The sequence below is a fragment of the Electrona antarctica genome, assembly GCF_951216825.1.
Source record: "Electrona antarctica genome assembly, contig: scaffold_26, whole genome shotgun sequence".
Lineage (NCBI taxonomy): Eukaryota > Metazoa > Chordata > Actinopteri > Myctophiformes > Myctophidae > Electrona > Electrona antarctica.
The window spans coordinates 2,210,896-2,355,074 of NW_027636995.1; the positions used below are offsets into that span (position 1 = coordinate 2,210,896).

General features: G+C 44.4%; 7 protein-coding genes across 11 annotated transcripts; 4 read left to right on the forward strand and 3 right to left on the reverse strand.

Moving 5' to 3' along the window:
- Nucleotides 1-280: 280 nt before the first annotated feature.
- Nucleotides 281-6,614, forward strand: LOC306919528 (uncharacterized protein). 2 transcript variants are annotated; one of them, XR_013789563.1, is made up of 4 exons: nt 281-949; nt 2,724-3,025; nt 5,243-5,335; nt 6,427-6,614. XR_013789563.1 is itself a non-coding variant. In XM_079532295.1 (3 exons), the coding sequence occupies exons 1-2, from the start codon at nt 489-491 to the stop codon at nt 3,001-3,003; spliced, it is 741 nt and encodes a 246-aa protein (XP_079388421.1). In that variant the 5' UTR covers nt 281-488; the 3' UTR covers nt 3,004-3,025; nt 5,243-6,614. The 2 variants fall into 2 exon arrangements, 1 of the variants encoding a protein (XP_079388421.1); XM_079532295.1 differs by having other exon boundaries at nt 5,243-6,614.
- Nucleotides 6,615-10,298: 3,684 nt separating this feature from the next.
- Nucleotides 10,299-23,156, forward strand: mxra7 (matrix-remodelling associated 7). 4 transcript variants are annotated; one of them, XM_079532290.1, is made up of 4 exons: nt 10,299-10,767; nt 13,078-13,495; nt 14,693-14,789; nt 22,040-23,156. In XM_079532290.1, the coding sequence occupies exons 1-4, from the start codon at nt 10,540-10,542 to the stop codon at nt 22,152-22,154; spliced, it is 858 nt and encodes a 285-aa protein (XP_079388416.1). In that variant the 5' UTR covers nt 10,299-10,539; the 3' UTR covers nt 22,155-23,156. The 4 variants fall into 4 exon arrangements, with proteins under 4 accessions (XP_079388416.1, XP_079388417.1, XP_079388418.1 ...); XM_079532291.1 differs by having other exon boundaries at nt 14,693-14,783; XM_079532292.1 differs by having other exon boundaries at nt 13,462-13,495.
- A 4,927-nt stretch (nt 23,157-28,083) lies between these two features.
- Nucleotides 28,084-29,334, reverse strand: LOC306919565 (dynein regulatory complex subunit 2-like; the record flags this gene model as incomplete). Its single annotated transcript, XM_079532327.1, has 1 exon — nt 28,084-29,334. The coding sequence occupies one exon, from the start codon at nt 29,332-29,334 to the stop codon at nt 28,084-28,086; it is 1,251 nt and encodes a 416-aa protein (XP_079388453.1).
- A 3,500-nt stretch (nt 29,335-32,834) lies between these two features.
- Nucleotides 32,835-34,094, reverse strand: LOC306919566 (dynein regulatory complex subunit 2-like; the record flags this gene model as incomplete). Its single annotated transcript, XM_079532328.1, has 1 exon — nt 32,835-34,094. One exon carries the CDS (start codon nt 34,092-34,094, stop codon nt 32,835-32,837), a length of 1,260 nt encoding a protein of 419 aa, XP_079388454.1.
- A 5,393-nt stretch (nt 34,095-39,487) lies between these two features.
- gngt2b (guanine nucleotide binding protein (G protein), gamma transducing activity polypeptide 2b) lies at nt 39,488-41,792 on the forward strand. Its single transcript, XM_079532296.1, has 3 exons — nt 39,488-39,621; nt 40,311-40,399; nt 41,247-41,792. Exons 2-3 carry the CDS (start codon nt 40,316-40,318, stop codon nt 41,373-41,375), a joined length of 213 nt encoding a protein of 70 aa, XP_079388422.1. The 5' UTR covers nt 39,488-39,621; nt 40,311-40,315; the 3' UTR covers nt 41,376-41,792.
- Nucleotides 41,793-48,835: 7,043 nt separating this feature from the next.
- Nucleotides 48,836-74,401, forward strand: LOC306919569 (inactive all-trans-retinol 13,14-reductase; the record flags this gene model as incomplete). Its single annotated transcript, XM_079532329.1, has 11 exons — nt 48,836-48,998; nt 54,692-54,874; nt 56,107-56,348; nt 58,983-59,178; nt 60,079-60,276; nt 62,468-62,590; nt 66,155-66,293; nt 68,052-68,161; nt 68,741-68,907; nt 70,385-70,544; nt 73,482-74,401. The coding sequence occupies 11 exons, from the start codon at nt 48,836-48,838 to the stop codon at nt 73,649-73,651; spliced, it is 1,851 nt and encodes a 616-aa protein (XP_079388455.1). The 3' UTR covers nt 73,652-74,401.
- A 53,907-nt stretch (nt 74,402-128,308) lies between these two features.
- Nucleotides 128,309-130,601, reverse strand: LOC306919570 (kelch domain-containing protein 3-like; the record flags this gene model as incomplete). The annotated part of the gene is made up of 3 exons (XM_079532330.1): nt 128,309-128,362; nt 129,423-130,352; nt 130,452-130,601. The coding sequence occupies 3 exons, from the start codon at nt 130,599-130,601 to the stop codon at nt 128,309-128,311; spliced, it is 1,134 nt and encodes a 377-aa protein (XP_079388456.1).
- Between the last annotated feature and the right edge of the window lie 13,578 nt (nt 130,602-144,179).

Sequence of the window (144,179 nt, forward strand, 5' to 3'; positions counted from 1 at the left end):
TCTAGTATGACAATCCCTATATTTGGTCCGGGTTGACCTAGTGCTGATATCAGATCGATGTGGTAGAACCCATATGGATAGATATTATTGGCTCAGTCATGCTGACAAAGCATAATCGGATAATATATAATAGAGGTCTGCTCAAGGCAGAAGGCAGAAGTCGAAGCATCCTGGCTGAGTCCCTTCTTTTGGGTTTGTGTTCATAGACATGGTTGCTTTGCTTGTTTCTCTTCCAAAAAACCTGGCAACACTGGAGAGTTGTTGATGCTGCCGCCATTTCAACGATTTCATCACAACAAGAAACGAGAGAGAAGCGAGCGGCTGTGTTTTCACTCTCTTCTGAAACTACCCGAATTCTTACACTTTAAACCAAAACACAGACGCAAATTGTGTTAGTATTTTCAACAGAGATTAACTTTTTTTCCAATTTTAAGTCGGAAGAAGAGCGCGGAGCAAGCGGGGGACTACATTAAATTAAAAACCTCAAAATGAGCTACGGAAGGCCTCCGCCCGACGTGGAGGGGATGACCTCGCTCAAAGTGGACAACCTCACCTACCGCACGTCGCCGGAGACGCTGCGCCGCGTGTTCGAGAAGTACGGCCGCGTGGGCGACGTGTACATCCCGCGGGACCGCTACACCAAGGAGTCGCGCGGCTTCGCCTTCGTGCGCTTCCACGACAAGCGCGACGCCGAGGACGCGATGGACGCCATGGACGGTGCGCTGCTCGACGGCCGCGAACTCCGCGTGCAGATGGCGCGCTACGGCCGCCCGCCCGACTCGCACTACGGCGGCAGCGGTGGAGGTAGAGACGGAGGTGGAGGCCGCGACGGCGGCGGAGGAGGAGGAGGGGGCCGCAGCCGGGGCTCCGGCGGGCCGCCGCGGAGGTACGGCGGTGGCGGTGGCGGTGGCGGCGGCGGCGGCTACGGTGGGGGACGCAGGAGCAGAAGGTACAGTAATACATTTATCATGATAACAGTGGTTTAGTTTTCAACCTTTTCACATTAATTCCATTTGGAGCGGACCACCATTCGATGAGATTTAGCCTTTAAGTCAGACCCAAAACTTAGAATATTTTGTTATCAGATTATTGTCCACAATTCCATGCTGTATTGATGTTGGTACCATTAGGAGAAAGATAACATACAAAATAACATTTATTCTACATTCTCTAATCGTGTAAATTGAATAATGTAGATGTTCAACAATAATGTAACTCTTGAGAGCGTAAAACGGGCCCATTTTTGTTTCATTGTATGTTCTCAAGAGTTAAAGATCTTTAGGGTCCGTTTGGTTAACAAAACTATTAATTTACCTGGGGACCACCTAGAACCCCCTCAAGGACCACTGGTGGTCCCCGGACCACTGGTTGAAAACCACTGCAAACTGGTTTCAGGGAGGAGTTTCACTCAGAACGGGTTATTCTGGTTTATTTCGAACCTTTCACATGTATAACAATACATTATAATTTATACAGACACTTGAGTGGCCCAACAATACATTATACAGACACTTGAGTGGCCCGAAAAGGTGTAGGCACCTCTCTCTCTCTCTACATAGCATTTTAAAATGTTGGCTCTGTGCTTTCATGGGGTGTTCTGTTTTTGAAAGCATTTAACTTTGAAAATTGTCGCAGAATGTCCTTTTATTATGCTATATGGGCACGTGGTGTGTGAGTGTGACTTGCACTGCATACAGTACTCGAGATAACTGCTGCATTGGGGGATTACTGGTAACGGCCACACTGTCTCAGAGGGTGTCGCCTGAGGTGTGGGACAGAGTCACGGCCAGTCACGGTCATTTCACACCACTAGAAGCTAAATGAGAGAATGCATGCTGATGCACAAATCTAAGAACTTTACTCTTTGATTGATTGAATACTGTATTAGGCAGAAATGTGAACAGTACAGAGTACAGTCAAGCACTTAGTCTGAAACCCACTGAGCATTTTTTGGTCTAATAGACGTCTAATATTCGTCTAAAGGGCCGTCTAAAAATGGGATAAAAAACGTCTAAAAATGAAAGTTTTTAAACGTCTATTCTTAGATTAGACGTTGATTAGCGGTTGATTAGACGTCTATATATAGACGTTTAAACAACCGCCAATCAACGTCTAATCTAAGAATAGACGCCTAAAAAACTTTCATTTTTAGACGTTTTTTATCCCATTTTTAGACGCACATCTAATAGCCGGCTATTGCTCAGTGGGAAGTGTCCCCACCTGCAGTAGCAATGGACAGTTCTGCATTAAAGTCTTATCTTAAGGGCACTTTCACTGGAACAATCTTTTCAAAGAGGAACAAACCTAATATTTGCTCTTTGTAAATATTGGTAGTTGCGGGTTGCTCTTGACATGAAAACAAATGTTTGAGAACCATACAGGTTTTGGGGCGAAGCAAAGTTACAGCTATTGATTGAAATGATTGTCTCAGTTTGGCGTCTTGTCTGTATACACGTCCTTATGAGTAGTTGCAGGGAGGGGGGGGGGGGGCAGCCATTCTCCTGAATGCTGCCTTCCGGCGTGACATGGAAAAGAGTGCCATTTGCATTTATTTCACCACAGTAAATGCTGCATCCGTGGTCTGGAGAGGGCAGTTGTTTTATAGACGGGTAAAAGGGAAGGGGCTGAAGCCCCCTTTTGATGTCTGTGTGCACATACGTCCCTGAGTCATTGACCTCATATTCATCTCCCCTCCCCTCTATCTCTCTCTCTCTCTCCACTAGTCGTTCGGCGAGTCCCCGTCGGCGCAGCAGGCGCAGTCGTTCCAGGAGCAGGAGTCGGAGCCGTGACCGCTACAGCCGCTCCAGGTCCTACTCCAGGTCCAAGTCCAGGAGCCCCCGCAGGAGCAAGACCAAGTCCCCCTCCAGGTCCCGCGGCGGCTCCAAGTCCAAGTCCCGCAGTCGAACCCCGCCTTCCAACAGGGGCTCCAAATCCAAATCCAGGTCCAGGTCCAGGTCCAAGAGCCGGCCCAAATCCCCAGAGGACAACGTTCCAGAGCCTTAACCTGGACAGACGCGTTGAGAAGGTATAAGAGGGAGGGTGGGGTTTTGGGTGCTTTTAGGACGGGTGATACACACTAGGCTTTGTTATTGGTAGTTTTGTTTTTCTTCTTCACGTAGTCGTGTTCTGCTGTCTTACACTAAATTCAACGACGGCAGCATATAGGCTGCAGAATTCTGACTCTGCAACTTTTGGATAAGAAGGGAGGTTTTGTGTATTGTTGTAGCCTACAATTTAGGCATTTAGCAGACGCTCTTAATCCAGAGCGATTTACATTAGGCAGGAACAAAAGTATGGGAATACATCACATATATAAAATGCATTTATCAAGAAACATGCGTAAGCTAAGAATGTAACTAGAACATATCTATATAATGACACTATACATATTAACTATACATATATACTATACTATGCTATACATATGTACTATGATGTGCTATGACTATATACAATCCCAGGTCTATGCGTGCGGTGTGTACATTGGCTATCGACTACAGTCCTAGCAGCCATAGTACTGCTTTGTTCTATCTACCAGGTGGTTAATTGCATTTACTATGCTGCCTGCCCGGGTCCGTCAGATCATCATTCACGTCAATGCAATTTAACTCCTGGTAGGTTGGAAGACCAGCAGTGCTAGGGACCCCCCAAGGACTAGAGTTGAGAGCCTCTGTTTTTTTATTTAAGAGCACACACGGATGTGGATCTCTTTTCTGCTTTGCTTTATCAAATAGGAAATGGGTGGTGGGGGATAACCTGACTCCGCCAGATGGGGCAGCAGAGAGTACACTCTCTGCTGCCCCATCAAGGACTGTGTATGCCTTGATCCCGCCTCTAGCTGCCGCTGATTGGCCAGGCCGCTTGGTGGCCGGAGCATCAAGTCTGCCTGAGAGTTCCCAGATGGGAGCAGGAGGTAGCCTGGCTAATAAGCCAGACTCAAATCACACTGTCGTGTGGTATTTGAGTCTGGAGATGCTGTGTATGGATCTTGTTTCCCGGGGGGCGGGTTCAAACATTTTCTCTTTGACGCAATTGGTCAGAGCTACTGTCAGTCAAAGGTCTCAAGCATTGAACGTCACTGTACCAAAGCCCGCCCATATTGCATACCGTGTCCCGATTGGCCACACCAGTTCTCTGGTGTAGGAAATGGGCGTACAATTGAGCCTCTCCAGACCGTAATCCGCCGGCAGGCAATTTATTTTTGCCAGCGGCTGATTCGGTCTGGCTTATTAGCCAGGCTAAGCAGGAGGGGGGAACCCAGTGTACTCTCTGCTGCCCCATCTGGCGGAGTCAGGTTAGGTGGAGGAGGGATTAATGGCATAATTTGTATTTGCATTTTTTTGTATTCATACTGGGGACTGCATTTGTGGGGTTGGGGGGGGGCTGCTTGACTCGAAACGTTCACCTAAATGTGGAATCTTTTCCTCCAAGCTGCGGAGTCCTGTTTGCAAAGAGAGGAGGAGTTTGGGGTGTGGCAGTATGAGAGCAGTTAGAGTGTGTGACCCGCCCATGTGACCTGCCTGTTGCTGGGCGCCATGGCAGTTGCTAAGGAGCAGCAGGTCACCAAGGCAACGGTGTTTGCTATGGAAGCAGGTCGTCAATGATGATGGCGGCGGTTGGTGCGGGGCTGTCAGTTGGTGTGTGAGGTGGTGTGGTGAGGTGAGGTACGGTACGTTCACAGGACCACACAGACGCACAGAGCTCTGTCTGTAGCCCGCCTGTGTCTGTGCTTTTCTGCCAGCCTCTCACAAAGGGGATTGGAGTTGGAGGACCCAAGGTTTGTTTTTCCCAAATACATGCCCGGGTTAAAAAAAACAACAACAAAAAAGAAGTTTGGGAGGTATAATGTGTGAAGTCTACTCCATCTACATTATAACCACGTCTGTTAGGAAGTTGGTATTAATTCCAGATGATGGACCTTCCAACAATCTGCAAAATAGTTTCCCTTTAATTAGCCAGATTCATACTTAATTGCGCACAGTGTCGCATGTTGAAAATATCCGCTCTACAAGCTCACAGAAGTTAGCTGGCCGTATTTTGAGCTTGCAGATCTGCTATTTTCAGTGCGTGCCACCACCCTCAACGAAGTATGTGTATAAAGGTCCTTAGTCTAAGGAAAAAGTATTGTTGTTCAAACGAAACACGGTAATTCTTCGTAACCATGCAGGTCAGCATCAGGAGGTGGTTAGACTGCTCGTTGTGGAGCTGTAAGTTAACTCCTTGTCTTGTTCTTTCCTTCCAGATCTCAGACGCTTGAGGTCTCAGAGGTCATCAGGAAGAGGCTAACTTTGAGGAAGTGGACACCACGTGACATCCACTGTTTACAGACCAAAAGGTTATTGGAATTGGTCTAAAATGTAAAAAACGAAAGAACAAAAATGCTTCTTTGATTTTCACGTACCCAAGCTAATTCTGTACGCTTGCTTGTATATGTGGTACTATTGTATGTTTGGGGCGAGCATGTTGAAAAGGATTTGTAGGGCTTTTCTACCTTTTTTGTTAATCTTTGAGTTGATTTCATATAACTTTGTACTGCTCAGTAAATTCATGTTGAATTCTGTTTTTCCCCTTGTGTTTAAATCCCTCGTTTTGACACGCATGTATCAAGGAAGGTTATATGAGATTTAAAATGTGTTATTGTAGTAGAAAATTGTAAAAACATTTGGAAGTGCACACAGCCTTGCATAAATGTGTGCATAAATGTGTCCCAATGTTCTAGGCAAACATGGAAGTGATAATGTACAATGATCTAAGCGGCAAAATGTTCTAAAGAGTATAGAGAGTATGCACATGCATGATTTTCCCATCAGGACACGCCCCCCTCATCTAGACTGAGTGGCAAAACATTGAGCAGCATGGAGCGGTGTTGGAGTTTGGAAGCGCTCGTTGGAAATCACTCAACCGTCCTGCGTACCACCTGTTTCTAAATGTCACATAATGCAGGAGGCAGCGAAATGTTGTGTTATTGAAAACAAGCACTTCCAAACTCTGACACTTAAAAAAATAATCAAATGCAGGGCATTTCTTGACAGAAAGTAGCTCATAACGTTTCTATGGTGGATTTTTATGAAACAAAAACCTTGCAGATAGAAAGAGGATAATTCTAACTTTTCGTACAGTTGCAATGTTGGTGAGTTTAACATTGTTTAATGCAATCAGACAGGACTTTTCTGTTTGGATGAATGGGCTGTCGAGGCCAGAAAGTAGTTTTTTGCCACTCAGTGGGCGTTCCCGCATAACTTCCAGGTACGATGATGTCACGCGCATACCCTCTATTCTCAGAAAGCAAGTTCTTAATTTGGCATTGTAGCTATCTTTTCGGGCCAGCACATTTGTTTTTCCTTTATACCTTCTGTAATTCGTTGGTTAAATTTGCTCTTCCCTATGACTCTAACCCTCTTTCTTGTGTTATCTTTTGTGCACTAGGCGCAGTTGTGTAGCTGGTTGAGTAATGCTGGTTAGCTGTTAAGATGCGGTGCAGTGCTGTGGTGAGATGATGGTGTGGCGTGTTGCGGTGCTGAGCGCCCGGTGCAGTTCCGGGCCTCGACCCTCCGCTGCCGTTTGCCGGTTTGTAAAAACAAAAAACAAAAAAAAGAAAGAAAGAGAGAAAGAAATCACAGGTGTGGCAGATCATCCATCCTTTTCATGTGTTGTGACTACTCCTCCCTCCCCCAACATGTTCTGGATGCCAGTGGTTCTCAAACGTTTTCATGACAATTACCCCCAAATTTGAATTTGGCCGTCGACCCCCCCATCTGAAATTTTCCAAATATTTTCAAGATTTTTCAAAGATGGCAGACGTACATGCTCACGGCATAGCACGAAGTGACGCGATGTGAGCTCGTATATCTGCTACTTTTAAATAGCCAGGTTAACACTTTTTTTTTGCTTGCTCGGGACCCCCTGGAACCCCTTCAAGTATCCCACTTTGAGAACCTCTGTTATATACATTAATGCTCTCCCACCCCAACCCCCACCACATGTGATTTATATTTGGGTTGCGCACAGAAAATAGCCGATCTACAAGCTCACAACATGCCATAGTCCTACTTGTTGTGAGCTTGTTGATCGGCTGTTTTCGGTGTGCGACATGGCACTCAACGTATACATTGGGCATTACTGTCTTCCCTCTGGTTTCATGGTTTGTCCACTGCTGAAGTAGAGTCTAGTTATGACTCGGCGAAGGGTTGGAAAAGAATGTCTAATGAATGAATGAAATATGTGTATCTGTGTAAGCCCCCTAGGATGTCCTCTACTAGCTTCATGTGAATGCCAATAAAATATTGTTTGTGCTAAAGGTTTGGCCTGTGTGGGTTTACTAATGACTTTTGGGAATGCTGCTACAGTATATAACGCAGGGGTAGACATTTTGTCACCGGTCCTCCGGGGCCAGTGACGTTTCAAGACCACTTAACTGTAGCTACCGGCCCAGGAACATTATTTTTTACATTGACAAATTAGTAAATTACAGTCAACAATTGACCCTCATAATGATGGCCTCCCAGCAAGCCAAATTACCTCATGATGACGTCCTCCAGTGACTCCGGTGACGTTCAGGACTAGGCCAGATCACAGCCCATATGGGGATGATCTTTACGTCATTTCCAGGACGTCTTCACCAGTTTAATCTTCTGATCTTATTCTGGGCCAGATCTGACTAGTTATGAATATGACTTAAGTTGATCTGGCATCGATCAGACTCTCTCTGATTCATCCAGGGATGTCAGTCTTACTGGGTATTTTTAGCAAAAGGCTGATGCACACCTCAAGGCTATTGACAGGTGCGTAGGGCAATAAAGCATACTTAAAAGGGTCCCGCACACACACACTGTCAGAAAACTTGCCAAAAATGTTGCTCTTTATTCAACGTTTCGGTCTATTCGACCTTCATCAGGACAGACAATGTCTGTCCTGATGAAGTTTTTTTTTCTTTGTTTTTCAAAGAAAGTCTTAGTGGGTAAAATATATGTTGGTTGAAATCAGGTGATATTCTGGGTCAGATGTGACTAGTCTTGGTTTGACTTGATCTGGCCCCAATTGAGACGTCACTAATTCGTCCAGGTCCTGACCGTGCTTGCTGGGCTATGTTGTAGACGTACAACAGACAATTTCACAAAATCATTACAAAACACCAGGAAAATAATGTGAACATAGGTGTTGGTGTTAGGGCTTGTGTGTGTGTGTGTGTGTGATGTTTAACTTTGGGTACAGAAAGTGTGGTTATACTCTCTTCATTCAGGTTTCTTTGTGATATTAGAAATGTCTGCATTTATACATGGTAATTAAAAAATATGTTTAGATTATTGCCAGATAGATCAGGCACGTGCAGAGGGGGGGCTAGGGGGGCTTGAGCACCTGCCCTTTTGCAGAAAGTGCCCTTTCTCTAAAAAAAAAAAAAAAGTTTTATTTATTTTTCTTTGAGGGAAAGGGCAAAAAAAAGTTTTATTTTATTTATTTTTTTGCCACATAAGGACATGTGGTGTGGGGGGGCAATACGAGCTTATGTGGGGGACAATAAGGGCTTGTGGGGGGCAATAAGGGCTTATGTGGGGGGGCAAATAAGGGCTTTGTCAAACATTTGACAAGTAATGATAAATTCCACTATCATAATGAATTATCTTTTAATCTGCCATCAGTCATTTTTAGTTTCAGACTAATGAGAACATATTGCTTATTTTACTGTCTCCACAAAAAGACCACCCCCCCAAAATCGGCGCGCGCTACGCGCGCCCACACATGTGCCCTTTTCTGGAGTTTGAGCCCCTGCCCCCCCAGTGCTCTCTGCACGGCCCTGAGATAGATTATTGTCCAGTTAGTTGATGTGTTGTGTCTGTGCTGTAGACATGAGTTTTAGACGTGCATGTGTCTCTGCTTAGTGCATGCATAGGGTTGGGAATCAGGGAACCGGATGCAATATTCAGGAACCGGAACACTTGTTACAACACAGTCAGAGCTGGTATGTGGACTTCACGGCTGTTAGACCAGTGTTTCTACACCTTTTCAGGCTGGGACCCACCCTGAGAAGCAGAGTTCAGTTACATTTAGTGTATTCAAATATGAATGTTTACTCTACAAATAATAGTAGGCTACAAATAATACTACAAGCTCACGCAATGTGTGAGCTTATAGATCGGCTATTTTCACTTTTTGTCCCCTCTTATAATATTTGACCAATGTTTCACCAGTTTGAGAACCACTGTGTTAGACTGCAGACTGGACGCGTTTTTGCGGAAAATCAACAAACGCTGCTAAAACTCCGAAAAACGCAGCAGCGTTTACAATCCTGGTGGTTCTCAAAACTTATTTTAATTAAGGTCCACCGTTGGTTGGTTCCAAGTGTACACTCTCAAGGGTCCATTTGGTTCCATGTGTGTACACTCAGCTTTGCAGACCTGTGAGTAAGGGTCCATTTGGTTCCATGTGTGTACACTCAGCATTGCAGACCTGTAAGTAAGGGTCCATTTGGTTCCATGTGTGTACACTCAGCATTGCAGACCTGTAAGTAAGGGTCCATTTGGTTCCATGTGTGTACACTCGGCTTTGCAGACCTGTAAGTAAGGGTCCATTTGGACACCATTAATCGTTAACATCTTAAAACCAGTAAATCTGTCCCAATCTATGCATGCATAGACTTTATTTACAGTCAGGTCACAGGCCCTTTATATCTCTGTGTGAACACACACGTCCACCAGCACACCCAGCAGCAGAGCAGATTGCCCACTGATGAGATTAGCAGCCTGTAAAGCGGTGGCTCATGTATAAACCCTGGACACTCGGTGGACAACATGACTGAAGATGGATCACACTCACAGACATTAGACTAGTAGGTACTGTAGGGGTGTGTCTAAACTCGAGGATGTGACGTCCTCCATCCCAGATGATCCAAGATGCCATGGCCCGAAGGGACAACCGGCCTGTGATTGGTTTGCTGGTTGTCAGGGTAAACTTTACTATTGGGTAGATGAATACATCCATCAGATGCTTAGACTGGAGACACAGCTTCCCTGTGTTTCCTGCTCTTTTTATAAAAATATCTTTTTTGATTGATTTATTTACAGTTTGCAGAATTACAGTACATTTCAAGTACAACTCAATACAGCAACTGTTAACTGTGAGTGGAGTGGACGACACCATAAAGCATTACACATCAACAATTGGGCCCACCATTTTCAATTCATCAAAACGGAGACGTACGAATATACACAACTATATAGTCAAAACAGGAAATCAGATATACACCATCAATCAATACTAAAAGCAGTCTTTCCTTGACAACCAGCTATCCAATCATAGCGCAAGCCAACAGTCCGCCCGGCCTATGGGACTAATACACAGACCGTAGTGTGTGTGTGTTGATGTTATTATTTGCAGCGGAGGACAAAGTGCAGGATGCAGCTTGCACTATAAAGATATAAAACATAGCGGAGAAACCCTTTAGAGGCTCACCGTTGTGATGCTATTTAAAGGCTACGGTGTAATTGGTGTTTAATATAGGCTCTGTAACAAAGTCAACGGCGCGTTGAAAAAACAACACTAATAATGGATCTAACTTTTATATTATCAGCCGTCATCTTCACTCTGTTCGCCATTGTTGTGGCAACGGCGTTATTTGTAAAGAGTTCCAATGTTGCTTCCACTTCCACCACGAGGGAAACTAAAAAGGCTGGAGGACTAGGATTAGACCGACCTGTCCATAATTTGCCCAAGCAGACAGTGGAAGACTGCACAGCACTAAGTACTGCTAGATCATCCCAAGATCATCTTTCTGTAAGTACAGTCTGTAGCCTGTGACTGCTGTGTGGTTGGTATTAACAGGGTAGGGGGTGGGATGGGCACTATAGGGGCAGTGGTTCCCAAACCTTTTCATGGCAAGGACCCCCACATTGACATATTAGCCTGTGCTGCGGACCCCCATTTGTACGGCTCTAGCAGTCACTTTAAACCGTTTTTGATTGATTGATTGAAATATGTATTAACAGTTTGCAGAATTACAGTACATTTCAAGCACAAACTCAATACAAAGACTGTTAACTGTGTGGACGACCCAATTAAGCATTACACTTGCAAGAGGGTCCACCTTGTTCAATTAATCAAAACATTTAAATACATACAAATAGACACTTCTATATAGTCAAAGAACAGAACAGGAATTCATCATAAGATGAATTACTGTTATGTTCCTGAATAAGTTTGACATGCATTAGTCTACAGACCCCCATTTATTGGCATTTCTATCTCTGGGACCCCCAATTTATATTGTAAAAATCACACCCGTGTGAACTGAGTGGTGTAAGGTTTTATATAGCATGATCAGCTGTGGTCTGACGTAATGTCTGACGTAATGAAATCACACAAAATATGTTAAGTAAAAAAAGCTATCATTTTTGATAAATGTATGTATCACACCCGGATGTGATTTCACAACTGGCTGTTTTTGCGCAGAGAAAATGACCACGGTTGCTACGGTCATCCAGTTCACCCGGGTGTGATTTAATTACGTCAGAAATTATTTTGAACATAGCAACCATGGTCATTTTTTTATGCACACAAAAGCCAGTTGTAGGAGTGGTTTACACCACTCAAAAATCAATGTTAATTTAACTCTGAGAGTGTACTGTACAAATGGAACCAAAAAATGTTGTACACTCAGAGTTACAGACCCATATATGTCCATTTGGTTCCAAACTATAATTTATCCGAGTGGGAACCACTGCACAGGGGTCACCAACATGATAAACGTGTTATTTTCTTGGCAGTTCTCCAGGTTTTTGTATTGTCTTCTTATTATTTTCTTATTATATGACATTCATTATTTACTATGACACTATGGCACATTAGGAGTCCACTATAGTACTGGTCCTCAAATGTTTTATTTGCAAAGACCCCTTTAACTCTGAGAGTTGGAACACTGTAAAAAGTATTGATAATTGTACTTGAGTACATGTACTTAGTTACTTTACAACAGTGGTTTTCGACCACTGGTGGTCCTTGAGGGGGTTCCAGGTGGTCCCCAGTTAAACTTAGATGATGAAGAGTTGGTAATAGACAGTTAACTCTTGAGAGTGTAAAATGAAACCAAATGGACCCGTATTGGCCCATTTGGTTTCATTTTACACGACTTTATTATGTATTGTTAAACATCTGCATTACTTAATTTACAAGACGTCTACACAATTTTATTTTATTTTTACCAATGTTTGCCTTGTTATCTCTCCTAATGGCACCAACATCAATAGGCCTACAGCATGGAATTGTGGACAAAATCTTATCCAACGACAACAACATATTCTTTAGTTTTGGGGTCTGAGAGGCTAAATGTCGTCAAACGGTGGTCCGTTGTGGCTCAAATTCTGAATAAATAATGGACCTTGATATGAAAAGGGTTGGAACCCACTGCTTTACAATACTAAACTGGCACAGGGTGTCAAATCACCGCCCATGGGGAGTGTGGGTGGAGAGGTGACCTAGGTCTGTCCACACAGCCACAGATCTGTGGGGGGATGAAAATGTAACCTGAGCTAACAAATTGATTTACCTTTCCATGTCATGATCAAATCATTGCAACCCATGTGGTCACAGGGGCTGAATTGAAACACCGTTCAAACCGTGGCAAGGTTTGAATGGTGGAGAGCTTAAGTAGATCTGCTATTTTCGGCTAATGCTAGGTTCAGGTTTAAGTTTTGAATATAAAAAAAATAATCCTATCACACACAGATTTTGGCGGAGCCCCTCCTCAGCCCTGTAAGCAACTCTAAGGACCCCCTAGGGTCCGAACCACAGTCGAAGACCCCTGCTTTAGGACAGTCCTTCATATTGGGGTGTGGTCAGATCTGTTAGCAGCCGTTTCCTCAGTTGTTCCAGCTCCTACACGACATCACATGGAATTTAAATCTCACCAGGCGTAGTATTTGCCTATAAGCGGACATGTGATATGTCTGGCTATACACAAGACAAGGTGCTTTTGACCTCAGGGGCACTAACATCATTCAAAAACAAGTTCATCAGCAAATCACATTAGGACTATGGCATTATACCTCCAAAATTGCCAATCCAATCTCACCCTTAATTCTCTGACAGGACGAGTCACACCTCGACCCTCGCACTGAAGAATTGGGAACAACAGCAACAACAGTTGAACAGTCCATATCGACACTCTCCGGCCACGAGCCTGCCTCTAGTTTAGACACTGAAGAATTGGGAACAACAGCAACAACAGTTGAACAGTCCATATCGACACTCTCCGGCCACGAGCCTGCCTCTAGTTTAGACACTGAAGAATTGGGAACAACAGCAGCAACAGTTGAACAGTCCACATCGACTCTCTCCGGCCACGAGCCTGCATCTAGTTTAGACGTAGACTCGCCGCCGTCGTCCGAGGCCCCGTCGCCAGGGAGGGGTCTCAGGCCGTACATTGGACTGTCTGATACGGAGCTCTTAAAATGTGCTTTCTCTCACTCCCAGGCCGACGGACCCCCAGAGAGCCTGGGCATCCTAGGTGAGTACTAATCCTGGTCGTCCCGAAAGTCTCGCCTCGTTGCCCGGGGGCGAACAGGCAGTCCGGGCACCTTTAAATGAATATACTAAAATAGTCATGAAAGCAGACACTGAATCAGTGTCTGCCGATATCCAATTTCCCGATTTCCACCAAAACCTAATGTCAGGTAACAACATCATGTAATCATATCTCCTGTCGTGTAATTAACACATTACACCACATTTTATATTGTGATGCAACTGGAGCACTGTCATATTTACTATTATAGTACTTTCTTTCTTTCTTTCTTTCTTTCTTTCTTTCTTTCTTCACACTTACACAAACAACATAAGATAATTCTGACAATGGCCACAACAGCAGTTGAACTACTAAATAAACGATTATCGGCCGATAACATCGGGGGGGGGTATCTATATTTTTTTGTATCCTCCTTTATCCTCGTTTTATTAATTTTACCCATTGATTGTGTTTTAATTCTTATGGTAAATCATGCTGCTCTTTTACCTTGTTCTGTAAAGCACTTTGTAACCTTGTTTGGAAAAGCGCTATGCAAATACATCAATGTATTGTCATTACTGTGTGTAGTGTGAGAGTACAGAATCCTTATATTATGAGATGGCTGCTCAGGTGTACAGTAGGCCTGTCCCAATTATTACATTTCACACACAATTATTTTACATAATTTTACATAATCGTCCATTCATTTGTATACACAAAATGTGTTGAAAGATGTTCACACGATCTTCAAAGATAGCGGAAATAGCTTGATTCATTTTGAGTTTGCAGATCAGCTATTTATTTTAACCCATTCAGGACGGGAACCCCTTTTGCTGTTTTAAGGATTATGTTATACCAAATAGCAGATCTACAGCTCAGCTTGTAGGTCTGCTATTTTTGAAGAATCGTGAAAATGTGGCGCAAATCTTTGAATATATATTATTTCAGAGCGAACTATTTTAACTCAAATCTTTGCTTCTGGGGGGGGGGGGGGGGGGGGTCCCTGGAACAGAAATATTTTCACATGGGCGTCTCCGCGGCCAAATACAGATAATTCTGGGGGTCCTTGACATGAAAAAGGTTGAGCACCACTTACATAGAAACATAGGGTTTCTATGTACGTTTTTTTTTTAGAATCGGTCCTAAATGGGTTAAGGTCCTAAAACATAATTTCATTCCGTTTTTCCCTGTTTTCCACAGATGACACAGAATTCAAGTACGCGCCGGGGGCGGTGCGAACACAACAGATGCAGTCGATGATGTCGAAAGACGAGTTGGAAGAGGAACGAAGGCAAGTGTGAGCAAAAAAATCAATCTCAAACTCCTCCTAAAAGGTGTGTTGTTCACACCTCATTTCTCATTTAGCCGCGGACCCCCCCGAACCGCTTCAAGGACCTCTGGGGGGGTGCCCGGACCCCACTTTGAGAACCATTGCCCTATTAATATTTTATATACCTTGTACGAGGGTGTTGTGTGGTAAAGAATAGCCTGTCTACAAGCTCACTACTTTACCACCTGGACTTTACCTCTCTGTGAGACCATGCCCATGCGACAGGCTGGGCAAGAGTGTTGTTTTCGTCGACTGAGGCCTCTTTTAGACGGCGACCATCTCCAGATAAAACGGCAAAGTCCCGTTGCGTTCTCATTTTTTATTGACCCTTTACACGAGAACGCACACTTTATGAAAATGCTATAATGTTGCTAGGTGGCTGCCAAATAGACCAGTCACCCACGTATAAGAAGAAGAACCAGGTAGCTCCCCGTTCACGCAACCCTATCAGGGTTTTTGAATGATGCTTCCAGAAGACAACGTGGTTGTGGCCGTCGCTCGCTGCCTGCTTTCTACTAACGCATCGAGGTGACACACAGGCTGACAGGCAGCACAGAGCATGCAGGCAGAGCGTGCCACGGAATGGTTATATATTTTATAATACATTAGGCTACATAAACGCTAAATGCTGCCGCCTTTCACAAGGCATTTTATTTACATCATGGTTTTACATTCACCATCGCTGATGAGCGGCGCTTTGTAGGCGAGGAGGAAGGCTCATTGTAGGAACTCCATTATATCATATATGGCTCTGCATCAATGTAATAAACATATGCGTTGTGAGCCAACGTGACCCATGATGTCATAAGTTTTGCGGATTCATCGTTTTGCCTGTTTATATGGAGACCATAGGAAACAGAGTGGACGCCGCGGCGTTCTCAAAGATTTCCACTCTGGGAGGTGGTTTCACTTTGTCACTAAATAGAAATTCGTCAAGAAATAAAAACTAGACTAAAATGTTAGGAAGGGACTAGTGGACAAGAGATCCAGTATAAGTCATTTTACACTTGGTTGCATGCTGAAAATAGCAGATAGTCTAGTTTCAGCGTGTAAAAGGCCTGCCAAAATACATTTTGGTCGACTAAATCAACCGTAGATTTAGTCGACTAAAGTCTTATGATATTTAGTCGACTAAAACTAGACTAACACTAAAACATTCCAGGTGACTAAATTGTGACTAAATGAAAACAATTCAAGAGACTAATGACTAAAACTAAAATCAAAATGTGCTGCCAAAACAACACTGGCAGAGAGAGAGTGGAGCACATGTGTGGTAAAGTTAAGCAATATTACACTCGAGGGTGTGGGTTAACGTGATTATTGCCACGACAGGGATGCGGTGAGGAACGAGACGAAGTCGAGTTCCGCAAGCATCACTGAAGTGGCAATAATCACGTTAACCCACACCCTCTCGTGTAATATTGCAATTATACAACAGTTACCCTTAAAACTAAGAAAATCGCTGAAAGAATATATTTTTTTAATGACAGATGTAGTCACTACGACCACAAATGTCCCAAGAAACTAGCTAGCCTAGCCACCGAGTTTGCTAGCGCTCTGGGAGAACAGAGCAGCTGAATTCTTTGTTTTGATTAGGTGGTGAATGGTGCTGGTTTAACCCACGGCTAGAAGGCTGTTTCAACCAATCAGATTGCTTCCTCGAAACGACCTGTGGTATAATATGAGTCATTCCCCAGCCAGGGTGTGCATGGATGAACCCATTTAGGCCTGACGTCGAAATTTAAAAAAAAATCTTCAAAATCCTGACGGTTTTCTGAAAAACCTTGTTTCTGTATCAGTGGTTCTCAATATTAAGGACCCCAAAAACTATATGTAATATGCCTCCGCCCCCATCTGAAAATATGTTGTTCCAGGGACACCCCCCAGAAGCAAAGATTTGAGTTAAAATGTTCACTGCCTTTCTTTTCTTTTTTGTGTAAAGCACTTTGAGCTGCATTTCATCATGTCATGAAAGGTGCTATACAAATAAAGTTATTATTATTACTTATTACTTAAGATTTGAGGCACATTTTGAGGCACATTTTCACGATTTTTCAAAAATAGCAGACCTACAAGCTCATAGCGCGCCACTCGGTGCCGCGCTATGAGCTTGTAGATCTGCTATTTTTCAATAGCTAAAGCATGACATAATGCTTTAAAACACCAAAAGGGGTTCCCGCCCAAAATGGGTTAAAGTTCTCAGTCTCAGTCACCACGACTGTTATATCGGTCATTTTATTTGGAATCCATAGAATCCAGCATGTATTCTATGGAAGCGTGTTGCACAGCGAAAATAGCCGATGGATGAGAGCTTGTAGATATGCTATTTTCAATTATTGTTTCAAGATTAGATCATTAGCGGTTTCGGATGTTATCATATGATTTAATCTCCGTCATCAGTCCTTATCAAGGCCACGTAATGGAGACTGTGTGGACATTTCCTACATATTATACTGCCATTGTTCGACGTTGCGTTTGGCTCGTTTATTGTCTTATTGTTTATTGTCCTGACTACTAACCCCAATTAAGCAAAGTTGTTGTATAGCGCAGTTTCACATTGTTTTCGCTTCAGCGGCAGTAATTTCACTTCCGCGTTTCCTCAAACTCCGGGGCGTACTTGAATTCAACTAGTCGACTAGTAAATCCACTAGTCGGCCTTGTTGGTACTAGTTGACTAGTTCATAAGAAAAAAATCACACCCGTGTGAACTGAGTGGTGCAAGGTCTTATATAGTCTGATCTTTTTTTTTACCAAATAGTCGACTAGTAAAAATCACACCTGTGTGAAGTGAGTGGTGCAACTCCGTGTGAGGGTCCCCGGGGGGGAGTTCCAGACCCACAGGAACGCACCCAGGGTGCGAGCCGCCCCGCGTCCGAAACGGTTGAGAAATGACAGAGTTACCATGTGGGGGTCCCTCTACTGCAGTGTTTCCCAACCTTTTTTGTCCCAGGGCACACTTTTCATAGCCTAAAAATCTCAGGGCACACCTAGATATACGGTGTATAGGCCTATCTATTATACAATTGAAAAGGTGTACCCAAAAAGCTGTACGCAACCCAGGAAAAAAAAGGCACCAGCTACTACGTCACTGACACTGCAACACACACTGCAACAACCCACTAAACACACTAACACGTCACACACTTACCCTCCGCGTCGATCCACGGCTATCTCCTCATGTCGCGCAGCACGCCCACACTCAACACCACCCGCGTAAAAATTGTCATTGCACTGCCACTAAAGCCGCCTCCCGTCCAGACTCACAAACAATATCAATATCAATAATAAACACAAACACGCCACAAGCACCGACACCCCCGCCTAATTTGTTGCCACGTCTATGAAAACAAGCACAGAAACAATGCCATTCAACACGCTACTTACACACACTACCACTCGCTTACAATACGCGGACCTGGCAACACTACATCCCCTCTCCCATTTGCTCAAAGCCAACCACGTGACCCACGAGAGCTTTTATGTTACTGCAACACCGGAAGTTACACGCTACACACACACACATTAGAAGAACAACACGAACACACCACTACACACACACACACACACACGGGCCACTGTTGCCAGGTCTATGAAAACAGGCCCAGAAACAAGCAAACAGACCCAGAAACAAAGCCTTTCACCACGCTACTTACACACACTACAACTCGCTTACAATTCACAACCCTGGCAACATTGTTCCCCGTCTTCCACAACACACACAGTCCCACACAGACACACACACACTGATTCGGACTTGGATGGACAGCGGCGCGATTACATAAATACACCGTTTAATTCATGCAAACACGACAATTGCACCACCAGTTTCATTAATGTAAACACGACAATTGCGCGACCCGTTTAATTCATGGAAACATGACAACTGCGACGCACCGAGGCGCATGGATTCTGTGTGTGTGTGCGTGCGGGGTGCCTCTGAATTGGAGTGTTTATGTCAGTCAGCGATGCGATCCGTTGTTATTCAGCCAGGAAAACAATCTAAACATTATATACTAACGTCAGCATCGGGCAGATTAACACACACAAGCGTTATTAGTTGAGTTTTCTTATTGAAGTGCCTCTGAATTGTAACGCTGTGTTTATGTCAGTCAGCGATGCGATCCGTACCAGCACCATACGCACGGACTGGAGAGAGGCGAAGTGTTTCTCTCCCTTCGGCTCATGTAGCCCTCATTGTAACTACAAATATTGTTCCCGAACAAACAATGTGGGGTCACTGCAATCCGCAATCCAAAATATTGTAGCCCTACTATAATGCAGTCAAGGTCCCCCAAAAAATATACTACACTATGTTCTGCTCCATTCTCAACATCTTTTGGTTTCCAAAAACAGTAATTTATTGTAAGCAAACAAAAACAGTAAAAAGCAGTTTCATGTCTGCTTATTTTCATTTACATTAATTTCCTTTGATGTGAAAATACAACAAATAATAATAATACCCATCCGTTACTACATGTCAAGGGCACAATACTGGAGTGGAGTCTGTCAAATCCCGCTATTTCCTTCTTCCCATTGCGCTGCCAACGGAACTTGGGCGGCGAAATTCTAGTCTATATACATATAACACAACGCGTTGTGAGCTTGTAAATCACCCATTTTCAGCATGGAACACGTGTACGACGAAGAATAAATCAGGCATCACTGCGCTTCTGTGGAGGGAGGGAGATATATTGTGTTGGCCGAACGAGGCGATCATGTATGGACACTTGGACAGTTGGACAACTATTTTTCGTGGCACATTATGTTTAATCACAACAACGTCACGTTTACTTTACCTCCTCAGTGTTTGGGTCGGGACATGTAGGACTGTATGTGTCTGCTGTCTACGTGCATATGCGCGAAATGTAGCGTCTTCTGGATGCATCTCTTTTGCATTAACATTTCAATGGCCGAGGGTCGTTCGACTCTATTGTTCCGTCGTTATCGCACGTCTAATGGTTAGACGTGTGACAACAACAACGACGCAACAATAGGAAGACTGCAGCCCAGTAGCTATAATATTGCTTTCAGGGGAGGGTTAGTGTTATTTTCGGTCAAATCAGGCGGCACACCTGGACACATCAAACGGCACAGTAAAGTGCCGCGGCACACAGGTTGGGAAACACTGCTCTACTGTACCCTCTACTGTACTGTACTGTCAGTCACTGTACTGTACTGTACTGGCACACCCGAAATCACCATATATACAGTTAATATGTGTGTTTGTGTGTGTGTTAGGTTGCGTACAGGTGGTAAAAAACAACCATGCTGTTTTCGTGCTCAGACGCACCCACCCACCCACACAGCCACCCACACACATAGCTCCGTAAGGGAGTGGTTGCACCACTCAAAAATGACTAGAAGTGAATGCCCTAACTCCCGGTAGGCAGTATATAGTAAATTCCATATTGCTCCATTGCATGGTCTTTGATAAGAGGCCATATTGCTCCATTGCATGGTCTTTGATAAGAGGCCAAATGCGGCCCAGGGACAGATTTTATACAGCCCTCAGCTTCACACCTGAATTGTATTATATTACCCCAACATTTTTACATTGAAGTTTCTTTTAATAACCCATTCTGGGCGGGAACACCTTTTGGTGTTTTAAGCAGTAATTTAGCTATTGAAAAATATCAGATCTACACGCTCATATCTGATGTTTTTTTAAATCGTGAATACATATACTTTCAGAGAGTGTTTTTTAACTCAAATCTTTGCTTCTGGGAGGTCCCTGGAACAACATATTTTCAGATGTGGGTCGGCGGCCAATTACAGATAATTTCTGGGGTCCTTGACATGAAATATTGAGCACAACTGATATAGAAATAGTTATTTAAGTAATGATAGTTACATAAAGTTTAAATGAGACGCATATGCATGTGACTTTGTTATAGTCCAAAGGCTCATTTGTGCTTTCTGCACCAGCATCTTTCTTTAGTACGTCCACGTAGGTCAGTGTGGGACGTCCTCTCGATCGATGCCTGTGTGTTCTTGGTGTCGGTGGCAGTGGCCAGCTAGGCTCATCCTCCTTACTGCTATCTTCTCTGTTACAGTCCCATCGCAGTAATCTGAGAGACCTCCCAAACGTATGGCTTTTAACACCTCCCTCCCCCCTTCCCACCCCAATTATCTAAACCATTATTCTGGTTTAGATTTTCCATTTCCAAAACCAATTATCTATGATGTAATTACTCCGAGTTGAGATTTCCATTTCTCCGGTGTATTGCACTGTTTTGTCCTGCTGAGTGGAGGTGTTGATTGAAATAAACAAGCCTGCTTCGCTTAACCTTTAATGTGACTGAAGGGCACACACACGTCAGTGCTCTTGTTAATCCTACCAAGGCTTCTCCTCTATTCCACCACTAGGGGGCACCACCAAACTATGGTTTGTCAATCATAGAGAAGTGGTTTTCAACCGGTGAGGGGGGTTCCAACTTCCTGGTGGTCCCCAGCTAAACTTAAATGATGAAGAGTTGGTAACCAAATGGACCCTTAATGGACATTTTACTCTTGAGAGTTTATTTATTGTTACACATCTGCATTACTTAATTTACAAGAAGTCTACACAATTACAGAATGTAGAAGAATTGTTATTTTGACCAACGTTTGCCTGTTATCTCTCCTAATGGTACCAACATCAATACAGCATGGAATTGTGGACAAAATCTTTTCCAACGACAACAAAATCTTTGTGTCCATGACAAAGAAAATACATGATGTGGAGACAATAAAGACTATTATTATCATTATTATTGAAGGTGGTAACAGTCCATTTGCCCAGTACAATATTTCGGGGGCATATTTAGAATGTGTGCAGGCTTGAGTATGTTGAATCTAGTTAGCATTTAATGAGGATTTAGTTGACACAATGAAATAAAATGGCGATAGTATTCAGTGTGGGGCAGACGGCCTGTCACAGCCAGATTTGGGAGAGCAGTAGCTTTGTTGTTGCAAGGAAAGCGGTAAAATGAGACTTTCGTGGTTGTTTTCGTCTCAGATTTAGTGCGACGGAGGGACACAGTATAACTATGGGGACACAAAAGCGACACAAAACACAAAAGTAGGACCCGGAAGTATCTCTGGGGGGGGGGGGGGGGGGGGGGTTACGTCACGGCTAATATACTGAACATGAGACGATTTTAAAATGACCCAACGGTGTCAGGTCTTGGAATGTGCGTAGTACACATGATTGATTTGATGTTTCACTTCCTTCCCAGGGTTCAACGGGAGCAGCTGGCGGCCATCTTCCAGCTGCTGAAGGACAACCAGGAGACATTCGGCAACGTGTCTGAAGGAGACATGGACCAGCAGCTCAAACTGTACTCCATCTGAGGGTTTATGTTATACCCCTCGTCGAGACCTGAGGACCGGTTCTACAAAATGCCTTCTATCTAAACCGGTGGTTCTCTCACACCTCCAAAGATTTCTTTAACCCATTTTGACCTGAGATCAGATTCTAAAAATGTCTTCTTTACATCCTGACAGTTTTCTGAAAAAGCTATGTTTCTATGTCGGTCGTTCTCCGATTTTTCAAAAATATTTTTCAATAGCTAAAGCATAACATAATGCTAACACCAAAAGGGGTGGTGGAAAAGTGACACACGTGCATATACAAATGCTTTCCCAGTTTTAATCGGGACAGAGTCGTTCTTAAGTTAACAATTTGAAAATCTGTTCATGTCGGCAAGCAGTTTGAATGAAGCCATTGTAAACATGTATTAGAATTATTTTGTGTCGATTCGTTGATATAATCTTTTATTGGTGTTTTTCCGACGTCATCTCTTTATGACGCTGGCCAACCTCTGGTAAAATTGCCTACATCCTTATTGAAAGGACCATGCTGTCTAGTATAATGGCCTACGGTCATTTTATTTAGCCTAAGCCACAAGGCAATGTGACTTATAGGCAAATTCATAACCTGCACTGTTATGCTGAAATGTATTATCTACGTCAGGGTTCCCCAATACATTTTCCTCAAGGGCCATATTTTGACTAGGGAACCAGGCTGGGGGCCGAGTCCGCACGCGCGGATGGGTTTTTAATTAATTAATTAATTCAAAATGTGTTCTCAACCAGTGGTCCGGGGACCACCAGTGGTCCTTGAGGGGGTGCCCAGTTTGACATGCATAGGCTACTGACCCCCATTTAATGCCATTTATATCTGGGACACCCCCCCAAAACAAATTTTGTGGCCCGCCTATTGGGGAACCCTGATCTACGTAGTTCAGTTTCTACTGTTTTCTGAAAAATAAGCCATATTTTAGGAAAAAGGTGATGTGTTATGAAGTCATTCCATTTCTTTTTTTAATAAATAAACCTTTTATTTAATATTTATTTATTGTACTGGTTATTTTCAATGTGAAAAGCAGCGTCTTGCTTTGTTAATGGGTGTGCACACTGTGCAGTCCTTCCATGCCTCGTGTTCTAAAAATGCAGTGTGTGTGAGGCTGACCGCCGGGGTAACATGTCATTGTTCCGACCTCCCATTAGTCTGACCGATTACTAACACTATCCCAAACCCTAACCTCAGTCTTAACCGGCCACGTAGGTCACCAACCCTAACCTCAGTCTTAACCGGCCACGTAGGTCACTAACCCTAACCTCAGTCTTAACCGGACACATATGTCGGACTAACGCGCAGTCCCCGCTGAGCCGTGGGATTTCCGAATAGGCTCTAATATGAACAGCAGCCATTTTGGAAAGAAGTTGGGCCTCTTCCTTACTTCCTTCACAGGTGTTACCAATTATACTAATTAAGGACTCTGTTCCATTTAACATTTGTACACCATTTGCAATATGGACAGAAAGGTCGGTAGGCGCCTCCTCCTTTGGCTCCGGGGCGTCTGTATTTCTCGGGTGCCATCTTGCCACATCTTTACGGGGAGGGCAAGCTTCCACGTGCGTCACAGAGCTGACGTTCGGTATAGGCCAATCAGAGGCATTGTGGTGATATACTATATGATTTGGAACCCCCTCAAGGAACCATGAGGGTCCTGGACCACACTTTGAGACCCACTGGTGTAGCAGAGTGGGTTCAGTCAGCCAACATGCACAATTGACGATATTCAGACCGCTGCCATCTTGCCAGCAAGGTGCTAACGAGGTGCAACTTCCCATTGACAGCCCATTCATCCATACAGAAAAGTCCTATCTAATTGTATTAAACGACGCCAAACTCGCCAACTTTGCAGCTGTGCGGAAAGCTTGAATTATCCTCTTTCAATCTGTAAAGTTTTTGTTTTATAAAAATCCACCATGAGCTACTTCCTGTCAAGAACTTCAGTGCAGGTTATTTTTTCCAAAGTGTCAGAGTTTGGGAGTGCTCATTGGATATCACTCAACAGACTTGTTTTGAATTTGCACATAATGCAGGAGGCAGCAGGAGGTTCTAAAACGAGTGCTTCCAAATGCCAATACTTGGGTAATTAAACAACTGCAAGGAATTTCTTGGAAGTAGCTCATAACAAATCTACAGTGAATTTTTATGAAACAAAAAAAATCATTCGAATCCTAATGCGCAGCAAAGAACCGCATTCTACTCCGCCCAAAAACGGGGGTTTCGCTTCGCTTCCAATCGCACTTGATTTCGATTCGGTGCAGGTGGGAATGCAATCCGTAGCAAATAAAGAAAATGTTAATGAAGCAAACTATCATGTGGCGGATAAGGAGCTAAACACAGTTGGAGACGGAGAAGGGATATTCATTTTACGCAGTGCAAAGATGTCCCGTTATCATGTGACGTGGTCAAATAAGGAGTTGTGAGAGGGTCCCCATAAGAGATAATGTTGCTTAAAAAGAGTATAACAAATTCTTCACTATGTGAAATGCCTTTTCAATTGTCTATTTTTGAACAGCTGAAGTAATGGGAAGAGAGCAAGTGCAGGTGGGCCACAGTGCAAGCTAAACCCCTGCTGCCCTCTAGTGACAGTGATAGTACACTGCAGTGTGAGGCACCGTTAAATAGCATCCTCCCTCTCACTAGAGTCGGTGGTTCCAACAACAGAGGCTGCATCAGATAGACAGACAGACGCGACAAAGTTTTGTTTTGTTTCGCCACATTAAAGTACAATAACAAACAGTAATGTTCGTTAAAATCAGTAGGGTCAGGGAGCATAAGGCAGTAATGGGGAGTATGGCAGAGACAGTATAGGGAGTCAGTAGTACAATTTAGGCATTTAGCAGAATTGCAGTAAGCTAGAACAAAAACAAGGCAATACATCATAAAAGTCATCATGAATCATACGTAAGGACATAAGAACAGTGGAATATCTATATAATGAACCTTATGCATATACTATAGTGCTATGTCTACATAAATGCTACCTAATGTAGCAGGGGTTACTTTTGAGGGAATAATAATAAAATACACTTAATGCCTACTAGACTACACCACCTTTTTCTAGAGGGAAGGTCCTCTTTAACAATAGAATAGTTTGTTTTTCAGACTACGGCGGAATATTGGGAGTGAGTCTGCAGTTCTGGTTGCAATGGGAAGTGCATTCCATATAGTTTTGGAGCCAGAAGGGAGAAGAGTTTGGGACATGTGGAGCGTTGTCCCGGCGATTTTAGTGAAGGTACTTCCAGCTTCCCTGCGTTGGCTGATCTGAGCGCGCGGGAGGGTTTGTAGGGTTCGATCAGACTTGTAAGAAATGGGGGTGCCAGACCAAGCGAGCTGCGGATTTTTTTATTGGAGAGGCTTAAGTGCGCATTCCGGTAGGCCAGTAAGGGAGGATTTACAATAGTCAAGTTTTGACATGACTGATTTCTGGATAAGGAGCCGAGCTGACTCCTGGCCCTGGGTGAGGAAGGTGTAAACCTACAGGATCGAGTGACGGCTGTAATGTGTGCTTTGAACGAGAGCCGACTATCCAACACCAAGGTTCTTCCCTGTTGGGACCAAGGTTACTATGGGAATAGTTATCTCCCGCATGGGGCAGGACTTAGCTCGGAAGAAGAGAAGCTCAGTCTTGTCTGGGTTCAGCTTGAGGTGGTTATAGAAGACATCCACTGTGAGATGTCAGCCATGCAGGCATGCAGCCCTTCCACCTGAGAAGGGGGGAAGGATAGAAACAGTTGAGTGCCATCGGCATAGCAGTGATAAGATGGATTGTGAGCAGAGATGACAGTGCCATTTAGTGTACAGGGACAAAAGGAGGGGACCAAGTACAGATCCCTATGGGACCCCAGTTAGGAGGGTTCGGGGGGATGACAGCAAACCTTTCCAAGAAACCTGGCAAGGCAGTAATCAGTAATCAGGTTGCATGGCTGAGTCAGAAATTAATAAGGGAGCTAAATAAACTCATCAAAAGCACTGCTTACTTCAAACAGTGATTTTGTTATGATAACTGTTCCCATGTAGTGATAGCCTATCAGGTCCGGGGACCACCAGGGGTCCAGGTGGAACCTTGCGGGTCTGTAACACCAATAGTGCACGCTTGGGGGTTGGGGGACCCTGAGTAAAAATCTTGTATCAATTATGCAGGTAATGCATATCGAACTGCGATCTTTGTACTTAAAAGGTTGAGAACCACTCCAGAACTAAGCTATAAGACCATTTGGTCTTGGCATTAGCTAGAGGCAAAACTAAGACATCATATAAGGACAGTAGGCTAAATAAGGCAGTAAGGAGTCCGTAATAAGGCAGCATAAGCGATCGAGTCAACTAATAAGGCTAAATGAGGCAGTGGAGTCAGTAATTAGGCAGCATAAGGCAGTGGAGTCAGTAATAACTAAGGCAGTGGAGTCAGTAATTAGGCAGCATAAGGCAGTGGAGTCAGTAATTAGGCAGCATAAGGCAGTGGAGTCAGTAATTAGGCAGCATAAGGCAGTGGAGTCAGTAATTAGGCAGCATAAGGCAGTGGAGTCAGTAATTAGGCAGCATAAGGCAGTGGAGTCAGTAATTAGGCAGCATAAGGCAGTCGAGTCAGTAATTAGGCAGCATAAGGCAGTCGAGTCAGTAATTAGGCAGCATAAGGCAGTCGAATCAGTAATGCGGCTAAATAAGAAGTTAGTAATACGACAGCATAAGGCACTAGAGTCAGTAACAAGGTTGCATAAGGCACTAGAGTCAGTAACAAGGTTGCATAAGGCACTAGTGAGTCAGTAATAAGGCTAAATAAGGAGTTAGTAATAAGACAGCATAAGGCACTAGAGTCAGTAATGAGGCTAAATAAGGAGTTAGTAATAAGACAGCATAAGGCACTAGAGTCAGTAATAAGGTTGCATAAAGGTGCGTTCAGACTTGGATGGTTAGAGCGGCGCGATTACATACAAAGTCAATGCAAAGACGAGAAGTTGCGCGGGCTCGACCTAGTGCAGCGCAAACAGGACGAACCGAGGCGAATATTTAAATTGAAGTCTGAACCTTTAGGCACTAGAGTCAGTAATCAGGTTGCATAAGGCAGTAAGTATAATGAATCAGGGGATTCATGGCTTAATGCATTATGCATATCGATCTTGGTGATCCTTGTAATTAAAAAGTTTGAGAAGCACTAAGCTATAAGACCATTCGCTATACGGTGTTAGCTGGAGGCTAAACTAGGAATATCTCACTAGAGGCAATATAGGCATGAATCCAGATAGTAGCAGTTTCTTGTAGTAGGCTAGCTGTGTTGAAAGAATGAGAATAAAGGCTAACTTGGAAAAACGTATCATCACATCCAGTTCGGCATGCTTTCAGTTGGTTTCTGCTTCAAACAAACCAGTCCAAACCGGTGTAGAGACTATATATATTCTAATGATACAATTTGCACACACATACACGCACACATCATTTCCGTATCCGCTATATATAGACAAAGAACAGATCAAGCAAATTGATAGTCAAATAAAATAGTAATAGAACGTGCTTCTGTTCGTTCCACACGCTTCAGTTCATGTTTAAGGTCAAATAAAGTATTGTGTCTAAAGGCTTTGTCATGTAAGAAAATAATATTTCTTGTAGATCAGCGCACGATAGTCAGGTGTTTTCTATTGGATGTCAGGGTGGCAAAAAACAAACTAAATTGATCTGCAGTGTTGGCATGGATGTCTCCCATGTTCAATTCATGTTTTGCCTCCTCTTACACACTGAAAAAATATATTTACAAACAGAAAATGACATCAATCGGCTCCGTAAAATCTCTGTTAATTTAACCGTGTGAAGAAATGGAACCGATTTGTACACTCTCGTCGCTTGGACCGCCGGTGGTCCCGTCAGGACCCGGCGTTGAGAATCAATTCCATTTATTCTGCTGTTTTACGTAGTACTAACTAAACCCCCTCAGAACTCTGTGTAATGCCGCACAAGAGCGGTCAGGTGCTGGTTCTCTCGTGTCAGAGCGGCCTCCTCCTTCTTCAGATTCAGCTGCTCCAGTCGAGCCTTGTTGTAGCTCTGCCAGAATCGCTCCATCTCCCTGTATTTCGTCATCGCCTCGGCCGTTTCCCTGGACAGTGGCTCGGCCGCGTGCGCTCCCTCCTCCGGCGTGCTCGAGGGCGCCAGTTTCCCCTGCTCGCACGCCAGCTTGACGCACATCTCGAAGCGAAACAGGAGTCTCTCCCCCTTTGTGCGGGTGTCCCGCAGCCTCTTCTCTGCGGCGCTGGTGTTCATGACGAGCCTGGTGAGCCGGTCCTTCGCCGCCGTGCGCTCGCGGGTCGTCCTCTGCTTGACCAGGCGAGCCTTCACCTTCACCTTGTCCGTGTTGACCCTCAGGTCTTCGAACTCGCGCTCCCGCTTGTTGCCCGTGCCGACCGCGGAGCACTGCTCCGCCTCCAGCGCCATCGTGTCTCGCAGCCTCTGCAGCCTCCGCATCTTCCTCGCCTGCTTCATGATCTTCTTTGTGGTGGAGCGGTCCTGCATGGCATGCAGGGCCGCCTTAAATTCCGCTATCGCTTTTTCGTACTCGTCCTCGTGTTCCTGCATGAGCGCCGCCTTCTTGTCCATCGCCTTCTGGTGCGCCGCGATGTCCCTCGTGGCGAAGTTCGTCTTGGTGAGCTGCATCTTCTCCAGCGCCTCGTTGAGGCTCGAGAAGTCCAGGCCGGCGTTGAACTTCATGTCGAAGTTGCGCTGGCTCATCACCTCGTAGACGTCCTTCAGGTAGCCGATGTCCTCCCAGTGCTTGGCCAGCCTCTCGTCCCGCTCCGAGTCGAACTCGACGCTCAGCTCCGTCCGGCCGCCGGTCCACAGCGTGTCCACGGCCGCCAGCCTCTTCTCCTGCAGCGCCTGCAGCTTGTCCTGGAACTGCAGGTGGCAGATCTGGGCCTGGGCCTGCTGCTGCTGGGCGTCTGTGAGGTCGCTCGACAGGGTCTTGATGACCCGGTTCTTGCTCATGATCACCTTCTCGAAGAGCTGCCGGGACAGGTCGATGTCCTGACGCAGGTCCTCCTTGAGCGAGTCGCGGAACTCGCCCAGCCACACGATGTTCAGCTCCTGCATGCTCTCGACGCCGCGTTCCTCTTCCCGCTTCAGCCTGTCCTTAAGCTGCTGGAGCTTTTCCTCAGCCGAGGGCCCAACATCTTTCTTCTTCGGCGGCATAATGTAAATAAATGTGTAATAAGTGCTCCCACTGTGTGCAAATAATGAATAACAACCAGATGGTAAATGTAATATATAACGGCCAACCTCGATGAGGTCATTATGGACACAATTCAATGCCCAAATACGGAATTACAGGTTGAAAAGAATAGAAATACACTGGAAGATGTTAAGCGATAAGGGAGGCATACTATGGTCCGACGGAGCATTGGTTCGATATGCGTCCGCACCTCGGACTAGCGCCTGCTCCCGTGCTTGCGGTTATGGTTAGGTTAGGGGTTAGGGGTATCGGATCAATGAATCATCGGACCAAACACATGTACCCAAGCGATAATATATTGGGAGATGTGTTGGAAATGTATATTATGATGACATTTCCAAGATTCTGCTTGAAAGTACAAAAGTACAAAAGTTCAGAATTTGATTTGTATATGCTACTTTCTTACGACAAGGCTGTGGCTTGTCTAAGGGCTACCGGTCACTCCACCCCTGAGGCTCAGGGGTGGAGTGACCGGTAGAGCAGCTTGATGGGAACCGTGAGGTTACTACTTTGATCCCCGTGGGCTCCCCTGAGTTAGTGTTGAAGTGTCTTTGAGCAAGAAGCTGAACCCCTAATTTAGTCGGGCAGTCGAGGTGGACGGGTGGGAAATTTGGGATATAGTCTTTTTTATTGGCCTATAAAATATTGTCTATATACTGTACATATTCATGAATCCACTTGCCGACAGGCTGTATTGGGCAATTTGTTTTATAGGGTTTTCTTCCTATAGCAGGCAAAAATGTAAAAATGTTCACACTTTCCTTTTGCTTTAAGTAGCATGTAACATGTCAAACTAGGGGGTTTTCATGATTCTGAATCCATTCCAAGCATTAGTTTTGCACAAAATACACTCCTTGGGCTAATAACAGCCATAGCCACTTGCCCAAACTGACCTCATCACATTTGTGCTGACCTCATCACATTTGTCATGACGTCTATGGCCGTTTCTAGCCCAAGGAGTGTTTTTTGTGCAAAACTAATGCTTGGAATGGATTCAGAATCATGAAAACCCCCTAGTTTGACATGTCACATGCTACTTAAAGCATAAGGAAAGTTTGACATTTTTGAAAATGTGTGTTAATGAAAAGAAAATAGTGACAGCCGGTCAGCAAGTGGATTCATGAATGTATGTATATAGACAATATTTTAGGCCAATAAAAAAGACTATATACCAAATGTCCCACTTTAAACAAAAGAAGCCTGTCGGCTGCCGGACTAATTCCTCCCGACGTGCAGGTGGGTGCCTTGCATGGTTCCCTCCGCCATCGGTGTATGAATGCGTGTGTGAATACAAGTAAGACGCGTAAACGCGGGAAGCGAACAAAGCTGTTGTGGCAGTCTGACACACACACACACACCTCTGTATCGTTCCAATTTCAGTTGCCCTCTGGTGGCGGGCGGGTGGTGTTACAGCGTGACACACACAGACGGACGGACACACAGACAGACAGACAGTTTTGGCCAGCTTCGATAGTTAGTGCTCACTTCGTTCGCAATAATGCACATTCTATGTAAAGCGCCTCTGCTAATTTGCACCATTTACCATTTAAGGCAGTGGTTCTCAAAGCGTGGTACAGGGACCTCCAGGAGTCCTAAAGGGGGTTCTAGGGGGTCCACAGCCAAATTAGTAGTTTATAGCATCATAATCAGCTTAAGCTCACACAGCACGCCGGCTATTTACAGGGATAAATTCACCCCAGAAATTACTTATTTTCTATATCGATTACACCCGCCATGAAGCCTTGAATGTACGGAGATGTTTCGTTTCCGTCACGTTCCTATGAGCCAATAATACAATGAGCCGGTGTCGGCTGTGGGTATCAGAGACAGATATTCATGGAACCTCCACGTTGGGAGTTTGTAGATTATGCTATTTTCCGAAATATGTTAAACAAATAAAAAACATTTGAATAATATTTGGGGGGTCCTTGACATGAAGAGATTGGAGAACCACGAGGGGCTACACAGTGAACCTTGAACCTTGAACCTCGTCAGTAATAAAATAATATTTGGAATATAATAATAATCATGAGATGTAATCAGTGTAGCCCCTTAGACTCTCTATACTTAATGAAACGGATCGGAGTTGCACTTTACTTGGTGTGTGCTTTTTCGATCTGCACCAAAATCTCGTGCTTAAAACGTGCTTAAAGAAAACATAAAAACTCCATATAGACATGGCTGCCACACATGGAAGCCAGACGTTGGAGGGACTCTATTAGCACCTCTTAAAGACACAAAAAACACAAAAACTAACACAAAAACTAACCTAGCAAAAAAAAAATATTGTAGTTTGGGGTATCATCAATTTTCTTTTCACAGAACGGGACACAAAACAAACCTGCAGCAATGATGTCCATACCATATAGATCCATGCAGTATTAGGCTATATCTTAATCAATAAGTCCAGCTCCTCAAACGAAAAAGCCTCGGTACCGAGGCTACGTTTGTGCCCCCTCTTCTAACTGCCGCCCTATGCCATTGCCTATGTGGCCTATATATATACCGGCCAGCCCTGTCTTCGGTTTGACCGGCAACTCTGCCTTTGTGCCTTGGAAAATGCCAGCTCAAACTCCAAACGGAGCCAAACTTCATTGTCCAACAGAGACACCCCATGACTCTGACTCTTCCTCTAGAGCGGAGATTTCCAATGTGGGCCCAAAATCACTGAGAATTTATAACATGAATGTAAAAAAAACCTGAACAAAATAAAGTATACTATTTCCACTGATACAAGCTACAGATGTGTTGATCATTAAAATAAACGTTTAATGTTTGTCGCGATGCGACGCATTGTGAGTTTGTAGATCTGCTATTTTCACTACTTTAAATTTTTTTAATATATTTTTTTATAATTTTCACCTATAATTACAAGCCCACAATAGGGATAGGTTATTAATCTATTATTTTGTTATATTATTTATTATCGATAATCTTTCTATAATTTATTAAATCGATTAGTTTGATTAATTGGTGCACACTGGGACCCCCAGGGGTCATTGGGGGCGGTTCCATGGGGTCCACAGCTTATTGATTAATAGTTAAGGAAGCAAATGGTCGCTTACGGGTCTGTAAAACCGAGTGTACAAATGGAATCCCTTTTGCATATTGGTAAATGGTGCATTTATATAGTGCCTTTTAAGGCACTTTACAGGGACAAGAATCAATACATTCATTCACACACACATTCATACACAGACCAATGGCAGAGGAAAACCATGCAAGGCATCAACCTGCTCATCGGGGGCAACTAGGGGTTCAACGTCTTTCTCGAGGACACTTCGACACTAACTCTAGGGGAGCCCGGGATCGAACTGATGTGGGAACCTACCGGTTCGCAAAACTCTCCGATCCTATAGTGTGAGGGCCTATGAGGGGTCCCTGGACCCAATGTTGATAACCAGTGCCTTGTATATATATATATATAATAACCGTGTACTGAAGTATAGTCCTAATTCCCTCAGAAGAAGGGAGTGCAATGCCGCACGACGGCATGCAGGTACTTGTTCTCTCGTTTCAGAGCAATCTCCTGCCTCTTCAGATACAGCTGCTCCAGTCGAACCTTGTTGTAGCGCTGCCAGAATTGCTCCAGCTCCCGATATTCCGCCATCGCCTCCGCTATTTCCTTGGGCGGTGGCTCCGCCGGCGGATCGAGCTCCTCCTTGCTCGAGCCTTTGACCTGCTCGCTGTCTATCTTGGCGCACATCTGTGCCCGAAACAGAAGCCTCTCCCCCTTCGTGCGAGTGTCCCGCAGCTTCTTCTCGGCGGAGCTGGTGTTCATGACGAGCCTCGTGAGGCGGCTCCTCGCGGCTGTGCGCTCGCGACTCATCCGCGACTTGATCCGGGTGGCCTTCATGGCCATGCTCTCCACGTTGGCTCTCTTTTCCGCGGTCTCCCGCTCCCTCTGGTTCCCTCCGTTCTTGCCCGTTCCCGCTTGTTCCACCATCGTGTCCCGCGTGGTCTGCAGCTTCTGCAGCTTCCTCCCCTGTATCAAGATGCTCTTGGTGCAGCAACGGGCTTCCATGGCCTTCAGAGCCACCTTGAATTCTGCTTCTGCTTTTTCGTACGCGTGCTCGTCCAGCTTGAGGTCGTCCCTCTCGTCTTTCTTCTGCTGCTCGAGGATGTGCTTCGCCGCCAGGTCGTTCTTTGTGATCTGCAGCCTTTGCAGCGCGTTGGTGAGACTCTGGTAGTTCAGCTTGGCGTCAAAGCGCATGTCAAAGTCGCGCTTGTGCATCACCACGGACACGTCCTTCAGGTAGTCGATCTCTTCCCGATGCTGCACCACCATCTCGTCCCTCTCGGAGTTGAACTCGGCGCTCAGCTCCTCCTGACCGCCTCTCCACATATGGTCCAGGGTGGCCAGCCTGATCAGCTGCAGGTCCTGCAGCTTCTTCTGGAACTCCTGGTGCGAGTCCTGGGCCTGCTTTGCCTGCTCCATTGAGTTGTTGAGGTCATCCGCCAAAGACTGGATGATTTTGTTCTTGATCTTGAGCACTTTGTCAAAGCTGACCTTGGATAGATCGATGTCTTTGCGCAGATCCTTCGCGAGCTCTTTCCGTTGAACCTTCATCCTATCGAAGTTCAGTTTCTGTGTGCTGAAAATGCTCAGCTTCGCCTCCTCCTGCAACCTCGCCATGAGTTCCTGGACTTTCTCCTCGGCTGTGGGTCCTTTCGATTTACCTCCCCCCTTCTTGCCGCCCTTATCGTTTTTCGGCGCCATGATGTATAAACATGCACCAGTGATTCCACTGTGCAGAGCCCAAAATGATTAATAGCAAATAGTAAATATGTTATATACTCCTATAGGTGAGGTAATTGCTGACATCAGTCTTTCCCAAAGACGTAATTACAGGCTGTATACATAATAGAAATACATTAGCCTTAAACCATCTGTCCTGGAAGACGTAGGCGATATTACGTTTCCGAGATGCTGCTTGAAAGAGACATACAAAATGTTGTTTTTGTACGCTACTTTATTTTCTTATGTAGGGGCGGGGGCTATATGTAACATGTATATCCAGAGAAGGTTGCATAGTAGAGGGCCTCAGCTTTGTGGGTCCGCCAGTTCAGCTTATTGTTCAGGTGTTACGCCCATGGGAACGCCGCATGGTTCCTGCAGTGTGGCGTGGCAGTGTCCATGACCTCCACTGACTCCCCATGGATTGATAGCTGCACGGGGTCTCGGGGGCTTCTCTCTTTCTGCTCCGGCCGTTTGTCTCAAATTGGGTGCCGCATAATACTTTGATAATATTTGGAATGTATCAATAGAGCGTCGCAGTCCCGCCCCCTCGAGAGACCCGGAAAAGAAAACCCTGTTCATTTTCCTCATAGACTTTTCAAAAAGTATTTATTTAAAGACGTTTACGCCGCGGACAAAGCCAACTCTTGTCGTGACAAATCATGACAATAAAAATGTTTTGGGACAAACAAAGAATTTGAAAGTAGAAAAAAATGGCAGGTTACAACACTTCTTTTGTTGTTTTTCTTCTTTGTAATTATTTGTTTGGTCCAAAATATTGTGTTTGTTGTCATGATTTGTCACGACTCGAGTTGGCTTCGTACGACGCTTAAAAGGTCTTTAAATCTATACTTTTTGAAATGCCTATGGGAAAAATGCATTGGGAATTATTTCCTGGGCCTGGCGTCGTCATGAAGGGGGACTGCGACGCTCTATACCACTTCAGTTTAACCACCTCGACCCTCCGTGTTAAACTACCTACATCAAATCTGAGCATGTAGATCTGTGTGACTATATAGACTATGACCATATTTGACTAAAACTAAATGAAATGTATTCAAATAACTATAAAAAATAAAATCAAAATGTACTGTCCGTCAATAACAACAAACAAAAATAAACACTGTAGGCTATTATGTGTGGCGATTCTGTCTGTTTTACTATGACTCTTCTGGTGGCTTCTATACGCTGCCGCTGTTAATCCACAGTGACGCCACGCGTCTGGGGTTAATCTGGAGCAGATGAGAGACTAGCCCAGATCCTGAAAATGGCTTACGGTGTGAAGCGAGCGTGAGCGAGGGGGGGTGGGGGGGGGGCTTAACACAGGATCAATGACATGTCCTGTCCCACAGCGAATGTCACTTACTACATGAGTGAGAGTTTTATACAGCACTGAAGTGGGCTAGTGGGGCTCAGGGGTGGGCAAAAAAAAAACAAATCGATTCAGTGATATTTTTTTTTATGTTTTTTTTTTGTGGCTTTCGCCTTATATTTTATTTATTTTTTATGGAGGGACAGACAGTAGGCTGACAGGAAATGGGGAGAGAGATGGGGGGATGACATGCAGTAAAGGCCGTTGGGATCGGGAGTCAAACCCGCGGCACACTGCCAGACTGGATTACCAACCAAGGTGCCTGGACCGCTGAGCCACGGCCCAGGCCAGATTCAGTGATTTGTAATGTCACAATATCAATATCGAATCGTCCCAAGTTCAGATCGTCGATTTTTATTTATTTATTTTTCATGTCAGAAAGACTTGACTGACGTTATCTGGCTGCATTGGAGTGTATGATTAAACTTGTCATGGTCTATATTGTTTAGAATTGCTTTAAAATGTCCTAGTATAATAAAAGCAATAAATCGCAATATAGAATGGACTCACAATATATTTAAGAATCGCAATATAAATGGAATCGGCACCCTAGGTACAGTATATGGATATCGTATGGAATCGGGAGGTAAGTGAATCGTTCCACCCCTAGTGGGGCTGTGCCGTTTAACATGGAGTCATAATGAACTAGATAAAGTGCCCCTCGGGGCACAGGTCTCCACCAGGGCAGGGCAGGTTGTGGCCTCCTGGTGGCGCTATACAGGCCAATGTGAAAAGGGTGGGATATATTAGCGGGCATGTCCGTATTGATCACATGGCTGTAGAGATAGTGGCCAATGTGAAAAGGGTGGGATGTATTCCTCAGCCTATAAGAAAGTCTGTGAAAGATTTCACGTAAATTGCACGCTGCGTTCTTGATTTGAGGCTTTTTGTTCAAAACGGGCCAATCCTGCAACCTTTGAAAGCCAATGTTAGCCAATTAGGATGGAATATGAAATATCGGACAGATCCGTCTTGAACACATGACTATAGAGGTAGTGTGTAACGATTTGCGGGATGTTTAGACAGAATCTGGAGGAGTAATATAAAAAAAAATGTGTTTTTCAAAAGTCGGCCTCCTGGTGGCGCTATAACAGGCCGTTGGAAAATTTGGGGCAGAGGTTCATCGGCATCCAGGGAGTGTTTGCAAAATTTGGCACCGACCGGGTTAACGGTTCCGGAGATTAGCTGGTAGTAACAAACGGACGGACGCGGACGCACACACACACACACACACACACACACACACACACACACACACACACACACACACACACACACACACACACACACACGGACGGAGTGCAAAACATACTCTCTCCCCATGCCTTCGGCCTGGTGGAGACATGTCCAACCAGAGGTGGAAAGTATAACAAAGTACATTTAGTGCAAGGATTGTTCTACTATTCTTCCTGCGGCACGTTTCCCTTTACTTAGTATTGAGTATCTACAGTTTTTTGAGGGGCACTAGCCCCTCCTATGTCCAGCTTTGAGGGTTTGTGTCAACACAAACATTGTGTTAACACAAACATTGAATGCCTTTGAATGGCCAGCTTTGAGTGTTTGTGTTAACACAAACATTGAATGCCTTTGAATGGCCAGCTTTGAGTGTTTGTGTTAACACAAACATTGAATGCCATTGACAAGGAATGGCCAGCTTTGAGTGTTTGCGTTAACACAAACATTGAATGCCATTGACAAGGAATGGCCAGTTTTGAGTGTTTGCAACACAAACATTGAAGACAAAAGTGAGGACGCAAATCGTGATTGACCGGAATGAGATGATGTATGATGATAAGAGTGCCCCTCACTTCACATGGGTGTGATTTTTGATCAACGTTGGAAAAGGCTTACAGCCGTTGATTGGATAGACATGAGGATTAAACAATCACCTGACCCCCAGAGTTAGTGTCGAAGTGTCCTTGAGCAAGACACTGCAGTCTGAACTCCTATTTTTGCTCCCGATGTGCAGGTTGTGAGGTTGGTACCTTGCACGGTTTCCTCCGCCATCAGGGTGTATGAATGTGTGTGAATGGGTGAACGTAATAATGCACAATCTATGTAAAGCGCTTTGGATAAAAGCGATATATAATTAAATGCACCATTTACCATTTACTGGCATAGTCTATGTTATGATATTAGCCCATGCACAGTACATATTAGTTCTATGTACTTGAACTTGAGATACAGTGTACTTGATATGTATTGTGTACTGCCGGTACTGTAGCATACTTTATAGATAGGCTACGAGAGACATCTCGGCGGCAGCAAGGTCAGCCTTGCTGCAGTAGGCACGTTCTTCTGTCTCATATCTTATTGTCACGTCATTATGATCCAGCACTATATATGTTTCCTGTTTGTGTAATAAACTTTGTGAACCTTAGCGTGATACTGTCTCGTGTCTCGTTAATTTGTTCTCCCGGGTACCCGCCGGCCGCCGCCGCAGTCGCCGTACCAAAGGAATACTTCAACTGGATTGTCACACACCACCCAGCCTGCACACACTACCTGTCTGTCAGAACCAGACGAGGGTCTAGTACTTAGATTACAACAGTCTATACTCTACATACAGTCCTACATACAGTGAGAGCCATACAGAGAGTATGGCTATGTGTGTGTGCTGGTGGCAGTGTTGCCAACTCTCGTGAGAGAAATAAGCCAACCCATCTCCAAAAACAAGACAAATCTTGCATAAGAAATAAGCCAAATCTCACCTCGAAAAACAAGCCAAAACAAGCCCAATAATGTAGCATAATGGACATATTCCTAATAAAAATAGATTAGATGCATATGTCATTCTAATTACGATGTATAACAGTGGTTCCCAAAGTGGGCTCCAGGGACCCCTAGGGGTCCTTGAGGGAGTTCCAGGGGGTCCCCAGCTAAATTATAGTTTGGGACCAAATGGACCCTTATGGGTGATGGGTCTGTAACTTTGTACACTCTCAGAGTTACATTAACATTGATTTTACGATATAAATTGAGGGTCCCAGAGATAGAAATGCCCCCCCCCCCCCCCCCCCTCCCAAACCTATGGGGAATTATAGTATATAACTAGATAAAGGCACAGGTCTCCACCAGGACAGGTCAGGTTGTGGCCTCCTGGTGGCGCTATAATAGGCCAATGTGAAAAGGGTGCCATTTCTTGTTGATTTGAGGCATTTTGTTCCAAATATGTGTTTTGCCAAAAATCCACCTGTGAAAAGTGTGGGATATAGCCTATTCCTCAGCCTAGTAGGAAAGTGCGTGAAAGATTTCACGTAAATTGCACGCTGCGTTCATGATTTGAGGCTTTTTGTTCAAAACGGGCCAATCCTGCAAACTCTAGATAGCCAATGCTAGCCAATTAGGATGGAATATGAAATATCGGACAGATCCGTCTTGAACACATGACTATAGAGATACTGTGTAACGATTTGTGGGATTTCTGGAGGAGTAATATATAAAAATATGTTTTACAAAAGTCGGCCTCCTGGTGGCGCTATAACAGGCCGTTCTGGAAAGTTTGGGGCAGAGGTTCATCGTTGGCATCCAGTGAGTGTGTGCAAAGTTTGGCATCGACCGGCTTAACGGTGCCAGAGATTAGCTGGTAACGGACGGACGGACGGTCGGACAGACAGACACACGGACGGACACACGGAGTGCAAAACATACTCTCTCCCCATGCCTTCGGCCTGGTGGAGACAATTATATTATAGTATATAATTAGTATGAAGCCACAGTGTTTTCAAAACAAGCCCCCCCCACAAAAAACGCAACCCGCGACTCACCATTTCCCACCCCAACTCCTGAAAAAAACAAGCCAAAAGTTGCGGGGAAATAAGCCAATTTGGCAACACTGGCTGGTGGCCTCTCTTCCTGCTCAGGTGAGGCTTGTGGGAATTACGGCTCGTGATTGTTTAATCTGCTCAGGGTGGGGGATTGGTGACATCCGGAGGCCAAATCCCTCCTCCCTCCCCCCCCCCCTTAACCCAAAGCCAAGGAGCGTGCAGGGGAAGGATCAGCCCCGACAGAAGAGAAGAGCAGCTCAGTCAGTGTGAGAGAGGGAAGCCAAGCGGACAACAAGTCGACGGAGAGGCCCTGTGCTCTCTCAACAACACTTTTCTGTGGTTTAACGGGCATCACCCCACCATTCAACAGGTAATGAACGTCTCATTTGTCTTACATTGGAGTAGGCTATTTCTTATTAATTCACTCCACTACTACAACCACCTCAGGCTGAATTTGGAAGGAAATGCAGCATATATAATATGTTGTTCCAGGGACCCCCCCGGAAGCAAAGATTTGAGTTTAAAACGTTTGTTCTGAAAGAATATATATTCAAAGATTTGTGCCACATTTTTTCAAATAAAATAGCAGATCGACAAGCTTGTAGCGCGGCACTCGGTGCCTCGCTATGAGCTTGTTTATTTATTTTATTTTTCAACAGCTAAAGTATAACATAATGCTTAAAACACCAAAAGGGGTTCCCATCCTGAATGGGTTAATATAGTACTCAATATAATACTATAATATAGCATTATACCTATATATAGAATAGTGTTATACTAAATAGAATATGATATAGACCGTTTTATACGACCTAGAATACTATACAGTAATTTACTCATATCTATACCGTAATTTATATTATAATATAGTATTTTACTATACGGGAAAAAAATAATATAAATGTGTAGCCTTTTGCTAGGCTATAATATAGTCATTCTAATCTATAATATAGTATTTGCCACACTGCATTAGTTGTGTTAGGGCTATGAACCATTGTGTATCAGGTGTTGTATATCAGCTGTTAATGAACCAACATGTCCTTCTGTGCGCCCACACAGCCAGCATGGCTCGGGACATGTCAGACAAGGAGATCCTGCAAATGGAGCTGGCTCAGCTGAAGATGGAAGTTGACACCCCACGCACAGCAGTGAGTCAACAACAGAGACGACATTATGAACCCCCTCTGCTAGAAGATGAAATATTAATAAATCCTTCTTATGTCGGCTTCCCACCAGTGCTTTCAATGATGTGTACAATGTGCATTGTTATGCATGATTCATAAGCACAGGCAGTATTTTAACCTATCAATAGTCATATAAATCGTTTCTTTTTATCATTATTTTATATCAATTTCTTCAAACCTCACGTTCTACTTAAAACGGCTCTATATAAGTCAAATGTAATTGTGTCCAATCTGTACGGTAGAGTATGTTTAATACTATAATAGTAATAGTAATTTAATAATTTAGTAATAGTAATTTAATAGTATGTTTAACTCATACAATTTGGGGTGTTTGTATTGTGTCCCCTGCTCTTCTATGGAGGCATTTAGATGGTGTCATCAATCATGTGTCGACACAAGTAGACACAAGATCGGACATGGTCAAGGTTCCGTTTTAACACCTGGCCTGAGCAAGTAGGGGATTAAGTCAATGGTCAAAATGTCACCCCCGGGATTTGAACCGGATTGTTTCAAATCCGGGGTAGGTAGAAGAGGAAATGAAGTTACATGGTGCAGCTTAAAAAACAACTAACAGTTTTAATTGATTGATTGATTGAAATTAACAGTTTGAAGGGGGGAAAAAATCACAGGAAAGTTTTAAACCCAAGAATGCCTATTGGCTTGTTTCCCATCATCGAAAAAATTCTCAATTCATCGAAGAAAACGTGTAACATACAGGGCTATATTCACGGTTCTTTTCCACTCACTGTTGGTTCATTCCACTCACTCACTCACGCTTGTGTTTTTTCCATCGTTCTTCTGACTACAACAGACCGGTGCAAACTGCCAAGACACGATTGACTTCGTGGAGGGGCTGGCCGCCGACGACCCGCTGATCAAAGGAGTTTCGGAGGAGAAGAACCCCTACAAGGCCGACAAGGGGGGCTGCACTATAACATAACACACACACACACACACACACACACACACACACAGCACGACCAACGTCACAGGACCAGTCCGCTGTTGGGGGTTTATTTTTTTTTACCACCAGTCACTCCTATACATACTCCTGTAGAATATCCTGCGCGGAAGAGCCGGAGCTTTGGACGGTGTGATGTTTCGGTGTGATGTTGTAATCGTTTCTCTACTGTACAGAACCCAGAGTTAATCTAGTAAGAGAGTGGGCGACACTATAGCGTTGACTCCCATTCATTGTAACAATGGAATGCGGAAGTGCTCATTCTATCTCAATGGGATATAGTTCCAATGTTTGGAACTATAGCCCATGGGCAACCCGCTTTTGCGGCGAGATCAAGGCGTGTCGCCACTCTCTTACTATTCCACTCGGACAGAACCCCCCTCCCCCTCCCCCTGTCACTGAACTATATACTGTATATGTATATGTTACCTTTGGTCAATTTGTAATTAAACACACATAGATGTACAAAGCTTTGACCTGGTCTGGGTGCTGATGTTATTGTCTCTGTATGCTGTATATATACTGTATGATGGCTGTTTGGCAAGTTTTCCTTGACCTTGACCTTGTCATTACAGCCTGGCATGGCCTGAATATTATCACTGCGTACAGTAGGTATAACCTGGAACTTCGGTGTGGAAGATTGATTTCCAAAGGGTGGTTACAAACGTCACAGCAAATAGTGGTCTGACTGGTCTCCGACAAGTTCGACAACAACAACTCTGGGGTGAGCGAGATGTAATTCAAACTGTGCCAGATCAATCTCCCCAGCGAGATTTTTTTTTTTGGCAGATTCGTCTATAGTTTCCAGGCTAAGTTTGTCACCACAAGATATATAGGTCAGTGATTCTCAACCTTTTGACATTTCGACGACACCCACCCAATGTGAATATTATATTAGATTATACAACGGGTCGTTTCGAGGAAGCAATCTGATTGGTTGAAACAGCCTTCTAGCCGTGGTTCAAACGAGCACCACTCCACACCTAATCAAAACAAAGAATTCAGCTGCTGTTTTCCCAGAGCGCAGCAAACTCGGTGGCTAGGCTAGCTAATTTCTTGGGACATTTGTGGTCATAGTGACTACATCTGTCATTAAAGAAATATGTTTTTTCAGCGATTTTCATAGTTTTAAGGGTAACTGTTGTATAATTGCAATATTACACTTCAGTGATGCTTGCGGAACTCGACTATGTCTCGTTCCTGACCCCATCACTGGCAATAATCACGTTAAACCACACCCTCTCGTGTAATATTAAGTAAACCATTGCAATTGCAATGCAATTGTAAACCATGCATTTTTATTCCTGGGACCCCACTGTAAATACTCTGAGAGCGTACAAAATGGTCCCAGTTGTACCATCTCAGTGTTGCTGACAGACACCCCCTGACCCCCGCTTCCCCAAGGTTCACCTATACGCAAGCTAGGGTTTTGATTACAATACAGAAAATTAAACAACTTTCAGAAACATACAACTTTACAATATTGAATGACACTGAGAAGCAGTATTGTAGGTCATCTACTGCACAGATCAGAGCAACACGAGAGCACATACGTGCACACACATAGACAACAAAGGGGGCTTCAGCCCCTGCCCTTTTACCCGTCTGTAAAACAACTGCCCTTTTACCCGTCTGTAAAACAACTGCCCTTTTACCCGTCTGTAAAACAACTGTCCTCTCCAGACCACGAATGAATGCAGCATTTACTATGGTGGAAGAAATGCAAATGCCACTCCTTTTCCATGCCATGCCGGAAGGCAGCATTCAGGAGAATGAACTTGGAACAGCAGCATTTTGCGTTGAACAAATTTGTTTAGAAATCCATGTCGTTACTTACACCACATCTCCACTATAGCTAACGAGTGCTGGGTTTGCGGCGTGATGCGCCCCTGATCTACAAGCTCTCAACACGTCGCAGCGTGACGCGGTGTGAGCTTGTAGATCTGCTATTTTCGCTATAAGTGCCCTCTTAACGGGATTTCAGCCCCTGCCTCTCTAACACCCCTCTGCACGTCCCTGCACGAGCAAAGCAAAGCAAAGTTACTATATTTACCCAGGGTAACTGGACTAAGCATCAGATACTTGTTTCCAGCCAGGCCCTGCTCATAGAACATTTCATGGTAGTGGTTCAATGCCTTGCTCAAGGGCACTTCAGCGGTGGTAATTTTAACGTGCCGGTCCGGTGATACGAACTGGCGACCTTCCGGTATCAGGACCGCTCCGCAAACCGTTCGGCCACCGCTGCCACGAGAGCTACACGTCGTGCTACACACGACGTCATCTTGAGTGGTGTGTGTGTGTGTGTGTGTGCCAGGTTCTATACTTGGAGTCATTCATAATAGGATTAACTCTGTTAGCTCTTTCACTCTTTGGTCTGTTGACCCACTGCAGCTTCCTGTTGTCAAAGACTCTAAAAGCTCATTAACGCCACAGCGTCTTGAGCTTTGAGGAGCATCCTATTAGTTATAGCTTCTTTAGTCTCGGTCTCAGTAAATCTCCTAAGGGGCGATTCACACTATGGTCCCGGGTGCGCACTCGGGACCACTTGGCAGATGTTGTGGTAATGTGAATGATGCGTACCGTTCCCGGGAGCGGATATCCCAACCGTCCCCGAGACCGCATGGGGGGCAGGTCTCTGGACCGTTGAAGTGTATTCAGATACGGATCGTTCCAATGTGAATGCATGCATACCTAAAGAAAGAAGTGGACTGTTTTTCTTTTAGAATGTGACATGATCTCTAGTCGACGAGCCAAGCGTCAACAACAAAAAAACACAGACGCTGCACAACGCGTAACACCAGCGCATTTCTCAACGCCGCCCGTCTCCTGTTGAATCTGCTATAAGCGCAGCACCGCAGTACGCGCTGATCTTGGACTACACGTGGCTCTTGGGCTTTGCTTGGCATAATTTCCAAAGTAAAACAAAATAATAATAATGCTAAAGTAGAATCCATAGCAAACTAATATCAACACGACACTGGAGCACAGAACTGACTGACACAGTGAATAGCAGGCAGCGTGACAGTGAAGTAGTATAACGGCAAAGAGCCAAAAGAGGCAATGCAATGCAGTGTGTCTGGATTTATTGGAGACAATGTCGCAGAGTTGATGGTCAGTGTCCGTGCGTGCCAGCCATCAAGCACACCGCCATCTGGAGGATCAAAGTGTGTTATGCAAGTGTACCCGGGTGCGTTGTTGAATCTCAGGCAATGTGAATCATGGCCATCGGGGACCAGGCAACCGTATTCGGAAACGGTTCCAATGAAACGGATTCAGTCCCTCTCAGTGTGAATTGCCTATAAAACGTTGTGTTATTTTGTGTGACGCCCGGCTGTAGTATGATGAAGTACTATAGGGACACAGGCATCAGTAAGCAGGAACTGGGGATGGCAATGAAGGACCGGGAAGTCTGGCGTGATATTGTGAAATCCACGAAAATGATGATGATGAAGTAGTCATGCATTAATTTTCAACAAGAAAAAGTTAAAATATGGAGTTAGAGAAAGTTAATTGTTTTATTAAATTATTTTTAGATAAGTGACTACATTATTTGTTCAAGTTTAAACATGAAACATTTAAATATCTTGATGTGGGTCAACTTACCCTTGACTTGGGGCAAGTTGAGCCACAGGACCACCTTTTTGAGGGGTGCTAGCCCCTCCTGTATTCAGCAATTAGTGTAGATCTTCGTCTTACACAAACATTAAATTCCCGTTGACAACGAATGGAGAATGTGTGGACGAGCAAATCGGCCATTTTCGCCCTACACAAAGATTGAATTCCCAGTGGCAATGAATTGAGAATTTACGTCATGATGATGTACGATGATAAGAGCGCCCCTCACTTCACACGGGCGTGTGATTTATTTGTAAATAAGTCATATTTGTATGGCCCTTTGTCATAGATGCTTTACACTCATAAGTTAAATTGATAGAAGACATCCTGAAATAAGGGTAGGTGTTTAGATATCTCATCTTCCTTCCACATTCCACTCATTTTCAACATTTTACTATGTATTAGAGCTGTTGTGTGGAAATAATAAAAAAGTTCCCCCATTCTGTGTTTCCTAGAACTGTAATTGTGGGAAAAAAAATCATTAACATGGTGAAACACATCTTGATGACATCATCAAGATGTGTTTCACCATGTTAATGATTTTTTGAGTGGTGTACTGTAAACCACTCCTACAACTGGCTTTGTTAGTGCAGAAAAAATGAGCATGGTTGCTATGTTCACCCTGTTCACCCGGGTGCGATTTTTGAGTGGTGTAAACCACTCCTACAACTGGCTTTGTTAGTGCAGAAAAAATGAGCATGGTTGCTATGTTCACCCTGTTCACCCGGGTGCGATTTCATTACGTCAGACATGATTTCATTACGTCAGACAGGCTATATAAGACCTTACACCACTCAGTTCACACGTGTGATTTTTTTCCCCAGACCTCTAGTTCTAGGAAACACAGAATGGGGGGACTTTTTATTATTTCCACACAACAGCTCTAAGGTATATTAATGACATAGTAAAATGTTGAAAATGAGTGGAATGTCCCTTTATAAGTGAAAAGTGTCTCATCTTACCCCGCTCTACCCTATGTACAATACATGAGCTTATTATAGATATAATAGCTGATCTACAAGCTCACATTGTGTCGCGATGCAACACATTGTGGGCTTGTAGATCTGCTACTTTCAAAAGATTCGTGCTATAGGCCTACATTTGAAAACTTGAAATGGAACATATTCTGCACAATGAGTACTTCTACTGTTGGTACTTTAAGTACATTTTGAAGCCGATACTTTTGTACTTTTACTTACGTACATTTTGAATTCTATGACTTTTACTTGTAACAGAGTGTTGCTATGTTGCAGAATTGATACTTTTACTTTTTATTTGAGTAATTTTTTCCACCACTGCCAATTTCCATTCTGGGCGGGAACCCCTTTTGGTGTTGGCATTATGTTATGCTTGCTATTGAAAAATAGCAGATCTACAAGCTCATAGCGCGCCACCGAGTGGCGCGCTACGAGCTTGTAGGTGTGCTATTTTTGAAAAATCGAAGACCCACTGACATAGAAACATAGCTTTTTCAGAAAACTGTCAAGATGTATAGAAGACATTTTTAGAATCTGATCTCAGGTCAAAATGGGTTAATTAAGCACCTCGACTGAACTGCCACTATATATTAAACTCCAGGTTGAGAACTTGCGACATACATGCTGTTATTCTGAGGTGTACAGTATACAACACTATACACACGATATACAGTGCATGCATATCTCCACATTGACTCTTATCTGATAAGGTCATTTAGATAAGGGATATGTTGTGGCCCAATTCACAGTAGACTTTAAACATAATGTGGTGCACTTTTATGTCTTTACTACAGCACAGCTGATTAACAACCACTTTCAGCTGGCTGGTGTCCCTAATTTGGACTTTCATTGGACTATTCATACCCAAACATACACAAACACTATATCACAAATGTAACGTTCCAGAAAGTTCTTTATCAATTATGATAATTTATTTGATGACAGATTAAACGTGCTGTAAAGGCGTGTATCTGAACGTCCGATTAAAACCCACTATTCACTATATGAGCCCTAGCGCGCACGCACGCACGCACGCACGCACGCACGCACGCACTGTGTGGATAAAAATCACACTTGTGTGAAGTGAGGGGCGCTCTTATAATCATCATACATACATACATCACATTCCGGCCAATCACCTTTCTGTCCTCACATTCCGTGCTCAGCCAATCAAATCATCGCTATGGGGTGCTCAGCCAATCAAATCATCGCTATGGGGTGCTCAGCCAATCAAATCATCGCTATGGGGTGCTCAAGCCAATCAAATCATCGTTATGGTGTACACACAAACACACAAAGCTGGGCATAGGAGCGCCCCTCAAAAATATGTTTACCTGTGAGCTGTGAGGTATGCGTGACAATCACCACATTGTTGCAGACCCGAAGCTCATCAATTTCACATTATGTACACTAGAGCGGTTGGGCGCTGGCCTACTTGGAACGATGCAAGTTGGAAATACATGCCCCACCAGATATTATTTATGTCTGTGTCCCTTTTATCCCCATATATGGAGTTCTTTGTCAGGCATGCCCACATATGGAGTCTTTGCAGACGTCAGAATGATGTCAGAACCGGTCAGCTCCATATATGGACACTGGGGCAGGGGTCCTCATGTCCAAAGCCCGGGCAGAGGCCTTTTTGGGACGGTTCTGGACAACCGTGGGTCCGACCGACTCGACACCGGCCACTGCACTCCCTGTGGGGGTGTGGAACACGTTGTGTCGAATTCGAGGTCGGTGGGGCGAACGGTTCTCGAGTTATGTGGATTACAGACGTACGTATGTACACACACACACACACACACACACACACACACACACACACACACACACACACACACACACACACACACACACACACACACACACACACACACACACACACACACACACACACACACACACACACACACACATAAATGTACAAATGTACTACATTTTTACAAATCTAACCATCTAATGTATACACTCCCAGGGTGTATAACATTGGACCCTTTCGAGTCGATTTTACACTCAGAATTACACAAACACGACAGATTTGACTGCATCAAGTGTACAGAAAAATAAGCGATTGACATGACACCAGACTATGGTGCCAACAACACCTTTTTTGACGGCAATCTCCTGGAGAGAGAGAGAGAGGGGGAGAGAGAGAGAGAGAGAGAGAGAGAGAGAGAGAGAGAGAGAGAGAGAGAGAGAGAGAGAGAGGGGGAGAGAGAGAGAGAGAGAGAGAGAGAGAGTGAGAGGTGTCGTTCACCCTCTGTCTTTATCTTTACTGCTTGTCATAACAAGAGTAGAATTACATGTCTGACTCTTGCCCCGTTTTGCCCAGACCTTATTGCCATGTGGGTGCGGTATAAAAGAACCTTGGTTAAGTGAGCATATCTTTCACTAAGCGCTATAACCCACCAGCTTTAGACGCTATAGTACAGTGGTGTGTTCTATAACCCACCAGCTTTAGACGCTATAGTACAGTGGTGTGTTCTATAACCCACCAGCTTTAGACGCTATAGTACAGTGGTTTGTTCTATAACCCACCAGCTTTAGACGCTATAGTACAGTGGTTTGTTCTATAACCCACCAGCTTTAGACGCTATAGTACAGTGGTGTGTTCTATAACCCACCAGCTTTAGACGCTATAGTACAGTGGTTTGTTCTATAACCCACCAGCTTTAGACGCTATAGTACAGTGGTTTGTTCTATAACCCACCAGCTTTAGACGCTATAGTACAGTGGTGTGTTCTATAACCCACCAGCTTTAGACGCTATAGTACAGTGGTTTGTTCTATAACCGAGCAGCTCTAGACTGTGTAGGTATAGTGTAGTTGTTTTGCCGTCGTGGTCATCATGTGGCACTGGCTGCTGATCTTCCTGGTGTGGCTGGCGGTGTGGGCCGGCGGATCCTACTGGTACCTGTTCGGGAAGCCCAGTCCCTTCTCGCTGGAGTCGGTGAGGCCGCCGGGGCCTCGCGAGCTGGACCAGAGGAAGAGGGACAAAGTCATCAAGAACGGTCAGTTCTATTTTTTTAAAGATATTTTTGGGGGCTTTTTGCCTTTATTTATTTGTACAGTAGGTAGACAGGAACCGGGGAGAGAGATGTGGGGGGGAAGACAGTAAAGTTTGTCGGGATTGGGACACGAACCCGTGACACACTGTCATGCTGGATTACCAGCCAAGGTGCCTATACTATAAAAATCACACCCGTGTGAAGTGAGGGGCGCTAATATATTAAAGTCTAACTCATGTTGCTATGATTAGGTGATTTAATGAGGATGTAAAACAAACGTTGTCAAAACAAACATTAAATTAACTTTATTGTTAATGGGATTTAATGTTTGTGTTAGGGTAAGATGACATACATTTTCCCTTCATTGTCAATGGCGTTTTTAAAAACAAACATTGAACTAAAAACAAACACTAAACGTGTAAAACGGTCAAACATTGGCTGAATTGGTAAATGACATTAAGAAATAAACAAAATAAATGAAAATAGCCAATCTACAACCTCACAACACCGATAATTGCGAGCTTGTAGATCTGCTATTTTCACAACATTTATCTGTGGAACCGAGTCAAACTAATAATGGCATTTTTATAGAGCTTTTCCAATATTTTTATAGCGCTTTATATTACAATGGTTCATTCATTCATACATTGCGAGGTGAAGCAGCGAACAGTCAAGGCCAGCGTCCTCACCCCTATACATTCACACACCAATGGTGGCGAGCTACCATGCGAGGCACCAACCAACTCATATTTAGAGGCAATGTGGGGTCTTTCCCACGAAGGACAACTCGACACGTGGAGCCGGGATTCGAACCGCCGACCCATTCGATGACCTACTCTACCTCCTGAGCCACAGTCGCCCCTAAATGTAATGCCTATACATTCCAGGTGCTTGTCAGGGTGGGTCGCGGCCCGAACACGTTGAGAACACCCGCTCTAGGGCAGGGGTTCTCAACCCGTGGGTCGCGACCCCTCGAGGGGTCGCCAAATTATTTTGAGGGGGTCCCCAAATTATTTAAAAAAAAAAAAAAAAATGAATGGCTGTAAAGTGGAAATGAAGAGTGTACATATAGTACACATAGTACATGCATACACCTTCCCTAATGATTATGGTTTCAGTATTTATTTATGGTGTATTGTCTCTATTATTAAGGTTATTGTAGCAGTCAATTTATATTGGGGGTCGGGAGGGGGCGGGGCGGGGGTCCCCGGCCAAAAAGGTTGAGAACCCCTGCTCTAGGGCAGGGGTTTTGGCTGTGGACCCCCGGAAATGCTTTGGTCATGTTCAAGTTAACAAGCATTTGAAAGGCATTTGAAATGAAATAAAAAGGATTCCAATTCAAAACTGGCAAAAAAAACCCTAATATAGCAAAAATAGCAGCTCTACAAGCTCAAAACGCGTCGCACTGCAACGCGTTTTGAGATTGTAGATCGGCTATTGACAGGAGGGGCACCAAAATGTGGTGATTTGATTGGATAATGGGGGCACCCCTTTACTTTACTTTAACTTATGAACTATACACTTTTGTGTATGTTCACATGACCTGATGAAGATCAAATACGTAGATCGAAACGTTGTCAGATTTCTCAATAAAGAAAGTGTTTTGTTCCCCGTGGTGTGCAGGCTCAGTGACAGTGACAGGATACCATTAAGGTTACTTACTACGGTCGGTAACTATCAATCAAACTAGTGGGGACCCACTCGAACGACCTCAAGGTCCCCAGAACCCCACATTGAGAACCAGTGTGATAAACGTCAACGCAGTTGCTGGTTTCCCCCCCCCAAAAAAATACACTTTAAAATCCAGAATGCTATACTTTAACTCTCTGAGAGTGTTCAAATGTAACCAAATGGACCCTCGGCCTCAAGCAGCACTTCACTGAGCCGTGAGTTTAGGTCAGTTCAGTTTGGTTCATCCTGTGAAAACAACAATGAGGAATACTGACACACCATTTCCTTTAAATATAATATATGTTGGCTATTAAAAAATAGAAGATCTGCAGCTCACTTTGTAGGTCTATTTAAAAAAAAGAATCGTGAACATTCAGATTCAGATACGTGTATTAGCCATTGTGTGTACACACACACACACACACACACACACACACATAGGAATTTGTTTTGGCATTTTCATGTGTGCATTTCTATTCTTTTTTTCACACCTAACAGATAGAACGAACAACACAAGACGAAAGGAAGGAAGATAAATACTAGAAAAAGTGCCCTTCTGGGCACAGGTCTCCACCAGGAGGATAGGAGTGTGTGTGTGATGTTTGGCAAAATGTTTAGAAGCAATATAAACGTGTGTGTGTGTGTGACGCGGCTTGGCCTGTTGTAGCACCACCATGAGTCTGATTTGAAAACTGTCAAGTGGCATTTCTTCCAAAGCCTAGTGGGAATATGCATGGACAGTTTCACCACAATCGGACGCTGAGTTGAGTAGTTGTGGCGATTTGTACAAAACGGGTACAAAGCGGGCTACTCCTGAAAGGTTTAGAAGCCAATCGTAGCCAATGAAGGTGGATTATGAGAAATCAAACAAACCCGTGTTGATCACATGACTATGAAGAGCATGTGTACAGATTTGCGTGAAATTTGGATAAAATCTGAAGGAGTAATATTAGAAAATGTGTTTTACATAGGTCGGCCTCCTGGTGGCGCTATAAAGAGCAGATGTGAAAAATTCCAGGCAAAGGTTTTTCCTTGGCCTTTAGGGAGTTGGCATACAAAGTTATCCACAGATCCGTGCAGTTAGAGGTAAACTTTTCGGCCAGTTATAGCGCCACCATGAGGCTGAGTTGAAAATGTTCATGTGGCATTTCTTCCTCGGCCTAGTGGGAATGTGCGTGCACAATTTCACGGAAGTCACACAATGTGTTCATGATTTGCAGCATTTTTTAGAAACTGAGCACTCCTGCGAACTTTGGAAGCCAATCTTAGCCAATCAGGATGGAGTCTGAGAAATCTGAAAGACCCGTTTCGTTGAATGGCTCTAGAGAGACTGTGTACCAATTTGCGTGATGTTTGGACAAAATCTGTAGGTGTACTGTCCAAAAACTTGTTTTGCACAAAGCGGCCTCCTGGTGGCGCTATAACAAGCCGTTCTGGAAATTTTGGGGCAGAGGTTCATCGTTGGCATTCAGGGAGTGTGTGTGCAAAATGTGGCATCGACCGGGTTAACGGTGCCGGAGATTAGCTGGTCACAGACGGAAGGATGGACGGACGGACGGACGGACGGACGGACACACACACGGACGGACGGACGGAGTGCAAAACATACTCTCTCCCCATGCCTTCGGCCTGGTGGAGACAATAAAGTGCAGAGTTATAGTTCATAGTGCAACATTGTGAACAGTACAGTACAGTACAGTACAGTACAGTACAGTACAGTACAGTACAGTACAGTACAGTACAGTATGTACAACACATTCTGCCTGGAGATATAGTTGATGTTGAAGCCACAGAGTTATAACATTTCAAAGTGTAATCCCAATTTGATTAAAACCTTAATAATAATAATGTGGCTGTGCAGTTTCATAACAGTGTTTAATCATTTTAAACACGTACATGCACGCACACACACACACACACATGCACACACGCACACACACACACGCACGCACGCGTGCACACACGCGCGCACGCACACACACGCGCGCGCACACACGTGCACGCACGCACGCGCACGCACGCACACACACACGCACACACACTTCACTTGGAAACTATATATAGAGACCACTTCATTTGAATCAAAGGACTCTTTGAAATGATGTCAGGCTGCCCTGACATAGTGTTATTTCAGACTCTTTATGATACGACCAGAGTTTCCCCTCCGTGTGTGTCACAACAACATAACGTCCGTGTCGGGTGCTGAAACCTTATATGTCCAAAACCGTTCCTTTTATTATTATGGTGTGACGTGTTGTGATCTCGTTAGATCAGCTATTTTCACAGCTTGTGTGATGACGTATGGAATTAATTTTCGGGGGAAGAAAAACTAAAACGTAACAGTTTGAAACGTGGAGATAAGAGGTTTCTCCCCGTCGTCCAACGATAGATATTGAAGCATGCAACAGTGACTGTACCAGGACTGTTATCTTTCGTGTGTGCAGCTTATCTTAATTAAATTATGACCGGGAGACCCTAATCTGCTCTTTATTATCCAGATAGAAAACAATGTTCAAGAACCGTGCGTTTTACAATCGACAAGCTCAAGCAATATGCAACCTTCAGACTATAATCTTATCAACCGCTAAATTGTATAACACTTTAACTTAAACATTTAGCAATTCCTCTGCAGGTTACATCGAGACAAGTTGCAAAGCATTGTTTGAATCCTGTTTAGGCCCTGTTGTTAACGCATTGTGAGCTTTCAGATCTGCTATGGAGGGAAATGAATGTTTTGAAACCTTTTGCCTTTTATGCCATGCCCAATTAAATTAAACGATTTAATGACCACAATAAGATGACCTACTCTTGTATACCTCTTCAATTGTGTACTTGTGTAGCCATGTGATGGCCGCACAAAGTTTGTTAAAACATGGTGGATACTGGTTTGGTACTGATATTGGTTTAATTTAGTTTATATTTATTTCCAGCACTACTACATTCTACATTCATAAAGGACTACACACAACAGAACCGGCGGTTAAATGACACACTGTTTATTTCAAGTTTGGTGATAAGGTTACGGACTGGAGTAGCTGTGCACATCCATAAGTTATATTGTATCAATGGAGTACTGGAGTTTAAATGGCTGGTCACAGAAAGAAGGGCCAGCTGCTTCAGATTGGCTTATAACTAAGGAGCTCGCTGGCTATCTCTTTGCCGACCAACTCTGGTCCCTGACAAGCCATACGTATGTTTTGTTGTAACTCATAACTTTTAATATGTTGTGTTTTGTATGTTTTTCTATGGACCTTTATGTCTGCTATAAAGGCATTCATTCATTCATTCATTCATTCATTCAAAATGTATTGACATAAAGAATGGCTTTGCATCCAAGCAGGACAGTGAGGTATATCCCTACTGTATAGATACTGCCCCCCAAAGGGATACTAAATATTTGAGGGGGACCCGTTCCATCCAGGGGGTCCACACTCCACACATGCAGCTAAATGATTGATAGATAGGTCTGTAACTCTGACAGTGTTCAAATGGAACTAAAATGGACCCGTAATTTTGGGGACCTGTAAGGGTCGATTTGGTTCTATTATTTGTACAATGGCAGAGTTAAAGGTATATTCAGTGATTTCACTAAATTCAAATACTAAATTGTGAAAATCCTCCCTATGTGTGCTGACCATACAGTATAATTAGTTCCTCCCTATCCCCAGTGAACCGCAGGGGTCAAAAAACCCTATAGTTTTGGTTTTGGTGGTGGGTGAGAAAGCCTTCTTCCAATCAGGATCGAGCGGGGGCGGGCCTAGGTGCGCGTGCTGTTGGCCTGTTGTGTGCCCCCCCCCCACTGCAGCGTGTGCATATCTTGTTACCGGGGCGAACCAGGTTTTTTTCCTTCCAAATCACCGAATGCTCCTTTAAATTGACACTGAACACTGATGCTCTGTACAGTCCACAACATGCAGGTTTCAGTGTGGACAAGGTGCCTCAGAACCTGGACGTCAGAAATGATCTCTCTCTGTGTGTGTGTGTGTGTGTGTGTGCGTGTGTGCGTGCGTCTTGTCCACGTGCAGGTTTCAACGTGGACAAGGTGCCCAAGAACCTGGACGTCATCGTGATCGGCAGTGGCATCGGAGGCCTGACGGCCGCGGCCACGCTGGCCAAGGCCGGCAAGAAGGTCCTTCTGCTGGAGCAGCACGAGCAGGCCGGAGGATGCTGCCACACCTTCATAGAGAAGGGCTTCGAGTTCGACGTGGGTAAGAAGAACAGAATGTATACAGGCCCTGGGCCGTGGCTCAGCGGTCCAGGCACCTTGGGTGGTAATCCAGTCTGGCAGTGTGGCCGCGGGTTCGACTCCCGATCCCGACGGCTTCACTGCATGTCTTCCCCCCCCCCATCTCTCTCCCCATTTCCTGTCAGCCTAAGGACCGATTCATACTCCTATTTTACCGCCGTTTCGGCGCTGTAGTGCCGAAATGATTTCGGCTCGTCAGAAATTTTCAGTAGCACCGAAGAGCCGACTTTAGGACGGTACCCGCCCCCCCCCGAACCTCAAATGACGTCACATTGTAGGCTCTACAGAGCCGAACCGACTTTTATTCAGCTCTAAAATATGAATCGGCCCTAAGCCTATACTGTCTGTCCCTCCATAAAAAAATATAAAATAAAGGCGAAAGCCACAAAAAAACGTAAAAAAAAAAAAAAGAACAGAACAGAACGTATTAAATGAGGATGCTGAAATGTCTGTAACTGGTACCAGTGTTGTTTTTGGCAGCACATTTAGTCTTATTTAGTCACATTTTAGTCACCTGGAATGTTTTAGCGTTAGTCTAGTTTTAGTCGACTAAATATATCATAAGATTTGAGTCAACTAAATCTACAGTTGATTTAGTCGAACAAAATGTATTTAGGTGTCGTAATGACTGTATTTTTTTTCCAGATCTACAAGCTCACAACACGTCGCGCTGCGACGCGTTGTGGGCTTGTAGATCGGCTATTTTCAGCATCCAACTAATTGTAAAATGACTTATAGTGGATCTCCTGTCCACTATAGTCCCTTCCTAACATTTTAGTCTATAGTTTTTATTTGTTGACGAAATTGTCAGTATATATTTAGTCTTAGTTTTAGTCATCATAGCTTAGTTTTCATTTAGTTTCCATTCAGTTCCATTTGTACACTCTCAGAGTAAAATTAACATTGATTTAACAATACAAATTGGGGGTCCCAGAAATAGAAATGCCATTAAATGGGGGTCTGTATAGAGACTAATATACATGTCAAACTGGGGGTCCTTGAAATTAAACGGGTTGAGAATCACTGCGAGAGCCGTACAATTTCTCTTATGGGGGTCTCTGGCATATCTTTTCAAATAAGGGTCCGTGACGTGAAAAAGTTTGGGAACCACTGCCCTATAGGGGTCCCCCGGACTGCCCTGTCGAAGACCCCTGCAGTTATGTTCTTTTTTTACGTTCCTTCTCATCAACGCAGGGCTTCACTACATCGGCCAGCTCCACGAGAACAGCCTGCTCCGCATCGCCTTCGACCAGATCAGCGAGGGCCAGCTGCAGTTCCACAAGCTGGACCAGCACTTTGACACCATCGTGATCGGCACGGGCGACGAGAAGAGGGAGTACACCATCTACACCGGCAAGACCGAGATGGAGGCCCACCTCAAGAAGCAGTTCCCCGACGACACCGCCGCCATCGAGACCTTCTTCAAGATCATGAAGGTACACAGTAAAACAAGTGCCCTTTCCAGACCACGATTTACTATGCAAATGCCACTCCTTTCCATGCCATGCCGGAAGGCATTTTATGTTGAACATAATTGTTTAGAAATCCATGTCGTTACACCGCATCTCCACTAGCTAAAGAGTGCTGGGTTGCGCCCCGAAAATAGCTGATCTACAAGCTCACAACGCGTTGCTATTTTTGTCCAAAAGTGCCCAAAAGTACTCTCTGCACGTCCCTGGGTAGTGCTGTCGCCTCATACAGCTAGAAGGTCATGGGTTCGATTCCCGCTGTGGGCACTGGGGGCGTGTTTCCTCCTCCGCGTCATCAGTGCCCATACCCGAGGCGGGGTTGGCGAAAGAGCCTTTCTGTGTGGAGTTTGCATGTTCTCCCCGTGTCCCCATAGGCCCTATGGTACCTATACCCTATGGCATAGGGTATAGGTACCCTCACAAAAAACATGCAGTAATCCTGGTCTCTAAACTGCCTCCCCCTGGCCAGCCGGGGTGCCTGATGGAGGGGAAAGGAACTGGTCGGAATAACTTGTTCCTTCCACGCACTACGTCTGTCCCGGGGAAACTCTCCCCTGTCAGCGTGGACTCCTCATGCATAGAAGGAAGCATGAGGTCAGTCTGCTGCCCCCCCCCCCAGGTTGGCAGAGGAAGTGTAGCGCCCAGGATTAGATAGATAATTGACACTGGGTGAAAACAATGGGTTGCGAAAATCGTGGGATAAAAATTATAGAAAAAATAAAAGTACATTAGGCCTATTGTACACAACAATAGACTGGGGCCGCTGCAACTAGACATTATGTTTGAGGGGCGCTATAGTCCCTCCTATGTCCAGCTTTGAGGGTTTGTGTCAACGCAAACATAGTGTCCTAACACAAACATTGTAGACAAAAGTGAGGACGCAAATTGTGATTGGCCGGAATGAGATGATGTATGATAAGAGCGCCCCTCACTTGAATCACACGGGTGTGATTTTTCTTATGATTGATTGATTGATTGATTCTTTATTTAAGTGCCATGCTTCCGAAGAAGCCCAGCCCATATGGACTTACAGGACACTTTTTACAGTTTACATAAACAATGACAATAAACCGACATGACAGTTAGAAAACAATGATGAATGAAGTGAATACCAAACTCCTAACTAATACACTCCAGATCCTTACAAGGCAGATTACATAATATACAACATAAAATAAAATACCATAAAATATATGGTATACACTGACACCACGCTAGACAGGAACGCCCAAAAACGTCACATCCGGTTTTAGCCTGGGGTAAGAATGTTCTATGGCTGCCAATGCAACTTGGTCCAATCCTTAATCACATACGGACACACATCTATGCCGATGCTATCTAACTTGCGGAGGTAGCGTGCCTTGTCCACGGGCAACAGATCTTTCAACGTATGGCATTGCAAATACGTTTGATAATCGCTACTCTGCTCAATATTGTTTTTAAAATGCCGCAAATTGCATTGCAGTAAACGAGAGCAAATCACAACTTCCCCCGGGGGTGGGCGGAGTCAGTTTGAGGCGCTGCGCCGTGGTGTCAGTGTATAGTGATTATTCTATTGATTACTTTTTTTATTTATTTTTATTAAATGAATAGAGAAGCGTAGTTAAAAATAAAATAATTACCAAATCGATTAACCACCCTGACCCAACATTGCAACGCACAACATTGTCCCGCGATAATAATGGAAGTAGTCAATCTAAGAAGTTGTAGATCGCCTATTTTGTCATTGTTCTTTCCTTTACTATTCGCGTATAACGACATCCCAAAAATAGATGGTCCTCAGTTTTCACTGTTATAGGCTACCGATGAATTGGAACGTTGCCATTTGATCCAAGCAGGAACATACAGATGTGCGGTTTGAGAATGTTGAGATGTCAGTGCATTGTTAGAAACAGAACACACATGCACATTCACATGGCCCACGCACATCTGACCAATTAACATTGTTAACCCATTGTTTACCTGAGGACGATTCTACAAAATGTTCTGAAAAACCTCATGTTTCTATGTCAGTGGTTCTCAATATTTCATGTCAAGGACCCCAAAAATTATATGTAATTAATTGGCCTACAAGCTTGTGGCGCGCCACTCGGTGGCGCGCTATGAGCTTGTAGATCTGCTATTTTTCAGTAGCTGAATTATAACATTAAGTTTAATACACCAAAAGGGATTCCCGCCCAGAATGGGTTAAGTGGTCAGATGGGTGGCCTTCAAGATTTTCAAGTGAGCCAGAAAAGGTTGAGAACCACAATAACATTGTATTCATTAAAGCAGCTATAACATGAATTTCAAAACAGTTCTTAATATTTATATTTTATCATAATTGTCTATGTCCCTCAAACTTGACATCACAAATACAACCAAATCAGTTGAGCTGTTCCTGAGAACAATTTCCATAAAAAGTCCCTATATGATGAGAAATCCTGATTGTTCAAAATTGCATATTTGTGGGGATAGAAAATACACAGGGGAGCTAAAAAAAATTGGACAAAGTTGAATTTTATGTTATACTGTAGGTCCTTTAACATAATTAAAGGATTCTCAAAAATGTCAACTTTAGAGTGACTTTCCTGAGAGTCCTTTTGTTTGTTTTCCCAACAGGTGTCAGCCAAGAAGACTCACTACCTGGCCACACTGAAGCTGATCCCACGCTGGGTCGCTCTGTTCCTGCTCAAGACTCGCATCGCACACCTGATGTCGTCCATCTTCACCCTCACTGGAACGTGTGCCACCGAGCTGGTGGACACCCTGACCTCCAACAAGGACCTCCACGTCATCTTCTCCTACCTGTTCTACGGTCAGTTCTCCTGGACGTTATATGAATGTCAAGAAAGACTTCATAATAACACCTCCAAAGGCCTATTCATACACCAGTTTTATAGAGCGTCGCAGTCCCGCCCCCTACCAGAGCCCAGGAAATGATTCTCTGTTCATTTTCCTCATAGACATTTCAAAAAGTATTTATTTAAAGACCTTTTAAGCGCCGTACAAGGCCAACTCGAGTTGTGACAAATCATGACAAAACACATTTTTTCGGGCCAAACAAATAATTAGAAACGGCAGGTTTCTTTTTTTTTTCTTGTTTTTCTTCTTTGTAATTATTTGTTTGGTCTATGATGTTGCCGTGATTTGTCACAACTCGAGTTGGCTTTGTACAACGCTTAAAAGGTCTTTAAATAAATACTTTTTAAAATCTCTATGGGAAAAATGCATTGGGAATCATTTCCTGCCTCGGAAACTGCAGGCGTTTTTGTTTTCTAAAGGGAGAATTTCCCTGTGGCAAAACAACGTTATACAGGCGCTAAATAGTCTCTAGAAAGCACACTCACATTTATTTTGTGTCTTAGAAACTATGCCGCATCCTGGCTTTTATTGGGAAGGTATTATTCTTCCAGTTTTGAGGTAAAGGAAGTTCTGGTTTAAAGGGTTCCGACCTGATGACTACAAAACAATGACATAGAACATGACGTAACGATATCATCCGCTCCCGACCAGATCACACAGCGATTTAGTAATACCGACCAGGCTTTCCTCCGAGGTTGAAAGCTTGCTGACGCGAGGTTATCCCCCCCACTGGCCATAAAAATGAATGACCAGAGGCACAGAAGCAAAAGCATGCTGAGGCACAGATCTCCCGCATTCCCCCCAGGCAGGCAAATTATGTGAATACCGGTATTAGCATTATGTCTACTTCCAGGTGTTCCGCCAAAGGACTCCAGCATCGTCATCAACGCCCTGCTGATCCACCACTACAAGCGCGGCGCCTACTATCCCTTGGGGGGCGCCAGCGAGATCGCCTACCACATCATCCGTACCATCCAGAACAACGGAGGCACCTGCCTGGTCCGAGCCCCGGTCACCAAGATCCTGGTCAACGACCAGAACACAGCCTACGGTAAGCTGCCTGGTCAGGGCCCCGGTCACCATGATCCTTGTCAACGACCAGAACACAGTCTATATGGTAAGGACTGACTCCAGGTCAGTCAGTACTCAATGAACAGAACACAGCCAACGGTAAGCACTGACTCCAGGTCAGTCATTACTCAATGACCACAACACAGCCAACGGTAAGGACTGACTCCAGGTCAGTCAGTACTCAATGACCACAACACAGCCTACGGTAAGCACTGACTCCAGGTCAGTCAGTACTCAATGACCACAACACAGCCTACGGTAAGCACTGACTCCAGGTCAGTCAGTACTCAATGACCACAACACAGCCTACGGTAAGCACTGACTCCAGGTCAGTCATTACTCAATGACCAGAACACAGCCTACGGTAAAGGACTAGTAGCCTACACGATTGTCGTTTACGAAGGAGTGTGTTCTGTATTGTGTGCATTAAGGTGTGTGTTGTTGTGTATTGTTATGAATAGATACTCTGAATCGGTATCTGAAAAGTATCGGTACCTTTTTGGTCATATCGGGTCATATTAGTATCAACGAATATATACCCGTCTAACCACCGATCCGACACAGGGGTTGGTAAATACAATATTGGGGCATTTGGAGTTTGCTTTGCAGTTGCCCAAACTGGACATTTGAGTGAGGAGTCTGCTATTAACAACACAAGATAAAATAAGTCATTTATTTTATTAGTATTTTTATTTATATTATTCTCCGGTATCGGTATTCGGTATCGGTATTCGGTATCGGCTAAAACAGAAATGGTGGGATCGGGAACGAAAAGTGTATCGGGACATCACTAGTTATGAAGGTGTGTGTTGTGTGTTAAGGTGTGTATTGTTATGAAGGTGTGTGTTGTGTATTACGGTGTGTGTTGTGCATGTGTTAAGGTGTGTATTGTTATGAAGGTGTGTGTTGTGTTTCTGAAGGTGTGTGTTGTGTGTTGTGTGTTAAAGGAGAATTCCAAGCTAGAATGCTTTCTTACCTTTCTTTGTAGTTGTTACGTCCCCACCAAAGAGGTCCAGGTGTTTTTTGTGCAAAAACTCCTTATTGGCTATTTCCCCTACCATAAGCCCTCAATGAATTGCATTGCATTGAATGGGAATTGAATGGGGCTATATGCTAATTCGCTTATTTCCATCGAAATAAGTAGTAAAGTGTGCCGCTTGGGATATTATTTACATTATGAATTGAGGATATATACAAAAAAATAATCATTTTGAGCGATGGAAATAAGCAAATTAGCACAACACCCCATAGCTCCATTCAATTCCCATTCAATTCATTGAGGGCTTATGGTAGGGGAAATAGCCAATAAGGAGGTTTTGCACAAAATAACACCTGGACCTCTTTGGTGAGGACGTAACAACTACAAATAAAGGTAAGCAAGCCTTCTAGCATGGAATTCTCCTTTAAGGTGTGTATTGTTATGAAGGTGTGTGTTGTGTTTCTGAAGGTGTATTGTTATGAAGGTGTGTGTTGTGTATTACGGTGTGTGTTGTGTGTTAAGGTGTGTATTGTTATGAAGGTGTGTGTTGTGTGTTAAGGTGTGTGTTGTGTTTCTGAAGGTGTGTGTTGTGTGTTAAGGTGTGTATTGTTATGAAGGTGTGTGTGTTGTGTGTTAAGGTGTGTATTGTTATGAAGGTGTGTGTTGTGTTTCTGAAGGTGTGTGTTGTGTGTTAAGGTGTGTATTGTTATGAAGGTGTGTGTTGTGTTTCTGAAGGTGTGTGGTGTGTATTGTTATGAAGGTGTGTGTTGTGTGTTGTGTTTCTGAAGGTGTGTGTTGTGTGTTAAGGTGTATTGTTATGAAGGTGTGTGTTATGTATTAAGGTGTGTGTTGTGTGTTAAGGTGTGTATTGTTATGAAGGTGTGTGTCGTTTCTGAAGGTGTGTGTTGTGTTTCTGAAGGTGTGTGTTGTGTGTTGTGTGTTAAGGTGTATTGTTATGAAGGTATGTGTTAAGGTGTGTGTTGTGTGTTAAGGTGTGTATTGTTATGAAGGTGTGTGTTGTGTTTCTGAAGGTGTGTGTTGTGTGTTGTGTTTCTGAAGGTGTGTGTTGTGTGTTGTGTTTCTGAAGGTGTGTGTTGTGTGTCGTGTTTCTGAAGGTGTGTGTTGTGTGTTGTGTTTCTGAAGGTGTGTGTTGTGTTTCTGAAGGTGTGTGTTGTGTGTTGTGTTTCTGAAGGTGTGACGGTAAGGAAGGGCCTCTCAGAGGAGGTGGAGATTCACGCTCCCATCGTCGTCTCCAACTGTGGCCTCTTCACCACCTTCCAGAAACTGGTCCCTCCTCACGTCAGAACAAAGCCAGGTACACTGTACTAATACTCCTCACGTCAGAACAAAGCCAGGTAGCCTACACTGTACTAACATGAATACTCCTCACGTCACATACAAAGCCAGGTACACTGTACTAATACTCCTCACGTCACAACAAAGCCAGATACATTGTACTAATACGAATACTCCTCACGTCACATACAAGCCAGGTTTTATATTAGATTAAATGTATTGTCACTGCACATAGTATACAAATACTTTGACAATGAAATTAAGAGTGGTGTCTAGCCAGAAGTGCAGTACAGTAATGCAGTAAGAGAGAATAAATACAGTAAATACAGTACAGTATGTACATTAATGTATACAGTATGTGTATAGTGATGCTTTTTAAGTTAATGTATACGAGTTGCTTCCACGTCCCTCCCAGACGTTCAGGACCTTAAGTGAATGTGTTGCTGTTCCACGTCCCTCCCAGACGTTCAGGACCTTATAGACGCCTTATCAGACGACGTCACACTGATAAGAAACAGCATGCGCGCATAAAGGCAGCAGAAGAACACCACCTCTCATAAGATGCAATGGAAAAGTTCTAACTGCACTCACGTGTAAAAAATGCCCCATCAAACTTTCAGATGCTGTTTTTCTCCCAGTGTGGAGGAAGAATGATTAGGATTTTTATTGTGATCTCTCGCCCTTGAAATATATGATCCTTGGTTTCTGTTGTGTTTGAACAATAATAGCAATTCAAAACAGTTGTCCTCAAAACCACACCTCCAGTCGCTGTCATAAGAACGGGAGGTGCGCACATGAACACGGCAGCAGAGCCTATTTGTGCACGGCTGCACGCGCACCTGCAGTCCATCAAGTATAATTTATGCTTCGTCCTGCGATGGTGTCGCGCACGCAGACCTCTACGCTCACAACAGTGCATCTGCGATGCGATGTGAGCTTGTATATCAGCTGTTCTCTGTGCGCAATACTGTTGGGCTTTGAAGTATAAATGTCTCCTAGGGTGCACCTCACTAGCCAACTCACAAGAGGAGGTTGAATGGACTGAAACCAGCGCTCCCCAAAACAACAGATTTGGAGATCTGTTGGGAATTGATTACATGAAACAGTCACCCGTTCGCCCAGTCCCAATGTTGTAAACAAATAATTGGTCTATAAGTGAATGTGTTGCTGTCTTTCACGTTGTGACGGCCAGAGTCACAATTGACTCTTAATTGGATAATTAACAAGCCATCACCACTCAACGATGATTGACACCTGGCAATCTCCCTGCTCACCACTGAAATTGCCACAGGTGTGTGTGAATCAGTGTGGAAGAAGTTTGTTTGTAGGCTGGCAGCAGCACTTCATGACAGTTGTCCAGCACTCTACTCAACATTCGTTACCCGGTGTTTTTATTTTATCCTTGAAGTGGCTCAAGTTGGAGCAAACTACCTAAACAAACTATATAATTCACTAACTGGGGAAACAGGCCTGTAGATCTTCAAGCTCCTCTGCGTTTGGAATCCAGGGAGAATTGGAGCTAAGGAGTGAATTGTTTGGAGTTGGTTGGTACCCCAACTTTCAGCAGCTGTCACATAGTTTCCCAAGGGAGTTCGGTTGGAACACATTTTTCTGTGATAGTAGACACAGTTTCCCAAGGGAGTTCGGTTGGAACACATTTTTCTGTGATAGACACCTAGTAAGCATTGTTTTTGCAGATTTGCCACAACTTAAGCTAACTTTACCTAACTAAAAGGGCACAGGCAAGCATGAAACACACAAGCCAGACCCTCCCTCACAAAGTGAGGCCCCGCCCCACAAGGATTCGCAAGTATACTGCTGGAAATGTAAACAAGCTGGCCATCCACCTTCTAACTGTTACAGCAATAAGCAATATTGACTCAAAGACTTCCCATCCTCCCCATGTGTCAGACACTCCTCGTCCAACTTATTTGGGGTGCCATTTTTATGTAACGGTTTCCTCAGTAGCTTATTAGTTTGTATTGAATGTTAGAAGCAGGGATGGGTTAGATTACAACATTTGCTTTCAATGAAAATAAAAAGCATCAACCAACGTAAAATAGTATTCAAAATTCAGTTGCAATTCACTTCAATTCATTTCAAATAAGGAACCCCAAAACAAAAAATATAAATCAATCAACGTTCAACTCAAAACCTTCAAATGGGGATAATTCAACCTTTTGAGAAAATAACAAATGAGTCAGTTCAATTCAAATAAAACAAAATTATCCTCTTCAATTGTCAATGTTAATGGGAAATATCCTCTTGCTGTTTAGGCAATGGGGAGCAAACTCCTCTTGCTCTCAGTTAAGTGGGCCCACTTAACTGAGAGCAAGAGGAGTTCCATATATGGAGTTGGGTTACCTGTATGTTCCTTAGGTGAATATGGTTAACTCAAAACAGGCAAATCCAAGGAAATCCTGAAGGACAACTCCTGCTCCAAACAATTCACTCCTTATCTCCAATTCTCCCTGGATTCCAAACGCAGAGGAGCTTGAAGATCTACAGGCCTGTTTCCCCAGTTAGTGAATTATATAGTTTGTTTAGGTAGTTTGCTCCAACTTGAGCCACTTCAAGGATCAAATAAAAACACCGGGTAAAGAATGTTGAGTAAAGTGCTGGACAACTGTCATGAAGTGCTGCTGCCATCCTACAAACAAACTTCTTACACACTGATTCACACACACACCTGTGGCAATTTCAGTGGTGAGCAGGGAGATTGCCAGGTGTCAATCATCGTTGAGTGGTGATGGCTTGTTAATTATCCAATTAAGAGTCAATTGTGACTCTGGCCGTCACATTCCTCCATGGAGAAAGCCGACCAAGATTGAGGTCGTCACAACATCCCTCCCAGGGGTGCAGTACTTAGTTTAGACAGTACTTAGTTTAGACTAGTCATTTGGTTAGACCAGTCATTAGTCCTACAACTACAACCTATCTCAAACCCTCACCCTAACCTCCCACGGGGCAGCACACCTAAACCTAACCTTAACCTTAACCTTAACCAATGACTAGTCTAAACTAAGTATGCACCCCCCCCTCTCAGACGTTCAGGACCTTAAAGGACCACTTCACCACTTTTCAACCTATCTTCATATAATAGGTCCTCACTATAATAATCATGATAAAATGGCACGATTTTTTTCTACTCAGTCTGTGTCTCATAGGAGGGCTGTGGGCAGTTCAGAAACCCGTCCACCAGTGACATCATCATTAGGCAGATTTTTTTTAACAAGATTTTTTTACAAAAATGTTTAGATTTTCATTATCGTGAGAACGATGGCTTCCATTTTGTGTTGCTGTCTTCCACGTCCTTCCCAGACGTTCAGGACCTTATAAGTGAATGTGTTGCTGTCTTCCACGTCCCTCCCAGACGTTCAGGACCTTATAAGTGAATGTGTTGCTGTCTTCCACGTCTCTCCCCAGACGTTCAGGACCTTATAAGTGAATGTGTTGCTGTCTTCCACGTCCCTCCCAGACGTTCAGGACCTTATAAGTGAATGTGTTGCTGTCTTCCACGTCCCTCCCAGACGTTCAGGACCTTATAAGTGAATGTGTTGCTGTCTTCCACGTCTCTCCCCAGACGTTCAGGCGAGGCTGGACATGATGAAGCATGGCAGGGGGTCCTTCCTGGTGTTCTCTGGGTTCGAGGGGACCCAGGAGGAGCTGGGCCTGGTGTCCACCAACTTCTGGCTCTTCAAGAACAACGACCTGGACCAGTCGTAAGTATGGCCACGCACAGGAAGAGTGGGTCGAACCTCCATGTTATGTCTACGTTTTGGGGGAAATGGTCTTAGTTTAGTTTAGTTTATTTGAACATCTTCACAGAACAGATTCAAGTGCATGGTTTACATCAGCAGAAAAAAAAAAGAATAAAGAAAAAACAGCCCCGTGAAGGTGATCAAAAGGCATGGGCTGAAGCTTAAAAGCTTATAAGTGCCCATCCTACTCACAGCACAGCATTAGAAATACTCAGCATAGTTATCAGTTTAACAGTACATTAATCAGAGACAAAAAAAGAGAAAAACAAATAACAACCCTACACCCAACCCACACCCGTATCACTGTAGAGATCCACCAGGATCCATAGTGATTGACTGCTTTAGTTTGACATTAGTATTGTTTTACACACACACACACACACACACACACACACACACACACACACACACACACACACACACACACACACACACACACACACACACACACACACACACACACGTCTATGTTCTTAATGTGAAGTATACAGATGTGAACATGCACGCTACATCATTATCAGACCTGAATGTACCCTTCAACTTACTGTTTACGCCCCAAAAATGGCTGGTTGGCTGATTTTGTGGCAATTTGTAGCAATTGTAGAAATATTAGGCCTTGTTGAATGTTCAAACATGTTCTAATCGTGTACTTTACATTACTTAAAACCCGTTTACAAATATTAAATTATTGAAATGATTTTGGGGGAAAAATTGCCAATTTTAACATCAATGTAGCTACTCATCCTTGGTGCTGACTCTTCGGTTTTTACCCACACATGACACACTGCCTTTTCGCTCCTATGCCACCAAAATGTGGAACGCCCTACCAACAGTCATTAAGACATGCGAATCCCTTGACTCCTTCAAAACCGCTCTCAAAGGGCACCTACGGATGGCTGCAATTCGAAACTGGCCCCCATAAAATCTGAATCCCCCCCCCACCGCCCCCCCCTTTTTCCCCTCACTGTATATGTTTCTTTTCCCTTTTTACCTCCATTATGATGAATTCCTGTACTGTTCTTTGTCTATATAGAAGTGTCTATTTGTACGTCTCTAAATGTTTTGATGATTTGAACATGGTGGACCCTATTGGAAACAAGTGTAATGCTTAATTGGGTCGTCCACTCACAGTTAACAGCCTTTGTATTGAGTTTGTGCTTGAAATGTACTGTAATTCTGCAAACTGTTAATAAATTCTTCAATCAATCAATCAAAACTGACGCGTGATTATGAATCCCACCAACGTTCTAGGGTAGACCATGTGTCTGATTGGCTCCCGGGAAGGCATAGTTTTACTGAGGTTAGGCCGTTCGGGTTAGGTTTAGGGGGGTGCATACTTACTTTAGACTAGTCATTGGTTAGACATGGGATAAGGTTAGGTTTAGGTGTGCTGCCCCGTGGGAGGTTAGGTTTAGGGTGAGGGTTTGACCGTTTGAGGTTGTAGTTGTAGGAGTAATGACTGGTCTATGTGCTGCTCTCAGTGGCCACACGGTGGCGCCAGCGTATAAGGTAACAGCAATAATAACCATTTACACAGGCAGAGCAGGCTCTGCTGCTTGTTACCTCTGCTTGGAGAATGACAATGAGTCATGCATGTTATGTTGCCAGAAGAGAATGTTTCATTTATAAAGACAAAATAATATTTTTTATAATGACAAATGTTAATATTGTGAACATCTTCTCTGTTGAATGACCGTGAGGAAACTCCTGTGTTTGCAGGATGGAGGACTACTTTGCTCTGGGCAAAGAGGAAGCGCCCGACCACATTCCCATGATGTTCATCACCATGCCTTCTGCAAAAGACCCCGAGGCCAAGATCAGACACCCAGGTACACGCACGCACGCACGCACGCACGCACGCACGCACGCACGCCACCTTCATTTTACTGTGTACTACTGTACTACTACTTCTACTAATTAATATGAAGAAGGCGGCCCGAGACATCCTGGCAGACACAGACATGGTAAATGGTGCATTTATATAGCGCTTTTATCCAACGCGCTTTGCATAGAATGTGCATTACATTCACCCATTCACACACGCTTTCATACACCGATGGCCAAGGAAACCATGCACACACACACACACACACCATACGCAGAGTCTTGCTCAAGGACACTTCGACACTAACTCTGGGGGAGCCCACAGGGATCGAACTGGGAACCTTGTGGTTGCCATCCGGGCCGCTCTACCGGCCACTACTACCCCTGAGCCACTGCTGCCCCGACATGCATGTATTGAGATCAAATAAATGACCCAATAAAGGCATCACTGTAGGCCTACTACTATAGTGTATATTGATGGTCCTATGAAAATAACCTGTGTGTGTGCGTGTGCGCCGTGCATTCCTGCGATGTTTAGGGGCAAACTAATCCAACCTGGGGTTTTGTGTCTTGGGTGTCCACAGGAAAGTCCTGCATGACCATACTGACCATGGTGAACTACGAGTGGTTCGAGGAGTGGACCGACACCACGGTGCGTAAACGCGGCGACGAATACCACAGCTACAAGATGAGGTTCGCAAACAACGTCTTCAACTGGGCCTGCACCGTATTCCCTAAAATCAAAGACAAGGTAACTTACTCTCCGTCACATAAAAGCACAGTCCAGTCAATCCACTGTTATTTGATGGTAAAGTCTTTCATTAATTGTAGTGTGTATGTTCTGTTAAACTCATCAATGAATGCCAGATGGATGGATGTTTTTATTATTTGTTTTACATGACATTGCTAATAATTTGTCTTTTCAGTGCATGGCACTCTGTCTGTCTGTCTGTCAGACAGTCTGAATAAGTCTGAATGCGTGTGCGCGTCCACGGCTAATCTTGCAAACCTGACTGATCACTCGGACACACATTTCTGGCGGATGAAGAAGTAAATCCAAGAATATACATTTTTTTTTAACTTTAAAGCCCAAACCACACCAAAGGTGTTGCATTGGTGTGGTTTAAAAGTGTTACATTTATATTCCAATAGTTTTTTTTTGCTAGTGTAACACAGGTGTCCCGACTCCCCGTCCTCTCTCCTTCTGATTGTTTATAGACTGCCCACATGGTGTCAGATAAGATCCAAGAGCTTTCTTCTTGTCCTCAGCTGGTGTTCCAGGAAGTAGTCATGCCCCTCACCAACATGCACTAGCTGTCTTATTTTATCAGGAGGTAGCCATGTCCCTCACCAGTCGCCAACATGCACTACCTGTCTTATTTATTGATGGTTTATCTTGTCTTCAGCTGGTGTTCCAGGAGATGGCCACCCCCCTCACCAACATGCACTATACCTTCCTTAGTTATTGATGTTTTATCTTGTCTTCAGCTGGTGTTCCAGGAGATGGCCACCCCCCTCACCAACATGCACTATACCTTCCTTAGTTATTGATGTTTTATCTTGTCTTCAGCTGGTGTTCCAGGAGGTAGCCACCCCCCTCACCAACATGCACTATACCTTCCTTAGTTATTGATGTTTTATCTTGTCTTCAGCTGGTGTTCCAGGAGGTAGCCACCCCCCTCACCAACATGCACTATACCTGCCTATTAGTTATTGATGTTTTATCTTGTCTTCAGCTGGTGTTCCAGGAGGTAGCCTTCCCCCTCACCAACATGCACTATACCTGCCTTAGTTATTGATTTTTTATCTTGTCTTCAGCTGGTGTTCCAGGAGGTAGCCACCCCCCTCACCAACATGCACTATACCTGTCTTATTTATTGATGTTTTATCTTGTCCTCAGCTGGTGTTCCAGGAGGTAGTCACCCCCCTCACCAACATGCACTATACCTGCCTTAGTTATTGATGTTTTATCTTGTCTTCAGCTGGTGTTCCAGGAGGTAGCCACCCCCCTCACCAACATGCACTATACCTGTCTTATTTATTGATGTTTTATCTTGTCCTCAGCTGGTGTTCCAGGAGGTAGTCACCCCCCTCACCAACATGCACTATACCTGCCTTAGTTATTGATGTTTTATCTTGTCTTCAGCTGGTGTTCCAGGAGGTAGCCACCCCCCTCACCAACATGCACTATACCTGCCTTAGTTATTGATGTTTTATCTTGTCTTCAGCTGGTGTTCCAGGAGGTAGCCACCCCCCTCACCAACATGCACTACCTGGGAGCGCAGCGCGGAGCCATGTACTCTGCGGAACACAACCTGGACCGCTTCCAGGCTGAGGCCGTGGCCAAGAACAGGTGTGACACTCCGGTGAAGAACCTCTACATCTCTGGTAAGACCTACAGCCTGCCTCCCTCCACCATGGCCGCTCTTATGATGGAACGAATACCAGAACACTCGCACTCAAAACACAGTCGCCTCAACCCGGTGGAGCGGCAGAACGGCCTCTCTTACCTGGTATCAGTGTTGTTTTTGGCAGCAAATTTAGATTTTAGTTTTAGTCATAGTCTTTTGAATAGTTTTCATTTTAGTTTTAGTCACATTTAAGTCACCAAATTATTTTAGTCGACTTAAATCTACAGTTGATTTAGTCGACTAAAATGTGTTTTGACAGGCCTTGATGTCGTTGTAATGGTAGATTTTACACGTTGGTTGCGTGCTGAAAATAGCAGATCTACAAGCTCACAACGCATTGCGCTGCGATGCGTCGTGAGCTTGTTTTCAGCATGCAACCTAGCATAAAACTGGATCTCTTGTCCACTAGTCCCTCCCTAACATTTTAGTCTAGTTTTTATTTGTTGACAAAATTGTCAATAGGCCTATATTTAGTCATAGTTTTAGTCATAGATTCGTTTTTATTTTGGTTTTCTTTAGTTTTAGTCAGTGAAAAAGGGTAGTCGACAAACATTTTTCGTCTTAGTTTTAGTCGATGAAAACAACACTGCCTGGTATTTCTAAACGTAACCTCAGTAAACTATGCCTAAACGGTTAAACCTAACCTTATTCCTAACCGTGACCTCAATAAAACAGTGCCAAAAACTAACCCTATTCCTAAACTGAAACCTCAGTAAAACTATATGCCTATATAGTAGTAACCCTACACTTTTTTCTAACCTAATAAGCCTATCTCACAGAATTTCCCCGCCCCCCTTAATACGCCCCCTTTTGGGGTTAGTGGTGATAGCGTGACGTCACTCCATAGACGCTACATGTTAACAGGGGTAATTTAAGAAGTCTACAACTTTTGTTTTCTCAAGGTAAGGTTTGTTCTATCTGTTCGAGCTGATTTACCATCTTGTTTGCTTCATAATAATATTGGTCTGTCACATTTTTGAGTGGTGTAAACCACTCCTACAACTGACTTTTGTGTGCAGAAAAAAATGAGCATGGTTGCTATGTTCAAAATAATTTCTGACGTAATTAAATCACACCCGGGTGAACTGGATGACCGTAGCAACCATGGTCATTTTTTCTGCACAAAAACAGCCAGTTGTGAAATCACATCCGGGTGTGAGGCTAAATAATACCTTACCTTATATAATACCTTAGACATTACGTCAGACCACAGCTGATCATGCTATATAAAACCTTACACCACTCAGTTCACACGGGTGTAATTTTTACATTAGAAAATGTACTTAGATTCTCCAGAGAAAAAAACGTGTAAATGCTAATGTTAAAGTCACCACTATTTACCGGAAGTGGGCGTGAAAAACGGGCTGTGAGATAGGCCTATTGTCCTCAATAAAACAGTGCCAAAAACGAACCCTATTTCTAACCATATCCTCGGTAAAACTAATACAAGAGGTACTCGGCGGGGGGAAAAAAGAGGGCGAGCGTGTTTTAAGGCGAGCCTTCCGGGTTATCGTGTGTGTTTACCTCCACAAAACATTGATTCTGGTGATGACCAGATCGAACCAATGTTTTGTGGAGCCCAATTCAGTGAAGTTGGGCTTAGAAGATGTTTGGATAAATCTTCGGATTCATTCAATTAGGCTTAAATGATAATAATATGACGTCATGAGTCATGACCCAACAAAATGTGTCTTGTTGGGTATAAAACCCAAGGATCACAAGTTTCTGTGAGAGTGCAGCCAGGTAACCTATAGGTCTAATATAAATCAGATCACATCAAAAGCCCTGAACCGCTTTGATGGTCGGACGGACGATCATCTTTCAAAATGTGACAGATAATCGCTGTCAGCAGCGATGTACAGTAGGACACATGGTGCTGTTTAGCCATCAGGTTTGCTAAGGCAGTTGTTCCCAAACTTGTTCATGTCAAGGACCCCCAGTTTGACATGCATTAGGCTACGGACGCTCCATTTTAACAGCATTTATATCTCTGGGACCCCAAATTATGATTATTGTAAAATCAATGTTAATTTAACTCTCTGAGTTACAGACCCATAAGGGTCCATTTGGTTCCAAACTATCATTTAGCTGGGGACCCCCTGGAACTCCCTCAAGGACCCCTGTGGGAACCACTGTGCTATGGTATTATTTCAGGTCTCATACAAATTGGGAACAAGTTCAGAATCCACCACATATTGAAAAGTGTTATTATGTTATTATGTGAGATTGAGAAGATCTAGTAGATCCTAGGGGCCTAGCTGTGAGTAAAATGTTGACCAGAGAGAATGAAGAGAGGCAGGAGTTGAGAGTCCACTGGTCCAGTTTAGTAGGGGTTTCCAACTGTGCCTTCAAATAAGGAATTGTACGCTATACTTGGATCACTGTTTTTCCCCGTCTACAAAAACCTTCTGCCAAAAAATAGCAGATCTGCAAGCTCACAGCGCGTCACATTTGCGACACGTTGTGAGCTTATAGATCTGCTATGGATGGTGGATGCTGGGGTCGAGTGGTTAATATTATACAAAAAAACTACATTATGTAGTTAGATTTGATCTTTTGTCCTGTGCGTCGCCCGGCTCGGGATGTCCGTCATTTGAATTTCAGGTTTCAAAAAACATTCCCTAAAGAGCAAAGCATTTTCATGAAATAAGAAGAAATCAAAGAAAATTCTTAAACATTTGTTTAAGAGGTATATGAAAATAGACATCAAATTTCTCTTTTGGGTCACTGTGTGTGTGTGTGTGTGTGTGTGTGTGTGTGTGTGTGTGTGTGTGTGTGTGTGTGTGTGTGTGTGTGTGTGTGTGTGTGTGTGTGTGTGTGTGTGTGTGTGTGTGTGTGTGTGTGTGTGTGTGTGTGTGTGTGTGCGCGCGCGCGCGCGTGCGTGCGTGCGTGCGTGTGCGTGTGCGTGTCCCAGGACAAGACGTGTTCAGCTGTGGGATAGCAGGAGCTCTGCACGGAGGTCTGCTGTGTGCCTCCACCGTGCTCGACCACATCGTCTACATAGACCTGCTCTTCCTCAAGAAGAAGCTCAAGAGGAGGAAGGCTCAGCAGCTGGCCCAGATGGCCAAGAAGAAGCTGCTGTGAGAGGCGGGGCAGCGACCGAGGCTGCCGGGCAGGCGGTTTTGTTGATTTTTATTCAATAGTCTTTTGAATAGTTCTCATTTAGTTTTAGTCACATTTTAGTCACTTGGAGTGTTTTAGTGTTAGTCTAGTTTTAGTCGACTAAATCTACAGTTGACAGTTGACTAAAATGTATTTTGGTGGGCCTTGATGCCGTAGTAATGACTGATTTTTACGCTTGCTGAAAATAGATCTGCTATTTTCAGCATGCAACCAAGTGTAAAATGTCCACTAGTCCCTCCCTTCCTAACATTTTAGTCTAGTTTTTATTTGTTGACGAAATTGTCAATATATTTAGTCTTAGTTTCCATGTAGTTTTCGTTTTTTCACAGACGAACGAATGTTTTGTCTTAGTATTATTAGTTGACAAAATCAACACTGCTGCCAGGGGAAAACCCCAAACCACAGCTCTTTAAGCCCCTCTGGTGGACAATGGTGGAACCGCACACTGATGTTTTGAATTCTGAAAGAATGGACCCTTGATTACAACTAGGTACACCTGGCCTGACATGTAACCTTTAGGACAGATAGGGGACGTTGATCATGTACTTGAGCTTCGGTCGAATACACTGAGAGCCGTCTGCTGCGTATCTGAGCCTGGCTGGCTTTGAGAGGAATGCTGATGAGGCGTAATATTTCATTTAAGTGAAAGGCCATTGTACAGTAATGTCCTAAATATATATCTCGTTGACATGTATGTCTTTTCTCTCTCTCTCTCTCTCTCTCTCTCTCTCTCTCTCTCTCTCTCTCTCTCTCTCTCTCTCTCTCTCTCTCACCTTGTTTTGCTTCTATTGCAGCATAACCTATGTCTAACATAAGAACCGGAAGTCTGTGTAGATAATGTATAACTTCAAATCTTGGAGCAGTGCAATTTGTAATTAAATCATAAATGATAGATTGATTCGTACATGTCAAATAGAGGACATGGCAAATGGACAGCATACTGGCATATAATGAGAGTGTGCAAGCCTACTCATACTGTACTGTACTGTATATGGCTGTTGTAATTGTAAAGCAAAGCAAAACAATGCAGAATATGTTTTCAATAGGTTGTGTTATTCTGTTATAGCAATGAAAGTTAGACACCACTTGGTCTTAGTCCTATATGCTGTGATATTTAAAGGAGTTTTAAACCTACGTTCATATAATTGGTCCTTTGGTGAGTAAAGGCCTATTCATAGTCCAGTTTTTGGTGGAAGAAAACTATATGAATAGGCCTTTAGATGGCGCCATTTCTGTCTACGTGCTCCGTGTGTCTCAGAGGGGGGATGGACAGTTCAGAAATCTGTCTACCAGTGACATCATCGGTAGGCAGGGTTGCATTTTTGGTCATTTCAAACAAGATTTCAAACTTATTTTTTTGATGCAAGAACAGTAGAAACTATGATATGATATGATATGATATAGTACTTTATTGTCAGTTCACACTGAAATTTATCTTGCGACCCAGCAGCCAAGTATGCAGAACACATATACACACATTTGACATAACACAAAGAACAAGACAATTTACATACATGAAGACATGAAGAAAAGAGCAATATCCACTGCTTAGATTACCCCGTGGCTACTACAACTCCTGATTAAGCCTCAAGGTCGACTGGTGGACAAAGGACCTCTTTAGTCTGACCTACAGCCTTTCTCTTGAAACGTTAGCATGCTGATATAAGTTAACATGCTTATGACACAAGTTAATTCATGAGAGACAAAGTGAGTAGACAGAAATGGCCGCCATCGCGGCGGTGGCTCAGGGGTAGAGTGCCTGGATGGTAACCGTAAGGTTGCCAGTTCGAACCCGGGCTCCCCCAGAGTTACTGTCGAAGTGTCCTTGAGCAAGACTCTGAACCCCTAATTGCTCCCGATGTGCTAGTTGGTGCCTTGCATGGCTTCGGCTGCCATCGGTGTATGAATGTGTGTGTGAATGGGTGAATGTAATGCACAATCTATGTAAAACGCCTTGGATAAAGGCGCTATATAAATGCACCATTTACCATTTACCATTTATCGTATAATGAACGTTCTAGTGATGAATGATGATCAATTGGTTGGCAGTCCTAGTATTATATCAGCTTATTTTTACCGTAACAAAATTCTGCACAATGTACAGAATATAATATTTTATGGTTTGGTTTTGTGTTAATCCAGATGTGGATTTGTGATCTTGTTGCATTAACCAAATAAACTCGATGACCATTAAAACAATAAAACAGAAAGAAAATGACAACCTTATAGAGACTATATAGCTGCAGATATACTTTTTTTAACACATTCTGGGCGGGAGCCGGGAACCCCTTTTGGTGTTTTTTAAGCATTATTTTATACTTTAGCGATTGAAAAATAGCAGAGCTACGAGCTTGTAGATCTGCTATTTTTTGAAAAATCATGAAGACGGGGGTCGGCGGCCAAATACAGAACGTTCTGGGGGTCCTTGACATGGAAAAGGTTGAGAACCACTGACATACTGTAGGAAATTTTTTTTCAGAAAACGGTCAGTCTTTAGAAGACATTTTGTAGAATCGTCCTCAGGTCTAAATGGGTTAATTATACACAACTGTCCCAAACACAAAACCCGTACAAGGAGACATTGGGGAAATGAAAACTGACCTTTCAAACACTCAAAAGGACCTTCACAGAACAATGTGTTATTTTCCTCTGCCAGTGACGTCTCCACCATGAAACTGGAGAAAAGAAATCACATGCATGGCCAAAAATTCTTCTCCTAAGTATTAAGAACATGGGTCAGGAATATGTCAGAAATCACATTTTTGAGAAGTCAGATCAGTGGTTCTTTATTGTTTCAAGGACTCCCATAACCCAGAAACTGTACAAATGGACCATTAGGTCCAGGATACCGACCCTGCTGTTCAGTGCTGTTATGGCGGCCCTGGGAAGTAGGCTAATTACATAATAATCACATTAACAGTCCAGTTTAATGTAAAATCTGGAAATATATGTTTTCTAGATTATATATGCAACACAATACACAATAAAAAAAAACAACGCTTACATTTTAAAAGGTAGAGAAACACTATCTGCGACGCGTTAGATCTACGCATTTCAAAAAGTCTGGAAAAAGTTAATATCACGGTATGTTTTTTTTTTAACCATGAAAATGTAGTTTTCATAGTTAAACCGATAAACAAATAAGAACTTAAACTAAGTATCTCTGGTGGTTAGATGGGTGGGCCCCCGGCCGCGAACGCCGCAGAACGTCTCCAGGTGAGCAGCACTATATATATATATAGTCCACAGGGAGTCAAAACCACAGCATGGCATTTTTAAACATTACTCTTCAAAATATTAGCCCTCTTTAAATATCCCCCCCCTGTCACACCTCTCTCCCGGGGGGCCTTCAGGTTCCCACACCTATGTTGTTCTGACCCGGCTAATGGCCCCCGTCCATCCGTACGGTCCCGGTCGAGTTGTTTGGCTAAGGCCTGGGCATCAGAAGACCTACCTAACGCAGGGGGAAACCTCAGACTTCCGGCGCTAAGTGAACATTTCCTCAGTAAACGGCGGACAGATTGGCTGGCGGGGGCTGTGGGCTGAAGCGGGGACGACCAGGGGGATCTAGCGGAGAAGAATGCCCCCTCTGTCCCAGCTATATAGGCCCTCCTCGGTGGGATGCTGTGAGTGTTAGCGCTAGCCCTGTACAAGCCCTCTGTGTGTCGCTACTGGCTGCTACAGGAAGAAACCTCTTAACTCCATTTAGGCCTGACGTCAAAATAAAAAAAAACGTTCGCTCTGAAAGAATAGATTTGTGCCGCATTTTTAAGATTTTTCAAAAATAGCAGATCTACAAGCTCGTAGCGCGCCACCGAGTGGCGCGCTACGAGCTTGTAGATCTGCTATTTTTCAATAGCTAAAGCATAACATAAATGCTTACACCAAAAGGGGTTCCCACCCAGAAAGGGTTAACTCCATATTTTGTATTTTGTTTATTTTGTAAATGAACGCCCTATACGTACACAAAAAGCATCAAAAATAGCAGAGCTAGAAACGTGGCGCAATTAAAGCAGCGAGTTTTGAGCTGGTCAATCTGCAGTTTTTGCAGTTTTGGACATATGAGATTTCCACCTGAAACTACAATTACTGTATTTGAAAACTTTAGTTAAAAAGATCTTGATTATTACAAAACAAACATCATTTACCAATAGAGGGTATGCGCGTGACATCATCATCATACCAGGAAGTTATGTGGGAATGTCTACTGAGTGGCAAAAAACTACTTTCTGGCCTTGACAGCCCATACATCCAAAACAGAAAAGTCCTATTTCATTGCATGAAATGACTTTAAACAACATTAAATTCACTTTGTCACTCACTTTGCCACTCGATCTGCCATTCACTATATGCATGCGCATACCCTCTATATTAAGCCCCATTTTATACGTATGCTTGTACATCTCAGACTTTTACCTACAGTAAATAATCCGAGTATACTTCTCCCACCATTGGTAGTACACAGTGAACTACTGTAGGGTGACCAGATGTCCCTCTCTGCGTGGGACAGTCCCTCATTTCCAAGACTTTTCAGGCGTCCCACAAATTGAGACCCTGTCCCACATTGTGCCCACATTGTGACTGATGACAGGCAATTGCATCAGTGTTCAAATGTCCTAATAGTTAGTCCCCTAATAGTTGGCCTCTCATTGTCTCTTCCTGCAAGATGTGTTTTTAAGCCTGTTAAAATAGCATAAACATGAAAATAAAGCATGATTTTAAAACAAAATGTGAGACACCAGAGGAGTTTATAAATGATAGCCAATAGGCCTATGGTCGAATATGACATCAAGGCATTTAATAGAAACTCAAGTAGTAAATTGCTAACCCGGTACTCCAGTATCGCTTGTGTGGGACAAGTGGGATGGGGGGGACGGGGTCCCCCCCATCCCACTTGTCCCACACAAGCGATACTTCTGTCCCTCAAATGAACAGTTTGGATCTGGTCACCCTAGAACTAATGTGAGTAATAAAAGATCCACTTTTTATTTGTACTTATACTTACATTCAAATGACAAGTCTGGGTGAAATTAAAGGACTGAAAGTAGGTTTCTCTTTGATGCGTTGTTCTTCTTCTTCTTTCCTGGCACAGGACTGCATGGCTTCCCAGATGGGATGATAACAAGGCTGCTTTAATATGAGCTGTCTAATCAAATTCTTTGGCTTTTTTTGGGGTTTTTTAAGTCCTGCTTGGAATTGAAAAGTTTTAACGCAGAATGAGGAGAAACAAACGACAACAATCGTGCTTTTCGGTGATACTGTAGCTGTATACATGGGCAACTGGCGGCCCGCGGGCCACATGCGGCCCCCACCATCACTTAATGCGGCCCGCAGGTTAATATCAGAATACAGACACATTTTTGATTTCGGCTGTTACAATTCCAAACATGCGCCATTGAGCCGCTTTAATTACTTCAGTCTAAATATAGCTTAATGACTACTATTAAAATGTATTTTTATATCCAATGTATTTGTATTTAGTTCATAAAGTTAACATAACTATAACTAAATGCATTTGAAATTATATAGAAAGGTTACTTTTCAGGAGTCCAAAAAATAATTCAGTATTTCAATTCAAATATAGCAAAAATAGCTGATCTACAAGCTCAAAACGTGTCGCAATGCGACGCGTTTTGAGCTATTTTTGCTAGGACAGTATGCAATGTGGCCCTCTGGAGTGAGTGTGGAACTAGAGGCCCTCTCCATCAGCAATGTTGCCCATCCCTGCTGTAGCCTATACGGGTGCTGCGTTGCTACTCGCCCGCATTAGGCTATGGCTCTTTAGACGACTGGTAACGCACGTGCCTTATAGGATTCTTGGTCCCGGGTTCGCCTCCTGGCCGAGGCTACAATACCACGGGACGCCAGGACGGACTCGACCTACATTAGTGTAAGATTCGTGCCAGAATTGGGCCTCAAAAGTAAAAACTGTTGTGCTGGCCCTGTGATCCGGCCCTGCCTGTACAACTTAATGAAACCCAGGGGGTTTGGCCTCTGATTTTGGTGACTCAATGGGCTTTCCTTTTAGTCTTACCGTCATATAAACAAAGGTACTGGGTTGCACACAGTGGCAAGAGTGAATCTTAATCCAGTTTTTCTACATAAAATGACAAACATTTCGGCTCTCCAGCCTTCATCAGTGTGAGGAGTTGAGTGTTTCGTTTGAAGAGGACACAGGGTGCAGGTGGCAGGTGCACATCATTAACCACTGATCAATTCACTATGATGACACATCACACCTGGAGGGCGATTGCGGACCAAGACTGTCAAGAAAAGTCTCTCCCCTTAGCCTGCTGGCATTATGGCCACCAACTCCACTTTCATACAAGACATCTGAAAATGTAATGAGCTATTTGACATGAGTGCATTTTATGCTCCCTGTGGAAGATGACCACCATCTAGCGCCATCCTCAGGCCAAAATGTCAACTTTTCACATAACTGCGTAATCTCATAATCGCATAGGCAGCTTCCGGAATGAAACCCATGGCTTTTTCCTCAGATTCCACCCTTTGGCCACTTTCCAGAAGGAGCTGCTAGTGTGGCCTTCGGACCTTTCATCGAGTCGGGGCCCCCCCGAGCGCCAAAATGCCCGATAATTGGGTAGTGTAAGGTCACCTTTGGTCTTTAACCCATTTTGGGCGGGAACCCCTGTTGTTTTAAGCATTATTTTATATCTACAAGCTCATAGCGCGGCACCGAGTGCTGCGCTATGAACTTGTAGTTCTGCTATTTTTGAAAAATAGTGAAAATGTGCCTCAAATCTTTGAATATGTTACAGAGTGAACATTTTAACTCAAATCTTTGGAACAACATATTTTCAGATGGGGGGGCGGAGGCATATTACATATATATAATTTTTGGGGTCCTTGACATGAAATATTGAGAACCACTGATACCGAAACATGAGGTTTGATCGACGTCAGGCCTAAATGGGTTAAGCATAAGCGTATAGCTCTGCTAAACCGTTAACTGCAACTAATAGGTATGAAGAAGAAGGAAAAAGAATAAGACAAACGGCCAGACTGGAGTTGGTTTGAGAGGAGAGTGAGGAGGAGAGTTAATTACACTGACTCTGCATGGCTAGAACTTCTCTGGACCATAGCATGTAATTACGCTGGCTCCATAATGTGCACCACTCCACTAAAAATAGAGGTCAGCATGGCTTCTTCTAACTCTTACTTTCCCACTGCCCCCGGTCTGGCCTGCCGTCTGACTGACTCACCGAGCTATGGAGGCACTATGGATGTCGAGTCTATATGCCAGTGGTTGGGCAAACAATGGGTTTGGGAGACTTGGGACCCATTTTTTGGGTCACGGACCCATTCTTTTTTACATTTTCTTTTTTCAAACGATGTTATTTAATACCAAATGGACCCTTATGGGTCTGTAACTCTGAGAGTGTACAAATGGAACCAAATGGACCCTTATGGGTCTGTAACTCTGAGAGTGTACAAATGGAACCAAATGGACCCTTATGGGTCTGTAACTCTGAGAGTGTACAAATGGAACCAAATGGACCCTTATGGGTCTGTAACTCTGAGAGTGTACAAATGGAACCAAATGGACCCTTATGGGTCTGTAACTCTGAGAGTGTACAAATGGAACCAAATGGACCCTTATGGGTCTGTAACTCTTGAGAGTGTACAAATGGAACCAAATGGACCCTTATGGGTCTGTAACTCTGAGAGTGTACAAATGGAACCAAATGGACCCTTATGGGTCTGTAACTAATATTTTCAGGGGGGAAAAGTAAACACACCAAGCCATTTCTAACAAATTAAGAACTTTCCAAATAATTTCTGAAATTGTCAAAAATATAAATGAAATTCCATGAATGTGAAATACGATGTGTTGTGCTATTTTCACTATTAAATACGGTGGTTTTAAGGATGCACTACACCGAACTTTGATCATTCGCCTATGATGCCAGATTTTCTATCTGTCAATTAATGCTTTTCACAGAGTGGTCATTTCTGCTCGTTTCAGGCAAACAAGTAATTGTGGAGGGAGATAAGTTCTTGTCTCCCTCCCCCCCCCCCACACACAGGCCAACAACTTTCTCTTCTCAGGCATGCTAACACACGTTCTTATGTCAGCAGAGCAGAGGCCCAGAGGGCTGCCTGCCTCTTCAGAGCATGCAGACAGCCTGTAGTCCACTCACTCTCAACTATGTCTCTTGTTTGGTCTCCACTCCACCCCTACTACTACTACTACTACTCTTTACCACTAGAGTCTGCCTCTCAACACCAACAACACCCCCCGGATCAGCGTGAGGCACACAGAAAACAAAAAAGGTCAGAGAATCCCCCTTCCTTGCCCAAGCCACTCCCAGCCACCGAGCTGCAACATGCCGATTGGTTGAGAGAGATACTGTAGCACCGTGGCTCTCAAAAAGGGTCCAGGCCAGGATCGACCCCCCTCCCTGGGGTCCGGTTCCCAGGGAAATGATGGATAGTTATAGGAACTAAATGGACCCTTTACAGGTCTGTTCATGTGTTTCACAACCAGGGGTCTGTGGCTAATGATCACAGGTGGTGACTGGTGAGGCCCTGATTCGTATAGGAGGTTGTCCAATTTGTGAGTGGTGCAACCACTCCAATGACCAGCAATGGCCCGGTTTCCCAAAGGACACATACTGGGTATGGGCACATCTAAGATTCCATGCGCGGCCAAAGGAAGCTGACTCCCGACGTCTTTTCCGAGTTTTTAGCCAGCTGGTGGATGGAAAAGAAGCTCCACCCACGCGGCATCGGACAGATTCCCGGAAAAGCTTGTCCCAGCGGCAACCTGCCGTGTGGGTGGAGCTTCTTTTCCATCCACCAGCTGTCTAAAAAAAACGTAAATGACGCAAAACACAGCTTCTTCTGTCCGCGCATGGAATCTAAAGTGTGCCCAGGCTGGGTGTAAGATGTATGGTGTTGCACATGCTCAGATGCCCTCTAGGCCGCACACAGAAGCCTGTGAACATAGACATTCCGTGCATAGATGTGCCACACAATGGTAGGCCTCAGGCCTGAGCCCTGGTATGGTAGGCCTCAAAAAATAAAATAGGCCTGAGGCCTACCATTGCGTGGCACATCTATGCACGGAATGTCTATGTTCACAGGCATCTGTGTGCGGCCTAGAGGGCATCTGAGCATGTGCAACACCATAACCTCTTACACCATGTGTCCTTTGGGAAACCAGGCCATTAAAATGTCCGTCCCTATCTATGTCCCTCCCTATGTCTGTATGTTTAGGGTACCAACAGGGTGACAAAGTGGCGCTGTTGAGCTTCACACTGTGCACAGGTGCATGTTGGGAAGCTGAGTTTTTTGGGAAGCTGAGAGTGGGAAGCTGTGAGCCGACAACCAATAGTCAGACAACCAATGTGACCAAATTTGACTGAGGGCCTTTTTTAAATTTTCGTCTGTTCATGTCATATGAAAGCAGGGAATCATAGCTTCAAATTGACATATTGGTTGTACAGTTTGACCCACCAGTTTTCGAGATATGGCTTATAGAGTAATGTCTTGCAGAAAACAGCGAGTTGAGAAAACAGGCTTGAAAGGTTCACTTCTGTGGTCTCTAACATTACACCTAGCGACATGTTTAAGCATTTATTTCATATTTACATGTCGATTTCAGCTCTGACACTTATTTCAGACATGCTCTAGTATGTGAAGAGTCTGCCTGTGCTATTAACTCATTTTGGGAAAAAAATAGTTTTTCTCCTCTGGTGAAAAGCTGGAGTTTGCGCGATGGCAGGCTCCCAGTCAAATCTGGTCACAATAGTCAGACACCCCCAATAGTCAGACACCCACTAGTCAGACACCCACTAGTCAGACACCCACTAGTCAGACACCCACTAGTCAGACACCCACTAGTCAGACACCCACTAGTCAGACACCCACTAGTCAGACACCCACTAGTCAGACTCCCACTAGTCAGACACCCACTAGTCAGACACCCACTAGTCAGACACCCACTAGTCAGACACCCACTAGTCAGACTCCCACTAGTCAGACTCCCACTAGTCAGACACCCACTAGTCAGACTCCCACTAGTCAGACACCCCCAATAGTCAGACACCCACTAGTCAGACACCCACTAGTCAGACACCCACTAGTCAGACACCCACTAGTCAGACACCCACTAGTCAGACACCCACTAGTCAGACACCCACTAGTCAGACACCCACTAGTCAGACTCCCACTAGTCAGACACCCCCAATAGTCAGACTCCCACTAGTCAGACTCCCACTAGTCAGACACCCACTAGTCAGACTCCCACTAGTCAGACACCCCCAATAGTCAGACTCCCACTAGTCAGACACCCCCAATAGTCAGACTCCCACTAGTCAGACTCCCACTAGTCAGACACCCACTAGTCAGACACCCACTAGTCAGACACCCACTAGTCAGACTCCCACTAGTCAGACTCCCACTAGTCAGACACCCACTAGTCAGACACCCACTAGTCAGACACCCAAACAGCAACACCTAGTTCAGACGGGTCAGATGTTGAACAAAATCATAGCTAGCATTATTTTTGGGTCATCTCATATTGTGAGAGTTTGTCTCAGCTGTTGTCAGATGTAAGAAGGGGGTGGTTGGGGGAAGTCCTGGCCTAATGCATACCGAACTCTTGGGGTCGTCGAAATGACAAAAAAGAGAACCACTGCTGTTGCAGCTATATAGGACAGGCCATGAGGGCTGCCGGTCTCTCTCTCTACTCTTTGTTTTAAGGGCAGCTTTCATTCTTTCTTTTCCAGATGTGGAGGTGGAGGCCGGACGAGCTATAGAGCCCTCCCCCGCATGCGTGCATGGGGCCCGCTGGTGCTTGGCAGGGGAACCCAGCTGTAGAGCCTCCCTCCGCTGGAAGCTAGCCAGGAGCCAGCCACACAGCTGCTTCCAATCAGCAAAGGGCCGAGTAGAGTAGTACGCGCCACGGCGCCGGGCGGCGGGAGGGGAAGACGCGGTTTAGTATAGCGTGGAGCGGCCTGGACAAAGAAGACGGGCTTTTATTTACAGACCCCGCGAGCAAGCGGGTGACAAAGAACAAAAAAAAACGCTATCAAAAGATTTGGGAGCATCCCGTGGCAGTCACTATAAGCGTGCCTGAGTATTTTCGGTGGTTTCCCTAATAAACTATACTAAACCCCACACAAAACCAGACGGTATACTGCAGCCTTTTCCCCTCCAAAAATCCCAACCAATGCTTGGCAAAAAGAAACTGCACCGCTTCAGGCGACGACGTTTCTGTTGAGCTAAATGGAAAGTACCGTACAGTAGAACTAGCTGACCGTTTTCTCTCTACGAAAATGTGAATCACTGTGGACTTCCTGAAGGCCGTGCACATGTGGCCATGGGAGCAGCTAGCACTTAGCGCTAGCACACGTTGTTTAGCTTAGTTCTGCATCAGTGGAACACATGACACACTGGGGTGAGAGAGAGAGAGCTCCCCCCCCCACACACACACACACACACACACACACACACACACACACCTCCTCCCCCCAGTAGTCCCTATCTTTCTTCAGCATGATCTCTAGAACAGTGTGTCCCAAACAATGGGTCGGGACCCATTTTTGGTTAATGCAACCATTTTTTCATGGGTCACGGTCAATTAAATGTCCTGTGTGTACGTGCGTGCGTCTGTGTGCATGTGCGTGCACATGCATTTTCAGAAGGTTTTGAAAGTACAGCAGATCTTAATTGATTTATTCATAATGTATTTTTTTGGTGTGTTTGGGTGTCGTCGGGGAGACAACAGATTGTTTCTCTTTTGGGTCTCAAGCTGATAAGGTTTGGGACCCGCCCCCTGCTCTAGAAAGAGGAACCAAAGGTTCTTCTACTGCTGTGGAAGGGGGGGGGGGGGGGGGGGGGCGGAGAGGAGGGTATAGGCTGTTGGGAGTCGGAAGATTCCATTTAACTCCCTGTAAAAACCTTGGGAATGAGCTGCATGCCATGATGCCAGCAAACCCTTACGCATTGTCTACACCCACGGTCATGCTTCCAGAAAAAAGCCAGTCACTTATAAATATCTTTCACGGCTCATTGGGAATGCTGAGATTCTGGGGAATTAATTGTAGGGCTCTGTTTTTACTCTGTTTTCTTTTTCCTTGTTGTTTTTGTTACTAGCTGTACTTTGTTATACTATTGTTTCAAACTGGGTGTTTAGAGTCCTGATAAATACCTTTTTTAAGCATTAACATTTATCATGTTCTGTCCTTTTTGAACGGTGCAGTCATTGTTCTATAAGTGCTCAAATAATTTGTCTCCCATCCTGAGGAAGGCTGCATGTTGTGCACAATCTGCGCATGCATGAATGTGAGTGTGCATGCAACGTCGTCATGAACATGCACGTACGTTCATTTGAGGGTCCCAGTTTGGGGGGGGTTATTTGAGAAGGAGGACACCCTCTACAAAACAGAACTGTAATCTTTAATACACAACTTCATTTCTTTCTTAGAAATCCTGTTTCAGCTGAGCTTAATTAGAGACGTTAAGAATTCAGCCCCAGATCCTGCAGTGTTCCTTCTTCCTATTGGCCGATCAGGCCTTCCTGTCTGAACATCATTGGTGGAAAGTAACTAAGTAGGTTTAATTAAGTACAATTTTGAGGTATTTGTACTTTACTTGAGTATGTCAACATTTCAGTACTTTTACTTATACTCCACTACATTTCAGAGGCAAATATTGTACTTTTACTCCTTATTTGACAACTTTAGTTAGTAATTAGTTACTTTGTAGATTTTGATTATTATTACAAAACAGAATTGACCACTCCAGCCCTATACATTTTGGCCATTTGAAAATAGCCGATCTGCTATTTTCTGCTATTTGAAAACTTGAGAGTTTTACGTCATAGTGTCATAGTGCAAATAGGCATATTTTACGAAGTGTCAAGAAACGGAAATACCCAAGGAAATTAAATGTACTATTAACGGATACGTACAGGCCCGCGGGAAGTACTTTACACTCGCAGGGGCTGAGCGTCTAGTAGGGGGTGCGCGCGCATAGCGCGCGCCGCAAAAATGCGCGTGCACGCGCATCATGCACGCGCATTTTCGCGCATTTTCACGCGCAAACGTGGCCTTTACTTTCCCTCTCCACACGCAAGTTATATGAACGAACTGACACAGGCAATTAACCAGGATAAGGTGCCAATACTGTGATACAGCATATTTTATTCTTTTTTTTCTTCTTCCCCTCCTGTTCGAGGGGGGGCTGTGCCTGGGGGGAGGGGGTGCTACAGCCCCCCCAGCACCCCTACTTCCCTCAGCCATGGATACGTATGTAACTTAAGTACTTGAGTAAAAACACACTTAGTTACATCAGTGCAGATAGCTGACTCAGCCGTGTGGAATGTGTCCTGGTGGCAAGCGTTCAACTTTCCCTTTTTTTCCCCTTCAGCTGTGAGCAATATTTCCTGTAGGGCTGCTCCGCACATTTCGATTATAAATTATGTTGCATGTAAGAGTTTTGGTACTAGGAAGGGAGAGAGACAGAGTCTGGAATAGAGAGAGAGGGAGGCCCACGGAGAGGAGAACATTTTGGAGTCTGGTTTAAGCCATTTTGGGCGGAAACCCCTTTTGGTGTTTTAAGCATTAAGTTATGCTTTAGCTATTGAAAAATAGCAGATCTACAAGCTCATAGCGCGCCACCGAGTGGCGCGCTACGAGCTTGTAGGTCTGCGATTTTTGAAAAGTCGTGAAAATGTGGCGCAAATCATTGAATATATATTTCAGAGCGAACATTTTTAAAGGTATATTCAGTGATTTCACTTCATTCAAATACCACTTAGAGAGAGAGAGAGAGAGAGAGAGAGAGAGAGAGAGAGAGAGACAGAGAGAGAGAGACAGAGAGAGAGAGAGAGAGAGAGAGAGAGAGAGAGAGAGAGAGAGACAGAGAGAGAGAGAGAGAGACAGAGAGAGAGAGACAGAGAGAGAGAGAGAGAGAGAGAGAGAGAGAAGAGAGAGAGAGAGAGAGAGAGAGAGAAGAGAGAGAGAGAGAGAGAGAGAGAGAGAGAGAGAGAGAGAGAGACAGAGAGAGAGAGAGAGAGAGAGAGAGAGAGACAGAGAGAGAGAGAGAGAGAGAGAGAGAGACCACCTCTTTTTGTAGACGTATCACAACAAGAAGGAGGTTTTTGTTTTTGGTATGGATTCTGTTGAATCTGTTTCCATTGGCTTTTTTGATTGATTGATTGATTGATTGATTGATTGAAGTATGTATTAACAGTTTGCAGAATTACAGTACATTTCAAGCACAACTCAATACAAAGACTGTTACTGTGAATAATAAATAAATAAATAAAGCATTACACTTGTTTACACCTTGTTCAATTCATCAAAACATTTAGAGACGTACAAATAGACACTTCTATATAGCCAAAGAACAGAACAGGAATTCATCATAAAGGAGGTAAAAAGGGAAAAGAAACATATACAGTGAGGGGAAAAAGGGGTTATCATCTTTGAGTCGGATCCCCATTAGCTCCCACAAAGTGCTCGCTATAGTCTTCCTGGGATCCACACAAACATGTATACAATAAAAACAGATCATTGACATTTAAAACAGAGAAGATCTAGTTATCAGTCGCTCTGCATTTAACAGAGACAACAACGACCAATAGTAACAAATACAGTGTTTACAAAAACAATAAGAAATAAGGTACAAAAAAATAGAAAAAATGTACCCTTATGGGTCACTCTGTGACCTGCTGAGAGCTTGTATATGTCACGGTCTCAGACTTTGCTCTTCTAGATGTTGTTTTTCTATGTTATGTTCTACTTGCTCTGTTTATCTAGCTGTTGCATTTCTATGTTCTTGTTCTAGTTGTTTTGGTTCTATGTTCATGTCTTCCCCATGTGTTTCTCATGTGTAATCAGCCCTCCTGTGTATATCAGTCTTGTTCCCCAGTCAGTCCTTGTCGGTTCGGTGTCAGTTCGGTGTCAGTTCAAGTTTGTGTTATCTGTCTCTGTTCACCTTTATTAAAATAAAACACCCAACCATGGGTTTGATCACCATACCTGCCTGGCAGTCCTGCATTTGGGTCCTCACCACCACCAGAACGTGACAGTATAGCCTATATACATGTGCTAATTTTGAACATTGAAAAAAGTAAAGATGGAACACTGGCGGTCCCTGGCACAAAGTATTTTCAGACGGGCGTCCGTGGCCAAACACATATCAGTTTAGGGCCAGGGGTCCTTGACATATGAAAATGTTTATCTCCATGTGTGTAGTGGCTCACAGCCTCAGCCTGATGGCCTCAAAAGTGTAATATCTCCATCGGTCAATATATGGATATCCCTTTGGTCTAGTGGTTAAGATATTTGGACTTAATTCACGCGGGGAGACCCGAGTTCGAATCCTGGGCGTTACACGCGTACACTTCATCGCCTTGATGTAACCGTACTGGTGTTGATGTTCTCATCGCAAACATCTCTCTCTCTCTGTCAAACAGTCTGTCACTCGTGGAACAACGAGCCATCAATGGAATGGAATATGACAAAGTAAATTAAGTAATGCATATCATTTTACGCTCTCAAGAGTTAAAGATCTAAGGGTCCATTTGGTTACCAACTCGCCATCATTTAGCTGGGGACCACCTGAAACCCCCGGCCTCAAGGACCACTGGTGGTCCCCGGACCACTGGTTGAAAACCACTGTATTAGGGGAACACCTCCATGGACGTTGTTTTTGGCAGCAAATTTCTATTTTAGTTTTAGTCATAGTCTCTTGAATAGTTTTCACTTAGTTTTAGTCACATTTTAGTCATCTGGAATGTATTAGTGTTAGTCTAGTTTTAGTCGACTAAATATCATAAGATTTTAGTGGACTAAACCTACAGGTGATTTAGTCGACTAAAATGTGTTTTGGCGGGGCGTGATGCCGTCGTAATGGCAGATTTTATACTTTATGAAAATAGCTGATTTCTACAAGCTCACAGCTCGTAGATCTGCTATTTTCAGCATGCAACCAAGTGTAAAATGACTTGTACTGGATCTCTTGTCTCTTGTCCTTCCTAACATTTTAGTCTAGTTTTGATTTGTTGACGAAATTGTCAATATATTTAGTCTTAGTTTTAGTCATGATAGCTTAGTTTTCATTTAGTTTCCATTTTGTTTTCGTCAGTGGAAAAAGGTATAGTCGACGGACATTTTTCGTCATGGTTTTAGTCGATGAAATCAACACTGCCTCAAGGACCACTGGTGGTCCCGGCCGGACCACTGGTTGAAAACCAACCACTGTATTAGGGGAACACCTCCATGGACGAGGGGGGGAGGACTGTAGTATCCATTAGAATCATCAGACGACTGCTGGAGAATGTGAGTGTGTTCTTATCTGATGCTTTTATATTGTCTCCTCAGGTGACACCACCTGGCAACAACAACAAACAGTTGACCTCCGACCTTCCATTCCTAAAGAGATGCCAGGAATGACAGTCCAATTATGTCACTACAAAGGTTATGCAAAGCTCGGCCAATCACAGCGGAAGTTAGGTAGGTTACTCCGGAAGAATAATAAAGTGTGACAATAACTAATAGTCTGGTTGAGACTAAAAAAATAACAATGGATTTTATTTATAATGCACTTTACATTCCATGGAATCTCAAAGTGCTACAATAGGCAAAAGCATAACATGAAGAAACATACCACGATTAAAAACATCAAGGGAAACAAAACAATTTGGAACATGAGGGCATAAAGTCAAGAATGTAAAAATCAGTGGATTCAAGAGAAAGTCTTGTTAAAAAGGGAGGTCTTTAGAGTCCTCTCTTAAAAGAGTCAATATCGACTGTGGCGCTCTCTCTCAGGTGGGCAGGGAGGGCGTTCCACAGTTCGGGGGGCAACTGCGCAGAAGGCCCGGTCGCCCATGGTGCGTATAGGTTAGCCTTGACAGGGTTGAGGCAGTATAATTGTCTCCACCAGGCCGAAGGCATGGGGAGAGAGTATGTTTTGCACTCCGTTGTCTCCACCAGGCCGAAGGCATGGGGAGAGAGTATGTTTTGCACTCTGTCCGTGTGTGTGTGTGTGTGTGTGTGTGTCCGTCCGTCCTTCCGTCCGTCTGTGAACAGCTAATCTCCGGCACCGTTAACCCGGTTGATGCCAAACTTTGCACACACACTCCCTGGATGCCAACGATGAACCTCTGCCCCGCATTTTCCAGAACGGCCTGTTATAGCGCCACCATGAGGCAGCTTTTCACATTTTTTACCTAAAACTGCACCGATCTGCGTGAAACGTTGCATGCACACTCCCTAGAGGCCAAGGACAAACCTTTGACCTGCATTTTCCGCATCTGCCTTTTATAGCGCCACCAGGAGGCTGACTTTTGTAAAACACATTTTTTGATATTACTCCTCCAGATTCTGTCCAAAAATCTCACAAATCGTTACACAGTATCTCTATGGTCATGTGCTCAAGTCGGATCTGTCCGATATTTCATATTCCATCCTAATTGGCTATAATTGGCTTTCACAGTTTGCAAGATTGCCCCGTTTTGAACAAAAGCCTCAAATCATGAACGCAGCGTGCAATTTAAGTGAAATCTTTCACACATTTTCTTACTAGGCTGAGGAATATATCCCACCCTTTTCACATTGGCCTGTTATAGCGCCACCAACAGGTTGATTTTTGCAAAACACAAACACAAATGCCTCAAATCATCCAATTGCCATCAAAGGCAAACATGTTTATATTACTCCTAAACATTTTGCCAAACATCTCACACAGTCCTATCCTCCTGGTGGAGACCTGTGCCCAGAAGGGCACTTTTTCTAGTTATATCTGTGTTTGAGGAGCGGAGGGTGCGAGTCGAGGATTTCAGGGAGACTTCATTCCTTGAGGTAGGAGCTCGGGGGCATTTCCATGGATGCATTGATGAGTGAGCAGTATCTACCGTATACTTTATATGTTAGACTCCACTACATGTTTACGAAGGGGGGGCTGAAGTTACATTATGAATGAACCACGTATAAGCCCTATTTCTTTTATAATAACCTTTAGTGAAAATATAGCCGATCTATAAGCTCACAGCGCAAATGAGAAAGGTATCGTGGCTCCTGAACGGGTAGTATTGGTTCCCAAACTTTTTCATGTCAAGGACCCCCAAATTGACACTATTTAGCCCGCGGACTCCCATTTGAAAGGATATGCCAGGGACCCCATAAGAGAAGATTTTTACGGCTCTAGCAGTGATTCTCAACCCGTTTAATTTGAAGGACCCCCAGTTTGACATACATTAGTCTATGGACCCCCCATTTAATGGCATTTCTATCTCTAGGACCCCCAATTTGTATTGTAAAATCAATGTTAATTTAACTCTGAGAGTGTACAAATGGAACTATTTGTACACTCTCAGAGTTACAGACCCATAAGTGTCCATTTGGTTCCTAACTATCATTTAGATGGGGACCATCTGGAACTCCCTCAGGTACCCCTGGTATAAATAATACAGTAGCCACGATGCATTGCGTAAACAGCCCAGAGTAGAGCAGACCTACATCCAGGTATGAAGTTAAAATGGTGGTGTTTAGGTTAGGTGTGGATGTGGTACTGTAATAAGCACTTTCACCCTAGCGTCCATATTTGGGGGGGCGTGTATGTCATTATAGGCGAAAATGTCAAACAATGCTCACGTTGCTATGCATTGTAAGCATGTCGATGGGCTACTTTGGAACATATGTGAACGGGGCGTAAGTCGTTATGGTTGTAAAGTTTAGACTGCGTGACCTCAAACTCACAGATCTGGAAGCTTGTAGAAATTGGATACGCAGTACCAAAACAAAAGCCACAACCAATGAGGAAACACTTTATACTTGAGTTTGTTCATTTTTCTAAACTTTGTATCCTTCTACTCCACTACAATTATTTGAAAACCCTCAGTTACAACTAAGTTAACATGCAGATTTAGATCATTTACTGTGGGAGGCGTGGGGGGAAATGGAGAACAGGGGGAATCTATGAAACAATTCAAGGCCAACATGTATGTTGGGACAGGAACAGGATTATAGGCTGATTCATGGGTATGTTTGTGTGTTTTGGTCTGGATTTCTCCTTTAAGCGATTCGAAAATGGCTTGTATAGAAACTATAGATGTGCCATTTTCTTCTTCTGACACTGTCGTGCGACAAAGTATAAATGGTGCATTTATATAGCGCCTTTATCCAAGGCGCTTTACATAGATTGTGCATTACATTCACCCATTCACACACACATTCATACACCGATGGCAACGGAAACCATGCAAGGCACCAACCTGCACATCAGGAGCAATAAGGGGTTCAGTGTCTTGCTCAAGGACACTTCGACACTAACTCTGGAGGAGCCCGGGATCGAACTGGCAACCTTGCGGTTTCCATCTAGTCACTCTACCCCTGAGCCACCGCAGCACCTGCCTATAAAAGAGGCTACAGTTAGTTGGCACAGTTGTGGTGCAACATGACAGCATGGCAGGGTGCGCCCCGCTCTGCCAGGGGAAGATAGTTATCATTCAAACAAACGTATAATCACCACCTGGAAAATCACAGAACTGTGTCTTTATTGTGCAGTGTTGATTTCGACGACTAAAACTAAGACTCCACTGACGAAAACTAAATGAAAACTAAGCTATGATGACTAAAACTAAGACTAAATATACTGACTATTTCGTCAACAAATAAAAACTAGACTAAAATGTTAGGAAGGGACTAGTGGACAAGAGATCCAGTAAGTCATTTTACACTCAGTTGCATGCGTCGCGTCGCGCCGCGCTGCAATGCGTTGTGGGCTTGTAGATCGGCTATTTTCAGCAAGTATAAAATCAGCCATTATTACGGCATCAAGGCCCGCCAAAATACATTTTAGTCGACTAAATCACCTGTAGATTTAGTCGACAAAAATATTATGATATTTAGTCGAATAAACTAGACTAAACACTAAAACATTCCAGGTGACTAAAATGTGACTAAAACTAAATGAAAACGTTTCAAGAGACTATGACTAAAATAGAAATTTGCTGCCAAAAACAACACTGCGCCCCACTCTGCCAGAGGAAGATATTTATCATTCAAACAAACATATAATCAACACCTGGAAAACCACAGAACTGTGTCTCTATTGTCTGATCATGATTCATATCATAGTTTTCGCTGTATTATAAGGATCGCACGGAGGATAAGAACCTCTGGCTTGATTCCAGCCCTGGGAATATATTGCAAAGGATTTTGGACAATCTTTCTCATGTTCGCTGCTGATTGTTATGTGTGGGAGTTTTTTATCACTGTTGCACACAAAAGACCATTGTGCGATGAAGACATTCATGCAGTAGTTGAACATTTTTAAAGGACACGTACATTTGCAATCTTTGTGACAGATACAGATTAGAAGACGATTATTGGAAACTTGATTCTGTAACAAAAAGAGAAAGCTCTTGGTAGTGAGGAAATTCTCAATGACCACTCAGTTATACTGTAACTGTTGCACCTTTTACTGTCCGTTTCTGAATTACACTGGTTTATTTACTTTAATTTACTATCCATCCATCCATCCATCTTCAACCGCTTATCCGTAGTCGGGTCACGGGGGCAACAGCTCCACCAGAGAGCTCCAGACTCCCCTCTCCAAAGCAACATTAGTGACTTCCTCCTGGGGGATCCCGAGACGTTCCAAGGCCAGTGAGTCGATGTGTTTCCTCCAACTGCGCCTTGGTCTGCCCCGGGGTCTCCTCCCAGTGGGACGTGCGTCGAAGACCTGCCTAGGGAGACGCCCGAGAGGCATCCTAACCAGATGCCCGAACCACCTAAGCTGGCTCCTTTCCAGGCGAAGGAGCAACGGCTCTACTCCGAGTCTCTCTCGTGTGACTGAACTTCTCACCCTATCTCTAAGGGAGATGCCAGCCACCCGTCAAAGAAAACTAATTTCAGCCGCTTGTATTCGCAACCTTATTCTTTTCGAGTCATGACCCACACTTCATGACCATAGGTGAGAGTAGGAACGAAGATTGCTCGGTAGACAGAGAGCTTTGCCTTCTGGCTCAACTCTCTTTTCGTCACAACAGTGCGTACAACACAACAGTTGTACTAATGCCCAACAATCGAATAAACTGGCTAATCTCACATTTCACTATATTGACGTCGTTGTTCCCAATCCCTGACATCTCATCTCCTCTCCCCCTTCCACCAAACGGTGCCACCCACCCAGTAAACGCTAGCTCATCCCCCAACGCATCCATCATTTTCCTCTGTCCATATCTAGTGTGGGCTCATGTTTACAAGGTAACACAGCTTGGGAAGTTGGGGGCGAGCCCACTATTGGCAGGGGAAGACAGAGAGTATGCAAGGGAGGGGCTTGTGTCTGTGAGAGTGATATTCCAGCTCACCTCACATCACAGATCGAGCGAGCTATTCTTCTTGTGCAGTTTTTGATACAGAGACCAGACTTGCTACGTTTATTTGCCTCGGAGGCAATAAAGTATTGTCCTTCCCCGTCAGCGCTGAGACAAATAGAAAAGTACAACTATAGCTGGGAAGAGTTAGCACTGCTGTTTCTGCGGGGCTTGAAGCTGAGCGTTTCTGAACAACTGGCGGAATGGAAACGGAGTGGAAAGACATCTGTTTTGTCTGTTAACATGAACAACACTTTTGTTTCATGTCTTCTCGAGGTCTGCCCGAAGGCCTCTTCTCCCAAATGTTTTTTTTTTTGGGGGGGGGGGGGGGGGGGGGGGGTCCCCAGATGACTAGCTTAATGTGCAACATTGTAAACAAACCAACATATAGTAGGCTATAAGTGTATACATCTACACATTTCTAAAGTGATAACATAATATAAAATGGTCAAACAATAGCCGATCTACAAGCTCACAACACTATTTTTACAATATTGACTAGCTGTGGAACCTGAGAACCACTGGATTATAGAGGAGTGCTGGAAAAGAGAGAGCATTCACAGTGGTGCCGAGACACGCGTTGGTCTTGATCTTCAGTGTTTATTTTAGGACTTAGCACACAGACATGAGGAGGAGGAGGAGGGTTTGACCAGAAGGTGGCAGAATCACTTCCCTGATGGCTTCCTTTCTCCGCCTCCAGTCCTCACTGTTTGTTATGTCAGCTATAGAGCTGTTTGACCCTTCTCCTCCTCCTCCTCCTCCTCCTCCTCCGCCTCCAGTGAATGGACACAATAAATAATTTCACATTAAGAACAACTACAGTTAGTCATGAAGCAAGTAAGTGGAGATAATAAACACTAAGAAAAGGCTCTCTGATGTTACAGGCTAATTAAGTCTCTATCCCTATGCAAACAGAGGCAGGCGTGTTGTGCAGATGTTGCCTGCACTGCAACCTCTCGAAGTCCTGTGTGTGTGTGTGTGTGTGTGTGTGTGTGTGTGTGTGTGTGTGTGTGTGTGTGTGTGTGTGTGTGTGCGTGCGTGCGTGCGTGCGTGCGTGCGTGCGTGCGTGCGTGCGTGCGTGCGTGCGTGCGTGCGTGCGTGCGCGCGTGCGCGCGTGTGCGTGTATACCTTTTCTATCAAGTTATAAAGGAAAAATGATTTTTGTAATGTCTAACTGAAAAAGATAGAAATAAATCATTCATTCATTCATTCATTAGTAGCTTATAAGTGAAACTTGTCATTTGAATCCATTGATTGCTTGATTGATTGATTGATTGATTGATTGATTGATTGATTGATTGATTGATTGATTGATTGATTGATTGATTGATTGAAAAAAACAGGTTAAAACCAGAAAAAGCACTAAGACTTGAGTACAGTCTCCTTGGAGACCACACAGATAACGAGATGGTTTGGCCCCATTTGGCCCCAATCAGTGGTTGCAGGTGTTGTTTCCTGGCAAACTATTTAAAGTCTTCAACCCCGTTTTGACTGTTTTAGGATCCTGAGTAGAGCTGCAGTATATGGTGAGAGAGATGAATGTGATGTGTTTGCTAGTGTTTTCTTGAATAAAGAACCTAAAGTTTCTAGCTTGCCATCTATTCGTTTATAATAATAAAAAAACATATATAGTTCGATTAACAAGTAGCCTATGGAGCGCCGAAGTCCTGGTGTCACTGGCTCATCCATCCCCTGGTTCTGCCTGGTTCACGGAAGTAATTTCTCTATGGAGAATAACATGGGGTCATCTTAAAATCGTCTCATATAAGCATTGTGGTCCAAAAATAAACAAGCCGTCTCAGCGTTATTGTCAGGGAGGTATCTCTGTATCGTTTGCGACAGTCAGTCACTCATATATGATACAGTCCGTTTCTAGCGAAAATGTAACAGCAGTAACAATAGCCTTTTCTCTCAGTAAACATGTCATCCTCGGCCGGGATGACATGTTTGTTTTTCAAACACAGTTCTTATATGAGGCGTTCTAAAATCCCCCTATGGGGATTACAATGCAAATAAAAAGTACATGAACCCGTGGATTTGCGCCCTCTGCCGATATTGACGTCAAACTTCGGTGCTCTATACTAGAGACAAGGTTTGCGTGGCACTGCTAAGTCAAAGTGGTTTGAGACCATTTCTGTCATTGTTAACAATGAAACTCATTGAACTGGAGTTGTCTCTGCCCCTCTCTCTCTCTCATTTCCAGTGCAGTAAAGAAAGACGTCGGCCACATTGGGTGGTTATTGTTGAAGCAGACAGTGAGCCTCATGATTCACCCTTTCCACACTCCAGTGTTTGGGCTTGGAGCAGCAGGCTGAGTGTGCTTTACAGTCCCCCTGTCTGGGAGTGGGACGAGCCACAGTATAGAGCTAGCACAGATAGCTAGGGGTAGACAAAATATCAGACCGACAGTCTCGCATATATAACCTGACTCCGCCAGATTGCGGCAGTATTGAGTTCACAATTAAGTTCCCTCCTCCTGCCTGCATCTGGTCTCTCTCAAGCAGAAACGATGAACCCGAATAGAGGGTATGCGCATGCTTAAAGTGAATGGCACATCGAGTGGCAAAGCAACATGCAAAGTGAGTTTAACATTGTTTAACGTTGTTTAATGCAATCAGATAGGACTTTTCTGTTTGGATGCATGGGTTGTCAACGCCAGAAAGTAGTTTTTTGCCAGTCAGTAGGCATTCCAGCATAACTTCCGGGTTTGATGATGATGTCACACGCATACCCTCTATTAAGGGTTAAGTAGGCCTAATCAAATGGCAGGTGTGGGGTTGCCATGGAAATCAATTGGCTATAAGGCTGGGCTCAATTAGGTCCACTATAGCAGAGCCTGACCAGAGCCTTTTACGTTGTTTCTGGACAATGGTGTATCCGACCGACTCAAGGCGGGCCACTGCACTGGTGGTGTGGAACGCGTGTGTGGTTCTCAAGTTACGTGGATTATAGATGTATGTACACACACACACACACACACACACACACACACACACACACACACACACACACACACACACACACACACACACACACACACACACACACACACACACACACACACACACACACACACACACACACACAGAGAGAGAGAGAGAGAGACGTGGTGCATATAGAGCGTCACAGTCCCACCCCCTTTCATGACGACGACAGGCCGGAATAGAATTTCCCAATTATTTTTTCCCTATAGACGTTTCAAAAAGTATTTATTTAAAGATCTGTAAGCCTCGGACAAAGCCAACTCGGATCCTGACAAATCATGACAATAAACACAATATTTTGGGCCGAACAAATAATTACAAAGAAGAAAAATAACCAAACTAGAAAAAGTGCCCTTCCGGGCACAGGTCTCCACCAGGAGGATAGGAGTGTGTGTGATGTTTGGCAAAATATTTAGGAGGATGTTTTTTGTTATTTGTTTTTGCAACAATTTTCTTCATTTTGTTGAGGAGAGCCAGATCACTCATAGCATCTCTGAGGATAGAATTCTGGATGAGCAGGACATGTGCAGCATTTTGTACAAAACGGGCCACTCCAGAAAACTTTGGAAGGCAATGTTAGCCAATCAGTGTACAATCTGAGAAATCCAACAGACTCGTCTTGATCACATGACTACAGAGATCATGTATTTCTGTAGCCATTTCTTCATACGCCTTTGATGGCAATTGGATGATTTGAGGCATTTTGTTCCAAAAATGTGTTTTGCAAAAATCAACCTGTTGGTGGCGCTATAACAGGCCAATGTGAAAAGGGTGGGATATATTCCTCAGCCTAGTAAGAAAATGTGTGAAAGATTTCACGTAAATGCTGCGTTCATGATTTGAGGCTATTGTTCAAAACGGGGCAATCTTGCAAACTGTGAAAGTCAATTATAGCCAATTAGGATGGAATATGAAATATCAGACAGATCCGACTTGAGCACATGACCATAGAGATACTGTGTAACGATTTGTGAGATTTTTGGACAGAATCTGGAGGAGTAATATGAAAAAATGTGTTTTACAAAAGTCGGCCTCCTGGTGGCGCTATAAAAGGCAGATGCGGAAAATGCAGGTCAAAGGTTTGTCCTTGGCCTCTAGGGAGTGTGCATGCAACGTTTCACGCAGATTGGTGCAGTTTTAGGTAATAAATGTGAAAAGCTGCCTCATGGTGGCGCTATAACAGGCCGTTCTGGAAAATGTGGGGCAGAGGTTCATCGTTGGCATCCAGGGAGTGTGTGTGCAAAGTTTGGCATCGGCCGGGTTAACGGTGCCGGAGATTAGCTGTACACAGACGGACGGAAGGAAGGACGGACGGACGGACACACACACACACACACACACGGACGGACACACACACACACGGACGGAGTGCAAAACATACTCTCTCCCCATGCCTTCGGCCTGGTGGAGACAATGATTCAGGATCCTTACCCCCCCCCCCCCCCCCCCTCCCCCCACCCCCCTTTCACAGTCTCTGATGCTGTTCTCATGGTTTTAAAAATTCACTGCACATCATTTTTTTCCCAAAATATTCACGTTCTTTTCCCAAAATAGCACATTCTAATTGAGTTTGGGAGTGTCGGGTTTCCTGAAACAGCTATTTGTATGAGGCTCTTATGTGGTGTCTGAAGAATGACTTTAAGCAAATGTAAAATGTTGGTGGTTATGGTTATGGTACTGTATAGGGGGGCGTATACTGTCTGTATATGGCAGGGGTGCCCACACTTTTTTTACTTTAGAGCTACTTTCAAAATGACCAGCTAAATAAGATCTACCCACTACCCAAGATCTACCCACTACCCACTAAAAAAATGAATGGGCCTATATGTATGGCAATTCGTTCCCAAAGCTTTCTGGCTGTGATGCCCCCAAATTACTCATAATTTGAACTCTGGTGGACCCCCCACCCTGACAAGCACTTGAAATTGTGTTGTCAAGTTGAGTGAGGCATTAAGAAAAATCGACGATTCTACAAAATGTCTTCTAAATCATGACAGTTCTCAAACATTTTCATGTCAAGGACCCCCAAAAATATGTGTAATTGGCCACCGACCCCCATCTGGGAATATGTTGTTCCAGGGACCCCCCCCCCCCCCAGAAGCAAAGATTTGAATTAAAAACGTTCGCTCTGAAAGAATATATATTAGAAATGTGCGCCACATTTTCACGATTAAAAAAAACGAGCAGATCTACAAGCTCCTAGCGTGGCGCTACGAGCTTGTAGATCTGCTATTTTTCAATAGCTAAAGTATAACATAATGCTTAAACACCAAAAGGGGTTCCCGCCCAGAATGGGTTAAAGCTCACAGCGCCTTGCAGCTTGTAGATTGGATATTTTCACAATGTTTGCCTCCTTCTTACATAATATTTGGCAATCTGGTACAAATTTGGTATGAGAAAATGTCTTAAAAGTCCATAATTGGTACCTTTGGACATATGCAGTATACCCTGTATACAATCATAATTATGTATGTTGGTTTGTTTATTTTGAGTGAGAAAAACAATGTTGCACATTAACCTAATCATCTGGGGACCCGTGGGACCCCCCAAAATATTTTGGGCCGACTCCCAGTTTGGCAATGAACCACTGCTGTAGCGTGGTAAATACTTAATTGGCCGCCGATCCCCGTCTGACAATATGCAGTTCCAGAAACTTGGTGCCTTGGTGCCGTGCTATGAGCTTGTAGATCTGCTATTTTTCAATAGCTAAAGTATAACATACTAATGCTTAAAACACCAAAAGGTGTTCCCGTCCTGAATGGGTTAAGCCATGAGAAAACATGCTTTCAGATTGTATATACTGTATTTACAGTATGTAGGCCTACGTACCTCCTGTATGGCTATAGTTAAAGTTTAGCTGGATGGAATATAGCTCCAGGCTACGTTAAAAACACTAGCTAACTTGTTATGGCTTGTGCTAGCCTGAAGTTACTGGAGAAAGAGAGACACTACTTCACCCCTGGAGAGAGGTGCGAGAATGACTCTCTCTCAGCATGCACGCGCACACGCACACAAAAGCACACGCATGTGCGCGCGCACACACACACACACTCAATGAAACACAATGGCACACATATACACATGGTAAGACGAAACTTCACATGTGGATAGAAGTGCAGACAAAACACGCACACCTGTCACGAGGCAGGCGCACGCACGCACGCACGCACGCACGCACGCACGCACGCACGGCCACACATACTGTATAAACACACATGCGTATCATATGTGACCCTTGTGTTTGTCACTTTTCTTTTGCATTATCAAATAAACAAATAAACCGGTGGCGAGGGGTGCGGGTGCCTATATCCTCTGTGCTATACGTTTCTCGATTGTGACCTTTTGACCTATTCATCACAAAACTTCAACCATCTCTTTAGTGCATTTTACTGATGTCAGGATCTGTATAATTTCGTGGAGTGTTCTTGTGTTTCTGGTACCTTATTTTGTAGCAATGGTATTGTGTTTTCCTGTCTTGTAGTTGTTACTTTCTTGTCTGACCTACCCGGCAGTCATATATGGTATATATGGTTCATTTGTAGTTCACCTGTGTCCTGTTTGGTTCCAGCCAATCCCTGTGTTGATTGTTCTTCAGTTCACCGCACCAATGGTTCGCCATGCAACTCCTTGTAACCAAACGGTTGCGACTAGTAGTTGCATGTAAACAATGCATGTCAATGCATGTCACATTAAACCATGATCCCCAATGGCAGTTGCAAGGAGTTGTAGGTGTGACATATGTCCTTTATGTTTTATTGCAAGGGAGTTGCGACTAGTTGCTTTGGTGCGGTTTGGACCTAAGTTCCCAGTGTATCAATCTGTGTAACTGTCTGTTCCTTGAATGTTTTTGCTCTCCTGCTAAGTTATTGTTGACTAAAGTCTAGTCTTCCACTTCGAGATTAAATTTGTCGTCCTTGCATATTGCTCCAACTAGGAAAAACGCCCTGACAGTACTCACGTTATTTTGATAGCAGTCAGACTGTGACCTCAACTGTGACCTTGACCTTAAACCTTTTCTTATCTTCCCGGGTTTGGCATAAATTCAGACTCTTCATTTTTCAAGGAATGTGATCAGCGTTGTCCACCAGGAAGTCGACAGCATCACACAGGAGACTAGAGAGCTCTACAACTGAACTGCATGACGTTAAAGGAGAAGATCTCCAAGAATAGAAACGTTTACGCTCGGTTTATCTCCACCAGGAATGAATGCCGAAAGAAATGGCAGCTTTTGGGCAAAGGAACAGACGGTAATGGTGGTAGAGGACTTCAAGAAACAGATGTTTGTAAAAAAAAGAAAAAAAGGTTCTCCTTTACCAAACATCTGGGAGTGGGAAAGGAAGATGACGGCAAAAGGAGTTTGTTTGTTTTGGGGTTTTATTTATTTCTTTATTTTGCTGTTGTGTCATGTTTGAGGCGTATTGAAGCAAGCGGTGAGCAGATACTGTATCCGATCAGAATCTCAGGTGCTTTGTTCAGTTGTGTCCGAGCAATGCAATTCACAAGCATTCACACAGCCCTTCACTCACTGTCATCCTAATGTGTACATGACACGGGAAATACTGACCATGATACTGACCATGATACTGACCATGATACTGACCATGTAACTGACCATGAAACTGACATTATACTGACCATGATACTGACCATGATACTGACCATGACTCTGACCAGACACTGACCACGATACTGACCATGATACTGATACTGATCATGACACTGACCATGATACTGACCATGACACTGACCATGATACTGACATGATACTGACCATGACGCTGACCATGATACTGACATGATACTGACCATGACGCTGACCATGATACTGACATGATACTGACCATGACACTGACCATGACTATGACCAGATACTGACAATGATACTGACCACGATACTGACATGATACTGACCATGATACTGACCATGACAATGACCATGATACTGACCATGATACTGACATGATACTGACCATGAAACTGACATGATACTGACCATGAAACTGACATGAAACTGACCATGATACTGACCAGACACTGACCATGATACTGACCACGATACTGACCATGATACTGACCACAATACTGACCATGATACTGACCACGATACTGACATGATACTGACCATGATACTGACCATGATACTGATATGATAATGGCCATGATACTGACATGATACTGACCATGATACTGACCATGATACTGACCATGCTACTGACCATGATACTGACCATGAAACTGACATTATACTGACCATGATACTGACCATGACTCTGACCAGACACTGACCATGATACTGACCATGATACTGATACTGATCATGACACTGACCATGACACTGACCATGACACTGACCATGATACTGACATGATACTGACCATGATACTGACCAGACACTGACCATGATACTGACCATGACTCTGACCAGACACTGACTCTGACCAGACACTGACCATGATACTGACCATGATACTGACCATGAAACTGACCATGATACTGACCATGACTCTGACCAGACACTGACCATGATACTGACCAGGATACTGATACTGATCATGACACTGACCATGACACTGACCATGACACTGACCATGATACTGACATGATACTGACCATGACACTGACCATGATACTGACATGATACTGACCATGATACTGACCAGACACTGACCATGATACTGACCATGACTCTGACCAGACACTGACTCTGACCAGACACTGACCATGATACTGCCCATGATACTGACCATGAAACTGACATTAGACTGACCATGATACTGACCATGATACTGACCATGATACTGACCATGATACTGACCATGACTCTGACCAGACACTGACCATGATACTGACCAGGATACTGATACTGATCATGACTCTGACCAGACACTGACTCTGACCAGACACTGACCATGATACTGACCATGCTACTGACCATGATGATGCATTTGTTACAGATCCATTACGGTTACATTTCGTACACTCTGAGTTATGTTGTATGTAATGCTGTGTTTATATATGTATTTTGACATGGACATCACAATCACATTGGAAGAACCAGATGCTTAGCTTACATTATATGGCTGTTCTACGCCTATGGCACAAGTGCTAATTTTCAACACCTGTCCACAGAAGGCTTTTTAAAAATAAGAATACATAGTGTACTGTGTTGAGGATTGTTTCTGGTACAGTTATACAAACATTTGCAAGTAATATATCGTTGCTGTCCGGAGGAAACCTCATAACTCCAAAATGTTCATTTTTCAGGAATTGAAAAATATACATTTTTAAGGAAATTAAGAAAACCATATATTTTTTGCAATACTGGCTCATCAAAGTTGGCGTTGTGACTTTAGCTATTGTCAATGACTTGCATGAGAAGGAGAGAGGTGGTGGAGTTAGTTGTTTTAGCAGACAGTTTGAGGGTCCAATGGAGTTAAGAGGTTTTGTCCAATGCGTTTCTTTACAATTTTTCATTAGTTCAATATTTTCGAAACAACACACAGACGTAAAGGGTGTTCAATGACACTGATTCATGGGGGGGGGGGGGGGGGGGGGGGGGGGAATCAAAAACCTCAAAGAGATATTAGAATTACCGATGGGTCTGGTTTTGGTCTGGTGTCCATCCGGAAGAGGTTATATTATTCATTGATCTTTCCATGAGTAAACACTGCAGCTGATCATCCAAATGATTCGAAACGGCCTTATTAAATGTTCCCGTTTGGAATGTACAATAAGCTCTGAATGAGGCTGATGGGTACAGTTCTGGGAGTGTGGATGTTCGTGGATGGGAAGATTATTAGATTTTCCGGAACATGGAGAGCATTAGTTTGGTTTGTACGTCCTATCAAATACAAATACAAAATAATAACAATTCCTCATAAAGACAGCAGTTCTGTTTCGGGTTTTTCAGCTGTATACACGAACTGTAAATGTTTTGTGACCAAAGCTGAAGTTATAGTACTGTAGCAATGGAGCACAGACCCAGTCACCCAGCAGCAGTACAGCCTCCTAAGTGACTCCAGATGTTATAGGAATTGAATTTGTGTGCAGGAGAGAGGAAGAGAGGGAGCGAGGGAGAGAACAAAAAGATGTTTCCCCTTTCTCCAGTGGTGGAAAGTGACTAAGTACTTTTACTTAAGTAATGTACTTAAGTACAATTTTGAGGTATTTGTACTTTACTTGAGTATTTCAAATTTCCAGTACTTTTACTTCTACTCCACTACATCTCGGAGCCAAAACCTTTACTTTTACTTCACTACAATTATTTGAAAACTTTAGTTACTAGTTACTTTGGCGATTTTAATTTTGATTAGAAAACATACATTAACCACTATAACCCTATACATTTTGGCCATTTGAAAATAGCCGATCTACAAGCTCACAATGCGTCGCAACGCGACGCATTGTGAGCTTGTAGATCGGCTATTTTCAATAGATTTCCTACACATTTTGAACTCGTGAAATGGGACATTCTGCAATATGAATACTTTTACTTTTAGTACTTTAAGTACATTTTGATGCCGATACTTTTGTACTTTTACTCAAGTACATTTTCAATTCCGTACTTTTACTTGTAGCAAAGTAGGTCTAAATTGCAGTATTTGTACTTTTACTTAAGTAAAACAATTGAGTACTTTTTCCACCAGTGCCGTTCTCTAATGCATAACGCATGCTCCGGTCGCATGGCGGCGAACCCATCTATAAGCTCACACGGCGTCGCGGATGTGACACCTTGTGAGCTTACAGATCAGCTATTTTCAGGTTAGTTGACATTGTCATACAACAGAGTATAAATGTGGCTTCAAGAGATTAATCCTTATCTCTCTGCTTGCTATCCAGTACTGTACTCTTATTTTACTGTACTGTACTGTGCGCGTCTGCCATGACATGAAAAGAAGTGGAGGGGGGGAAAAAAGCAATTCTCTCCAGCCAAGATATCAAGTTTCTTTAAAGCTGAGTGGAAAACCGTGGAGAACCGTTCAACGCCGTCAGTGGCTTTGTTGAACATTTGGAGCAAAAGGCAACAGCCAATGGCTGGAAATAAATGGGTGCACCCAGATCTGCTATTTTCAGCATGCAACCAATTATTGTAAAAATGACTTATACTGGATCTCTTGTCCACTAGTCCCTTCCTAACATTTTAGTCTAGTTTTTATTTGTTGACAAAATTGTCAGTATATTAGTGTTAGTTTTAGTCATCGTATAGCTTAGTTTTCATTTAGTTTCCATTTAGTTTTCCTCAGTGAAAAAAGGTAGTCGACGGACATTTTTCGTCTTAGTTTTAGTCGACGAAATCAACTCACTACACTGTACTAACTGTCTGATTCTACCCCTGATTTGAACTCACGGTTCCCTGCACTAGTGCTGTCATTTATAATCTACCATATAAACTGCCGTTAATCTAATAGCGGCCTGCTTGCTCAGGGGATATAAATTCAATCTTGACCATCAGGTCAAAAGTCGTGTCAGATACTGTGTCTATGTAGGTGAGACATGACCTTTGACTCCATCTAAATGTCTCCATAGAAGAGCAGGGAGACAACCCACCCCAATTGTATGAGTTATATTGTATGAACATACTACCATACATTGGACAAACTTTCATTTTATTCTTAAAAATAAAGTTACATAGTTAAGCCCTATTTTATGCCCTTCATAAATAACCTATCCAATATTCAAGCTCCCAACATTTAACAATGTGATGCGCTGTGAGCATGTTGATCTATACTATCTTCGCTATATCATTTGTTTTTTAATATCGTTCAATATTTGAAATGTATAGATTTTTTTTACTTCATTATTATTATTGTTGCAATTACTTACAGGTGAAGCCATAGTTGTATAAAATAGGGAAGCCATAGTTCAGGTGATTAATAACGGTCCATTCAAGATTCAATAAATGTGTCCATTGCACACATTTACAGTACAGTAACAGATACAGTAACAGTACCTGTAATGATTCAAGGGGCGACCATCTCTAAGGCCTCTAGAAGTCTCCATCTAAACCAGGGGTGTCAAACTGGTGATCGGCAGGCAATTTGCGGCCCCGTGGAGAGGTTCAATGCGGCCTGCGATCACATATGCCAACAACACCCATTGATGCGTTACACATACATTCTGGAGTTTATTGCACAGAGGAATCATACAGTATAGGTCTATAGAGCGTCGCAGTCCCGCCCCCTACCATGGACCAGGAAATGATTCTCCGTTCATTTTCCTCATAGACATTTCAGAAAGTATTTATTTAAAGACGTTTACGCAAAGCCAACTCGAGTCGTGACAAATCATGACAACAAACACAATTTTTGTGCCGAACAAATAATTAGAAAGAAGAAAAAAACGGCAGGTTACAACACTTTTTTTGTTGTTTTTCTTCTTTGTAATTATTTGTTTGGTCCAAAATATTGTTTGTGTTGTCATGAGTTGTCACGAATCGAGTTGGCTTTGTCCGCGGCGTAACCGTCTTTAAATAAATACTTTAAGAAATGTCTATGTGAAAAATGCATTGGGTTTCATTTCCTGGTCCAGGGTAGGAGGCGGGACTGCGACGCTCTATAGGACGTCCCTAGTTGATTATGGAAACCATGATAAGAATAGAATGAGCAGAAACACGCTTGCATCTCATATCGTATTGTATAAACGTACAGTCAGTCCCTCTGATGCAGTAGTAGACAATCATCATGTCATGGTTATCAATAATATGCGTATGCTAAGTCAGCCAGGCAGCTTTATCACTGCAGGTATATCATCACAACCGTATACCCACGCACGTGTAGCCACTGCAAAACCTGTTGACAGTTCTGTGGTGGGGCGGCGCAGGCCACGGATTTCACCCCTCCCTCACACACACACACACACACACACACACACACACACACACACACACACACACACACACACACACACACACACACACACACACACACACACACACACACAAAATCCTATCCCCGAGGGCAAGGCAAGTGCAGGGTGTGGCTGAGTGAGATTGGGGCCGTGCGCGGTGTGCCCAGAGGGGCCGGTCTATAGGCTCGGTGGGTGGGGAGAGGGTGGAGACTGGAACCCCCCCCCCCACACACACACACACACACACACCCCACCCATGAGAGGACGTTCTGTAGGCTGGGTGGGAGAGGGTGGAGACTGGAGGAGAGCATGCACCCCCCCCCCCCCCTGCCCCCCGCCCACACCAACCTCCTGAACTGTCTGTCAGCATGCCTCGAGTGTTTTTAGCATGAGGGCTTGCTTCCCCCCCCCCCCCCCCCCCCCCCCCCCCACCGTGTGCTGTGTGTGGACGCACCACTGGAAGGGGGATCAGGGAGAGAGAGAGTGTGTGTGTGTGTGTGGGTGGGGGGGGGGGGGGGGGGGGGGGTTCTTCAATTGAAGAACTCAAGCAATGCACAAAACAGGTAGAGACAGGACCCGAAATTAGCAGCGAGAGATCGGGTGGGGGGTGGGGTTGGGGGGGGGGGGGACACGGGTTGAAAGAAGTGGGGGATGAGTGAAGATGTGGCACATACTGTAAATGAGAGAGAGAGAGAGAGAGAGAGAGAGAGCATAAACACATCTAGTGAGTATGTTTATCTGCCTGTCGTGATTGCAGGGCCTGCAGTGCAGAAAACAGACAAGCCTTTAGAAATACTTTAGAATGCACACACACCAATTCCGCCTGTTCATTACATATACTGTAAGTCACTTTGACTATAGTTCCACCTTTTTATATTGTCATCGAGGCACATCATGGGCAGTAGCAGATAGTGATCTGCGTTGGGATTGCTTCCTAATGGTGCCTTGTAAAAAGCTATAGGGCCTGTTCTGAGGAGGAATGCAGTCTGCTCAGTGTCTCAACACGTTGGGAGAGAGAGAGAGAGAGAGAGAGAGAGAGAGAGAGAGAGAGAGGTGGGCTGTGAGGGAAGTCCAGCGCCCGAGCCTTTTAATATGTCCTCCGTACGGTTAGTTCATGATTCATAATGATGAGAGATTGACTGTGATCTCTCTCTGTCTTCATAATAATGTGTGTCTGCAAAACGACTTCACTCCATTCGCAGCTGCAGTGAGGCAACAAACATTCCCCATGCACCAACGCTGAAGGAAGAAATTATTTTTTTTCCGTTTTGCGAGTCACCTATAAGCTATGATCAGAGTCATTCTTTCCATTATTGTATTCCTGTGCTTTGTGGTGGTTAGGCATTGGGTTGATTAAAAAAAAAAGCACAGCATTTCTGGGGAGCGCCGGGGAGCAGCAAACGTGGGGTTTGACCCTGATCTTTTAAGATGTAAACATGTCGGAGGCGTCGAGAGTTTTGTGGCTAAAATACACCTTACTGGGTTTTAAGCAGGTTTTTACCTGGCTTTAGTCCTCTATTCACGTGCTGTATGTAACTTTTGGATGTTGCTGTATGTTTTATTTGAGTCCTTCAAGTCCTTCAAAAGACACGTATACTAGGATAAACCGGCCTAATATTATGTCAGTGCAAAGAAACCATGCACCTTGTTTGTCTATATGAAATTTCTTTTGACAGGTGATATTCTCATTTCTAATCCACTTGACTCTGCGGCGGTCTGGTGTGGGCTTCACTGTTTATAATTGTAGTTATTTGGACCGTCAAGCGAGAAGGTGTGTGTGTGTTTGTGGAAAGTGCCATGTTTAAACGTGGACGACCACAGTCATTGTCAGGTACGAAAGTATAACAATTAGACTATAATGAGCTAACTGCTCGCCACACCCCTGCTGCCATAGTGAACGGCGTTTCCCCCTCTCAATGTAAGCACACCTATGATTCCATGCGCGGACAAAAGAAGCTGTCTGCCGCCGTCTCTTCTGGGGTTTTTAGACAGCTGGTGGATAGAAATGAAGCTCCACCCACGCGGCAGGTTGCCGTGTCGGCCAGATTCCCGGGAAAAACTTGCCCCAGAGGCAATCTGCCGCGTGGGTGGAGCTTCATTTCCATCCTACCCGCTGTCTAAAAACCCGGAAAGGACGCCGGCAGACAGCTTCTTTTGGCCACGCATGGAAGTTCAGGTGTGCCCAGGCTGTCTCTCTCGCTGAACTCACTCCAAAACATCTGTCCGCTTGACAACCTCAATGAATGACATATGCGCTGTCTGCCAGTCCCTCCCCCCCACTCACTCTCTCTCTCACACGCACACGCACACACGCACACGCACACACACAAACGCACACACACCACCAGCAGCAGCAGCTTGTTAGCAGGTCTTTGTATGTGTATTTGTGTTCTGTCACTTACATTACACCACGTAATGTACACTGCCATGTTTGATATCTGTCGCTACTGTAAGACAGGGGTTCCCAAAGTGGGGTCCGGGGACCCCCAGGGGTCATTGAGGGAGTTCCAGGGGGTCCTCAGCTAAATGATAGTTTGGAAGCAAATGGACCCTTATGGGTCTGTAACTCTGAGAGTGTACAAATGGAACCAAAAGAACCCGTTAGGGTCCGTTTGGTTCCATCTGTACACGCTCAGAGTTAAATTATCATTGATTTTACAATATAAATTGGGGTCCCAGAGATATAGAAATGCCATTAAATGGGGGTCCGTAGTCCAATGCATGGCAAACTGGAGGGTCCTTGAAATTAAAATGGTTGAGAATCACTGAAAGAGTCGTAATAAAAGTCTTCTCTTATGGGGGTCCTTGGCATTTCAAATGGGGGTCCTTGGCATGTATTTTCAAATGGGGGAGTCAATTTGGGGGTCCTGCACATGAAGAAGTTTGGGAACCACTTGTTTGATATCTGTCGCTACTGTAAGCGACCACAACCTGCACATGACACTATACTGTACACACTGAGGACTGAGTTTCTACTGTATGTCTGCTGCTATTTAAATAGTACATGTCATAAAAGCACATTATGCAATCTATTTGACTATCATAGTATAGGAGAATATTTGACATGCGTTCTGTTTTACTTGTTTCTTCCTTTCTCTATTCTTCTCCTCTTCCTTGAAACTGCAAATGCTTGCATGAACACGTACATAGCATTCACCTGCTTTCTTTTTTTACACCTGTAAACATGTGATGGGACAATACAATAAAGTGTTTGTATTTTCTGAATGAACCCATTGATGGATGGGATATTCCCATAAAAACCTTCCTTGTCCTTCCTTCCGTCTTCAGTTTAGAAACCGTCCTCCAGTGACATCATCATTAGGCAGTTTTTTTTTTTTTTAATGTTTCGATTTTCATTATCGTGAGAACGATGGCTTCCATTTCCGCATTGCAACTTTTCAGGACTAGAAAGCCTGCAGTTTCTATTAGCTTGTATTCCCCATCGATGATGTCACTGGAGGACGGGTTTCTGAACTGCCCACAGCCCTCCTATGAGACACAGACCGAGTAGAAAACAATTGCGCCATTTTTTTCATGATTATTAGTGAGGACCTATTATATGAAGATAGGTTGAAAAGTGGTGAAGTGGTCCTTTAACTGGCTGGGCTAGACCAGTATAGTTCTCAAAGTGGGGTTCAGGGAGGGACCCTCAGGGGTTCCTTGAGAGCTTTCCCAAATGGTCTGTAACTTAACATATACAAATGGAGGCCGTAAAAAAAAAAGGGTCCATTTGGTTCAATGTGTACGCTCTCAGAGTTATGGGGGACGTCCTTGACATTGAAAGGTTTGTGCTATAGGCGATTCAGACGTCCCACCACGGCCAATCTTACTTGGATTCACTGGGAATATCTGTTGCATGCACGCCTCGAATGACTCATTCTGTTTAATCAGGGCTGCACAAAAATGTGACCCCCCCCCCCCTCCCCCCCTTCGAACTAATGAACTATAAAAGACATCTATACTGTATATTCTGTATTTCATTCAGGTTTTCCTCGTCTTACACAGACAAAGCATAACGCCTGAGTCACGGCACAGGATGCCACGTATACTAGTGAGCTTCATTACGCACACAAAACATCTTTCTTTGAGCAAATTAACTTGGCCACAGTAGAGTGATTCTCAATGAGAAGAAGAATATCTGTCGCTATTAGCAGGGCCTGCGTGTGTGTGTGTGTGTGTGTGTGTGTGTGTGTGTGTGTGTGTGTGTGTGTTCACTCAGAATGCATCCACCATTTACATTCAAAGCAATGTTTTTTTTTGCCAAAGCACTTCAGTTTCTCTCTCCCTGCATCTCTCGCTCACGTTCTCTCTTCTCCTTCCTCTCTCGTTCATTCGTTCGGGAGTGCAGAGGACATGGTTGTTTCGTATTCTTTGCGTCCCGGCCAAGTATACTCCCTCTGTTGATGTGGCAGGCCTGGGAAATGAGCGCTCGGTGCCTTGTGTCAGGCGAGAGAGAGAGAGAGAGGAGAGAGAGAGAGAGAGAGAGAAGAACCTCCTCTTTTTTCATCTTTTCTGTGCAAACGTGGACAAATGCAGACGGTGATTACTGACAGTGACTCACGGGGCAGTGACACAACATTTCAAGAGAGAGGTGTCCACGAAACTGAACTGCACTGAACTGCTTCAGGTCCAAAGAAGTCCAAGGATGTGTGCGCGTGCATTTGTGCGTGTGTGTGTGTGTGTGCGTGCGTGCACACACGTGAGTGTGTCTGGGGGTCTTCCGTAAAACACTGGAGTGTTGATTTAACTCTGACAGTTTCCAAAAATGGTTCCATTTGTAAAGATGGTTCAATGAACACTGTGAAATGTGTTTCGCAGATTTATTTTTTACATGTATTACTGGAAACTGCATGGAAGAACTATGGCGGAGAGAGAGAGAGAGAATGACTTTCAGCTGAAGTCATATGGGCTATAGCGTGAAGAGTTGCATGGCTTTGTTGCTACTAGCCCAGCATCAAACCATTAGGCAGAGAGAGAATGCCGCTCCGCCATGTCTGGAACCTGTACGGCGTGTCCATTGAAGTTTTAAGGCTTCAAAAGAAAATAATTATAGGGCCTCATAGTTAAGACGATTTTGTGCAAAACGGAAGCCCGAACTGTGATTTATAAAAGGAAAAATCACAACCGTGTGAACTGAGTGGTGCAAGGTCTTATATAGTCTGATCAGCTATGTCAGTGACGTCACACACTAACCATAGTAACCATGCTCACCTTTGCACGGACAGGTACAGGTACAGGTACACAAACATACAGACAAAGCTGGTTGTTGGAGGGGTTTGCACCACTCAAAAATCACAACCGTGTGAAGTGAGGGGCACTAATTTATTAGCTCATGATATGATTAGGTGATGTAATGATGATGTAAAACAAACGGTGTCAAAACAAACATTAAATTCTCTTTATTGTTAATGGCATTTAATGTTTGTGTTAGGGACAAGATGACGTACATTTTCCCTTCATTGTCAATGGCGTTTTTAAAGCAAACATTGAACTAAAAACAAACATCTTGAGACCAAAATCAGCTGGTTACGTTGTTTTGCTTCACGCACAATTTTCTCAGCTACATCGTGAGCCAAAGCAATGTGTTTCACCCCAGTCCACGATGTGCGCTCCATCATATAGCCAGGAAAGCGAAGACAAAATTCATACTAGATAATATACTATCTATCTCAAAAACAGACTGGTCCAGCATGTGAATCTGTCACGCTGGGAGACAGATTATTATTAATAAATGGCTGAACACGGTACTCTGGATGGACCGTGCAGCACTGAAAGACAAGTCGAACACTTTCCATGAGGTGATGTGGAAAGACATAATGATGGAGTTGAGACAGGGAGGGGGGTTAGCCAGGCAGATAGAGAGAGAGAGCAGACAGAGGAAAAAAGAGAATTGGAGAGAGAGAGAGAGAGAGAGAGAGAGAGAGAGACACACTGAAATCATCCTTAGCTCAACATGATCCAAAGTGGGGAGGGGCAAGCCGTTTATCTAAATATGGCCTTTAGCGAATGAGAGCTCAGTTCTGACATCCGTTTAGCCCGCCTACTCCCAATGCACCCTGTCTGATGACTACCACCCCCCCCCCCCCCCCCCTCCCACGCACGCACGCACGCACGCACGCACGCACGCACATGTACACACATGTACACGCACGCACACACACACACACACACACACACACACACACACTGTTCCATTGCTGTAGTGAAGAGCGTTACGTGGAGACTGCTGTTTCTCCTTACCGATGCACTCTATCTCCCCCTTGGCTGAGCAGAGAGTGTTTTCTCTCTCTCTCTCTCTCTCTCTCTCTCTCTCTCTCTCTCTCTCTCTCTCTCTCTCTCTCTCTCTCTCTCGGGTCTGTTCTCTCCTCCTCCTGAATTTCTGTATCTCTTCCGTGGTATTTCCTCTGAAGGCCGTGGCGTGAACAACGGTCTGTCGGCCCCTGGCTGAAACACACCGAGGCTGAAGTTATAGTTGGCTGGGTTTTTTTTGGGGAACAGAGACATGTTTGCAGCGTTCCTGCATGTGTGCAGAGAGAGAGAGAGAGAGAGAGAGAGAGAGAGATGTTCGCAATCCCTGACAACAGGTGCAACCGGGAAAGTGCAACGGCGAAAGTACCGGCAGGCTCTGGTCGCAGGTATGCATACGTTGCATTCCGACATAGGTCAGTCCGACATCCGTGGCCGGTTAAGACACATGCGTGGCCGGTTAAGACACGTGCGTGGCCGGTTAAGACACATCCGGGGCCGGTTAAGACACGTGCGTGGCCGGTTAAGACACATGCGTGGCCGGTTAAGACACATGCGTGGCCATTTAAGACACATCCGGGGCCGGTTAAGACACGTGCGTGGCCGGTTAAGACACATGCGTGGCCGGTTAAGACACATCCGGGGCCGGTTAAGACACGTGCGTGGCCGGTTAAGACACATGCGTGGCCATTTAAGACACATGCATGACCAAAGAAATGCAACCCTGGTCACAGGGACACTGACCACGATTATACGTCTCTTGTCTCGAGGTTACGGCGACTGAACTGTTCCACCTGAACTGTTATGTCTCGGTTCCACACTCATTCTTTCCCACATGCAGCCATGGCATGGCATGGGAGTCATTTGTTTCAGTGAGTCACTGAAACAGTACGTGTCTCCTGCCCTGGAGACAACCAGATTTCTTGAAACAATTAAGCTCCGAAGGTCGCCTTCATATAATTCCCATGCAGCCAAAACCCTTAATGTCAGTGTGCTTTTAAGAAACACAAACAAACACACACAAAAAAAAAACTATGACGTGGAGTATTATTATATCCCCTTCCAGCAGCTGCGTTACCCTCACTCGCCGACAAGAGGCGTTTCGAAACTTTCAACTTCAGGCTCAAATGTGTATCCGCTTGGACGAGGGACAAGTTTTGTGGAGGAACCAAATAAAGTCTTCTCCCTCTCTCTAAAACTCTCTCTCTCTCTCTCTCACATCCTCCCATTCTGTCTCAACTGTACACCTCTCTCTCTCTCTCTCTCTCTCTCTCTCTCTCTCTCTCTCTCTCTCTCTCTCTCTCTCTCTCTCTGTACAGTGAGCTCAGCTGAATTCCAACAGCTAATACAGTACTTGATCATCCTCAGATTGTTCTGCACTGCCAGCTCTTGGAACCACAACAGGGAATGTGTTTCAAATATGTTTCAAACTATGCATGTTTCAGGTACCGTACTGTACGTCCCACCTGCCATATCTCCTAATGCTCCGCCATAGTTTCGATCATGTTACCTCTCCTCCTGACTGATTTATGCCCAGTTGAACGGCCCGGCCCGGCCGTCCAAACTGTAAATCAGGATTATTGTTATTTTTCTTCTTTTTCAGTTGGACATTGACATCCATGCAGTTGGTTATCAGAAGATTTCACGTCAAAGACCCCATATTAATATGTTTTTGCCCGGGACCCCCATACAAGGTTTGTGTTGTTGATGCCAATGTTGCAAAAATGTTATATACTTTTCAAAATATAACGTCACAATGTGTTTTTTTTTCAAATAGCCATTGTAGGGTTCAACTGGTTCAACTGATTTTGAGCAGCACTATGTAACTTTTTTAACAATTATGTCCTACAAAATTATACATTTATACATGTTTAAGCAATAACAATCACCCTTCCATAACTGTATAGAGTCAGGGGGGTCCCTGCTAGGGGCCTGACTGTTTTACTACAGTAGGGGAGACAGTGAGTTTCATCCTGGCATTTAGCCAAGGCACCAACCAAGGCCAGTCAAAGCCAGTCAAAGCGAAGACTGGCCAATTACAGTGCGTCCTCTCCTGGACATGCTTGCAATGACTCGTGGGTAATGAAGTCAAAAGACGTTGGCTGCCATGTTGTCTCCAAAGTGGCCACACTGATACCCCCATGTATACTACATAGTGCTGCTTTAACAAGTTTAGCTGGGGACAGCCTGCATGGACCCTCCTCAAAGACCCCTGGGGGGCCCGACGGAGCTCACTGCCTTAGAGAACCACTCATCTAACCAGCTCATATGCACGGGTTGTAAGGATGCAGTCTTGTTTATATTAAACTCTTAATAGCCTATAAGAGTTTACCGTGCCCTGCAGGTGTTCCCAGCTCAGATGTTCCTCTCCTCAAAGCTGGGGGGAGACGGGGGGGGGGGGGGGGGGATGTGCAGTATACAGGATCGAATACTTTTCACTGAGAAACACGTAGTCGGTCGTAGTCTCTGAATCTATACGTATAAAACCTGCCACGCCATCGCTGGCAGGTTTCTACCTGCCGTATGCTATCTATTAGCTACGGGGAAACAGACCTATAGCTGCTTTATGGAGCCTTACAGTATATCGCCAGGGAGCCAGGCCTAGGCCTATATGTGTTATTATTATTATTATTATTCAGTCAGATAACTCACGAATAGATTTAACCAATATTTATTATGGAATGAGAATACAAGTGCAGTGCATATAATATTTTATCTTGGCGTTCGGCTCCGCTACATTTTTCTCCCTGCTCGGCACAATTAAACACCACCATTAAACATTAAGAGCAGGGAGATAGATATACAATAACTTTGAGGCAGGACTCCAAAGAAGGGAAGATAACCTCATTGTCAGCTCTGTAGCAGTGGCCGGAAAACTGTGTTCTTCTGGATCGGACTAGTGAAGAAACACGGGGAAGTAAACATAGTAATGCAGCATATTAACCCCTCGAGTATATGGATACGCCCTTGAGCACGGCATGAAACCCCTCGAGTATATCTGACTGAACTAACTCCACAAGCTACGTATCATTTATTAGTGTCCCAATACACTTTTTTTGTTCCCGGTCCGATCCCGATGTTAGCCGATATCGAATACCGATACCAGTGTTGTGATCTTGTGTTGTGCTTATAGCAGACTCCTCACTCAAATGTGCACTTAACTCGAAAGCAAACTCCACATGCGTCAACATTGTATTTACCTGCCATAGTATCAACCCCTTACCCCTGGTGGTTAGACTGGGATATTCGCCGATACCGATATGACCCGATATGACAAAAAAGTTGCCGATATACTGATACTTTTCCGATACCGATACAGTATCGGGACATCTCTATAGTTATTATGGGCACATCTCCTCAGTATACCTGTGGCTGCAATCAACACTTTAGCTTCAGCTAGTAAAGAAATGCCCCTCTTTTGTTCCCCTTCTTCCATAATTAATTATTTCTTTCCCATGTCCGTATATATACGTACCCCAACGTATACTCCGCCTATATAATGGTTGAGGCCTACGGAAGCTTTTAACATAGCATATCAATATCTTGATCAGTTTCACGTCAGTATCACGATCAGTTTCATGGTCAGTATCATATCAGTATCATCATCATGATCATTTTTATGGTCAGTATCATATCAGTATCATGACACTCCTGGAGAGCAAAGTAAATCAACTATTCAATATCCTCTGGAGGCCTTTGGGTATCGAAGCCTTTTGGCAAGGACCTCAAGCTTGCTTCTGTCTTCGTTTTAAAACACCGTTTTCCAAGGTTTGTTGTAAAATAGGCCTACGCAGGTGCCAACAAGCACACACTAAAAACACCTTGATCTGCTAAGCAACAAAAGTAGCTCCTCTAATGGTGGACCTGCTACTGTGAGGACCCTGGCCAAACACTCTAAAAGCAATAAATGGCTGTGGAAATAAGAAACAGGGCCTGGCCTTTTGATCTGACTGAGCGATATGGCGAAGGTACAATACACTTTTATGATCGAAGATAAAAATGGCGGAACTCTCAGAAATAGGATGTTGAGGATGAGTGGTGAAAAGTAACTAAGTATTCACTTAAGTAGTAGGCCTACTGTACATAAGTACAATTTTGAGATATTTGTACGCTATAGTATTTCCAATTTCCAGTACTTTTACTTATACTTCACTACATCTCAGAGGCAAATATTGTACTTTTATTCCACTACAATTATATGAAAACTTTGTAGATTTTGATTATTATTACAAAACACACTAACCACCCTATACTGTATATTTGGCCATTTGAAAATATTTTCAAAAATTGTGATCGGCTATTTTCAAAGGATTGGAAAATTTTGAATGCATTCGCAAACTTCGGCCCTGCCAGACTTTTAACAGACTACAGTATATTGCAGTATTGATACTTTTATTAGGTAAAAAAATGTGAAGTACTTTTCCACCACTATTGAGTATTCGATCGTTTCTAGACGTGGCAATCGTGTGATGTCTAATATAGTGGGGTTGGCCTGGTAAGAGCACGTACAGTACATACCACATCATTGTAAATGAAGGTCCTTGGACAATGGGAATTTAATTAATCAATTAATCAACGTCGGAATCGATAAATACTCATACGAGAGTCTAAATCTTGGGCTAGTTCAGTCTAAACTCCAGCTTCAAAACCAACTGGAGGCCCTTTATATTGCTGCATGCATGTCATCCCCTCCCTCCTCCGCCTGTCCTGTCTCACAATGAAGAAGAAATGTTGGAAAAATAATCTTTAAAATAGTCTTAATGCCAGCCAGAGTCAAGTTTCCGTCGTTAATTCACTTCTGGCCAGCTTTGTACTGTAGAGATGGAATATTTCACCTCATAAGCAAGAGTCCAGAGCACTGCAATTAAGACAGAAGAAACATACAGCATTGATCTAAAACTTCGCTCGGATCTGCACTTGAACAAACGTGTATCTCTCCGCAGCAGAATAGGAGATCTCTTCACACGCTTTTTACAGCCTGAATATTGATCATGCTTCTAGGCTGCCTGCAGTCCGCAGAGACCCATGTTCGCTCAGGTTGCAGTACCGCCGCCCAACAGCCATCTGGTTTTGTCACTGTTGGACACTTTTTGGAGCTTCAGCCAGATCGGCACGCTCACTCACTCACTCGCTCACTCGCTCGCTCGCTCGTCTTGCTTAGAATGTGACTGGAAAAGAAATTAGTCAGACGGGTTGGCCTCCTGGTTTTGGAACAGTCGCAAGACGAGAGAGGATTTCCTTATGTGCAGACCATGTCCAATGTGTGTGTGTGTGTGTGTGTGTGAGAGAGAGAGAGAGAGAGAGAGAGAGAGAGAGAGAGAGAGAGAGAGAGAGAGAGAGACTTTATGCTGTTGTTGTTCGGTGTGGGTCGCCCTCAATGTGGAGGTGGTTTGGTTGTTTGCCTTGAAGGGAAACATTCTCGCTGTTAGTGTGCTTTTCAGTTCATGGTCGATGGTTCTCTGGATCTGTACAAAAAAACAATATTGACAATATAATATAAACCCTTCCTTTTCCCCCCGGCCGGCCTGCCGTCAGTGGCAGTTCCTATATAAGTAAAGTAAAGGGTGAGAACTCCTCTATTAAGGACCACTTAGAGGGGGGATTAGAGCTTCAGCTTCACCCAGCTGATAGCTGCTCAGATGGTCGTGATCAGTGTTGGGGCCTGGGGGTGTGTGGGGGGAGGGGGAGCACTGTCCTACAATTTCACACCAACCCTGATAACACTGATAACCACCTCACAAAGCAAGGCGTTGTGAGCTTGTAGATCGGCTGTAGATCGAATATTGTGGGGAGTTGGGGACCCCCCGCCCCGGGGGTCTCGATCCCCATGTTGAGAACCACTGATGTATAGATGACTGTTATAGTTTTGGTGGTGGATATGATCACCCCTGTGACATCACTGAGCTCACATCTGAGCTTATAGATCTGCTGTTCCTCTCACGGTACAGGCACGTTATAGGGTGGTCCGGGGACCCCCAGGGGTCCTTGAGGGAGCCCCAGGGGGTCCCCATGCTAAATGATAGTTATAGGAACCAAACAGACCCTTATGGATCTGTAACTCTGAGAGTGTGCAAATGGAACCAAATGGACCCTTGCGGGTCCATTTGGTTCCATTTGTACACTCTCAGAGTTAAATTAACATTGAGTTTACAATATAAATGGCGGTCTCAGAGATAGAAATGCCATTAAATGGGGGTCCGTACGTACGTAGACTACATGAGTAACAGCATAAACGACCTGGCATGAGTTGATGGATCTGGTAGATCTGCTATATTGGTATTTTTTGTGGACTGGTGTCAATATGTTTCCTTTTGGCCCAGACCGTGTTCATCTTGCCCTTTGACCATCGGTTTTATCATCAGCCTACTGCCTGTTTACTCTGGGTTGTTCTTCTTATCATCATAAATGTCATGTCATCCATGTTTATGGCCAAAATATGTTTTCATCTGTCCCATTTAATATCTTGTTGACTCCTTATTCGGTCTCCATACTGTCTGTCCCCAGGCAAGTTAACTAACATACTGAGAGGTCTATTTTGATTTGAGACTACATGCATTTGACCTTGGTGCCTAGTGAGAAGGAGCATTTCTCGCTGTCGAAAGTTCAGTGCAGGGAAAGTTATCAACAGGTTGCCTGGCAACGCCAGCGTCCACGCTTTCCCGGTCTAGGCCCTCTATGGACGGAATTAATGCCTGTCCCGATATCAGTCTCATCAGCTATGTGCTGGTCCAATGAGCGTTCGACACCTAGTGCCAGCGTGTCCTAGTGGAAATTAACTGTGTGTTCAGCCAATGAAATGTGTATCAACAATTGTATTCTACAGTATGAATGCCTGGCACATGATTGTGTCCGGCAGAGAGAGAACCCTGTGCCGTTTGTCGCACAGGGTGAGAGTTTTTTGTAATTTGGCTGTGTGCGGATCTGTTCTGTCTCTCTGATCTGAAAATGAATAGACCTAAACCATAATCTGCTGACTGGACAATCCTTCTTCCTGGTGGTTTCATCTTTTAATTGGGTACAAGGTATTTTTCTAAAAAAGTATTTCCTGCTTAAAGTAATCCTGTTAAAACTAATTGTTAACTTGGTCATAGGCTCTCTGCCTAGTTGTGGTGCTGAGTATTTTATCAGTACTTTTGAGTACTTTCTTAGAAGTAGTTTTATAGTTTTAGCCCTGTGAAGCTCAGTAATTCAGTATAATACAGTCCTTTTATATCCTTGGAATCCTTAATTGTCCCTTTGGCATTTTATATGCAACAAATGGGTTTTATCTTAATTATAAATCCATCAATCAGCATCTCTGCAGCAAACCTCCCGACTCCCGTCCCCGAGGACAAAAAGTGCCGATCAAAACCGTCTTCATATAAAGGCTTAAAAAGCTTTGACAGGCAGAGATTTTCAAATACAGATCTCACAAAATGGCTGTGCTTTTTTTTCCTCTCCTTTCAACCTAAGGGGAGGACGTACTGCTCTGCACCTCCCAAATGTCCTACATAAGCCCTGTCATCCATCTCTGCTGTTTAAACACAGGATCACAGAGTCAGGGACACCCACGGACCAATCTCTCTCTCTCTCTCTCTCTCTCTCTCTCTCTCTCTCTCTCTCTCTCTCTCTCTCTCTCTCTCTCTCTTGTTTCTCTCCCTTCCTCCCTCCCACTCGATCTATGGCACTATTTTACTTTGTACTTTCTCTCTCTGTCTGTTTCTCTCTCTCTCTCTCTCTCTCTCTGTCTGTCTGTCTGTCTGTCTGTCTGTCTGTCTGTCTGTCTGTCTGTCTGTCTGTCTGTATGTCTGTCTGTCTGTCTGTCTGTCTGTCTGTCTGTGTCTCTCTCTCTCTCTAACTCTCTCTCTCTCTCTCTCTCTCTCTGTGTGTGTGTGTGTGTGTGTGTGTGTGTGTGTGTGTGTGTGTGTGTGTGTGTGTGTGTGTGTGTGTGTGTGTGTGTGCGTGCGCGTGCGCGTGCGCGTGCGTGTGTGTGTGTGTGTGTGTGTGTGTCTCTCTCTCCCTCTCTCTCTCTCTCTCTCTCTCTCTGCCTGTCTGTGTCTCAGCTCTACCTGGCAGGGAACCAGGAATAATGAGAGAGAGAGAGCGAGAGAGAGAGAGAGAGAGAGAGAATGAATTAAGGCCAAGAACCAAACCCACTGCCTTTTTTCTCTCAGTCTATAACCCTCTAATTTTATATTTATTTTAAGACTGAGTTTATTGAGCATACACGGTCCATGGTGGCCAGTGGACAATTGCATTGTCTCTGTCTGTCTCTCTCTCTCTCTCTCTCTCTCTCTCTCTCTCTCTCTCTGCTCTCTAATTTAGGCCACTGTGGTGTCGACGTACTCGGAGCATCGAAGGTCAATGGACAATAGTTTTTATTTTTGCTTATTTCTTTTTTTAATCTAGTATAATGGGACAGCCTTTTGAAGTACAGTACGGCATAAACCACCTATAGTCCCGTTTTATGCTTTGGCTGTTCGAAAATAGAGGCTTAACAAGATCACAACATGCCGCGGCGATGTGCTGGGCTATTATTAAAAAGTATATCTGATTTTGCATTGGAGAATAAAAGGTCACAATCACAGTCAACTGAATCTAAACTCTGTCTCTGCGATCTTCATTCCAACAAAATATTTGTGCCAGTGTCGTTCCAATTGCACTTACAATCAGTGTTGCTTTCGTCGACTAAAACTAAGACGAAAAATGTTTGTCGACTATACTTTTTTCACTGCCGGAAAACTAAATGGAAACTAAATGAATAAGCTATGTTGACTAAAACTAACACTAAATTGCCGGAAAACTAAATGGAAACTAAATGAATAAGCTATGGTGACTAAAACTAAGACTAAATTTACTGACAATTTAGTCAACAAATAAAAACTAGACTAGTGGATCCATTATAACTCATTTTACATGCTGAAAATAACAGATCTGCTGCTTACAATGTGCATTTTGTTCCTATAACCATCAATGGTTCTGCTGCATGACCACCTGGAACCTCCTTCAAGGACCGCAAATTCTGGGAATCACTGCTTTATGGGAGCTTTTTATTGGCTGCCGTTAACAGGGTGGTCAGCAGAGGACAGCTAGGGGTGTCAAGCCTGAGGGGCACTATAGCCTCTCCGATGCATGGCTTTTGAAATGACGTCATATGGCAAGTCTATGGACTTTTAGGTCTATGGTCTTATGGACGTTTGTTTAGGGCAGTGGTTTTCAACCGTTTTCACATCAAGGCCCGTTATTTTGTCAGCATTTGAGCCACAGACCACCATGTGATGGGATTTAGGCTCTCACACCCAAAACTAAAGTATGTTCTGTTTGGGTTGGATACGATTTTGTCTAGAATTCCATGCTTTTGGCAAACGTTTATCAAAACTATAATTGTTACGGGTCCATTTGGTTTCATTCAACACTCTCAATAGTGAAAGATCTATAAGGGTCCATTTGGTTACCAACTCTCCGTCATTTAGCTGGGGACAACCTGGAACACCCTCAAGGAGCACTGGTGGTCCCCGGACCACTAGTTGAAAACCTGTGGTTTGGGGGCACTAAATGGAGAGGTCATGTGGCCAATATAAATACATCTTGTGACTGGTTTTGTTTTATATATAATAATGTTATATTAATAACACAATGTGTTCATGTCTCGTAAGTGGCAGTGAATCTGAAGTCGTGTGGCAGCCAAAGTGGGCGGCGCTGGGCGCCCCTCACTTCACACGAGTGTGATTTTGGCAAAATCAATGTCATTATATAGGACACCGCACCATGTGACTAAGTATAAAACGAGGCTTAACCCATTCTGGACGGGAACCCCTTTTGGTGTTGTAATCATTATGTTATACCTTAGCTATTGAAAAATAGCAGATCTACAAGCTCGTAGCGCGGCACAAGAGCTTGTAGATCTGCTATTTTTTAAAAATCATGAAAATGTGGTGCAAATCTTTGAATATATATTCTTTCGGAGCGCACGATTTGAACTCAAATATTAGCTTCTGGGAGGTCCCTGGAACAACATATTTTCAAATAGGGGTTGGCAGCTTATTACATATCATTTTTGGGGTCGTTGACATGAAATATTGAGCACCCTGCAGAAACATAGGTATTTCAGAAAACTGTCAGGATTTAGAAGACATTTTTTAAATGTCGGCCTCAGGCCTTAATGATTCACCACGGACACATCTGGCGTGCCGAGCCTCGTCTATACGAACAAGCTTGTCTCTGACCGGACAACCAAAAGACTCCTTTAATTCCCATAGCAGATTACAGTAGTTTGCGCGCTCTGCTTGCGCAAGTATACTGTAATCGTCTGTCTGTCTGTCTGTCTGTCTGTCTGTCTGTCTGTCTGTCTGTCTGTCTGTCTGTCTGTCTGTCTGTCTGTCTGTCTGTCTGTCTGTCTGTCTGTCTGTCTGTCTGTCTGTCTGTCCGTGTAAGAATGGTGGTCCCTTATTGGCTGTTGATGGTGACATAACTATGGTATACGTTTCAAGGTTGGTATATAAGGTCAATAACGGGTCGAAAATTATTTCGATTCGCTGTTGTAAATTGACATTAAGGCCTACTTGTGTGCAAGGTGCAAGTTGGCAGAGTGCATGTCTAGTTTATCCTGAGACAAGATGCTAAAGATCTTACGGGATGGGGTGGCACCTGTCGGCACCATGTCGGCAGGGGATGTTGAGGAGTAGCACGGAAGTGCTAAATGATTGACTACACAAACAAACTGTGGTTAAAGAATAAGGGCCGTTCTCGGCCCCACCTCTCTCCCATTGTTTATATTGTGTTTTAGTTTCCAAGATGGCCGCAGCACCAGGAGGGGGTGGCCTTACTGGGCTGCGTTCACACATTCAAGACACCTGTCTTGTGTCTGTGTATAATGGCCGCTCCAATGCATTTCCAATGGAAGCCCATATGGTTCGACCAAACATTTTGTTTGATGGGGGGGAGAGGGGGCAGAACACATCCATCAAAGCTAGTGTTCAGACACAAGTCAGGTGTCAGACACAAAGGCAAGTGTCTTGAATGCAGCCCAGTAAGGTCATATGTCGACCCCGCCCGCTCACCTCCGCCCCACCCCTCCTGGTGCTGCGGCCATCTTGGATCCTAAACACAGATCTCAGAAACAATCTGAGAGGGGTGGGGCCGAGAAAGGCCCTTTGTAGCATGACAATTTGACATCACTGGCTGTTGGCCTCCAACAGGTTGGAGGAATCCTGAAGCAAAATGTCAGTTTCCATATGGTGGATGAATGATTAAAAAAAAATCACACCCGTGGGAAATGAGGGGCATCAATTAATGTTAGCGGACATTTGACATTGCTACATAAGGTGTACATAAGGTGGTCCCTTATTTGCCAAGCGCTCCCACTCACATGTGATTGGTTAGCCGATGCGCCCCTTACAAAAAAAGTGATTTAGATTGGATGTTTGATGGAAACTGAAACATCGCCCGGTGTGGCTGGCGCTTTGTGGCGCTCGAGTCAAATGACAAGAGCAGTGACAAGCTGATTATACTGGCTGCTTGAGACGCGCTAATAAAATACGTTTATGCCTGTAATCGTAACTGTCAGTAGGCCTACAGTATACAGTACACACTCTGTCCTGAGTGAGGGTAATGTTTGCCGACAGGCACTGGTGAAAAATAGCCGAAAATGGAAACCTCGATGCAGAGAAGTGGTTTTCTTTATTCACCTTCTTACAACTGATAACTGAAATAGAACACAAGTATTTACAAAACTGGCCAGCTTGGCCCTCAGTCTTCTCACCTTCATTGCCTGCTAAGCAGTGGCAGGTCTCCCTACTTATACAGGCTAATAAGCCCCTCCCCACATGGGCCATACCAAGCCTGAATTGATTCCACAATTATCCAGTTAAATTCCCTATGTCCAGAGACATTACCTTTCTCAATACACACATTTAAAGTGTCACATAGTAGCCTACTCCAGGGGTTCTCAACGTTTTTGGCCGGGGACCCCCGGAAATGCTTTGGCAATGTCTCGGGACCCCCGCCCCGCCCCCTCCCAACCCCCAATATAAATTGACTGCTACAATAACCTTAAACCATTTTGGGCGGGAACCCCTTTTGGTGTTTTAAGCATTGTTATAATTTAGCTATTGAAAAATAGCAGATCTACAAGCTCATAGCGCGCCACCGAGTGGCGCGCTACGAGCTTGTAGGTCTGCTATTTTTTAAAAATCGTGAAAATAAAATTTTAAAAAAATCTTTTTTTTTTTAATAATTTGGGGACCCCCTAAAATAATTTGGCGACCCCCCGAGGGGTCGCGACCCACGGGTTGAGAACCCCTGGCCTACTCTATAAATTATCCACATATACAATTAATAATAACCAGAGTACTCTACCCAAAACCAATGTTGGCATGTCCCCTACACAAACCCACAGTTGGTAGTTGCATGCTCCCTACAATGGAGTCAGTCAACAATCAATCAATCAATCAATCAATCAATCAATCACCACACAATATACATATAAAGTCCAACAAATCTCATTCCCTGCAACATAAACAATAAAGAATAATTCAGAGTTCAACCCTGTTTGTCAAATTCAAGTGGCAGGGTGAACTGCCACATACTTTTTGATTGAAAAGCATTACTTTTTATGCCAACAAGTCAGTATTGTACACAGTGTGTAACACCTCTGGGATCATCATCGACAACATATTCTCTACCTTGACGTAAACATGCAAATCACATGGTTCTCAATCACTGAAGCATTAATTTATTTACGGGCTGAAATGCATCACAATTAGCCTCTGTTTCATCCGTGCCCAGTCTATCAACATGGTACGCAACTCATACCAAGAGATAGAAAGTCAACGACAATCTAGGTCTAAATTCAAGCATTTTCTCTGAACTTGCTTCAATCGTAGGGCCTATAGGCCTACTGCGGCCTACAAAACGTTTACTAATATATATATATATAATATGAATGTATTGATTTCCACACAAAACCTTCTTCAATAGGGATCTATAGATCAGGACCGGTAGGGAGGTTTTGTTTTGTCCGCTCCTCAAAGAAAATGTCTGAAAATACACATTAACTAACAAAAAAACAATATATTTGTTACACTACACTGATGATAGAGCGGTCGATACATGTATAAGCCATCACATCGGCAGCATCATTTGAAGACGACCCATAAAAAACAGTGCTGTCAACAGTTGTATCTTCTTACAAAGATGCGTTTAAAAGGCTTTCAAAAACAAAAAAATATAACACTTTTATGCAACACAATATCATACAATATGCTCGTATAGTGGAGGTTCCTATTGTCTCTCTCAGCTAAGGGCTCCTAATGGCCTGAAAAACATTGAAACCCCTTGCCCTACTGTGTATAACAAATTCATCGTTGGGTGAATAGCAAAAACATCAGTTCAAGATCACAATGCATTGCGTCGCGACACATTGTGTGTGTGTGTGTGTGTGTGTGTGTGTGTGTGTGTGTGTGTGTCTGTACCTGTGCTTGCATACACAGTTGTGTGCGTATATGCACGTGCATATGTGTCTCCGGGATTATTCTCCCAAACCAATATGACCGCCACATTTCGTATATATGCAGGCTGCCAGTAGGCCATGGAAGTATTTGTTTTATCACATTATTGTTTTATAATTTTAGAAATACTTGGGCCGATGCTCGGGAACGCGCACTCGTTCCAGTTATGAAAATGTCTGATCTCTTGTGTCAGCCATGCCCAAATATGGAGTCCGGACCAGTGTAGGACGTCAGTGCTTTGATACACGCACACACACAGAGATTGTATTTATAGATACAGTATAGACTAGGCCGATGTGTCTGTCTATCTGTCTGTCTGTCTGTCTGTCTGTCTGTCTGTCTGTCTGTCTGTCTGTCTGTCTGTCTGTCTGTCTGTCTGTCTGTCTGTCTGTCTGTCTCTTATGCCCTTATACGGGGTCCATGAGGCCAGTCTCTGAGGTCAGTATAGGCTACTATGACATCATATTGATATTCTGCAGGGGGATTTGCAGATGTATCAATATTCTTTGCACAACTGCAGCTCTGACCGACTTCTCCCGCATCACTCCCTCTGGTCCTTTGCAATCTTGGGAACCCATTTGGTAACGGATATTGTTTCCCCTTCGTTTTTGCCTCTGGGGCCCATGTAGCAGAGTGGCTCAAGGCCTCAGCCTGATGACCTAAAGGTCTAACATCTCCCCGGTCTATGGAGAATTCCTTTCTACACAAAAAAGAAGGTGGAGCCTTCACAGTTCACACCAGAGACCATCTTGGTCTTCCCACCAGAGTTAATATATATTAACAAGAGAGTGGACAACCCCACCTCCAGCTATTTCAATGGAAGTTGCTCAGTGGCGTTTGAAGTCTGCCGGTAGTACCACTGTTGGTTATGGTTGGCCTGGCTCGCACTCGCTTCAACTTTGAGGTCAAATTCTGCGTCATGGCGTCCGTGAACGTTCCGTCTACCTCCATGAACGTCCTGCAGTTCCAGCTTTGGCCAGTAGGGTATCCGCGGGCGGCTTCAACGTTGGCCCACTCTGGGAGCCTGAGACTCGTTCACTCACACACGCACAAGCGATTTGCGAAACTTCTTAAAAGTTTAATACTGGAAGTCACTGGAGGTCGGCTCGGGCTGAAACTTTGCTCAGATACGGAGATGACAGACATCATCATCGTACTGATATATCATACAGTACATCATGTACTGTATGATATATCAGTCATGTACTGTACATGACTCAGGTGCACATTGAATCCACGTCGTTATTAGACTCCATCTGGTTTAGTGGGCTTGTTGTTTTAGTAAAAAAAATACTCAACACTTTGACTGCCACCATTGAACTCCGGCGCTGTCACTTCTCTGCCAGCCGGATATTAGTCTTTACGGACCTTACGGTCTTTTATTCATAAAACCCCCAAATCGCCTAAAGCTAATGATGCCGATCCTAACTCTAAAAGTAAATATTGTAACTGCGAGGTAGCGATGCGGTGTATGTAGTGTATATATAGAGCGACAAATCTTGGTCAGGGCACTAGCATTAGCAACCGCAAGCTAATCGGATGATAGTAACTTTAGAGAGCTTAATTATTATGAATTAGCACAATTATTAATAACCTAATGACTTGTCCAAAGTCGTCCTTGGCCGTCTGACTTTGAGGTTTACAGAAATTCAAACGCCAGCTAGCCATGTTCTGGTGAAATAAGCGTAACTAATCTGAAATAAAAAAAACAAATATTCGTCAAGACTATTATACAAACTTTTATTTACTAGTTAGTAGGCCTATAGTTATTTTTTTGTTTTTCTTGCTGTTGTGTTTTTGTGGACCCTCCTGACTTTGTTGTCCAGTGGGCTCGCCGCTTGGCTTTTCCTTTTGTTAGCGGCGAGCGCAACAACTCGCACGTGCTTTCTCCTGCTGTTGGTGGTCATGGCCACCAGTTCCCAGCGGACGTTGTGCGGGAGCTCCGAGCGCCTCAGTCGCCAGCGGACCACAGCCACCTCGCACAGCGTCTTCAGCGCGGGACGGAAGTCCAGCACGTGGAGGTCGTCCGCGGCCGCCGTGCAGCCTCCCTTGTAGCCGCCAAAGAGGACGACGCGGTGGTCAGCCACCACCACGCAGCACATCCCGTACATCCGAGACGGGCCCTTCCCCCCGCTGGGCTCCACCTTCCTCCAGGAGAACGTCTCCGGGTTGAACCTCCACAGGTCGCTGAAGGTCCGCTGGAAGTTGCAGCCGCCGAAAATGTACAGCTGTCCGTCGTGGGCGAAGGCCGCCGGTCCGAAGCGCGCCTTGGGGAGGAGCCGTGCCGGGGGCACGCTCAGCCAGCAAGCGGTCTTGGTGTCGAAAGCTCTGACGTTGTAGTCCTCGTGGTCGCCCCAGCCGCCGAACACGAACATCTTCGTGCCGATGACGGTCGCAGAGTGGCACGAGGACGCGGGCGGCGGAGTGCCTCTGGTCTTGACCAGGGACCAGAGCATGGCGGCCGTGTCCAGCCTGTAGACGTTGCTGTTGCACTCGGGCTCAAACGCGTTGTTTATGGTCAGTCCTCCATAGACGTACATGGAGCTCCCCACCACGCAGGCCGAGTGGCCGCACCTCGCCCCCGGGACGGTCCCCGAGGTGGCGGCCTTGGACCAGCGGTGGACGTCGACGTCGAAGGCGTAGGTGTCGTTGGTGCTGTAGATCCCCGTGTAGAGGATCCCGCCCCAGATGTAGATGGTGTTCTCTACCAGGACGGCCGTGTGGCCGCCGCGCATGGACGGAACCTCCGGGGAAGAAGAAGAAGAAGGACGTCGCCCTCCTCCTCTTCCGGTCCCGGCCGCCGCCGCCGCCGCCTGCACCAACTTGGTCCAACTCAAAGACACCGTGTCGAAGACGTGCACGTGGATCTGGTCGACGTCCTCGCAGGCGTCGCCGTTGCACGGCCCTCCGAACGAGTACACGCTCTGCCTCACGGCCACGGCGGCGTGGTGCGTCCGCGTCGGCCGCTTGGCTTTGGACACGGTCCAGTACATCTTGGGTGTCGCTTCGCTTCTCTATACTGCGGAGTTCCTCTGTGTCGTTGCGTCTCTCTGATTAAATAAAACCTCTGTATCCGGCTGCCTCTCTCTCTTGACGTGCACGGGTCGTTCGCAGCAGCCTGCAAGATATAGGTCGGTTTGATGTCACACGCCAAGCCGTCACGCTTGCCTAACAACTATGCCGATTTTTACAGACATTCTCGGCTGCACACACATATATGGAGATCTCTGTATCGGTCAGTCCTTTGTCCCTTTTATGCCCATATATGGAATTCTCTGTATCGGTCAGTCCTTTGTCCATTTTATGCCCATATTTGGAAGTCCCTGATGTCATCAGTGTATGCCAATAGCCTATATGGGCATGCTGATATGCCCATACATGGATATCTCTGTATCCGTCAGTCCTTTGTCCCTTTTATGCCCTTATATGGAGATCCCTGGTGCCATCAGTAGGCCTGTATATGCCCATCTATGGAGATCTCTGTGTCTGTCAGTCCTTGTCACTTTTATGCCCTATATATGGAGGTCCCTGGTGTCGTCATTATCTGCCAATATATGGGCATGCTGATATGCCCATATTTGGACATCTCTGTCAGTCCTTGTCCCTTTTAGCCCTATATATGGACATCCCAGATGTCATCGGTGTATGCATGCAGTATGGACATGCCCCCTTTTGTGGCCATATATGGAGCTGACTGATTTGTTTGTGCCTGACGCCATGACGAAAGTTTTAGTTTAGACAACACACTCCATATTTGGGCATAGCTGCACTCCTTATATGGTTAGGGCTGAGTCATGGTGACATGAGCATGACGTCTACCCAGCGGCCGGTCCTCCCTTAAAGGGATATATTTCACCCGAGGGGCATATGGTACAAGGTTTCTTCGACTATGCATGCACCTCCTGGTACCACGGCACCTCAAAGGCCCTTAAAACAAGGCTCCAGACTTCCCAAAACAAACTGTTCAGGCTACTACTGTGCCTCACCCCCCGAACCCACCTCACCCCTGCCCACCTTGACAGGCTGGAATGGCTTAGGGACGCGTTGACAGAGTACAGCATCTTGCAATGGGTCTGGTCCACAAGATTCGATACACCACCAAGATACCCATGTACCTGTCTAGATACTTCCTTAATGTTAACGACAAGATGTGCAACCCAGATTCGGCACCAACAAGGGACTAAATTAATTTCGCTCCTATGCCACCAAAATGTGGAACGCCCTACCAACAGTCATTAAGACATGCGAATCCCTTGACTCCGTCAAAACCGCTCTCAAAGGGCACCTACGGACGGTTGCAATTCGAAACTGGCCCCCGTAAAATCTGAATCCCCCACCCACCCCTTTTCCCCCTCGCTGTATATGTTTTTTTACCCCCCATTTTACCTCCTTTTCCTGTTTTTGGTGATATTGAAGTGATGATGATGATAGCTTATTTTGCTCCTTTTAAGCACAATACATCACAAGTGTATATCTGTACGTCTCTAAATGTTATGATGAATTGAACATGGTGGGCCCTGTTGTAAACAAGTGTATTGCTTTATGGTGTCGTCCACAGTAAACAGTTTTGTATTGAGTTGTGCTTGAAATGTAGTCTGTAATTCTCCAATCTGTTAATAAATACTTCAATCAATCAATGCCCAGCTTTGTGTGTTTGTGTGAATCATAGCGATGATTTGATTGGCTGATCACCCCATATAGCGATGATTTGATTGGCTGAGCAAAGTACATATTGAGGATAAAAAGCACACCCGTGTGAAGTGAGGGGCGCTCTTATCATCGTACATCATCATGATGTAAAATAGACACTATGGCAATTTGCTCAGAAACTATGATGTAAAATTCTCCATTCATTGTCAACAGAAAAGTGAGGACGCAAATTGTGATTGGCCAGAATGAGATGATGTATGATGATAAGAGCACCCCTCACTTCACAAGGGTGTGTTATTGAGGGGCGCTAGCCCCTCCTATATACAGGTTTAATGTTTGTTTTTCCTTAAACAAACATTAAAAAATAATTAAAAAGAGGAGAAACCAGCACTGTAATAAAACAGGTCACTAACTTAATTCCGAGACGATTTTAAGATCATTTAGCATCAAACATGATAGAGGCTGGAAGATGTTAGCCTGGTTAATAAACCAGACCGAATCAGCCGTTGGCAAAAAAAAGTTGCCTACCAGCGGATTACGGTCTGGCGAGGCTCAGTAGCACGCCTCTTTCCTACAACCGAGAACAGGTCGGACCAATCGGGACACGGTATGAAATATGGGCGGGCTTTGGTACAGTGACGTTCAATGCTTGAGACTTTTGACTGACAGTAGCTCTGACCAATTGCGTCAAAGAGAAAATGTTCCCCGGGAAATGAAATCCAAGTGGAGCCAGCCCAGACTGATATACCGCGACAGTGTTGTGTGATATTAGTCTGGCTTATTAGCCAGGCTAGGAAGATGTCACCACAAATACACAAGCACGCCCCCCCCCCCCGCCCCCCCCCAACACACACACACACACACACACACACACACACACACACACACACACACACACACACACACACACACACACACACACACACACACACACACATCTGAAACCCTTTAGCCGTGCATTTCCAGGGTGACAGGGTGACACAGGAGGCAGAGGCATAAATCTCGCTCCTCCTTCCTCTGGAACATGTGGCTGATTGGCACCACCACAATGCCTCCCACTAGTGCAGGGGTTCTCAACGTTTTCTTGGCTGGGGTCCCCCGGAAATGCTTTGGCCGTGTCCCGCAGCGACACGGCCAATATGGTATAGGAACCTTTGTAGCGGGGCACCGGGGCGACACTTAACTAATAAAGTTCACCAGACCTAGCGTTGGTTCTCCGTCTTCATATAAATGTTATAATATATTGTGGTACACATATAACCACTCGACACACAACACATTCCCTAGTTGTTAATTTAACTTTTAGGGTGTCCAAATGTAACCAAAAATGGATCCTTACCGGTCCATTCGGTTCTGTCTTTATTCGTTTCCCTATATTAGCTTCCCCTGCCGCAGTATATAAAAGACTATACTTCTGGGGTCTTCCTGGGGTCCAAATAAAACATATCACAACATAAAATGACAATATTCATGCAAACAACAGTAAATCTAAATGACACTATTCCACTTAAAAAAATGTTTGCACACACTCTTGGCAGAATACTGCATGACTGACTCATTAATTAGCAGTGTTGCTTTCGTCGACTAAAACTAAGACGAAAAATGTTTGTCGATTACCTTTTTTCACTGACGAAAACTAAATGGAAACTAAGCTATGATGACTAAAACTAAATATGTTGACAATTTCGTCAACAAATAAAAACTAGACTAAAATGTTAGGAAGGGAGTAGTGGACAAGAGATCAAGTAGAAGTCATTTTACTGCTAAGTGTAAAATCAGTCATTACGACGGCATCAAGGCCTGCCAAAATACACTTTAGTCGACTAAATCAACTGTAGATTTAGGTGACTAAAATCTCATGATATTTTGTCGACTAAAAGTAGACTAACACTAAGAAATGTGACTGAAACTAAATGAAAACTATTCAAGAGACTACGACTAAAACTAAAATAAAAATTTGCTGCCAAAAACAATGCTGATTAGCTAATTACTTGGATTTTAGATAATACATGGATTTCACTGTTTATGATTTGAGCCCTGGCTATAACCACACCAGAGGGTCGCCATGCCACTTGCAACATGCAACTATACTTGCAACCATTTTCCCCAATGGCAGTTGCAAGGAGTTCAATTGGTGTGGTTTGTTTTGTTGCAAGGAGTTGCGAGTATAGAGGGTATGCACGTGACATCATCATCAAACCCGGAAGTTATGCAGGAATGCCTACTGAGTGGCAAAAACTACTTTCTGGCCTTGACAGCCCATACATCCAAACAGAAAAGTCCTATCTGATTGCATTAAACAACATTAAACAATGTTAAACTCACTTTGCATGTTGCTTTGCCACTCAATGTGCTATTCACTTTAAGCATGCGCATATACCCTCTATAGTTGCAAGGAGTTGCAGCACTGATTCGCCGTGCAACTCCGGTTGCAATGTGGTTGCATGAAACCATTATCCCCAATGGAAGTTGCAAGGAGCTGCATTGGTGTGATTTGTGAGCCTTCAATACCATGATGATGATGATGATGGTGATGATGAAAAACACATGCCCCTATTGAAATTTTCTAACATTGTCAAAAGTCTTTTGCTGCACTAATGATCAAACCGACTACAAATGTTACATTGTGGGTGACAGGCCCTTTTGATGTTAATCAATCAAGTCACCTTAAAGGGAAACTTCACCCTTTTTGCAAAACAATGCATGTTAATGACATTTAGAAGATTTCTTAGAAGAGAGGTCTTTATGTGTGTAATGTGTGGTTTTAGATATTTTAGATTTTAGCAGTGAGCCCAGTGTCTCTGGTGTCATGGACACTGGGCTCACATACTTCCTGGACTACATGTTGTCTCAGTAAGACAGCCCTCCCCCTATCCACAAGGTGCACCAAAGCATTATGGGAATTGTAGTCCATCAAGGAAGTGAGCCCAGTGTCCATGACATCAGAGACACTGCATGGGCTCACTGCTAAAATCTAAAATATCAAAAACCACATATTACATACATAATGACTCCCAGGAAAGTGTTCTAAATCTTCTAAATGTCATTAACATATATTATTTTGCAAAAAGGGTGAAGTGTCCCTTTAATTCAAGTGGCAGATGCCAAAAATAGATTTTAATATTAATAGGGTCATGTGATCTACCTGCACAGCCTTTGTGATCTACTGGTAGATCGCGGTCTACGGGAGGCATCAGTGACGTAGACTCCGTGGGGGCGGCGGGGCTCGAGCCCCCATGATGAATTAGACCTGAATATGTATACAGTATATTCATATACATATACAGTATATTCGCCTAGTCGGTTCGTCCCGTTTGTACCGCGCCAGGTCGTGCCGCGCCCGTTCGCGCAATTCTCGTCTTTGCATTGACTTTGTATGTAATCGCGCAGCTCTAACCATCCAAGTCTGAACGCACGTTAACACCTTTTGTCCGGGCCCGGGGGCGGGTGGGCCGCGTTGCCTGTCCCCTTGTAGCCTACACATGCAGATCAGGCATTCAAATGCTAATCTTGTTTTCACCTGCCAGGTAGGGTACAGTAGGCCTACTGTACTCTGCTTAGGCTACTTGTTCACAATGAAAAGGAGTAGCCTACCAGATGACTCAGTGCTGCAATCATGGCATTTAAACAAACGTGCTCTTATAATCTAAACACTGTGACACGTTTAAAGAGTGTTACAAATAAGTGTTTAGAACCTAAACGCTTTTATAATCGCCCCCCATGACGATTATAAAAACATTTTGTCTCTGGGAGGCATACTATGGTCCGCGGAGCATTGGTTCGAAGGAGCATTGGTCCGAGGTGCGTTGGGGGTCGGGAGAGGGTTGGGGTTAGGTTTAGGTGTGCTGCCCTGGGGGAGGTTAGGGTTAGGGTGAGGGTTTGAGGTACTGTAGGTTGTCGTTCGGACCAATGCTCCGTCGGACCAAACACATGAACCCGCGATCTACCTTTTGGGAACGCCTGGACTACAATATGAATCGCTTACATATGCAGTTATGCACTGTATTTGTTGAGCATTGTATTATGATATACAATAGCATGTGTAGTAGGGGGGGGGGACCATTTGACAAGACCAATGCTTTATCTTCTTTTTAACCTGTGTTAATTCAGCTTCTGCCCGCAGGTTTATCAGTTATAGTATCAGCCCTTGGGCGTATCAGATATCACCTCTCTGGTCCTTTAATCACTCCCCTAGCCCAGGGCAAATACTGTAGCCTATAAAGGTTGGGAATGTGGAAAATTCACTTCCAACTTTGAATATTCTGTCTACAGACCTAAAACACTGTTTCAGTTAAATGTAACATGGTTCCACTTACAAATATTTCCCTGGACAGTAACTTGCGCTCCAGGTTAAGTGGCGCTGTACCCTCTTGTGCATCGAACAATTGAACCAAAAAGACCAAAGCTTTTGCTCTGGTCTTTTTGGTTCAATTGTTCGATGCAGAGTCACTGTGACCAGTGAGACCAAAAGGGAGCCAAAGTTTCAGTGGTGTAAAGTAGGGATGTCCCGATACACTTTTTTCCGTTCCCGATCTGATCCCGATACCACAATTTCTGTGTTAGCCGATACCAATACCGATACCAGTATTGTGATCTTGTGTTGTGTTTATAGCTATCTAGCTATATATCTCGTGTTTATAGCAGACTTCTCACTCATGTGCACTTGCAGTTTGGGCAACTCAAAAGCAAACTCCACATGCCCCAACATTTAATTTACGTGCCATAGTGTCAACCCCTTGTGTCAGATCTTGTGTTAGACTGGCATATTCGCCGATACCGATATGACCCGATATGACAAATAAGGGCCGATACCGATACTTTTCCGATACCGATACAGTATCGGGACATCTCTAGTGTAAAGTAACTAAGTGCATGCACTAAAGTACTGTACTTAAGTACACTTTTGACATTTCTACATTGTGGTATTGTTACTTTTGCTTAAGTACAGAATGTGAGTAGGCCTACTTCTTCTACCACTGTAAACTAAAACGGAGCCAATAAGCCAAAGTTTACTGTCACTGTCCCGCACAATTAAATCCAATCTAACGCCACAATCTGGGGGGGAAGCAGGGCCGGCCCTCCCATCAGGCAGAACAGGCAGCTGCCTAGGGCATCATGAGGGGAGGGGGGGCATCCACCAAGCAAAAAAAACAAAACACAGTGCTTTAGAACACAAGGGGGCCATGGTCATTTTTCAAGGGGGCATCACGAAAAATCCTGCCTAGGGCACCAAATTGCTCAGGGCCGGTACTGGGGGGAAGGGAAGGCAAGGCAAGGCTATAGAGGAAGTAATGACGGCTATCGGCATTATGATCGGCCTGAGTTTACTTGGAACCAAAAGACATTCTCAAATCCTGCCTCAAAGCATGATCAGGTAGATGAAACTTGTGTCGACGCGAGCAAAAAGACCGACACTTAAAAAGACTCTCAGGCAGTGCTTCTTGGACAATATATGTATAGTCGCCGGTAAACAGCTCTTCTTGCCTTCAAAGTGTGTGAAGTAGGCCAGGGATGCAAGGATGCGTGCCAGTGTCACTTTTATATGTTTGTCCTAAACTTTAGGACAAACATATGCTTTAGGAACTAAAGCATTACTTCTGCCGAGTGAGAACAAGAAGAGACTGAGACACAGAGAGAGAGAGAGAGAGCATTTAACGTGGCAACTTTATTCACATCCTCTCCTGAGAAAAAGAGAGAGAGAGAGAAAAAAGAGAAAAGGGTGAGGTGAAAAAAAGAGAGGAGGAAAAAGGAGGAATTCAGGAGAGAGGAGGCGATTTGTGGCGTTTTTAAATGGCCAAAGTCATATACACTCCCTCCCGCTAAACAGTGGGTTAAGAGGACGCGTTTTGCCCGAGTTGGATGCTAAAAGGGAGGGAGAGCAGACCACATTGCATTCTTTTCGATTGAGGTCACTTTTTTTCTTCTCTTCTCAGCCACTCTGAAGTGCTGCTCGTGCAGTGAGCTCTGTACGGGCCTGGACTGACTGCAAGGGGGTCTACTGCACACCAGGCACGTGCAGAGATTGTTAGAGAGGCAGGGGCTGAAATCTCGTAAGAGGACAAAAATAGCCGATCTACAAGCTCACAACGCGTCGCGCTGCGACGCGTTGAGAGCTTGTAGATCGGCTATTTTTGGGGCGCAACCCAGCACTCTTTAGCTAGTGGAGATGCGGTGTGTACGACATGGATTTAGTAACAAATTAGTTCAATGCAAAATGCATGTGTTCAAGTTCAGGAGACTTCGGGGAAAAAAAGCAATTCTCCAAAATGCTGCCTTCCGGTATATGGCATGGAAAGGAGTGGCATTTGCATTTCTTTCGCCATGTAGTAAAAAAAAAAGGCAGTTGTTTTACAGACGGGTAAAAGGGCAGGGGCTGAAGCCCCCTTTGATGTCTGTGTTTGCTGCACATGCTCAGAACACGCAGACGGTTCTATAGCGTGTTAACATTTCTATATTGTGACAGGGTACCATATAGGCCCCGCCCCCCCTCCCTCAACCCAAACACACATTCATGATCTGGTATGATTTAACTTTGAAGCCAAGGAACCAAAAGGTGACCTGCATGCAAAATCCTCCAGTTTTGAAGGGAAGTACTGTACAGTAGGCCCTATATATACTCTTACTCACAATGATGTGGAGCTAAACGAACTACCACATTTACCTAATAAAGCTAGAACATAAAATAAGATAACTAGCAGAAAAATAAGAGAGAATATTATACTCTTTGTGATTTGGGACTGACGTTGTAAAGAGGAGTTTTTGCTTGACTGAAATGGACTGGTTAATGGCTGTGCCGAAAATAACGTTGTTGTCTACATTGCATTGACTTTTCCGGGTAAATTGTCTGTATTTCTGTAACGCCTTTTTATTTAAGTGTTATGCGAAGGATGATTTTCCTCCCCGTTGATGATTCGAGTTTCTTTATTAGGAAAAGGACCCCTTGAGATGCGCCATCTCGTTTTCGAGGGGCTCCCAACGCAGATATGTCACAATCCATTATTGCACATGTAAACAATAAAACAATAAAACAAAACAAATTACATACGACGTACATGGACAAAACACTAAACATTGCAAACCTTGTTAATGCACTTTAGAAGGTAACAAGACAACTCACCCCTTTTCTGTTTTCCTCCCGGAATTTTCCCCAGTGAGGGGTGGGAGAGGCTGGACAGCAGACAGCTGGACTTTGAATTTCTCTAACTATAAACTTTCACGACAGCAGACAGCCTAAGTACAAAAATAATTTATGTAAAGGCTACTACAGTGAAGCCGGTTCACGGAAGTTGTTGTAGGCTATGTGGGGATTATCTGACGAGGTACCATTTGAGTGGGCAAAACCTTACATATACTAAATAATACTAAATTGTTTATGGTCAATATAAGTAAAATAATATAGCCTTTCCACAGGAGTATCCTTTTATATTTTTCCAAAAAGAATACAAACAGCCAATAGCATATTACAAAGTTATCCCCCTCACTGGGGAAAATTCCGGGAGGAAAAACGGGCAAGCACCGGGGTGAGTTGTCCAGTATTCCTTTAGAAAGGGTGACCATGCATTTGCAGTGGTTGCCCCCACTTTGTGGAATGCCCTGCCCTTTGTGCTAAAGAATGCAGAGTCTGTCGACGGTTTTAAGAACTTGTTAAAAAACGTTTTTATTTCGTCAGCACTTTATTTTATGATGTATTTTGACTTGATTTATTTGCATTTCAATGTTTTACCTCTTATTGTTGATGTATCTCTACTTGTTTTATTTGCATTCCAATGTTTTACCTTCTATTGTTAACATGATTGTTTTACCTTGTTGTACAGCACTTTGTAACATTGTTTTGAAAAGTGCTCTATAAATAAAATGTACTTACTTACTTACTATAAAACTCCATGACACTATGTTATTGCACAAGATTTCAACCAGAAGTACTGTGATTTTTCTTTTGCCGTCTTCTAGTCAGAGGAAACCATTAAGTGACCAACCTGCTCATCAGAAGCAGTCTAACGCCGGGGCTCCACTGGACGCGTCAGCGTTGCGTCACCGTCAGGGAATGTTCCCTTTTTAATCAATGAAGGGTGGCTCCACTGCCTACGATGCGTTGCGTTGCACTGCGTTCGGTGACTGCTTTAAAATTTCCCCGGTTAGTTTTTTGACCCGCGTCACACGCGTCCAGTGGAGCCCCGCCGTAAGGGTTCAGCGTCTTGTTGAAGGACACTTCGGCAGAAAGCCAGGAGCAGCCGGGTATCAAACCGGGGTCCTTCCAGCTCCCAAGCTGCTCTACCGTATGAGCGACCATAGTACGAGGGCCTCGCAGTACAGGCACTTGTTGCCTCCAACCAATTATTGTCACTATATACACGTTTTTCTTCCATTTTTTTTCCTGGTTTATTTTAACAGCCTGGACAGTTTAAGCATCTCGGCGCTGAAGATACTGCACTGTATTTTTGTGTGTGTGTTTGTTTTGTTTTCACACACACAAACACACGTGCACACACGCAAACATATAGGGTCCGGCCGGGCAGACAGTCGCGTCAAGTGCCGTCAAGTTCCATCCACTCCCATTATGATGGCGCTACAAGTCGAAACAGCCCGTCAGGTTCAGCATTGGTGAACACGACAGTGATGGGCAGTAATGGGATATATACATACAATCTACTAAACGTCTGGAAACCGGCCAATCTCTTTGAAGCGACACTTTGATCATGGCACTGCCCACCAGCTGCTCAAAGACCCGGAAGAAGATATCAAAGGAACGGGCAGAAGTGCTGCCTGGGACTCGGGTTTTGCTCGCTCAAAAAGAATCCACTGCATGTGTGCTTGCTTATGCACCCATACAGGTTAATTCTCACTTTTCTCAGCAGTTAAGAGGGCCCTTCCTGTGTTTATCCCATGCCAGCGCCTAGAGGAATGAATCCTCCACCAGTCCAGGTATAGCAAGCAGACTCCCATTCATGCATCACTGACACACATGCTGATGTAATGTCAAGCCATTATGGAGCTGCTGCTGGAAAAACAACTCTGGCAGGAAGTGAAGACAGGCGTACTAGAGGGGAGGCTTACCACCACCACCACCACCACCACCACCACCCCATGGAGCTGATGGTGATGGTGATGATGATGCATGGACGGGGAATAGAGGGTATGCGTGTGACATCATCATCAAACCCGGAAGTTATGCAGGAATGCCTACTGAGTGGCAAAAAACGACTTTCTGGCCTCGACAGCCCATACATCCAATCAGAAAAGTCCTATTTGATTGCATTAAACAACGTTAAACAATATTAAACTCACTTTGCATGTTGCTTTGCCACTCGATTTGCCACTCGATGTGCCATTCACTTTAAGCATGCGCATACCCTCTAGATGGTCCAATGTAAAGACGGCGTGCTAGGGAATACAGAGCCTGGCCAATATTCACTTGCCTTGAGAAACATGGGTGGGGAATAACGGTTCAGTAGGGCGCATGATTTACAGAGTGGGTTGTATTATTTTGTCTCCCTCCCTAGAGAGACTTTAGGTCGTGTCAAAGGTCATGTCTCGCCTAGACCAGTGGTTCCCAAAGTGGGGTCCGGGGACCCCCAGGGGTCCTTGAGGGAGTTTCAGGGGGTCTCCAGCTAAATGATAGTTTGGAACCAAATGGACCCTTATGGGTCTGTAACTCTGAGAGTGATTACAAATGGAACCAAATGGACCCCATTAACATAGATTTTACAATATAAATTGGGGGTCCCAGAGATAGAAATGTCATTAAGTGGGGCTCCGTAGACTAATCCATGTCAAACCGGAGGCCGGGGGTCCTTGAAATTAAACAGGTTTTAGAGCTGTAAAAATCTTCTCTTATGGAGGTCCCTGGCATATCTTTTCAAATGGGGGTCCGTGGGCTAATTAGTGTCAATTTGGGGGTCCTTGACATGAAAACGTTTGGGAACTGTACTACAGTAATGGACGTATAAAGGACTGTAGTTTCTGTCAGACGCTGGCATGCTGTTAGGTTTCAGCGTGGTTGAGGTGCAGGCTGCTGCATAGCATTAGGTTTCAGCGTGGTTGAGGTGCAGGCTGCTGCATAGCATGCTGTTAGGTTTCAGCGTGGTTGAGGTGCAGGCTGCTGCATAGCATGCTGTTAGGTTTCAGTGTGGTTGAGGTGCGGGCTGCTGCATAGCATTCTGTTAGGTTTCAGCGTGGTTGAGGTGCAGGCTGCTGCATAGCATTCTGTTAGGTTTCAGCGTGGTTGAGGTGCAGGCTGCTGCATAGCATGCTGTTAGGTTTCAGCGTGGTTGAGGTGCAGGCTGCTGCATAGCATTCTGTTAGGTTTCAGCGTGGTTGAGGTGCAGGCTGCTGCATAGCATTCTGTTAGGTTTCAGCGTGGTTGAGGTGCAGGCTGCTGCATAGCATTCTGTTAGGTTTCAGCGTGGTTGAGGTGCAGGCTGCTGCATAGCATGCTGTTAGGTTTCAGTGTGGTTGAGGTGTGGGCTGCTGTATAGCATTAGGTTTCAGCGTGGTTGAGGTGCAGGCTGCTGCATAGCATTCTGTTAGGTTTCAGCGTGGTTGAGGTGCAGGCTGCTGCATAGCATGCTGTTAGGTTTCAGCGTGCTTGAGGTGCAGGCTGCTGCATAGCATTCTGTTAGGTTTCAGCGTGGTTGAGGTGCAGGCTGCTGCATAGCATGCTGTTAGGTTTCAGCGTGGTTGAGGTGCAGGCTGCTGCATAGCATTCTGTTAGGTTTCAGCGTGGTTGAGGTGCAGGCTGCTGCATAGCATTCTGTTAGGTTTCAGCGTGGTTGAGGTGCAGGCTGCTGCATAGCATGCTGTTAGGTTTCAGCGTGGTTGAGGTGCAGGCTGCTGCATAGCACTCTGTTAGGTTTCAGCGTGGTTGAGGTGCAGGCTGCTGCATAGCATGCTGTTAGGTTTCAGCGTGGTTGAGGTGCAGCCTGCTGCATAGCATGCTGTTAGGTTTCAGTGTGGTTGAGGTGCGGGCTGCTGCATAGCATTCTGTTAGGTTTCAGCGTGGTTGAGGTGCAGGCTGCTGCATAGCATTCTGTTAGGTTTCAGCGTGGTTGAGGTGCAGGCTGCTGCATAGCATGCTGTTAGGTTTCAGCGTGGTTGAGGTGCAGGCTGCTGCATAGCATTCTGTTAGGTTTCAGCGTGGTTGAGGTGCAGGCTGCTGCATAGCATTCTGTTAGGTTTCAGCGTGGTTGAGGTGCAGGCTGCTGCATAGCATGCTGTTAGGTTTCAGAGTGGTTGAGGTGCAGGCTGCTGCATAGCATTCTGTTAGGTTTCAGCGTGGTTGAGGTGCAGGCTGCTGTTAGGTTTCAGCGTGGTTGAGGTGCAGGCTGCTGCATAGCATTAGGTTTCAGCGTGGTTGAGGTGCAGGCTGCTGCATAGCATTCTGTTAGGTTTCAGCGTGCATGGTTGAGGTGCAGGCTGCTGCATAGCATTCTGTTAGGTTTCAGCGTGCATGGTTGAGGTGCATGCTGCTGCATAGCATTCCTGTGCTGCCGTTGGTTCATCTCTCTCCTCTACTGATATCGTCACACATGGAGCACAGATGTATCGGCCCAAACGCAGACAGACTCTGTGCCGCGGGCCATTTGGGGCACGGTGGAAAAGTGGCTCATAATGAAATCCCAACATGACGGTGTGTTTTCTTTGGCGCGCATGAGCATACGTTGGTCCGACGCACTAACAGTCCGACATTCAACAGTCTGACACATGCGTGGCCGGTTAAGACTCATGTGTGGCCGGTTAAGACACGTGTGTCCGGTTAAGACATGTGTGGCCGGTTAAGACTCACCCGTGGCTCCCGACATATGTGTGGCCGGTTAAGACATGTGTGGCCGGTTAAGACACATGTGTGGCCGGTTAAGACTCATGTGTGGCCGGTTAAGACATATGTGTGGCCGGTTAAGACTCATGCGTGGCCGGTTAAGACA

Bases quoted from the DNA above. Each gene is read 5' to 3' on its own strand.
- gngt2b (XM_079532296.1), top strand. From the start codon at position 40,316: ATGGCTCGGGACATGTCAGACAAGGAGATCCTGCAAATGGAGCTGGCT. The intron at 40,400-41,246 runs GTGAGTCAACAA...TGACTACAACAG, and splicing joins TTGACACCCCACGCACAGCA to ACCGGTGCAAACTGCCAAGA.
- LOC306919528 (XM_079532295.1), top strand. From the start codon at position 489: ATGAGCTACGGAAGGCCTCCGCCCGACGTGGAGGGGATGACCTCGCTC. The intron at 950-2,723 runs GTACAGTAATAC...TCTCTCCACTAG, and splicing joins GGGGGACGCAGGAGCAGAAG to TCGTTCGGCGAGTCCCCGTC.
- mxra7 (XM_079532290.1), top strand. From the start codon at position 10,540: ATGGATCTAACTTTTATATTATCAGCCGTCATCTTCACTCTGTTCGCC. The intron at 10,768-13,077 runs GTAAGTACAGTC...ATTCTCTGACAG, and splicing joins CATCCCAAGATCATCTTTCT to GACGAGTCACACCTCGACCC. The intron at 13,496-14,692 runs GTGAGTACTAAT...TGTTTTCCACAG, and splicing joins AGAGAGCCTGGGCATCCTAG to ATGACACAGAATTCAAGTAC.